This window comes from Nelumbo nucifera, chromosome 1 (genome assembly GCF_055504915.1).
Source record: "Nelumbo nucifera cultivar China Antique chromosome 1, China Antique-T2T, whole genome shotgun sequence".
Taxonomy (NCBI): domain Eukaryota; kingdom Viridiplantae; phylum Streptophyta; class Magnoliopsida; order Proteales; family Nelumbonaceae; genus Nelumbo; species Nelumbo nucifera.
Window position 1 is genome coordinate 11603136 of NC_142649.1, and position 144179 is coordinate 11747314.

The 144179-nt window shown below is 39.8% G+C and overlaps 5 protein-coding genes across 5 annotated transcripts; 4 read left to right on the top strand and 1 right to left on the bottom strand.

Annotated features, from left to right (window-relative positions):
- Positions 1-3023: 3023 nt before the first annotated feature.
- Positions 3024-37872, top strand: ACDO1 (Protein kinase superfamily protein). The gene is made up of 14 exons (XM_010276812.3): positions 3024-3454; positions 3579-3785; positions 3889-3978; positions 4846-4992; positions 11310-11474; positions 11726-11866; positions 12049-12228; positions 22622-22817; positions 25768-25895; positions 28011-28082; positions 36840-36952; positions 37043-37193; positions 37281-37350; positions 37479-37872. Exons 1-14 carry the CDS (start codon positions 3122-3124, stop codon positions 37541-37543), a joined length of 2058 nt encoding a protein of 685 aa, XP_010275114.1. The 5' UTR covers positions 3024-3121; the 3' UTR covers positions 37544-37872.
- A 15557-nt stretch (positions 37873-53429) lies between these two features.
- Positions 53430-59813, top strand: LOC104610273 (ATP-dependent DNA helicase pfh1-like). Its single transcript, XM_088896240.1, has 2 exons — positions 53430-59161; positions 59297-59813. The coding sequence occupies exon 1, from the start codon at positions 53622-53624 to the stop codon at positions 55191-55193; it is 1572 nt and encodes a 523-aa protein (XP_088752366.1). The 5' UTR covers positions 53430-53621; the 3' UTR covers positions 55194-59161; positions 59297-59813.
- Positions 55190-97565, top strand: LOC104610272 (uncharacterized). The gene is made up of 6 exons (XM_010276813.3): positions 55190-55205; positions 60233-60292; positions 61123-61181; positions 63434-65008; positions 96890-97114; positions 97218-97565. The coding sequence occupies exon 4, from the start codon at positions 64031-64033 to the stop codon at positions 65006-65008; it is 978 nt and encodes a 325-aa protein (XP_010275115.2). The 5' UTR covers positions 55190-55205; positions 60233-60292; positions 61123-61181; positions 63434-64030; the 3' UTR covers positions 96890-97114; positions 97218-97565.
- A 6702-nt stretch (positions 97566-104267) lies between these two features.
- On the top strand, positions 104268-105439 carry LOC104610274 (protein METHYLENE BLUE SENSITIVITY 1-like). The gene is made up of 2 exons (XM_010276815.3): positions 104268-104562; positions 104760-105439. The coding sequence occupies exon 2, from the start codon at positions 104809-104811 to the stop codon at positions 105121-105123; it is 315 nt and encodes a 104-aa protein (XP_010275117.1). The 5' UTR covers positions 104268-104562; positions 104760-104808; the 3' UTR covers positions 105124-105439.
- A 20099-nt stretch (positions 105440-125538) lies between these two features.
- Positions 125539-132658, bottom strand: LOC104610276 (chromo domain-containing protein LHP1-like). Its single transcript, XM_010276816.3, has 6 exons — positions 131912-132658; positions 131763-131788; positions 131580-131666; positions 130671-131456; positions 126238-126298; positions 125539-126128 (listed from the first exon to the last, which is right to left on the bottom strand). Exons 1-6 carry the CDS (start codon positions 132128-132130, stop codon positions 126084-126086), a joined length of 1224 nt encoding a protein of 407 aa, XP_010275118.1. The 5' UTR covers positions 132131-132658; the 3' UTR covers positions 125539-126083.
- Positions 132659-144179: the final 11521 nt, after the last annotated feature.

A 144179-nucleotide genomic window follows, 5' to 3' on the forward strand; every position in this document is an offset into this window, starting at 1 on the left:
AGTTTGAAAAATGTCTTTCACCACCTATGTCATATGTCATGTGCTGACCTACTTGATGCATGTCTACTTGCGTTAGTCCACCTAAGCTTAGTGCTCACCTTTACCTAGGCCAAGTGCTTGCCTTGTTTGTGCCACATGCTTGCCAAGTCCATGCCAGGTGTCTATGAGGTTAATTGTTAGCTAGATTAGGTGATGATAAGACACCACCCACTCTAATCCAAAGACACATAGGGAGAAGTTGGTTAAAACATCACAACCTTGTACCTTGACCCCTTATCCAGATTTCAATGTGTTTTTTATGTAGTTGTACACATAACAGTTAACTAAAAGCTAACATTAAATAATTGGCATTTTCACCACTCAAACCCAACTAGACTCATAGTAAACCCATTTGGGGTGGATGAGCTTCCCAACTAACTTGCTCCATCGACATCACTATCAAGAGGTAATTAACTAATAAGATTGTATGCAATGCAAATATGTTTGTTTTCAAATTGTTGCTGCCAAGGATGGGTCGAGGGCAACAAGGTAAATGTGCTCCCTTTAGCCGAGGGCTGACGAGTCAGATGGATGATGTGTTCAGAGGCTGCAGTGTCCAATTTGGGGATCATAGAGCACGTCAGAGGCCCCAGGTGTTATCCTAGGGGCGGAGACTTCGATTGTCAAGTTAGTCAAGTGCGTAGCAAGGGGTCAGACGAGGCATGAGTAGAGAGAGCTCATACGAGGTCACCATAGAGCTTAGGGAGATTAGAGCAGAAGAAGCCAAGATAGTTTACCTAGGGAGTGACACAATTATTTATACTTAAGCCCGCTAGGGATTGGTTGGAGGTTGTTAGCAGTGGACGACCAGGATTGCATCCGACTGATGCCACATGGCGCCATCCTAGCATGCCACATGCGCCTACATCACAAATCATCATCATCATCCAAGCCTTATCCCAAGTGGGGGTTGATTACTTGAATAATGTTTGGTCATTCCATTTTGTTAAATGTCACATCAATTGTTAAATTATAAGTATTTAAATCACTTCTTACCATTTCAGTCAATGTTCTACCCGTTAGTCCTTTTAGCCCCTTCAACTTGCAGTAATGGTCTTATATACATGAAATCAAACTAGTTTAATCTATTTTCTCACATTTAATCACCTATTAGAGCTATTCCTAGATTTATCGGAATGACTTCATTTCTAACCCTATCACTATAGACATTTATGCCACATTTGTTTTTAGGACATGTTACTGAATTACCAAACACTATGGATCCATAGAACATAGCCGGTCTTACATCTTTGATATTCACCTATATATCTGAAAATGACTTGTCCATCCTTCTTTAATTATAGGTCTATGACCCACCTCATCCTTTGCTTGTTTCAATTTTCAAATGGATAAATTTCTTAAATTACCCTAATTGACCAAGTGTACCCTTATTGTTTGAAAATTGATTAACATTACCCCTAATGTTTTTGACAATTGACTAATACTTCCCTTACCATTAACCTTCTGTCATAAACCATTTAAATATACCATCACGTGATTGTTATAACTTCCAAATACCCAACTTACCCTTTTATGTCTCCTTTACCAGCACCAGCACCAACATCTGCATCAATCATCAATGTAGATGCATGAGAATCGTTCGACGAGGAGGTCCTCTTGGAGCTTGTTCAGACATTAACGATGCCGCCGAAATTGACCATGGGCTTGGAGACATCAGAGATTTCAATTGGAGAGAAATAATCGGCTTTGTTATAGGGTGAAATCTTTGGCTTTGTTCCAGCGTGAAATCTAAGATTTTAATTTGAGAGAAATCTTCGCCGGTGATTTCAACTTTTGCAAGAGTAGTCTTCACGAAACATATAATGCTCTTCACTCTCCCCTCTTATTCGACAACCAATAATACTGTGTTTTCGACAACCAATATTCGGTTCTATTACTGGTCACTTTTTGCAAGGCTTTTTTATATTACCCAATAATACTGTGTTTGCATCTCCTCTACATTTGGTAGCTTATTGTCATGGCTTTTCTTGATACGAAGCTTTTATTGTTTTATTTTATTTTATTTTCTGAAAAAGGAGGGAAGAAGAACGGTTGGTATGGAAGCTCTAGAAAGTAATTCTATAGTGTTTTTTTTTTACTCAATACTCAGTAATCAGCTACATTTGGTATTTTTTCATCTCTTGCTTGTTTTCAATATATAATTTGGTTGTTAGAGATGACAGTGATGAGGAGGTACTACTTGCCCGCTGCCATTATACACAAGTAGAGGTCGACGACTGCATTTGGTTATTCAGAGACGATAGAGATACGTGGAATATTGGTTGCAGAAAGTGACCAGTAACTCTCCCCTTCGGAAACACGGTCCAAGTGACCAGTGACTCGGTAATCGCTGTCCTTTGTATGTCAACAGTCGCATGAATCTCGTTCGGTCTCATCTCTAAGGAAGTGGGATTGCTGGTTTTGATCTAACTAAGCGGGCAGCCACCAGTGACGCTATGACGAGATTAACGAACAAGCCTTTAAAAGAGAGAAGATCGGCTTGACGGATTTGATGAAGGCCAGGATGGTGTTCAGAAGTTGTAGCAGCCGTTGTCACCTACGAAGATGATGGTGCTTGGTCTATGTTTTCAAGCATTAAAGTAAGGGAGAAAAAGGTAAATTTAGCTTTGGTCTTAAGTTTATATTAAAAGGTAAAATGGACATTTTAACCATTCCGTTCATATTTAAAGATGTTCTTAAGGTTTAGTCAATTATCAAAAACAGTATTAGACAATTTTCAAACAGAGTACACTTAATTAACTAAACCAGTAATTTAAGAAATTTACGATTTCAAATCGATACCATAAAAATGAACAACAGCCATGGCAGGGAGCATACCTCGTATATTCATGCATGTGAATATACGACTGTGGGACACCAGCCAAGCCATGCCACGTAATCTAGAAAGCATTTGACTAGCAGAGCATTCACATCCACACAACCAATAAGAAGAACAGACGTGTTCCCTCCCCCTTCCTTCTTCAGTATCACATATAATTTTCGTTGCTCGATCATTGCTGGCAAAGAGCACTAGCAGTCCAGTCCGTCTAGAAACTGGAGTAAAAATCCGGGTTTTACAGTTATGGATCTTGCTTGCAAGGTGGCTTGTGCTCGGCCGCCTCCGCCGGGTTCAGGCTGGCGTCACTCTGGTCCATCTCGGTCATCGAGTAATAAGCAGCAGATTTCAGCGGCACTCAGAATCTCAAATCTTGCTTCATCTTCTTCTAGCACTGGCTTGCGGCAGAGAGCGGCGTCTGCTCCGTTGACGACTACGGCGATAAAGGGGGCTGACAATTCCAATGGCAGCTTACCGATACAGAACGGTGGATTGTCGGGGAAATCCAGTAGCGCCATGGAGCAGCTTGATATTGAAAGGGGTGTTTGTATTCCGTTCCGGAAGTACTCTCCTGAGATTGTATGTCCTCATTTCTTTATCTGTTTCAAAATAAGAATGTCGTGTGGAGTTTTATGAATGATCTCTCCTTTCGGTTCCCAGATTGAGTTCTGATATGGTTGGCTCCGATGTATCTGTTAATTAGGTCAGGAATACAGTTTTGGAATCTAGAGGGGCTATTCTGTTTCTGGTGGCTCGAGGGGTGGAGATAGTTTGGAACTTGGGGCTCTATTGGTCTGGCCTTACGTACGACTTCTTTGTAGGACGGGATGAAGAAGTGGTGCCTTACCGAGCCAGACAGCTTAGGAATCTCTTGTGTGATTTGGGGCCTTCCTTCATCAAAGCTGGGCAGGTTATTAATGTTTGCTTTGGTTCCATCCCTCTGTTGTCTAACTTCTCTCTCATGCTTCTGAAAGATTAATTGTTGATTGTGTGTTTTCCATCCTTTTTAATAGGTTCTGGCCAACAGACCGGATATTATTAGGGAAGATTACATGAATGAACTCTGCATTCTTCAAGATGACGTTCCTCCTTTCCCTAATCAGGTAAAATTATATTCTTATTCATAGCAAATCATCTATGTTTCAGAGACGGAACGCTTTCTGATATTTATCTACCCGGGGTGGTTGATGCCATAAAACAAATGTGTCTCAGAAACATTTGAGCAAATTTCTTTCTGGAGATGCAATCTGATTTTATCATTTATGTCTTGTTTTTCCATCATGCAACTTGAAGTGAGAATTTGGGTTTCCATCTGGGTCAATTCAATTTTAAGATGGGGTGGTTTATTTAGGGTTAAGAAACATCAACCAAGCTCAATACCAGGTTTAGGACATGGGTAACATAAGTCAGTATGGACTTTGATTATATGTATGTTTCTGTATTTTGAAAATAAATCTTTTTTGGAAGAATAGGAACATCAAAGAGGTTGGCAGTTGCCCTAGTGCAGAAGCCTTGTATTGAACCAAAGGAAGTGCAAGTTCAAATAATACTAATTTCTCCCTTTTTAAAAAATTTTCATTCCCATATATGGTGTATGAAATACTCCACATAGGCAAAGTTTTGACGAGACTTAATTGAAGAGAAATAAAACAGAAAAGGGGAGACCACACTTATATGCATCTATACAAGTAAAGCACCTAGGAATGTGAAAATTTAAGAACACCATCTTGGACATCTTTTTATTGCACAAATACATGAACCGGGGAATCTGCAAGGAGGTGTATGCTTTTAGGATATTTTGGATTTGCTTCCCTAGCATCTCATATCAGCTGAAGACTTCTAAGTTCCTCTTTAGGGAAACATCTCCATTTCATCAACTATTTTTTTTTTTTGCAACTAATTGTGTTCTTATAATTTTGGCAGAATGAAAGCTTTACTTTGGGCAGTGAATTTGTTTGATGCTTTTATAGGTTGCCTTTGCCATTATTGAAGAGCAATTGGGCCAGCCTTTAGAAGCAGTATTCAGCAAAATTTCACCACAAACAATAGCAGCTGCAAGTTTGGGTCAAGTTTACTGTGCTACTCTACGTAAAACAGGGGAGGATGTTGCCATTAAGGTTGAGTGTATAATATATGGTGGTAACCTTCTTTCTTCTTTTCCTTTCTATCTTTTCTGCAATCATTTTCATTAAATACAAAAACTTATGCCTTTATATAGTCTCCATTTATTCAACATCTTAATTCTTGAGACAACAGTCTTTCCAAGATGACATTGTCATAATCCATACCTAGCTGAAGCTTACTGCTTTTACATGTGTGGAGGCACCATAAAACTTTTAAGCTTTCCATTTATCTGCAGTAGGAATAATGCCTAATAAATCTGACACTATGAAAGAATCAAACTAGTTATGCATAAGGGACTTCAGTCTTGGTTAACCATGCCAATCTTAAAACACTTTCTTCCTGAAGGTGCCAGCTAGTCTGCTCCTAAAGTCTCTAGCTGGTTGTAGTGGAGACCTGGTATCAAGCCTTGCCTTCACTTGGGTTGGAGGGCCTAGGGGTTTTGGGGGGAGGGCTACCCTTGTTGTGTAGCTCATTACCGAAAAAAAAAACTTGCTTCCCAAGCAACTAGACCCCTTCATTGGCTCATTTTGGTTATCACACTGTTTTGTGTCCTAGAGGAGAACATTTAAGCTAGGCTGCATGCAATGCAGAGTTGTTTCCTGTATACTGTAGATAACAGAAATGTAAAGGAACCTAAGAGTAGCTTTAATAGGTGATAGAATCTGAGAAAGTAGACTAAGGTTGTTTGCTCATGTGTGGGGAAGACTATCTACAGCACTAATGAGAAGTGATCTGCTACAAGTTGAAGGGTCTAAAAGAGCTAGGGCAGGCCAAAGAGGACATGCCATGGGTTGAAGTGGTTGTAAATGATTTAAGGACTCATTGTTTAACAAAGGGCATGGCACTGAATGGAGCAAAATGGTAGAGCAGGAATCATATAGCTGATTCCATTAGTTGGGCCCAAGGTTTTAAAAGCCGACCCAGAAACAGAACTGCTTTGCAGTGGTCACCAGCAAGTTGCGGTTGAAAGAATCTAAATTTTGATGGTAGCTGTGTGGGTAATCAGGGACTACCAGGCATTGATGGAGTAATAAGGGATGAGAAAGGAATTATACTCTCATTGTACTCAGATCCAATTGGGCAAGGTGATGTACTCAGATCAGAATTTTTGGCAACAGTTTATGGGTAGAGGTGTAAATCAGGCCGGGCCGCGGCCCGGCATGGCACGACAGCCCACGGGCCGTGTCAGGCCCGACACGATGGTCCGTGCCGTGCTGGGCCTGGGGTTTGAAGTCCATAGGCTGGCATGATCAAGCGGGCCGTGCCGCCCGCGGCCCGCGTGGTGACACGGCCCAGCCCACGACCCGGCCCGGCATGGCCCAACACGGCCCATATATACTATTTATATATATTATATATATTTATATATATAATATATTATATAAATTATTATTATATAATAATATATAGTATATAGTATATTAATAAAATAAACAAATTTTTCAATTTTATTATACTAATTTATTTAATTATTGTATATATAAGCAATTGTATACATCAAAATTCATATAAAATTAAAATTTTAATTTTATTTTTTAAATTTTTTAAAATTTTTAAATAAATAGGCAAAAATAGCTTTGGCCCGGTCCATGGCCCGACTTGGGCCAAGGCTTGGTCCACAGGCCAGCCCGGCCCGTGGCATCGCACGGCCCCCGTGGGCTTGGGCCGTGGGCCGTGCCGGGCCAACCCCCAAAATTTTCACCGGGGAGGGCGGCACGGCCCGTGATGGCCCGCGGGCCAGCATGGCACAGCTTGCACTTTGCACGGGCTGCCTGCTTTACACCTCTATTTATGGGGTGGAGAAAGCAAAATAATTGGGTATTGAAAGACTGATTATTGAAGGGGACTTCAGAACAATTATGACTTGGCCGAAAAAGGTAGAAGGAATAACTTGGAATTTAAGGAATGATTATAGAAAGTTCAAATGGCTATCTAAAGAAATGATGATTCAAGTCAATTGGGTTTGAAGATCTACAAACTGTTTGGTAGATGGGCTAGCTAAGCATGGGGTTCAGAAACAGTCTATGTATTCATCTCACTTGTAATTTTCTGGGTTAAATATGCCCTCTTGAGTCTGTTATATCTTTTCACAACTTCTTCTTGTACTTCTTTTATCTAATTTTAATGAAATTTGACCACCAGTTTCCAGGTCAAATGGATCAACCTGTTACAATATTAAATATTAAAATATAAATTTGACCACAACTTCTTGTTGCTGATCGAGTCGATGTTTTTTTTTGGAAAATTCCAGGCTAGGTGGAAAACGGAACCGCTGAGGTGACAATATTAAATATAAAATTGACCTGGAAACCGGTTCCCAGGCTAGGTGGAAACTTCTAGGTCGAATGGATCAACCCGTTACAATATTAAATATTAAAATATAAAATTGACCTGGAAACTGGTTCCCAGGTTGAATGTTTCAGCTGTTCAACTGTCCGGGTCAGAAGTTTGCTGATCGAGTCAATGTTTTTTCGGAAAATTCCGGGCTAGGTGGAAAATGGAACGGCTGAGGTGACCGTTTCATGGGTCAAACTGTTTGACTGCCTAGATCAATGATGTTTTGAAAACCATGGTTGGGACAAGGCTTAGTTCAGTTGGGTTTAGTAGCTTCAACCTGTATATAGTGTCAACAATAGTTATTTTCTTGTGCATTGATATTCAAACTAGGAATTATATTAGATATCAATCATATGGGTATCATGGCCAGTTACATGTGAACTGGAATTCCCTCCTGAATATAACATGGTTTATGTTCACTGGAATACTATTACAAGGTTGACCTCTATATGGTTGTTTCTAGAACATTGGAGCTGATATCTAGAAGGCCTTTAAGCTATATAAGCCTGTATAATTAGGTCTGATGGTACTTGCATTTAGGAACATGCATGCTGAAGTGGGAATAAGAGATATAGTGGCTGACTGAGATGGTCCAGTAATACCAGCTTCACTTTCCAACTAGGTCAAAACAACTTTGACTGCAGCTAAAGCATCTAGAGAAGTGGATCTAGTTGTTGAAGAAGGTGGAGCATCTGTAGTAATGACCAGGTTGGCATTTCCCTTCTTATTCTTGAGCCTTGCTGGAATAAGGTGAGGATGTAGCCTCCAACAAGTGTTCCTAGTGTGCTTCAGCTTCTTATAGTAATTACATAACACCTCCCTCTTCTCTTCATTCTTCATATTCTTCTCCTTATTACCACCAAGCTTAGGCTTTACAGCAACTAAGGTTGATTCCATGGGTGGAATCTGTAACATAACCTTCCTCCAACTTTTCTCACTGTGTAGGGAATAAGCCTGAGATAAAGTGAGTCTGTCTATAGCAAATAGTTGCTTCTTACAATGTCATATTTCTAAATTCAGTCCAACTTCCTATATGTTGTTGCATCCTTTTTACTTTCCCACTCAATTGTCTCCAAATGATCAATTTCATGCCATAATGATTTCAAGGTAGAGGAGTAAAGAAATACTGGTTTCTCCTCCTGCTTAATATAATTCACTTGATTCTTCAACTCATAATCTCTAGCAACATTAAGAGGTTGAGAGTAAGACTCCTTCAGTAGAAATCTGCTGAATTAAAAAAAAATGAAAGAAAAAAGTATTTTCTTGAAGAGAGAGGGAAGAGAGAAGAAGAAGAGAAGAAGAGATCTTGTAAAGAAAGAGAGCCAATGATCTGGTCGCCCCCTTCACTTAATATTTATATTAGAAATATAAGAGGAGTACAAAGACTACTATGCCCTTATAGGGCAAAGGCATATAAAAGACTCAAATAAATAATAAAATTTGGACTCTCACCACTGCTGTGGTCCTCACTTCCTATCTAACAATTAACATAAAACAGCTACTCTTAAAATAACACAAAACTGACTAATCTTCAACAAGAGTAAGTCTTCTTCATGTTCTCCCAAATCACCTTAGCAATTTTCATCCATAGTTTTTTTTTTGATCAATAACAAAAGATTTCATTAAATAGTATTAAGTATACAAAGGGAAGAGATAACCTCTCTTATCTCCCCAACAAGAAACAAACAGAGTAAAAACATTATAGTTGAGCCCAAAACAAACTAACAAAGTACCCATAGATAATTCCTACTGATATGTGGCTGCATAGAATTACATAGCCAAGTCATTACCAAATAGTTTTCTTGAACCCATTTGGCATGAGATGCATCTTCCTTGGCTGGTTTCCTTGTGTCTCTAGTCACATATCCTAGTTTTCCCCTTCCTCCACTGGCCATCATGGCCGATTGAGACCATTCCAAATAATTTGTGCCATCAAGTTTAACAGTAGTGATCTGAAAAGAGTTGTTTGACACATTTTTAGCCCCCATAGATCCTTCCCCACGTGATTTCATTTCATTCCCTACCATCTTCATGCTAAACACAACACTAAAGCTTCAAATTCCTAAAGGGAAAAGACCTAGAAACACACCTTACAAGGCTAAAAAAATTCTGTACAGTCACCAAACACTTGCAACAGTCCTCCAATAACTCTAAGAATCACAAAAAGGACTAAAAAGAAAGGACTGATCACTCTCCAGTGAAAAACCCTTGAATCAGCCCTGGAGAAAGATAATTTCTATCAGCCGTTCCCTCCTGTTAGTTCTAAAGGACTCCTGTAAGCGGTCGATTTGCAGAGAGATTAATTTTCTACCCAGAAAACATTGCGCGCCACTTCCAATTGAAGGTTTAACCCCTAAACCTTGAATCGTCTTGAATTCTCTGATTCTTCTTGGTTACCAGGCAATCTCCAAGACCACAAACACCTTGGGCAACAACTGCCAATTGGACTCTCCAATAACCTCCAAGAATCAGGCAACAACTGCTGAAAACTCCAGCCCTAGAAAGATCTCATGTAGTTGGCTAGATCAAGTCCACATGAGACCCCTACTCAAACTTAAACCTAGTGTTTTAAAAGTGCAAGGGCCAATTTGCACTTGGGGTGCAAGGCGAGGCATGTGCCTTTTCGAAGCAAGGCATAAAATACAAAAAATGCCAAAAAGATTCAAAAAGCCAAAAATTTCAAATGAAAATGCAAAAAAAAAAACATAATATTGATAAAAATATAAGCTTAAATTAAAAAAAAATATTATTTAAAACTTAAATGTATAAACATAACATGTAAGATGTATTCAAATGAAAATTTAAAAACAAAAGCAAACATATAAAACATTTTCAAGCATGTAAAACTCACAATTTCTTTTTTCCTCAATTGCATTACTTCAAATAGCTAATGTGAGGTAAAACATCTTGCATTCTTGATTCTACGAGCCACCTTTGGACCAAGCCCCTTGAGGCAAGCCCAAACAAGTCCATGTTAGGGTCTTAAATTCTTAATCTTTACACGAAAAAATGATTTTATAATTTTAATTACCTTTTAAGAAGATACTTTACTAGGATGAATGAACGAACAAAATTACCAAATAGGGGGTTTAAGACCCTGTCATGGACTTGTTTGCGCTTGCCTCGAGGGGCTTGGTTTGTGGTCCAACCCGGTCCAGCCGCTAGGTTCGAAAAAGAACAAAAAGTGCAAAAAATAAAAAAGGCGCATGCCTAGGCTGAAGTGCAAGGCACACCAGGCACACTAGGCGCATGCCTTTTGAAAGTGCTGCACCTAGGGCCTAGGTGAGGCACATACCTTAAAATGCACCTCACCTGAGTGCCTAGGTGTGCCTCAGGCAGACCTTTAGATCACTGCCTAGACCTCAGGTTTAGATCAGGTTCCAGCAAGAAAAATAAAAGAAAAGAAGTAAAAGAGAGCAAAAGAAAGGGAGAAGAGAGAACTCAGAGAAATGAAGAAACAAGGTGCGGATTTCTTATGTGCCGCCCCATCCACTGCTATTTATATGAGTAAAAATAAACCAATGTACAATGACCATAATACCTGCGCGGCCTAAAGAATAAAAGAAAAACAGCAATAACAGTAGTAAAAAGCCACAAAAAACAATATGGGACCACTAAAAATTAATTCTGATCTGCTGTATCTCTACAGTAATAAATGATTTAAGCACTACTAATTTAACAATGGATATGACATTAAACAGAACGAAATGGCAAAACAGGATTCATGTAGCTGACCCCATATAGTTCGGATAAGGCTTGGTAGATGATGATGATTGTTTTATTTGTTTTTTTGTTCAATAAGAGAACAGTTGTTTTATTTCTTTTTATAAGGATATCAGTTCAAGTTACTCCTATTCTTTATATGTAGGCAGAGTTGTTTTTTATCTTTTGGTTTATGGGATTTAAAAACTTAGATTTTACAAGGATTCAAAAATAAAATTTTGATATTTCTATATCTCATGTTTATTTATAGGTCCAAAGGCCTGAGATAGAACCTATAATCTACCGAGATCTTTTCCTATTTCGTACTCTTGCCTCATTCTTGAATGGCATCAGTCTGCAGAAGCTGGGGTGCAATGCAGAGCTTATTGTTGATGAGTTCGGTGAGAAGCTTTTGGAGGAACTCGATTATACTCTGGTAATTCATAAACTTTTCAGTCTCTTGGAGTAAGAGTAATACAGTATTGTAGGAGATGCTATTCATAATAGAAACTAAAGGATAGGACTGCTGCTGGATACATGTGTAAGGGCTACAGCTTTGGCTTGTTGTCCATGTACGCATTACATGCATGCCACTTATTAAGTATAAATTCCTAATAACATGCTGATGAAAATGGTTCCATTGTTATTTTAATCACTTGATAGTATATTGTTTCTATTGTTAACCAGGAGGCTCGAAATATTGAGGATTTCATAGAGAACTTCAAAGATGACCTTACTGTCAAGATTCCTCGGGTTTATAAAAGTCTTTCAGGTCCACGTGTTATAGTAATGGAATGGATTGATGGTATTCGGTGTACTAACCCCCAGGTGAGGATGCCAATATAGGTTATGCCATCTTTCTGTGTGTGTGTGTGTGTGTGTTTTCTTTTCTTTTTCATTCCATATCTTCTTAATCAATGTGATCTGATATTTCTCCTTATGTATTGGACTTGACTTTAATCTATGGATTACTAATTTACTTTTTTTTTGTGTTTTCTTGGGTAATATAGGCTATTAAGGAAGCAGGCATTGATATAAATGGGTTTTTGACAGTTGGGGTTAGTGCTGCTTTACGCCAGTTGCTAGAGTTTGGGTTGTTTCATGGAGATCCACATCCTGGAAATATCTTTGCCATGCGTGATGGTCGTATTGCATATGTTGACTTTGGGAATGTTGCTGTTCTCAGTCAGGTAAATATACGGTTCAAAGATGGCCAAGATGAACACAGTAGATTAGGATCCCTCTTTTTTCCTCTGTTGAATATAGTGATAGATACTTGCATGTATACAACTGTGTTTATATTATTTATAAAAAAACTATGTTTATATTTATTATTGAAACATATGGAGAAGTGCAAAAGCTTTTGCTTGATGCATAATTGGTTTTATGGTATCCATTTCGCTAGCACAAATATGCAGTGAAGACAGACAGTATCACACAACGTATTATGCTGTGCCAAAGGAGTACCAGATGGCATGCTTAGGTGTAGCTGTTATGAGGAAATGCTGGATTTATATATGGAGGATAGCTTTGTTTTATTATTTTTTATTTTTTATAAGATAAAGAATAATATTTCATTAATAATAAAAAGAAAGCCCCTGCACAACAAGAGGCTGTGCAATGAGAGAGTACAAAAATGCCTCTCTGAACTTTATATGATCATTACCAAAAACGGTTTTCATAAACAAAAAGGGACTTATAATCTGTTCATATAGATTCTTTGTGTACCACTAGGTCCACTACCCATGAATATAATTTCCCTACCATCTTTGAATATACTGATTCAGCTAGACCGTTCTTTTGAAATACTCTGTTGTTCCTTTCTTGCAAAATCATCCAAAAGAATGCTGCCGGAACTGTGTTCCATATAACTTTTCCTCTTTTGCTTAAACCTTCCAATCTCCATCCGTTTAAGAAGTCCTCAATGGATGCAGGAAAACACCCTTTGGTGGCAAATATCTTTATAACTATGAACCAAATAGTGTAAGCAAACACACTGAATAAAGATGTGATCAACCGACTTCCCATTGCTCTTCACACAACTCACAATCTGCTCTATCCACTACCATCCCCCTTTTCAACAGGTTGTCCCTAGTTAATTTTATTTTTGAAGATAGGATTGCTATGAAAGAAGGGGGGATCAACTGATTTGGTGTCCAAAATTTAGAAGGCCTCTTCTAGATAAAGAGGTGGAGGAATGTTTGCACCTGCTGGAGAAATTAGAGGAAATGAAGTTATCGCGTCAAACAGGGATGAACTGTGGTGGAAGGAGTGTTCAAATGGGAAGTTCTCTGTCAAATCCTTTTACATGGCAATTGCTAAGGATGATTCAGATCAAGCTTAGATAGATGGTGTTTGGGGAAACCCAATCCCTCCAAGGATTGAGGCTTTTGCATGGCTTGTGCCAATGGACAGTATTCTGACAGTGGATCATCTGAAGTCCAGAGGTTTTTGCATGGCCAATATGTTTTTTCTCTGCAAAGAACAGGAGGAAACTGTTACACATCTTTTTATTCATTGTAAGGCTGCTGGCTTCTTGTGGAGTTTCTTCACCTCATTGTTTGGTGTTAGAGCTAGCCGAATAAGGGTAGATTAGTCATTTTATTTCTGTTAAGTTATGTGTTTATGTGGCAGTTTTAATAGAGACTTCCTGTCCCATACTTAAGTGGGGGGGGGGCAGTTTAGTCTTTGTACAACTAATTAGAGGCTAATTCATATTAGGGTCGACTGATAGGGTTTAAGCTATCAGATTCGACTGTACCTTTTCTTCTTCTTCTTTTTCCTCTGGTTCAAACTGCTGAAGCCACTGAGATAACATGGTATCAGAGCAGGACATTGCTCTTTAAATCTCTACTCGTGACTGCTGCTCCTTTCTGTTCGTGACTTCTTTTTCTTCTCTCTGGACTGTAAATGGAGAACACAGACTTGACCTAGGTTTGAGAACACTTCGGCCTCTCTTTCTCTGCTCAAAACTTGATTGCCTTTCAAGAGAATAACTCCAGAAATAAGTGGATGGTCGACTGAAGCTCTCCATCAAGGTTGGTTATCCTTTTTTTTGTGTTTTTGGTGTTTATGGGTTGGAAAACCCTCAAAAATCTGCTCGGACTGATCAGAACTTAAAGAAGTAGGTTATTTGTAGCCTTGGTTCTTGGCAAAAGGCCCAAGAACAGGCCGTGTTTACAGTGACTGAATGGTGTAAGGGTTACTGTAGTGGTTGTAGTTGATGTCTTTGGACTGGTAGTGACCTTTAAAAAAAAAAGGGTCAGACAGACCTGTACCATGTGGGACAGAGATGGTTGTGTGGTGATGCTTTTGATGCTCACTCTTTATTGAGCAGCCTCAAGAGGGCTTGTATGTGGTTAGTAAATTGCTGAATTACTGTAGTGGTGATTTATGGCTCTATGTAATCAGTAGTGGTGTGAGCAAGAACAAAAGTTATTTTTTTTGGGCTGGAAGGAATGGCTGAATTGCCTACATCAATTTTCTGCCTTGTTGGTGTTGTCTGAATGTTGGTTTACCTTTTGTTCTTAATCTGAATGGTAGTTTGTGCACAGTGGTGACTTGTTGTGAACCTATCACTGCTTAGTGTTGCCTTGGTTGCTGTAGTATTTGGTTGGTGACTGAGAGTTCAGCATTAGAGATAGCAATGGGGGAGACATAATGGCAGCAACGGGAGGTGGTTCTAGTGATCAGAAACCGAGTGTGATGATCCCCTCCGATTATTTGAGTGTGCAGATGACCTCTATTAAACTTAATGGTGAGAATTATGTGCCATGGGCCAAGTCAGTGGAAGTTTTCCTCAAGGTAAAGAGGAAAGTGAAACACGTGAAGGAAGATAAATCATCAGCTGACTCTCCAGGGTTTGATGAGTGGGAACAGGAAGATGCCCAAATCATGACATGGTTATGGAATAGTATGAAACCCAAAATAAGTGCCAACTTTATGTTCTTAGATACAGCTAAGGACATATGGGAACATGCCAAGAAGCTTTATTCTGGGCAGTATAATACTACAAGGGTATATCAGCTCTATCAGGAGTATTTCGATTTGCAGCAAGGGAATAAAACCCTAGAAGAGTACTATGCCAGTATGAAGAACCTCAGAAATGAACTCAATGTCTATCATCCCCTCACTCCAGATGTTAAGGTTCAGCAACAATAGAGGGAACAACTAGATGTCACTAGGTTCTTAGTAGGGTTGAAATCAGAATATGAACCAGTTAGGGCACAAATATTGGGAGGCTCTACACTTCCTACACTTGAGGAAGTTTTTGCACGGCTTAGTAGGATTTCTTTGGGATCTACAGAGAATCCCACATAGTTTGACAGATCAGCATTTTTGATAGCCAGAGGAGGTGGACGTGGTACTAGAGGGGGAGGACATGCCTCCCGAGGAGGTCATGGTGGTTCCGTATTTGGCCGTGGTGGTGGTCATGACTTAGGGGGAGGTCGTGGTAAAGGAAAAAGTAACTCTACAGGGAAGTGTACCCATTGTGGCAGGGATGGGCATTCGGTGAATTTCTATATGATCTCCATGGCCCTCTTTCTACATGGGCTAATCATGCAGTAGCTGGTGGGGTTGATGTCAGTGATAACCAATAGGCAGATCTAACACCTTCCACATTTACATCTGTTTCCGGGAAGGAGATGGTGAGTGTACCGCGCGATGAGTATGAGAGGTTCCTCCAGGCTACTTCACACCATACTACAACCACCCTTGCCCACTCAGGTATAGCTTGTTTGGCATCCAAACCCTCTCCCTGGATTATTGACTCTGGAGCCTCTGATCACATGACCGGGACAGTTGCGTTCTCTTCCTTCTTTGAAACTTCCACATCTCAAACTGGTACCCTTGCCAACGGTTCCTCTTCTCCCATCTGTGGTGTTGGTAATGTTGACACGACTTCTCTTTCTTTATCATTTGTTCTATGTCCCTAAGTTTCCATTCAATCTTATGTCTGTTAGTAAATTAACCAAGACTCTTAATTGCTCTATTACATTTTTACCTTCCTTTTGTGTTTTTCTGGATCTCAAGACGGGGAAGAAGATTGGTGGGGGGCCTGAGGCTGGTGGATTGTATTACCTTGATGGTGGTGGATCGTCAGTTGCACTTCAGACTTCACTTACTCCTCTACAGTGGCATTGTCGACTGGGACATCCATCTCTCAAGGCACTCAAGATACTGGTTCCGTCTTTGAGTCATTTGTCGTCTTTATAGTGTGAGTCGTGTCAGTATGGGAAACATCGTCGGGTTCCCTTCAGTCCTAGAGTTGATAGTCGTATGTTGAGTCCTTTTGCTTTGGTTCATTCAGATGTTTGGGGTCCGATTAAAATAGTCTTATAATGGTTACAAGTATTTTGTCACTTTTATTGATGATTGTTCAAGGATGACATGGATTTATTTAATGAAAAAAAGGAGTGAATTATTTTCCATTTTTCAAAAATTCCATGCTTAAAATCAAAGTTCTTCATTCAGATAACGGTCGTGAATACTTTCTTACTTCCTTTTAACAGTATTTAGAACAACATGGCATCATTCATCAAACTTCATGTGCATCCACTCCTCAACAAAATGGGGTGGCTGAACTAAAGAACTGTCATCTCATTGAAACTGCTTGGTCTATTCTTCATCATATGAGTGTTCCTAAACGATTTTGGAGTGATGTTGTACTTACTGCGTGTTTCCTTATTAATCGGGTGCTCTCCTTCATTCTTCATGGTCGGTCTCCCTTTTCTATTTTGTTCCCCACCTTGTCTCCTTTTCCATTAATAGCCCGCATCTTTGGCTGTGCGTGCTTTGTTCACAATCTGAGTCCTGGGATAGACAAGCTGGATACACGCTCTATTAAGTGTGTCTTTCTTGACTACTCTCGGACTCAAAAAGGGTATAAGTGTTACAATCCCATTACTCGGAAGTGCTATGTCTGTCCTGATGTCACATTTTTTGAGTCTGTCCCCTTCTTCTCGGGACCTGAAGCATTGGTGTCTCGGGACAGACTCAAAAAATGTGAGTCTGTCCCCTTCTAGTCCGTGATCCCGTTCCGGTTGTTCCAGTTGGGGTTGACCCTTCACCTCCTCCAGTGCAGATCCCTACTGAACGACCACCGATCCGGCACGTGTATACTCATCGATAGACATCGGCTCCTCCTCTAGTTTCTACCTTGTCTGTGGATCCTGTTGTTGCTCCTGTCCCAGAACCTTCAGGACTTGATCTTCCCATTGCTTTACAGAAAGGTAAACATAGTTGTACCCTTCATCCCATTTCCAATTTTGTTTCAGTCTCTCGCCTTTTTGCTTCACATCGCCAATTTGTTTCACTGTTGTCATCTATTTCTATACCTAAGAATGTCCAAGAGGCTCTTAGCTCACCTGGGTGGCGGCAGGCAATGGAGAAGGAACTCTCTGCCCTTCAGCATACTCAAACGTGGGAGCTCTCTACTCTTCCTCCCGATAAGCATGTTGTGGGTTGTAAATGGGTGTATACTGTTAAATACTTTCCGGATGGTAGTGTGGAGTGTCTAAAGGCCAGACTTGTTGCTAAAGGTTATTCACAGTTGTATGGGGTGGACTATATGGAGACCTCTCTAGTGGCTAAGATTGGCTCTGTCCGTGTCTTAATTTCCCTGGCAGTTATGTATGATTGGCCCTTGTTTCAACTTGACATTAAAAATGCCTTCATGGTGACCTTATGGAGGAGGTATATATGGAGCAACCACCTGGGTTTGTTACTCAGGGGGAGGATGGTAAGGTGTGCAGATTGAAAAAGGCAATTTATGGGTTGAAACAATCGCCTCGTGCTTGGTTTGGGAAGTTTAGTGAAGTGGTGAAGAATTTTGGAATGAAACAATGGCAGGTTGACCACTCGGTGTTCATCTATGATTCAGAAGCCGGAAAGATTTTATTAGTGGTCTATGTGGATGATATTGTCATAACTGGTATGAAAAATTGGGGATCGATAAACTAAATGTCTTTCTGCAAAACCATTTTCAAACAAAAGACCTTGGGACATTGAAGTATTTCTTGGGTATAGAAGTTGCTAGATCAAAACAAGGTGCAAACCTGTGCTAAAGAAAATATGTTCTTGATCTGTTGGATGAAACAGGACTGTTAGGTGCAAAACCGGCCGAAACTCCCATGGAGCCAAATGCTAAGTTGAGCAGTGATACAGGGGAAATATTTGATGATCCTGGAAGGTATAGACAGTTAGTGGGGATGCTGAACTATTTGACTAACATGAGACCATACATCTCCTTTGCAGTTAGTGTGGTGAGCCAATTTATGCAGAACCCTCGGATACCTCACTGGGATGCAGTTCTTAGAATTGTAAGGTACTTGAAGGGAGCTCCAGGCCGTGGGTTATTGTACAAACCAGGAGGAAGACTTAAGGTAATTGGGTATACATATGCAAATTGGGCAGGTTCTGTGTCTGATAGAAGATCTACTACAGGTTACTGCACATTTCTTGGAGGAAATCTTGTGACATGGAAGAGTAAGAAGCAGACAATTGTGGCAAGGAGCAGTGCTAAAGCCGAATACAGAGCCATGGCACACATTACATGTGAATTAGTATGGCTGAGGAATCTCCTACAAGAAATCGGGTTCTCCATGGATAGACCTATGAAATTGTACTGTGACAATCAAGCTGCACTCCACATCTCATCTAACCCTGTTTTTCATGAGAGAACAAAGCACATAGAGATTGATTGCCACTTTGTGAGGGAGAAGGTCCTTACTGAAGAGATAAGCACAGAACATGTGGGCTCAGGTGATCAATGGGCAGATTTGTTTACAAAAGGCTTAAGCTCAGGGAGAGTGAACTATATATGTAATAAGCTGGGATTATATGACATATATTCTCCAGCTTGAGGGGGAGTGTTAGAGCTAGCCGAATAAGGGTAGATTAGTCATTTTATTTCTGTTAAGTTATGTGCTTATGTGGCAGTTTTAATAGAGACTTCCTGTCCCATACTTAAGTTGGGGGGGGCAGTTTAGTCTTTGTACAACTAATTAGAGGCTAATTCATATTAGGGTCGACTGATAGGGCTTAAGCTATCAGGTTCGACTGTTCCTTTTCTTCTTCTTCTTCCTCTGGTTCGAACTGCTGAAGCCACTGAGATAACATTTGGATTTCCAAATTTTCAGCCAGGAAATGCTGTAGAAATTTTTTCTACTTGGCCAAAGTTAAGAGGAAGTAAGAAAGCAAGGATTCTCTGGAGCTGCTTACCATTTGCTATCTGCTGGAACATCTGGAAGGAGAGAAATAGAAGAGTTTTTGAAGATAAATACTGGAATATGGAAAAGATCGTGACAGCTATCAGTAATTCAGTTGCAGAATGGATTCTGGTCTCTCCAGCTTTTAGCCAAGTTTCTAAAGAAGTTTTGGGTGACAGATTAGGGGAGATTTTGGAATATCAAATTTGTAACCTGGATGGCTTTTAGTTTGATGCTTTGTTTAGCTTTTGTTCTGTTTGTATGAGGGTGATGCCTTATCACCTATCATGATGTAACTTTGTCCTTTTTACCTTCAAAAAAAGTTTGTTTTTGAAGATAAATAAAAAATTTTATTAAAACAAGAAAAAAGGATACTAGGAAAGGTGATAGGCAATCACCCAAAGGTTGTTGTTTGAAGTTAAAAATACTATTCAGATAAGCTGCCCAAACAAGGAAAGACTCTTTATGAAGGCATGCATCTACTCCACACAACATCAATAGGAAAGCCATTAACCTCTTGCCTTTTCATTTGGTTATAAAACGATTTTACTGAAAAATGACCAGGTTGTTATTTGTGTTGGTAACTTTTAATTGTTCCTTTTGGATACTTGTAGTTTTAGGTGGTTGGGTTTGCTGGAAAGTGTTATAGTCTTTGTCCTTGTATCTGTCTGGATTCCACAGTCCATTGTTGATATATACCATTGTAATTGTATCCTTCTCTTTAGCTACAGATTTTGTGTATCTGATAAAACAGAAAAGGAAAATGTCCAAAGCACTAAACAACAGAGTCAAATTCTTAAGAAAACAACTCACTCAATTCAATATAAGTGAATAAAAATTATGGGACATATCTATCCCTTTTCACAGGGTTATTTTTTTGAAAATGATAACTGTATATTATGCATTAGATATAAGAAAAAATGTATCTGAGAAGATGTACAGGAGACTTGGTGCGCCGTTAACTTTTCTACACCTGGAAGTTACCAAGGCAGTGAGTTGTCACTTCAAAAACATTCCTTTTGTTACACCTAACTTGGCTAGCTCTTCCGCAATATAGTTCAATTCCCTAGTGGTCAACCTAAACATAGTGTGTATGAAAACCGCAATTTCCCTAGCTTCCCGTCAATGAATAAACCACCCTCCAGGGGCTGTTCCTGTGCTTCCCCATCCAATTGATAGTGTTTGCTGTGTCTCCTCCAATGGATAGACAAGAAACACATAGTTGTTTGGAAATCCTTAGACTACTTGATGGTCACAGTACTTCAGCCTTAGTGAAATCTGTGACACCAACAGATCCACTGAAAGCTCAAACAACCCACCAATCCTTGCTAAAGAAGGATCCTCCAATGCCTGTAGTCTCGGGGTTCCCAAGAGCACTCCTATCTTAGTCTAATTTTATTCTCTTCTCGGATAGTGTTGGCCCGACTAGTGATCTGACCAGCTGGTGAGGAGTGCAGAATCTTCAATAGGTTCCTATTGAAATCTCCAAAAGATATATTGCCAAAAGCTTCTGAAGTAAGAACTTACAAATTAATCATATTTAGGATATGATTTCTCAAGTCTTCATAGGAACTGGTTTTATTCTAAAAACTCTTCTGTTTCTGTCATCTGCACTTACTGTATGAGTAATTGATCTCCAATAAATCTTCCCTCTCCTGTATAATCCTCTCCCTTTCTATTGCCAAATAAGACCTACAATGTATTCCAGGGAAGCCCACTTATAGTCTATCAAATTGAGAAAGTAGTGCCAAAGCCTTTTAGTTTCCACACAATGCAGAAGAAGATGCACAGCCATTTCTCCATCTTGGAGGTATAGAATACATACATGAGGTGAAATCCATCCTTTCCCCAGCCTCTTCTTTTGATGTACATAATAGGTGCAGTACTTGGGAGATCCTGGACATGTATCCTTTCCAGTCAAGGTGATTTGGAATTCAAATACTCCATTGAAGCTGAACTTCTTGCTTTGGGCTGCAGTACTAGGGATATGCCTTATGAACGGAAATTTATTGAGGAGGGATATGCAAATTCAGGAGTTGAATTGCTGCCTGTGTAGATGTTGAGACTGTTGACTGCCTTTGCATCCACTTCCCTGTAGCTGCAGAGTTGTGGTACCGTTTTATTAGGGCAGCACAGTTGTTTTGGACTATGCCTGGGTCTATAAAGGACCTGCTATTGGGATATGTCCTGTCAGGGTTAAGTAGGAGGGGGAAGTGCATTTGGAAGGCTATTTGGAAGTTGAAGGTGACTCACAGCTAGTAATTCATTGGACAAAGCAACTCAAAGAAGCACCTTGGAGATACAGACATGTGTTTAGGGAAATTGATGTAACCACAAAGAAATTAAATTCAAGCTTCAGCTGGGTAAGAAGAACTGCAAATGGGGTAGCTGATGCATTAGCTAAACAGGGAGTAGATAGGCCAAGTCTTTTCTGGGCAAACTTGTAAACGTTTTTGACTGAAGGGTGTTGGAATCTGCCAACAGTTGTAATAAGTTTAATCTTTAATTCTGAATGAAATCCTTTTGCTGATAAATAAATAAATAAATAATAAATATTAAATAATAAATACAGTGGGCAAGATTGAGTCCTGGATCTCTGTTGTAAAAGAGTTAAAGCACCAGGACACTGTTCTGCTGTTTAATTCAAGGGCTTGTGGGAAATCTGATGTATTTCTAGTTCCAGGTGGGACATCTTGGTTTCTCCTTGGCCTGTGTGCTTGTTGTATGTATTATATCCAGTTCTTTTCAACAATAAAATTCACTTTACCTTTCTTAAAAGTAAAAAAAAAAATCATTGAAGAGGTCAGTTCAGTTCAGGTTATTTGGGGGAGAGTAGAAATGGGGGAGTTTCAAATGGAGGAGATTCGGTATTAAATATAAATTAACGAAATTAATGGAAGAAGGGGAACCGAAATGATTCGGTTTGTATCGGCCTGTTTTGGGCTCGTATTGACCAATATAGATCCGAAACAGCCCGATACGGGCCTGTATCGGCTGATACATATGAAAAGAAGCGGAACAAATGATTGTTACATGTTCTGTGTATCGGGTTCTTATCGGAATGGTATGTATCAGCCAACACGGCTCAATACATTGTGATATTTTAAACCTTGGATCAAACCTCCAAACTTAAATTCTGGTCAGAAAACAGAATTAAAATATTGTATTTCAAACAAGCAATCCCAACAATATGAGAAAAATCCTGGTGGTATCCTATTGATGTCAATGCTTCTTTTTGTGTTTGCTTCACTCTCTAGTTAAAGATTGTGCTGTACTATTACTATAACTATAAAGAAAGCATTTTGTAAGGTTTGCTCGGTAGTTAATTTTAGCATTAACTTATCTGGTCACCCCCCCCATTCTGATTTTTCAGCAAAACAAGCAGATTTTGATTGATGCTGTTGTTCATGCTGTAAATGAGGACTATGTTGAGATGGCAAATGATTTCACCAGGCTCGGTTTCCTTGCTAGTGGAACCGATGTATCTCCCATTATTCCAGCTTTAGAAGCAATCTGGCAGAACTCAGCGGGAAAAGGATTATCAGATTTTAATTTTCGAAGTGTTACTGGTAAGCTTCACTCTGTTCTTTTCATTTTCTGTGAGACAAGGAAAAAAATGAAAATAAAGGATGAAATTCTTCTTCATTCTCTGCTATATAAAATTTATACTTTCCTCTTATTCTTTCATAAACTTTTTTCTTTCTTGATTAGTGTATTCTTTCATAACTATCAATACAGTATTTACATTTGGAACTTATACACAAGGTTGTTTCCAATTTGCAAGATAATATTATAGTATAATTTTCTTAAGATGGCAAACAATTGATGCCTTTGTGTAAAAAATATTCAAGTAACATACTTCTCCATTAGCTTCTCCAGAAAGCCTCTTCTGTTTCAAACATAATATCCCTTGGGTTGTAGAGCCTTATTATTCACCGCTCTCTGACTCTAAAATCCCAACTATTCAATTTGTTTTGGCCCACAAACCAGTTGTCACTTAACAAAATAGAAATTTTATTTTGTATCCCCTACCTTCTTGTAAGAAGTCCTTTTGGATCTTCACCACCAATGATGAACATCCAGTAAAGAGTAATGCAATAAATTGGTGGACTGGAAAGGGCACTTTCAATGGGAGTGATCCTCCCCTAAAAAATAAGTACCATTGTTGCTACCCCTGCTAGCCTCTTATCATTTATTTTATTTATAACAAGATCACATATTTTTGTCCTCCTAGAATCTGCTTCTATCAGCCAACCCAAATAGGAAAAGGGAAGATAGCCCACCATACCAAGCATCTGACACAGTACTCCATGATCCTTTCTTGTGATGTTCCTACCTCTATCAACACACTCTTCCTCATATTTATCTGAAGTTCTAGTGTCGCTTCTACGCCCCCCCCCAAATGACTATCCTTATCACATGGTTTTGATTTACTTATGGTTTGACAAGTACTGTTATGTTGTCTGAATTCTGAAAACTAAAGGTTAGAAATGGAATTATCTGCAAACCAAAGGTGAGAAATGGAATGTGCTCTACCTTCGACTCAAAAAGCTTCTTTCAGGCCCTGTTTCCTCTATCATCACAAATTATCAACTATGATGTGATCTTCACTGGTGAGAGGAAAAAAGGTGTTGGGAGGGGGTTCCCTTGCTTCAATCTCCTTAAACTAGAAAAAATATTGTAGGTGATCCATCTATCAATATAAAGAATTTCTATAGGAATGTGCCCCTTTTCCACTTTCTTTATCTCTCCTCAAATCATATTTTCTCCATGGTCTAATTAAAAATCTCATTTACATGATCATAAACTCTTCAAAGTCACCAACCTTGCTTTTGCCTTACCATGGAATCTATGCACTTGCTAGTGACAACACTCCATCAAAAGTTTGGCTCCCTAGCACATATGCTCCTTGATTCCAGAACTTTCCAGCTTCACTTCATTGAGCCAGTTTTCTAGTATGTTTATCGTGATTTTGCGTTCACTTGTCACAAGAATTATCAGTCTAAGGTCCTACAATATCTATGCCCTAGCTATCTTTGGAACAAGGCAACAAATTATGATTTGAACATTTAAATCCCTGTCCCACCAGCCCATATGATGGAACTTTTCCATGACTCTCATCAAACCCCCTTTAATTATAATCCAACTAGCCTTGAAGAAACTAGAAAGTCATTGTGAAACCATCTAGCCCTGATGCTTTATCATGGTACAATGATGGCCTTAAACACACCCTCCTTAATTCCTCTCACTTCACTACATTGTATTTCCTCTTACTGGTGGACTTCCATCCTACAGTTACCCAAGAAGGAATTACATGACCTTGAATAGGGATCTAACAGTGATAGAATCTTTTTTTTTGAAGATAAATAAAAAAGAAAATTTGTTAATTGATCGAAGTCGTGCAGTGAGCAGAGTGTGGGATCCTACAGTGATGCAGCTGTGCAGTGAGCAGAGCAAACTATTCTTTTGCCTTTTTCAGTGATATAAGCTTTATAGAAGTACCACTATATTGAACAGCAATAATTTTGTATTTGGTCAAAATCTTGGTTAATTGATCAAAGTTGGCAGCTCTAATATACCAATAGACTATGGGAACAAATAGGATGGATGGATTGTTAGACTTGGATTGGACCAGATGGTTGGATTTTCAACTCAAGAACTAATGTGGCTTTCTGGTTTTTAGAATGTTTTCAGTTCCCCCCGCCCCCCCCCCCACCCCCCCCCCCCCCCCAAAAAAAAAAAAAAAAAAAAAAACTACTGACCTGCTATTATTAACCTGGAGAAACTGGTGAAAACCAGCTCAGTTTTAGCAACAAACTGCTTTCCATAACCAGCCCAGCTCATTGCTTCACCATAAGTCATAAAATGACAATAAAGAGAGTTGAACATATGACCTTCTGTTTACAAAGAATGACATATTACTGTTAAGATATGATACCATTTGTGTTTATTTAATGTATATATAATAACAATCAGAGCCCAGCTAAAACACATGCCAATTTATTTATTTATTTACGATGCCAGAAGGGTATGATACTGGAAGAACTTTGACCAATCAGAATCCCCCCATGAATTTTGATGAGTTCTAATTGGTCAATGGTTATCACTTCTCCGATACTGGTTGATTGGTTATCAGTTTTGTATATATATATATATATGATGTCATGGGTTACTGGGTCAAGTCAGTGGTCAAACTGTTTGACCATTGAACTGGTGGCCTTTTCTAGTTTTGTGAAAGTCTGAGTCTGATGACATTGCAAGAAACCTCCTTGTTACTGTATGTGTGACTCTCACTGCATATGACTTGCGTTAAGATTCACCATTCTCCTACCTCTTCAAAAAATCATTGTGCTCTATCCACATATTTATAAAACAAAAAGAAAGAATATGGTTATTTTTTGTGGACATTTTTACTTGTGGTTCTACTTATGACTAAAATTAATATTTCCTTGTGTATAGTTAAATGACAATTTATGCTTTAACTCTCCTAATATAATGTACATGTATTAAATGATGCAGGGAAATTTAACCAAATGGTTTACCAGTACCCTATCCGGATCCCTGAGAGGTTCTCTCTTGTTATCCGTTCTTTATTAACTCAGGAGGGCATTTGTTTCACATTGAAGCCAGATTTTAAATTTCTGGAGGTGAAGATGGTTTCTTTTCTTTGATAATTACTGCTTTATGGTCAATAACAAAAAATTTCCATTAGTTTATAGAAGATGTGCACAAAGAAGAGGATAAGGTATATGTATTATTAGTAACAAAAGTTGCTTGTTAAGATGAAGACAGTATGCTTAGAAGCATATTTGATCTTATGAAGTGAATGTGTGGTTATGTGTTTCTGAATATTTTTTTTTGATAAGCATTCATTATGAAAAAGAGGGGAAGGAAGAAAAATCAGCCATAGGGAATGTTCCTTATCTCAAAAAGGTCCCCAAAAACATGAGCTAATGGGCAGCCAAATCCATAATACATATTTTTGGATTGTTAACCATAAAATCTTATTAATATATGAAAAATAATGGATTAAAATACAAGTCTGCTAAGCAAGATGATTACAAATTTACAATCCCTCGGGTGTTGAGGAAACACCGAGGCAGAAAAGTCAAAAGAAGCTTTCAAATTACAGTTATGTAATTCAAGTACATCCAAAAATTTGCTCCTAAATCTGAGCAACAAACTCAGGAATTACTCCCCAATACAAGGCTTTTCTGTTAACTCTCTGCCTGCCTAGTCTATCAAGTAAACCATTGATTGATCTATGGTTCCATGTAAATGTTGCCCCCAATTCCCTAGCCATTTGTAATCTCACTGTGTGTCTAAAAATCCATGAGCTCTTGCTGTTGTTTTTGGTTCAGCCCCGAGTTGTTCTTGACATCCTCTCACTGTATGGCTCAGTTGGTAGGACCTCTGACTTATTGTAGCAGAGACCAGGGATCAAATTCCACTGCCACCAGGGTTTGGGGTGGGGGATGTGTAGCTAGGGGTGTCAACGGTATTTGAAAATCCGATTTCGAATTCGAGATTCGACATAATCGAATCGAATTTGGATGATTCAAATATCTAATCGGTCGAATTCGGATATGACCTGATTCGATTCGATAAATATCCGAATTTGACCGATTATTTAATTCTTATATATAATATATAAATATTTAAATGTTTTATATAATTTAAATACTTTATATAAATAAAGCATTTATTTTATATATTTATTAATTACCTAAAATAATTAATTAGTCAAATTCGAATTCGAATAGAATCGAATATTCAAATATTTAATCGGATTCGAATGCGAATATTAATTTTCTATGTCCATCGGATATCGAATCGGATTCAAATTCGGATATTGCCTGATTCGGTTCCAATTTGATCTGTTTACACCCCTATGTGTAGCCCCATGAAGCAAAAAAATAAAAATAAAAAACTAGCAATACAGCCAACAATTCAGCCCTTGCAGAATAAGTCCGTAATAAATATTCAACCAAACATTGATCAGACATCCAAGACTGACTGTTTCTTAATGGGTAAGATCAACAAAAACACTAAGAATCAATTCATGGAAATAAAAATAAAATACAAAGCCAGACAGAAACCTGAGTGGACTACACTGAACACCTGAGTGCAATACCTGAAGAACCAAACCCATTAAATGACAATTCAAATGCAAATGATCACACAACCTGCACATTTCAAGTGAGACATCTCCTGCAAATAAGATTATTAAAGCGAAGCCTACAACCAAAATCAGTACATACTTCTCTTGCTGCAGCTGTAAATGCTCCTATGGATCAAGAGGAATATCTGCAAGCCACTTTTTGGTGTAATGGTAAAATCTCAGGCTGGCAAGCAAGAAAACATGAGTTTGAGTCTGAGAATGGCCACTTTGCACCTCAAAAAGTCCAAAAGTTAGGACTGTATTTAGTCTACCCCCTCCCAAAACCTCAGATAGCTAGGAGGCTAGGTCAGCATTGGGTAATAGCCTTATCTGCTTGCCATGAAGAGATTCTAAACTATAAAAAGTTTTAAACTCTTAAGAGTTTATGCTTTATTAAGAGAATTACATTGTTGGGATGTCTTGTCAGAGAGATTGTTAACTTCATAACATGCCCACCTTTGCTATAAATTATTCTGTTCCTCCTGCATACATTCCAACATCAATAGATGATCTTTAATTTTCATCATTTAAAAGGAAAAATTCTTTTACCTGAATCTTGTTGAGCAATGATGATGATTAGAACTGTTTTTAGTCATTTTAGGTTGCCTATCCATATGTGGCAAAGCGTCTTTTGACAGATCCTAATCCTGCACTACGTGAACGGCTCATACAGGTCAGTTCTACTCCAGAAATTGTATGCTACTCATACTGAGCCTATTTTTCATATCTTTTTAGTAGTGAAAATTAGTTATTTAGGCTCAGTTTGGAAAGAGTATAAATGCAAATACATACAAAATAATATAAAACATAAGGTTTTGCACTCTATATATTTGCATTTGTACTCATTCCAAACTGGGCCTTAGGTTTTGTATAATGTTTGACAATGAAGAGAAATTTTATGGTCCATAAGTGGTTAGGGTACAAGGAGGGAATGAAATGATTGTCCTCATTCATATTGTGCCTAGCCTGTAGGACTTTAGGGCCAGATTGGACCTAGATACTTGTCTAGATTTTTTGGGCCGGGTTGGACTTTAGCTAAAGGACAAGCCCTGTTGGGCCCATTTCTGGCACTACCTGGATTAATCTCATTTTTTTATAGTTTTTTGATCAGCAGCACAGAAAATCAAACTTTCATTAATATTTTAAAAGAAAAGGACTGCAACAAGAAGTTGTGAGAGACTAGCAAACCCATTACAAAACCAACCACCCTACTGTATTATAATTGTGCTAGCCCAGTACATATGTTGTCTTTGAACCCCTTGCTTAGTTAAATCATCTGCCAAGCTGTTAGCAGGTTCTCTAACCCATTTGAATTGCCTAAATTCATTTCTAAGCTGCCAAACTACCCCCTCACCTTTTTCCAACCATCCCACTACAGCACTACTATCTTCGAATCACCTTCAATGATCAAGCTACCAATTCCCATCTCTTTAGCTTTCTCAACCCCAAAAACTGCTGCTAGAAGTTTGCTCTTACCATATCACCTTGCACAATTGGGCCCGCATACAAGGCACAAGTAATACCACCCTCATCTCTAATCACCCCTCCAATTCCTGAGGGGCCTGGATTGCCCAAACTACTGCCATCAAAATTCAGTTTTATCTTTTTTTCTTTGTATATTTGGATTAGACTCGTAATGTATGCATACATATTGGCATACATATGATGCTTATATGAAAGACTATAGGATAGAATGTTCATTAAGTAGTACATATTTAAACATTTTTCTATCTATTTATGTACTAGATATGCATGAATAGGCCACATGGACACACTTGATACTTATGTAATGTTCATGGCATATACATGACTTACATACAGGTACATCCCTCTAGATACAAATTTATGAGTTATCACAAGACATGTACACATCACATGAATACACAAATGATATAGCTAAGCATGCATATATAACATATTTCCTTGCATAAGCATTTATTGCACTATCAAATTGAAAATTAAGCAAAACCAAGGATTAATTTGGTGGCTAAGGGAAACTAATCTAAGTTTTAGGCTTTGACTTTGCAGTACTACTCTTTATAAAATAATCACTTATTAGCCAATCCTTAAGGGCCAATTTTCTGGCCTGATGAAATGCAGAGTTGGGCCAGTGGGATGGAGAATGATTTAATTCAAGAGGACATTCAAGGTTGGCCTGAGAGATTGTTGGGTAAAGGAAAGTATGGGCTACATTACAGGGCCAAGTATGGGAGTAAATCCCCTAGATCCAATATATGCTCCATGGCCGTCTATAAGAAATATAGAAGAGTGCTTGAGGAAGGTTTTATGCAAGCCAGATTTGAAATGAGTCACAAAACAATTGGGTATCTCTTCTTGGGACTCAAAAACTGAACCATCTACTTCAAGTTTAGACACTAGATTTTTCCTCCTCCTTCCATTAGCCAATTAATGAAAAAATTTGGTGTTTCTGTCACCTTTCTTGATCCATTTATATATCTAAATTTTTGCCTCCAAGAGACTTCCTCTCGCAAGAGGACCTCTTCTAAATCCCCCTTTAACTTCCATCTCAACTCCCTTTCCTGTAGATTCATTAATCTTTGGGACTCCTTCATATACAATTCCCCTATCTGAGCCATCAGAGAAGATTTCACTTCTTCTATTCTCCCAAAATGATCCCTATTCCATTCTTTTAATTTTGCTCTAAGGCTTTTTAATTTTTTGTGAAACTTCACACCTTTCCACTTCACCCCACTTATTTCTACCCTCCACTAATCCTCTATGTTCTTCAGAAAATCCGGGTGTGTTAACCACATGTTTTCAAATCTAAACTGTCGGGGTCCACACTTAAAGGTTTCCTGTCCTAGCTTAACGGGACAATGATCTGAAGTGACTCTAGGCAAAGCTTTGGAAATCAAATCTCTCCAATGACTTTCCCAACTTTCATTAAAGAGGAATCTATCTAACTTTGAGAAGGTTGGGGTTTCCTGGAAATTGGACCAAGTGTACTAAGCTTGCAAGAGAGAGAGAGAGTTCCTTTAATGCACAACTATTAATGAAATCATTGAACTTCCTTATACTAGTTGTGATGGTTTGTTGGGGATTGTTTGATTCATTGGTAAATTGAATTACATTGAAGTCCCCCCCTAAACAGCAAGGACCATCCCACAATCCTTGAATCCCAACATGTTTTCTCAGAAATCATTCCTCTCTATAATTGCTTGGTCCATACACATTCGTTAACACCCATGTGAAGCCATCATCCACCCCTCTAAACTTTAGAGACATTGTGAGGTTTCCTATTTATTCCTCCACCACCTCCACTACTTCTCTCCAAAAAGTGACAATACCCCCCGAGGCCCCCCCAAGAAGGTGTAGAGACCTAATTAATTCCTCTAGATTTCCAAACACTTCTAGCCCATCTTCTACCAAGCTCCGCTAGTTTAATCTCTTGCAATATAACAATATCCGGCTTTTCCCTTCTAAGGAGATCCTTAACTAATCTTCTCTTCCTTGCACTACCTAAACCTCTCACATTCCAACTAATGATTTTCATAGGAACATGGAATTTGGAACCCACCTCAAGTTACAAGCCCTTAGGAATCTTCCTTCTCTTCCCCCTTCCACTAAATTCTAAGTCTCCCTCTATGCCAGAAATCAATCTCGTCACCTCTGATCTTTTCTTCTTCCTTCGGCTTTGTATTAAACCAGAATTAATTGAGTTCACTCTTTTGACCTTTGAGACCTCCACATTTTCTGGGCTTTCTTCCAAAGAATCTTTGACATTCTGATACTCCTCAAGGGGAACACAAATTTGTCCCCAAATTCTCTCTAATTCCTCCTCCTGCACTTTCCCAAGAGCCAGATATCCTCCTGCATTTTCGCAACCTTCAACCACCTTCTCTGCTACCCCTTCCAGTAGATTGTGAGTCTCTATATTTCCCTCCAACAGTTCCTCTTTTCTGCTTAAACTCCTCAAAATACATGCATATTTGATCCCAAATATTCTCCAACTCTTGATTCTTTCTTTTCCTCGTATCCTCCTCCCATCTTTTACCCCCACTATCCTCCCTCAATACCCTCCTTTCCGGGGCCACTCCTTCTGATTGAGGTGCTAGAGTACCTGTGCCAGACACATGACCCACATCAGTACCATAAACCGAAAGACAGACATACCTGAGTTTGTTGGAGGAACAGACAGTAATGCTGGAGGACTAGAAGGGGGGGGGGAGCGGGTCAGAGGCCATCCCTCCTTTGTTAACCAACTGTGGGGTAGTAATAAAAGGCTCAACCAAATCCAAATTAGCCTTATCATCCAAATCCACCTTTGAGTGTTGTCTCCTCTCTGATGATTTTGTGTTCAGTGACCGAGAGAGTTCCTGTCCCTCTAGGCCTCTATCCGTTTTTAACTGCTCTAATGGACCAGGAACACTTGTTGGATTAGCTGTACCCTGACTCTCTTGTGTGAAATCTACTAATTGCCTGGCTTCCTTAGGTGGAGTTGGATTCTGAGAGGGATTCTGGATGACTTCTGTCAACTTGTCTTCCAAGAAGAGTTGTTCGGTGTGGAGACTTTCAACGTCGAGAAGACTCTTAGATTGTAGCTGTTCCACACTACCAAGGCTTGAAGAGTCGTCGGTTTTAATCCTTGCAACACAACTTTTGTTCAAATTTATTTGCAAGTTTGAGGTCTGGTCAAACAATTTCACCACCAACTATAGATTCTTCATATTCCTAGCATCATCACCTTCACACAATATTATAATATCATCTACAAACATAAGATGGGTGATTGGAACATTTTTTTCCTCTACAAGCTGGACTGCTGGAAAAAATCCTTCACTCCATTGAGCAGAATGAATGATGACAAGATTGTAAACATCCATCTGTCCACTTACACAATTTGTCCCCAAATCTACAATTTTTCATCACCTCTATTAGGAATGACCAATCCACAAAATCATAGGCCATTCTCTATATCAAGCTTACACACAAAACCTTTATGCCTAGATCTTGTCAACTCCCCCAAACATTGATTGGCAATTAGAATTTGATTAGTAATTTGCTTCCCTTGGATAAATGCCCCTTCAAATTGACTAATGATGGAAGGAAGAAAAGTCAAATTTTTCAATAATTTGTAAATGCTGGTCACCAAGCTAATAGGTCTGAATTCTTTAGAGTGTGTGGCTTCCAACTTCTTCAGAATTAATGCTAGAAAGGTAGCATTAACGCTAGGGCTAATAAAATGTCTTTCAGCTAACTCAAGAAGTTCCAGTTGGAAAGAGGATTCTTGTAGGAGGAGATCTAAATGGTCATGTGAGAAAACTAAGTATAGGTTATTATAGGGTGCATGGTAGATTTCAGTTTGGGGAGGGGAATGAAACAAGAGATACAATTCTAGAATTTGTAACAGCTTTTGATCTAGCAATAGTAAATACATACTTAGAAAAGGTGATGCTTTTCTAGTTGGAGGTTTAATATGGCAGAACAGGATTCATATAGCCGGCACCATATGGTTGGGACAAGGCTTACTTGAGTTGAGTTGAGATGAATATATCAAAAGGTGATGCTTTTCTAGTTGGAGAGGTGGAAAGATTGGGGAAGTTGTAATCGTTAAGAGTTGCTTGTCGCATCTGCCTACATATTGCCTATTGTTCTTTTTCTTTTTTGAAAACAGGTAAAGTATAATGTCATTAAAAGAAAGAAAAGAGAAAAAAACACGTACAACAAGATGCTGTACACAGGGATTTACAAAACACTGCCCAAGCCGACCTTTACCCCCCAGCCCTGCTTCACAAAAAGATATTCTCATGTACAAAAAAGTGTTGTAATTTCTATCTTTGAACAATTTGTTTACAGATAGCCAAGACATCAGATTGCCCACTATTCTCTGAAGCACTGAGTCGGGAGATCTGCTCTTGTTCTTGAAAATTCTTGCATTTCTCTCTTGCCATAAACGCCAAAAAACAGCTGCAGATGCCATATTCCAAGCCAGTTTTCCTTTCAAGGATAAACCCCCTATGCTCAAACCTCTTACAAAATCCATAACTGATTCTGGACAGCAGCTTTTTATTTCAAACAGGTTCCAGATTTTGAACCACACTTCTTGGGCGAAACTACAGTGTAGCAGCAGATGATTCACAGATTCCTCCCGAGCCTCACAGAAGACAGAGTTAGTGGATGCCAATTGCATCCCTTTTCTTACCAAATTGTCCCTGGTTAAGAGTCTATTCAGACAGGCCATCCAAACAAAGAAGGCCACCTTGGTGGGGACATTCTTACACCACACGACCTGTACTGGAATGTTCTGCTCTTCTGATCTTGAGATAGCATAATAGAAGGATTTAACCAAAAAATTCCCAGATTTGTACCATTTCCATGCTCTTCTGTCAGCACTCCAAATGTCCACCTGAATATCATATAATCTTTGTAGTTACTCCACCATTGTCTCTATTCCCAATCATTCAAAAGTCTACTGAACTGAGGAACCCTCACCACACTGCCTTTTTGCACCTGCAAATTTTCTGCCACACTTGATTCTATGTTTACTGCCACCTCAAAAAGAGCAGGAAAACTCTCCTTCAGCGGTCTGTCTTCACACCACGTGTCTTCCCAGAATTTTACCCTGAGACCATCACTGATTTTAAATCTTACTCCTTTTAAAAAGGGGTCATGAGCTTTCTCAAAATCTGTCCATATTGAGCATCCATAATTTTGATTTAGGCTTCCTGGCTCCCAGTCTGAATTGCTGAAGCCGTACTTAGCTGCAATTACTCCTCTCTAGAGTCCTCCCCGATTGTTTCCAAATCTCCAATACCACTTGCCTAACAGAGCAATGTTGGTGTCCCTTACCCTATGCATACCCAAACCTCCTTTTTATTTTGATTTACAGACCTTGCTCCAATATTGCCTATTGCTCTTCTCTATTCCAGTTTCAGTGAAGAAGATCCAAAGCTATTTCCTATGGCTAGTTAAAGGTGGTAGTGAGATTTGTTGCATGCAGTCTTAAAGAAGATGAGAATTTTTGTACTTACAACATTCGGGTTGGTGCCAAATGCTTCTGGGTAAAAGACACCTTAGTGAAGTCAATATTTGGATTAAGATAGTAGGTATGGAAGCCAAATTTGGAATTTGGACAATCTGGATGTGGGAATTTCTAACCCATGATACCAGGATACCTGTACAAAGGTGCCATATTGTGTTTGGTTACAGTGCAAATCTTGATCAGGTGCAAAACTTTTACCTGGTTCAGTTTTGATTTTTGTCTCTTTTGCACTCACTGGCAGTGCAAATTTCACATCCCAAAAACTGATCCAAAATTTGCACCATCTTCCTCCTACCTCAATTGTTTCTCATATAAAGTGGGGATCACATCATCTTGCATCCTACGTTACTCCTAGACAGATAACCCACCTCCTACCTCCATTCTCTTTCATTTAAAGTGGAGATCACTTCATTTTACTTCTCACAAACAAATAAGACGGTCAAATCTGAAGCAAAAGTAAACCAGAATTTACACAGCCCTTTTCCACTCCCATGCATTTACACCAGTGCAAATGAAATTTGTACTGCAACCAAACACAGCTGAAAGGATTATGGAATATGGTGAGATACGACAGTGGGTTCATTTTTTTTGGGGAAGCTTCATTATTGGTTGTTCTTGGATCAGTACAATATAATCTCAGTAGAAAGGTTTGGACAGCCTGTTTTGATATAAAAACTGTAAAAAAAGGATTGCAAATGGGTTGGCGGATACCCTAGCAAAACAGGGGGCAAATAGATCTACCTTGTACTGGGCAGAACTGTAACTGTTTGTAGATTGGGTTAACGCAGTGCTGCAACCTATAACTATTGTAATTCAATATTTCTCTGTTATTAATAAAAGTCTTATTTGCTGATAAAAAAAACTGTAAAAGAAAGAAGAAAAGAAAGAGGAGAAAATGTTTCAGCTAAGAAAGAGAGAGAAGAGAGATAGAAGAGAATGGGAGAAGCTCAGAATTAGGTCTGGCCGCCCCTTTCATTAGATTATATATTCATAAAATAAAAGAGAGTACAAAGACAAGTATGCCCTTAGTAAGTCGGCTACTTGTGAGAACTTAAAAACACTCTTAACTTAAAACATAAGCTAATGGGCCTAAGGCCCAATAACTCCCTAACTATGCTATGTAAATAAAAAAACATGTTATATCAGCCCAAAACTCAACACAAGTCTAACAAAAAATCCTAGGTTGATGGATTGTTTGGAGGAGTTAGACAATAAAAGTTGGATTCAGATTTAGAAGAAATCTCATAAACTAGTTGAAGGAGTTCTAGTTATTATTGTGGATAGTGTAGTATCAGTTTAGAAAATGGAGGGATCCAAAAGGACTGTCCTCAGTCAGGGTCTATTTTCTTATCTTTGGATGCTAGTAGTAGAAGGGTTCTTCTAGCTAAGATGATCTAGAGGGGCTGTATTCTTCTGAAATCTCTCTCTCTCTCTCTCTCTCTATTATGTGGCAGACTACATTAGATAGGATTTTTGTGTTAGATTACCTTACCAGTGGGCAGATAGCTTAACAATATATGCAAATTATTATATGAGCAGAAAGTCATAATCACTTGCTACTGCTAGTTTTTGTGGGGCCTCCTTAATTAAGGTGATTGAAGGGAGTGAATATGAGTTGGCAGAAAATTCTGTTGTCAAATTCATTCTTGAAAAAATGTTGCTTACCTAAATGTTAAAACATGTTCCTTCTTGAAAATATGCTAGGGTATATGGAACAAATAGGAGAGGAATCCTTGCATCTTTAGGAGCAAGGGTATTTCTTAAGAGTGATTGGACAAGAGGCTAAATGGTTCTGCTGCATTCATATCCCTATTTATAGGAGTTAAATATGTATATGTGTTTAGGCTGTTCTTGGATGGGAGTAGTTGCTTTTGCCTTGAGGCTCATTTTGTATAGGCCCGGTCTAGATTCCATTAATAGATGGTTCACTTTGTCATATGGGATTTTGGGCATCTCATGAATTAATATTTTTAAGGTAAAGACTTGATTGGTGTTTCCCAAGCAATTCAAGCATCAAGATCTTTTGTATTAGAAATACTAGTATTTCAGAAGTAGGCTGGCTATGTGAGAAGGGGCAAGGTAAGATGTATTTGTATGGGTATTAGGAACAGAACTTATTAATCTTTTGCTGTTTTGTTTTATAGTCCAGTATTCCCATTTTTCTAAATTTTTATAGTAGTCATCTCCTAGTCCTAGCACAGCAAAAATAGGTAGTCTACTTTTATTTGTATTTCTCAATACTTTGACCAAGGAGACATGCTAACTTCAATGGTTTTCTTTGGGAATGCTCTATCCCATATTTTGTTTACCATTCTGATCAGAGAAACAACGAAGTGTTAATACCCAAGACTTTGGGTAGATACCTAACCGCACTCTAGATTTATAGATCATTCTGGAAATGTTGACTACAATTTTCTTATTGTATAGGTTCTTTTTAAAGATGGAGTTTTTCAGTGGAAACGGCTTGAGAACCTCATAATTCTAGCAAAGGAGAATGTGGTGAAAATGAGTAGCAACCCAGCAATGCTAGTGAAGAACAAGTCTGTGGTTTGGTTCACTTGATTATGCTTAATGTTTCACGCTGTTTAAGCCTTGTAGTAACATATATTCATATCTTTTTTTTTTTCCAGAACACAAAAGACCAAGGATTGGCAAGTTGAAAAGAAATTGGACCTTACTGATACCATCAAGGATGGAGCTCGCCTTTTCCTAATTGATGCAGGGATTCGCAGACAGCTTCTTCTTGCTCTAACTGAAGATTCCAAGATGCACATACAAGAGGTTTGTAGTGTCAAGCTTAGGAGAAAAATTAGAATAATTGGATCTAGTTTACTCATATTACTGAAATAATGATTTTTTTCCTCTTAGCTTGTTGACGTGTATAGACTGATTGAAGGTGATATAGATCTACCCTCAGTAGCTTTGGAGGTTATACAAGGTAAAACATTGCTTTCTTCCTCAATGTATCTGATTCCTTAAATTTCATGTTTCTAGGATCCAACATAAAGTAAAACATACATTCTGTTAAATCTGTTTGCTTATTGGATTGTATGGTGTGAGTTGCAGAGTTGCCAGCTTTTACACGGGATATGATGTTGTCATGGAGTGATTCTGTTTTATCAGACAAGTGATATGAAGCCTTCAAGTGTCTACCCTATGATTAGATCCTGAGTTTGTCGAGCATTACTTGTACTATAGCTAAAGCACCATTATTATATAATTTTGGTTATAGAATCCTAACAAATGTTGTAATATTGGAATCACATCATTCTCTGTATAGCAATTATCATTAGCCATTTATAAACATGTGGAAAGAATAAATCAAGATGGGAAAAAAGGGAATTTCACCATGTATTGTGTATATTTGTATCATCATCAGCATATATGTGGTTGGTATTTGGAAAAACAGAAGTGCCTTTACCACTTCAATTTACTGATATGGCATCCTTTTTAAATCATATGCTTTTAAGCCCTCCTTGCCCACTTCCATGTCCTTTATTTTTCCATCTTGTTGTTTTACAATGGTGTACCTGCACTTGTCCATTCCTTATCACTATTGTAATTGAGCTAAATAGGTGTTCGATTTCCACTGGACTCAACTTGATCTGATGGTTTGGAGATAATTTGCACAAAAATCAACATGACTTGATGGTCTCCAAACACTTTGGGGGTACCTGAGGCGATTGTGTGTATCTAAAATTTTTGTCGCTTAAGGCCCAGTATGGAAAGAGTATAAATACAAATATGTACGGCTCAGTTTGGAAGGAGTACAAATACAAATTTGCAGAGTACAAAATTTGTATATATTTGCTGTAAATACACATAAAATAGTTCAAAATACAAGGCTTTGCACTGTACACATTTGTATTTGTACTCCTTCCAAACTGAGCCTACAGTACAAATATATACAAATTAATACAAAATACACGGTTTTGCACTCTATATATTTTTTTTCGTACTCCTTTCAAACTAAATACAAATATATGGTATAAATATATGCAAAATAATACAAAATACAAGGTTTTGCACTCTATATATTTGTATTTGTACTCCAGCAAAAAAGCTCTGTAAAGCAAGCAGAATTTTCTGATATGAAAGAAAGATGTCTAAAGTTCAGGAATCCCATGGATACAAGGGAGCTGATGGCGGGGATCAAATGAACAATTGATAGTTAGGATATTCTACAAAAAAAAAAATAATAATAAAGTTTGATGGAATAGAAAAACCTGTTCACAGGCCGGGCTTTGTCTCTTTATTAACAGAACGTACAGGCCTGAGCCTGGGCCCGAATCTTATATAAAGCCCGAAGTCTGAACTGCACATAAAATGTCCTATTTTTGGTGTAACTTAATAAACTAATCTGTATAACTATATTAAGCTGAAATGTGTAAGAAGGCCCAAGGATGAGGGAAATGGAATCTAACAGTATTTTTTGCCTTTTTTTCATAGAACTTACAAGAATGCCACTCTCTATCAACTCTCTCTTTTGCTTTTTTTTTTTTTCATGCCACTCTACCAACTTTCTCTTTTGCATTTTTTTCTTTCAAATTACAAAAATGCTACTCTCCTACCAATTCTCTCTCTCTTGCTTTTTTTTTCTTTCAAATTACAAGAATGCCACTTTCTCTCCCAACAACTCTCTCTCTATCTCTCTCTCCTTATAAATTACAAGAATGCCACTCTCTCTCTAAATGAGGGAGACCTCAGCTCGGCATCTCGGCTGCTAGGGGACCTGCAATCAAAGGTAGTTGAGTTCGAGCCGAATTGAGCTCGAACTTCTGAGCTCAAGCTCAAGTCTCTAATTTTAATCGAGCTCGAGCTAGACGACACCTTGACCACTGAGAGAGACCTTGGTCATTGAGGGAGATCTCAGCTCAACACCTCGACAACTGAGGGAGACCTCAGCTCAACATCTTGTCAACTAAAGGAGACTCTAGCTCAACACCTCGCCTGCTAGGGAAACCTTAGATCGACACTTCAACAGCTAACAGAGGCATCAGTTTGGCACCTCTGCAATTGAGGGAGACCTCGACTTAGCACCTCGGCTGCTTGAGAGACCTGCAATCAAAGGTAGCCGAGCTTGAACTTCCGAGCCCAAGCTCGAGCTCAAGTCTCTAATTCAAATCGAGATTGAGTCTGATAATTTATGAGCAAGCCCCTACAACGTAGGGCCCCCTCTGCTAGTATTGTATTAATTTGGTAATAATTTAATAAACAAATATATACCATATACATTCATTATATATAACTAATGTATATTTTTATTTAGGGTTCCACTATGATATGGAAAAGATATGATATTTGAAAAACAACTGACCAATAAAGTGGAATCATAAACGTGGTAGCAAATAAGGTTTTTTTATCAAAATTCATGGATGGGTTTTGATTGGTCAAAACTCTTTCCATACCATCATAGATTTACCCTTTTATTATATGTAATAGTATTGGGCCGGGCTTATTTAAGAAAGCCTGAGACTGACCTAACAAATAATTGGGTTTCATATTTAAAGCCCAAGCCCGAGCCCGTGGGCCTAAAATTTTGTCCAACTTGAAAAATATCAGACTGGGCCATACCTGGCCCATCAATAGCTCTACTTGCAACTAAACCTGTTCATGGGCCGGCCCGGCCCGGCCCGGCCCGACCCCCAGACGGGCTTGAACAGGCTTTTTGGCCCGCGGGCTTAACCTCGGGCCAAAAAGCCCGGCCCGCATAAAATTCGAGCCGGTCTCGAGCTTTGCCAAAATAGCCCGGCCCGACCTATAGTTAAACCTAAGTAAAAACACTATGTGATGTCCATTTGAATAAATTTTTTGATTTGAGAATGTTGTTGATTCACTTGTAGGCCCATTGTTCATTTAAATAGGGGAAAAACATCTAAATTAAAATAGAAAATGTCCATTTGAATAGAGAAAAATTTGAATTTCTTTTATTAGGTTGGGCTTCGGGCTCGGGCTCGGGCTTCGGGCTTTTTATCAGGGCCGGGCTCGGGCCCAAGTTTTAGGCCCGTTGGTCGGGCCGGGCTCGGGCTCAGGCCTAACATTTTTCTGTTAATAAAGAGTCAAAGCCCGGCCCGAGCCCAGCCCGACCCGGCCCATGAATAGATCTACTTGCAACTCAAATGCCATAGTTCATCGCTCTTCATTGTTTCCTTCCTTCATACCATTATTCGTCTCCTTCCTCTTAACACCACCGACAGTGGTTGCAAAGGAAAACTAAATAAAGCATTTATTTCTAAATAAAAAATAATGCAAAACTAATAGAAATACTTCTTCGATTAAGAACGGCGATTCGAAGGCAGTGTTGAGAATTATTGTCTACTACTTTATCTTCTGTATTTCTTTTTTGAAAAGAAAAATAATCGTTCAATCTCTTCCAAATAGGAGAGACGACTCATCAGGTTTGACTTTCTAACCTTTTTCTTCAGCCCATCATGGGTAAAATGCCACTCATCAAAAAGATAATTTTAGGCAAGGTTTAAAGTATTGACACGTATCGGGAACACCTCAATATGCCCTTACAGAGGATGTATCAGGGTTCTGATCGGTTCAGGGGGTGGAGGAGTCTTAAACCATCCCTTGAACTGATTTAAAAAAATAAAAAAATAATACCGATACCACCTGATACGCCCCTACCGACGTATCAGGCGTATCGATATTTAGAACTTTGATTTTAGGAGGTACTTCAACTTTGCCTCAACGATCATGATGATTTTAGAGAAACCGTATTGCTTTGCAAGGTCCAGCCTGCTCTAACTACTTGGGTTGAAGATATAGAACCTAAGTTTGCAAACTAAAACCCCACTGTGTTCACTTTGATACTACCATACTAAAAACCATTTTCAAAGAGATCCATATTTTGTTTCTGAGCCTCTTCATCCACTAACAGCCTGAGTCAATCCTAAAAGTTGAAGAGCTACCATATCATGATCAACATAGGGGCGTCTAAAACAAGACTAGCTGCTAGTTTCTGTTTTGCTTGCATTGTTTTGTTATTTTTTACTTGCTTATCCAAGTAGAAAAGCCAGGAGCGTTAATTGATTAGTCCTCTAAATTCTTCTCTACTCCATTTATTATTTCTCCTCTTTGGAAGAGATGAAGGGTTTATTAATTTATTTTATTTTTCTCTTTGAAATATTTCCTCAAAAAAAAAATCTAAAAAACAAAGTAACAAAGAAGTATCTCATTCCTCTAGTTCGAGATGAATGGTGGCATTGGAATCAAGTCAATTTGGTCGACAAAGTGAATAATTTTGTCCCACTCACCGTTTTTGTAATTTTTTCTTTTGAAAATGTATCTGATTTTACTATTCCATCAAACTTTATATTCTGTTTTTCAAAAATCCCTAAAGCAAATGGAATATAAAATTTAAATCCACACCTGCCAAGTGAGTGGTGGTTCAGTTGGTACATAAATTGAGTAGTCCTAGAAAAGATGCAAAAAGTGTTGCACTATGTCAAGAAAACATGAAATACAACTCTATGGGGGTAAAAGGCGATGATTCAATACAAAAAAAACTGTCCCTTTAACATAGTGAGGTAATCAACCAATCTTCTAAGACTTGGAATGCTAGACTTCTAGCTGATTGGTTTCCCATTAATATATCTAATGCTGTTATGGAAATTTATATTCCTCAATCTCATTCTGATGTCAAAGATGGGCTAATCTAGAAATGGGAGAGAGATGACATCTTCTCTGTGAGATCGACGTATCACATTGCTAAAGCAATGACAGACAATAAGAAGAGGCAAATAGCTGGAGTAAGTGGGGCTGACTCCAAAGGCTAGGGGTTATGGAAAGAAATATGGAGCCTCCCGGTCCTTCCTAGAGTTAATCACTTTCTTTGGAAGATTGTTCATGGAAAACTTCTTGTCAACTTGAACCTTTGGAAGCGTGGGGTGATCCCCTCCAACCTGTGTTCCCACTATCAATTGCATATCGATATAGTAGAGCACTCTCTTCTTTAGTGTCATCTGTCCAGAGCTTGCTGGTTCGGTTCGTACTTGGGTTTCAAATTCCTAGAAACTAACGGAGGAACTTTTACACTGTTTGGTTTGAAGGAAAAAAGTAGGGAAAGGAAAGTGATGTAATCGTTTCTGGTCACGTACCAATTTTTTGTGATGTATAAATTTTTTTTTTGGCTAAGTATCTCGTTATTTGACCCGGTGGTGATGTGCCTTGGTGATGAGCTACTTGGTGGCGAACTCCCTGGTGGAGAACTATCTGGTGGCGAGCTCCCTAGTGGAGAGCTAGTTGGTGACGAACTGCTTGGTGGCGAACTCCCTGGTGGAGAGCTACTTGGTGACGGACTGCTTGGTGGCGAACTGCCTGGTGGCGAGCTCCCTGGTGGCGAACTGCCGGTTGGCGAGCTCCCTGGTGGAGAGCTACTTGGTGACGAACTGCTTGGTGGCGAACTGCCTGTGGCGAACTACCTGGTGGCGAACTGCCTGGGGGAGAACTGCCTGGGGAGAACTGCTTGGTGGCGAACTCCCTGGTGGCAAACTTCCTGTGGCGAACTGCCTGGTGGCGAACTGCCTGGTGGCGAACTGCTTGGTGGCGAACTGCCTGGGGGAGAACTGCCTGGTGGACTCATTATTTGATCTGCTCCTAGGCGGCGAACTGCTTGGTGGTGAGCTCCCTGGTGGCGAACTGCCTAATGGCGAGCTCCCTGGTGAAGAACTCATCATTTGACCTGCTCCTAGGCGGTTTGCAACTCAGAGGATGGTGGAGCTCCCTGGTTCAGTGCAACCCGACTACCCTCTGCATGAGGTGATTTCCTCTCCTTTGTAGGCGATGGGAGCTGAGGGACCTGCGAGAACTGAATCAGAGGACCCATGGGTATTTTCCCGGCGGGGACTCTCCAATGCCTAAGTTAGCATTCTGATTACAGAGAGCTTGGAGTGAAATGAGAGCTTGGAGAGAAATGAGAGAGCTAGAGGGCAGGGGTTACCATCCCTCTTTCCCTCCTCCCCCCCTTTGGGGGGTGAGGTCTTTATATACCGGAGTCCTCGCGGGTTAGGTGGGTGAAAAGCCTCCAAACGGTAAGACTCGTCACATCCCGTCAGAACCGGGGTACGGTGGTGAACTCCTCGAGGTCGTCAGGCTGGCGCTTGTGTCAGGCGGCCAGGTCGGCGCCTGGGCCAGGTTGTCAGGGCGGCACCTGCGTTAATCGGCGGGTCGGTGTCTGGGCTAGGTTGTCAGGTCGGCGCCTGTGTCAGTCGGCGGGTCGGTGTCTAGGCCAAGTTGTCAGGTCGGTGGGTCGGTGTCTAGGCCAGGTTGTCAGGTAGGAGATCTTCCTGCGATACGCCAAACTACTCCTATACCGAGCTACCCTACAAGGGGCGAACTGCTCGGGGGAGCTATGCCGAGCTGCTTGTGGCGAGCTCTGCCGAGCTGCCTGGCTCATTGGTGCTACCCTACAAGGGGCGAGCTGCCCGGGGGAGCTATGCCGAGCTGCTTGTGAAGAGCTCTGCCGAGCTGCCTGGCTCCTTGGTGGCGAGCTCCTTGGAGAGCAGCCTAGCTCCTTGGCGAGCTCTTTGGTGAGCTACCGAGCTCCTTGGCGAGCTCCTTGGTGAGCTACCGAGCTCGTGGGGTACGCCGCTATGGTCCATTGGTGGGCGTCTTATGGGCGGCTAGGTCGGCCAGGTCAGATCATGTGCCAGGCCGATCCAGGTCGGCCAGGTCGCGCAGGCCGCGCCAGGTCGCGCGCAGGCCGTCTGTAGCCCGTGTGCAGGTCGCGCCAGGCCAGCCAGACCGGTGCCCGGGTGGGATACCAACTTGGTAAGTTGTTGCCTGGGTGTTTGCCTAGTTGTCACGAGGTGCCACATGTCGCAATTTCACTGGAGGGCCAAATCTGCCCTCATCAGAAAGGTAGGAAAACCTTTATAAATCTTGTATGGGTTTCCCTACCTTTTCCTTCAAACCAAACATAACCTTAGTGATTGGTTGTTGTCTTTACTTGTAGACCCTAGGTTTTTAAAGAAAGATGGGAAGGACATTCTAAGCTCCATGGCTCCGTTAGTTTGGGTCATTTAAAAGTAAAAAAATATGATGAAATTTGAGTCCACAGTCCAAAGTCCAGTTTCAGTATTATCATTTTGATTGATCAAATGGTTGCGAAAATGTGGTGTCTTCCGAAAATCCAGATATAAGAGCAGATCAAGAAACTAAATCTGGTTCTGGCATTTCGTCAATCTAGTTGCGAGCTTAACAAAAAATATGACATTTTGAATATAAACTGATAAAATGATTGCGCGAGTGTGGTGTCTTCCGAAAACCCAAATTTGGTTATGTGAGCGTGAATTTGCATTCCTTGTTTGGAGACTTGGAGGAATTGCATTCTAATAATCTATCAAGCTTAAGATAGCTTGGGTTTTTTTCACCACAAAATATATTGGTTTGGATAAATTTAACAGCATAGACAAGTTGAGTAGATGGAGGGAAGGATTTTAATAGCTGATAGCCTGATAGAAATGTTGGTGCACAACTTTTTGGAGGGTATTGAGCTACCAAAGCTTCATCATCCATAGGTTGGGATTGTTTGTTTTCCCATCCTATTTGCCATTAGTGTCCTACTCTGAAACCCTAAATACAACCAATACTCAGTTCCATTTCTAGTGACCCTTCTACTCTTCTGTTAACCAATTTAGCACCAATTCAGATGATACCGAAGGCACGAGACGACCAAACCAGAATAGAACTCACCTTCTGCATCTCTACCCTTCTCCCTCTATTTCAGATCACTTCACCGGCCTTCCAAGAAAACTGTTCTTCACCAGATCATCAAACATCCAATGGATCTTGAAATCATAAAACGTTGAGATCGTTGAGGGATGCAGCAAACGAGACACAACCCTCCACGGCTCCAACAATGTCTATTTCGGTTCGGTCAGTGTTTTTAAGGGTAGTTTTGATATTTTAAAAAGTTTTAAGTAGCACATGTCATTGCATGGTATACATAATTGACGTAATATTAATGACAGACTAAATTGATAGTTTTTGAAAGTTTAAGGCTATGTTTGGTGATTAAGTGGTTTGAGAAATAAGTACTTGTTGTACAAGTGTTTATTTTAAGTACTTATTTGAACAAATACTTAATGTTGTTTGACAATCCCTTTCCAAACCACTTATAACCAGTAAATGTATACGTGCATTTGCATGTGGCAGTGCTTTTGATGAAGGCAGATTTATTTTGTTTCATACTTCCATGCATTTGTTGTGTTTATTTAAGCCTTATCTATCTATTGATGATAAAGTGTGGGGGTTGTATGTTATTCTCTTTTGATCCCCACGACACTTTCATCGTAAAGACTTAGACCTTTTCTTATATGGTTATAAGTGGATAATTTCTGAACAGTTATAAGTTGGTAGTTTCTGAAGTGATAGTAAAGGATATATATGCCCTCTTTATACCCGATGTATACTTAGACAAAAGGGGTAGAAACGTCTAGTGAAAATTCCAGAAAGAAGGGACATTCTTCTTTTATAGGTACTATAGATAGATTATTTTTAGTATTTATCAGGGTGGGAATGTTTGGTAAACCACTTTTCCAATCTTATTTTAGCAGAAATGACATTTTAACTACTATTTCATGGGTGGTTCATAAAGGGCTCCAGGTTGCTCTTGGCTATTGGGAAGCTTTAATTTATGCTTATTGTAAGCTACAACAAAAACCTGGACAATGTAGAGAAGATGCTGCCCTCCGATGGGATGTAAACAAAATCCACATACCGAACAGAACAAGAGCATGGTGGGGATGCTGAAACCCCGGCCCAACTGATGTTGTCTTCATGTAAACAACCACAGTTAAAGAGATGATAATAACAAATGAAGAAGTTGGTTCCTTTTCTTCCTTCTTAGTGGAGTCAAACTGGTCGATGCCAAATGGCTGCATCACCTGATCCCACCCCACCTATATTAATAAACCCAAAGCCATGAACAGGAAGCCGAGTTGGGCTGCCGTGGAACCGGAGCATTGAATCTGTTGTTGCATCTAGGAAGAGTAGGGGTGGACGCAACGCCGGCACCACCGCTGTTGAAGTTATGGTCACCATACCCTATCTATCAATGATCGTCATTTTAAAACGAATTCGATCGGAAGCTCTGTACCTAAATAAACAGATATAAAATAGATTCAGGAATTTGATAAAAGGGTTATCATTGTATGAGTCAAGATTACTTAATGAGTTAATAACTAGAGATTCAAGTATTTTCAATCAGTGAAAAGTAACCGCCCCCAATGTCACGCGTCCACCGTGTTCAGTGGGGTAACCGAACCGTGGGTCCTTTTTGTGAATCAAATCAGTAGTACCGGTTTTTGGAAAACTGGTAACTAGAACTGAATCGAAACCAGTTGGTTAATCGATAATCTGGTTCGTCGGTTTTTCGGTTTTTTTTTTGATTTTATAATATTTATTATAAAAATATATAAATATATAATAAAAAATTATAAATATATATAAAATATTATATTTTAAATAATAAATAATATATAATATATTATAAATATATTTATATATAATGCATATTAATTAATTTATAATATATAAAATATATATAATATACATAAATATATATAAAATATATAGAAAAACATGTATACCGATCGGTTCGGTTAATCGCCGATTGTTTATATTCATAAACTGAAACTGAACCGATCAATTCGGTTAACTGATTTTTTTGTTCGGTTTTTCGGGTTTTTTGCTCACCCCTAGTGTTCACGCTTGACGTGGGAATATTCTCTGCTGCAAGCTGTTATTGTGCAATCATAGTCGGTTATGATTTCCCATTATAGGGTTGTTAGTTCTGATGACGTGGTAATGATTGTAATCCCCTTAAACTTTTATAAATATGCGTAGATCAAAATAAACGGCATGCTATTACAACTTAAATTGGTTTCTTCAAGGCATATAGTTTCCCCTTCGAGCGGTGTCGCCACCATAGCTTGGGGTAACCCTAGCCTCTCTTCTCGGCAACGAGAACGAGAAGAGGCCCGTGACATCTTGGTATCAGAGCAGGCGGTCGCTTGGGACGACTAGATGGCAGGCATCGAAGAGCGTCTTAGCAGACTAGGGAGGACGCCAGAGACCATGCAAAGAACACATGAGGCCATACTTAAGCAACTGGCAGAGATCACCGAACAGATGAATCACCCTGGCTCCCGTGCTGAATCTCCTGAGGACTCTAATGCTCGTGGGATGGGTGCCCATATGGGGAGGCAGGGAGAGGGGTCATCTCATACGGGAAGTGGAAAAGGGGGACACTAGAAATTCTGGAAGGTGGACCTCTCTAAATTCAACGGGAATGGGTTAGAAGGGTGGCTTCTGTTGGTGGGACAGTATCTGGACATTCAAGAGATTCCGGAGGAAAGATGGGCCACCGTGGCGAGCTTGGGGTTTGAAGGGAAGGTTGTTGAATGGTACAACTGGTTCAAAGAATACCAGCCGAACCCATCCTAGGCACAATTGGTGACTGCAATGGAGACTTGGTTTATCGACCCCCAAGGGAGTAATTATGCCGGACAACTGTCCAAATTGAATCAAGCTACCGGAGTACAAGATTATATGGAGTTTCAGCGGTTGTCTAGTCGCGTGAAGGGGCTGGCCGAAGACTATTTGGTGGGGTGTTTTGTATTTGGGCTGAAGACCGATATAAGGGCCAGAGTGGAGAAGCTAGAACCTAGGACTTTAAGTAAGGCTTTTCGGCTTGCTTTACTGGAGGAGGAGGAGGAGGAGTGGAATGCTCGCAGAAGAGCGGTGCAGGATGAGTTACCTAGAAGCCATCACCGCTCAGAACACCTGCACTGAAGACCGTTACGGAAGGAAAGAAGCCTATTCAGCCTGAGATCCGGAGGCTAACTCCAGCTAAAGCCAAGGAGCAGTGGGAAAAGGGGTTATGTTTCAATTGTGATGAACAGTACATTCCAGGACATCATTGCAAACATCAGAAGCTATTCTGGGTCGTTGCTGACTCTGAAGACCCTGATGAGGAGAAGGCCGAAGAAGGGCTGGAGACAGAGGCAGAGATCTCCCTACATGCCATCAATGGAACGGACAATCCTTAGACTATGCAACTCCAGGTGACTCTAGGCATTTTCCTTGACAACAAATCTCCCCAATGTTCTTCCCAATCAGTAGTAAAAAGAAATCTATCTAATTTTGAATAGATTGGATCAGCTTCGAGGTTGGACCATGTAAAATGACTATGCGTCAGATTCAATTCTTTGAGCTCAAATACATTAATAAACTCATTGAATTTCCTCATGCTTGTGGTACTTTTTTGCCGCACCTTATTACACTCCTCAGTGAATCTAATTACATTAAAATCCCCTCCTAAGCACCAAGGACCTTCCCATAATCCTCTTATATCTCATAATTCTTCCCACAACTCATTCCTCTGCCTATAACCATTAGGGCCATATACATTGGTTAACACCCATTCAAAATCATCACCTACCTATTTGAATTTGACAGAAACTGAAAATTTTCCAATCAATTCTTCAATTCTTTCAATAACTTCATTTTTCCACAGGGTCACTATTCCTCCAGAAGATTCCTATGAGGGGCTCATTGCCCAACTGATACCATTTGCTCTCCAAACACTTCTAGCCCACCTACTATTAAATGTCATGAGCTTAGATTCCTGAATTAGTAGTATATCTAGATTCTCCTTTCTTAGCAACTCTTTTATTAACACCCTCTTTATTGCATTCCCCAAACCTCACACATTCCAACTCTCACTCTTCATATTGCTTTCTTTATTTGTCCCTAATCTCCTTTCTTCCTATCTTCCTCCTTTCCTTCCCCTTTCCTTTCTTTCACTGACTTTTTCTCCCCTTCCACATCTAGCTTCAGCCTTTCAACTTCACTCATCTTTCTTTTTCTCACCTTCCCTTCCTCTTTTCTTTTCTTCAAGTAAGTTTTCAGCTCATTCAGATTTTTTATTTTACAACCCAAATTTCCCACAAATTCAGCCAATGACTCTTCTTTCGCTTATTCCCTTTCGAACTCCTCTAAATCCTTTTCTTCTGTCCCCTCACTTTTTCTATACTCCACCTCTTCTCCAGTAATTTTATACCCTTTATCCACACTCTCATTTTCCTTTTTTTTTCTCTAGGGCTTTCCTTGTCAATACATTAAGCTCTTCCAATATCATGCTCCACACTTTCTCCCTTCTCTACTCTTTCTCTCTTGTCTCAATTTCATCATGGGCAAAGGACAATGAAGCAGCTCTAAAACATGGAGTACAAACAACAAAACTAGAGCTGGAGTTAGTACCAAAACCCAAAGGCACAACCATACCTGGAACTGAGTTTGAAGTAGGATTGACAAGGGTATGGAGTTCACAATTCACTCCTAGAATAGATTTTTGCAAGGAATTTCCTGAGCCTGATTCACACTCACAGTTACTTCCAACACTTTGTCGTTTATCCCCCTCTATTATATCTTTATTCGAAGTATGAGGATTGACTGATATTATCTTACCCGTTCCCTGCCCACTGTTCAAATTCTGACATGGTATTTCTCTTTCCGATACATAGTTTTCCCCTATATCCACCAAAGTGTGCTCTGCTTCTCTCAGCATTCTACCATTATTAGGAGGTTTTTGGATAGAGGTTAACTCATTATGTTCCCCAACGAACAGATCGGCAGCTGTGCTAAGAAAATCCACCACTTCCTCTTTCTCCTTTGTGTCTTCCCTAGAGTTATCACTTTTCTGTCTCTGAATCAGGTTCGTAGTCATCATCTGAGGATTCACAGTTAACCCAACCAACATCCTCCTCTTCGTACTCTTCCCTCCAGCCTCTGGAATACCTAGGGTTTGGACGATCTTCTCGCAGATTTCCTTGGTTCGCTTCAGAGTTGGAGATTGGGACCCACTGTAGATTTCGCTTCACCTCAGAACTGTTGCTTCAACTGAAGCGTGAAGCATTCTTTCGCTGGTTCTGTGAGGACGAAGATAGACCATACAAATGGTCTCCAGTCGCACCCAAGTGGACCCGACTCACATGACCTTTTGGAATCAAAATTTTGAATAAGTGCTTATTGTATAAGCACTTAAAAAAGTTGAAATTTTAGGCTTGTTCAATAAGCACTTATTTTGAGCTTATTTCCCAAATGCCAATAAGTGCTTCATGGTATGGTCCCGACCCAAAATAAGTTCTTATTCAAATAAGCACTTATTATTAAGCACTCCCAAACTTGGCTTTAGTAATTAATGAGCTTTAAAGTTGATTGCATTGGGTAATTTTTTGCTATGAACATTCTTCAATCATTTTTTTTTTGTCTAATCATGTAAAGCATGTCGGATTGTGAGTAGTTTATCAAATTGAGTAAACTTCCACAAATTCAATCTTAATTGTTTGGTTCAATTTAGCTTGGTCCCCATCCTAATGATTAGCTTATAATCTTAATTGTTTGATTATAAGCTAGAGTTGGTTTATAAATTGATGAAGAATTGAGTTATAATAATAATAATAATAATAATAATAATAATAATAATAATAATTATTATTATTATTATTATTATTATTATTATTATTATTATTATTATTATTTTGAATAAGGCAAGGTAAACTTATTAGAAAAGAAAATAAAGTACACAAAACATATATAAAAAGCAAAAAACAGAGACAGAGCAGATCTCACAAGCCACTCCAACAAAACAAACTTTGAGCAGGCCTGAGATTGCAAGAACAAGACTTAACAAGGGCAACACCCAAACACAAAGACCTTGGTTATTCTACCTATAGAGTCCCAAAGCACCCCTTAAACCAAAAAAAAAAACAAAAAAAAAAAATCGCTAGTGGACCTAATTACTTTTGCCTCTGCCTCTTCTACCTCTCCCTCTAATGCTACAAGTCCCACGGGAAGGAGGACAACAATTAACAGGTCATAATAGTCCATCAGCGGCTTGGACAAAGTAGATCCCACAGTCCATTATTATTTTTGTGTATTATTTTTCATACTTGAAATTTGAAAATTACTTTATAATAGTTCAAATATATTCTTTTAGTAATACTATGATAAATGTACACGTGCAACATACGTGCACCCCACTAGTAGTTAAAAAAATTGCCAAATAGAGAGCTTTGATGCAATAAGACTGAAATAATTTGGAAAACGATCGACCCATCAGTGGTTTCTTGGCTGTTCGAGAAGTTGCTGATTACTCCTTTGATAGCTGTCGCAGTTGTGCAAGTTCAACCTGCACAAATGGAAAAGGCAGGGATTTTCTTCATTCGTAGGGGTAGTTTGGGAATATTGATTTTTTTAGGGACCAGTTCGTCCCAATATTTTTGAAAAAACAATTATTTATTAGGGTAAATTACAAAGGCCCCCTTGTACTATGGGGTTAGTGACAAAGTCGCCCCTGTACTTTTTTTTTGCGACAAAAGACCCCCCGAACTTTAGCTGTTAAACAAAGACCCCCTTGGCCGTTAAGTCAGATGATGAAAAACGTTAAATTACCAAAATACCCCACTAACTTTTTCTATTTTCTTTTTCTCGCCCTTTTTCTCTTAAAACCTATTTAACCTAGGAAATGGATATCTGGTCCTATAGAGTGACTTTATTTGTTTTGATTGCTAGTTATCTTCCCTTCCATGATCAAAACATCATGGCCATGTACAAGAAGATTTCAACCTCGATGTGACGGGAAGAAATGATAAAATATATAAATCTGGTTTGGTGGGTCAATAATTGTTTTCCTTCTTTTTGAGTTTCACTTCACATACCATGATTATGGCCTTGATGTTGTCTCTGGTTAAGTCTTCTAATTCATCATTTTTTCCATCTTCTTCATAAAAAGGGGTCCCCTTTATTCCGTTAACGTTCTCCATTGAATGTTTCAAAACCGTTGTTTTTATGCCATTTCACCTAACTTCAATGGAGAATACAATGAACAGTATAAAAAGGGTAGTTTGGATATTTAAAAAATTGGATGAAATTTTTTTCGAAGTTAACTGACAGAACATTAATAGAAGGGGGTCTTTGTCTAACGGCTAAAGTTTAGGGGGGTCTTTATCGTAAAAAAAGTACAGGGGAACTTTGTCACTGACTCATAGTACATGGGGGGTCTTTGTAATTTACCCTATTGATTTTTTTTGAAGGTAATTTACCCTATTGATTAAGCACTTGAAAAAACTGCTCAATGAAATGAAAATCTTGGCCTTACAATACCCACGAAAGAAGTCATGGCAACAATTGCTGCATCTAGAACATGGAGTAAACCTCTCTCTCCAGTCTCAATTGCTAAAAATTAAGTGGCAAGCACTGATGGTTATTATCTGCTGGGAGACTCGTTGTTTTTAATGGTTCGCATAGAAACCCTCAGCCTCAAGTAGTCATTTAGAAGAGTTTTCTGCTTTGGGATGAAGTCTGTATCTGTAATTTGAGTACGCCCTCTTGTCACGGGGGTAGTTCTACAATGGAAGAAACTCGTGCGGCATCTAGGCCAAGGTAGGTCAGGACAAGCCTTATGTGAGCTTAGAGGCTAGGAGTTGCCTGATGAGATGGCTCCACCAAGGTTAGTAGCATTGGATCATTGATCTCAAGTCGCATGGCCGGGGCACTCGACTGGCTTTGGTCGGTCCATGGGAGGCGCCGCTTATGTGCTAAAGGGGGAAGACTATGAAGTGAGGCGACTGTGTGCCGAAGAGGTGACTTGGCGCCGATGTGAAGAGTCTCCTGTATGCCGATGATGATGGGCACCTGTGTACCATGTTGAGAGGCAACCACTTGGGCCGAAACACACCCGTGCGCTAGGGGCAACGGGATAGCTCAATCAGCTTGGGCAAGGGGCTGGCATGGTGGAGGATCATGTTTGAGCCAAGCTCACATGCCAAGCCTCCCTTGAGTGTCAGTAGCGCAGTGCCGATCCATGCACTGTCTCTATGAGCATGTATGCACCCATGAGAAATCCTGGTAGCCATGCTAGCCATTAACGAGAGTCGTCTGGCAAGGGAAGTTGGTCTAGGAGGGCCAAGGTTATCCACCCAAGGAGGTCGACCACCCTCTATGCTAAGCTTTTGGTGGTCAATATAACGTCAATTCTCCCAAACATGTTTGAGGCGAAAATGACGGTGATGTCCGTTGACGTAACTGCGAGGCGACCACAAGACTCTGCTCCCACCTCGCCGGCTAAAAGCATTAACCAAACAAGGTGGGAAGCCGCGACACTAGGCTGGTGAAGATTAATTATGATGCAAATCCATGAAGAAGTTTCTCTCCCTCGTGCATTCCTTCTGCAGGGCAGTGGAATTGGTCCCGACGCCAACTGCAACCCTCACATCTCACAGTCACAGCTCCTGCAACGGCATTCCATGGAGACAGTACTATCACACTACCACCAACTTCTTCCAACTTAACGCAATTCGAACTTACGCCACCACAAAGCACCGCTCCACTTCCAGTCGAAGGAGAAAACGCGCCGACGAAGGCAAGAGAAGTGCAGCAGCAGCAGTAGAAGAAGAAGAAGAAGTGCCATGGACCGATCAACAATTAGAAGTACTTAAAGCTGTTGCCGAGGGGCAGTCCGTCTTCATCACTGGCTCCGCTGGAACGGGGAAAACCATCTTGCTCAGGCGCGTCGTCGAGGTCCTCAAGCAAATTCACAACCCTAAGCATGTCTTTGTCACCGCCTCCACGGGTGTCGCCGCGTGTGCCCTCAATGGCCATACCCTTCATTCATTTGCCGGGATTGGACGTAGGACCCAAGACCGGGAGGCCATGCTCTTCAATGCTACATCCAACAAGGGGGCTTTCTACAGATGGAAGAGGGCTAAGGCATTGGTCATTGATGAGATTAGTATGGTGGATGCTGACTTGTTTGATACACTAGGGTACATATCTGGAGAGATTCGATACGAAAAGAGCTCCGAAATCTGGAGTGGGATACAGCTCATCGTCAGCGGTGACTTCTTCCAGCTTCCTCCTGTATGGAATCGTTTATCTTCATCTGAGTCTGGCAAGGAATTCGCGTTTGAGGCTGATTGGTGGAATGATAGCTTCGACCAGCAAATTGAGCTAACACAAGTTTTCCGGCAGTCTGACTTGAAACTGATTGAATTGCTTCAGGGGATAAGGAGAGGGGAAACTGATCCTGAAATGTTGAGGCTTCTGTACTCTAGGACGGTGACAAGCGAGCCGGATTCCAAGGTTATTCGCCTCTTTCCAAGGAAGGATGATGTCAACAGAGTTAACCAAGAGAGGCTGAGAAGCTTGGGCCGGGAGACTATTACGTATACAGCGCTGGATGTTGGGCAGGAGCCTTGGAAGAGCGAACTCAAATTGGGGATTGCTCCGGACGAGGTAGAGCTCTGTGTGGGTGCAAGGGTAATGTTGACCAAGAACATTGCTCTGTCGGATGGGCTGGTTAATGGTGCCACTGGTACGATTACGGGTTTTATCAAGCCGAAGAGGACGGTGGTCATGGATATATGTTGCAGTCGGCTTTTACCTGTAGTCAAATTTGATTCGGGGCTAGAGATGGTGATAAAGCCTGAGACGTGGGATGTAATGGAGGGTGATGCCGTGGTTGCCACACGCAAGCAGGTTCCGCTCATGCTTGCATGGGCTCTCAGCATTCACAAGTGTCAGGGAATGACTCTAAACTGCCTTCATACTGATCTTTCCAGAGCTTTTGGCTGTGGGATGGTCTATGTAGCACTTTCCCGAGTCAGGAGCTTGGAGGGCCTTTACTTATCTGGTTTCAAACCCTCAAAGATTAAGGCACACCCAAAGGTCTTGGAGTTCTATCAGAGATTTTCTAATAGCCAAGACTGATCATCCTTTTATGTAAGCAACTCATTTAAAAGTTAATCACGAATTCTAATTTCCTCATTTACCAGAAAAAAAGAAGAATTCCAATTTCTACCTCAATGTTAAGTTCTAGATTTTTTTTAAGTTAATAATCTATAGTTCACTGTCAATTCTGTTGATTCTGATTGTTCCTTCGTTGATGTATATTGTACAAGCACTTTGCATCATATTCTGTTCCTATTCACATTTACTGAATATTAAAGTCCATTTTAATCTTTTAAATTGCACAAGCATGTTTATATTGTACTAGAAATTCGTGTTAACAATATTTATGGCTTCCCATACCATTAAGTTACATCTCTTCCTGATTTTCTTATTTACTTGTCTATCAAGCATCAAACATTCATAGTAGTTATTATTATTGTTAGTGGTTTTGGTTCCTCAATATTAACCATGGCATCAAAGTACCAGGGCATTTAGATTTTGATGTAGAGATTGTAGACCTGCTGATAATTCCAAAGAGGAGATCATCTTTTGTTTCCTAATTTGGTTCTTGCATCATACCTTCTTGGTCTTAAAAAATTGTTCTCTTTGTTTTTTCTTTCAGTTGATGTATCCCAAGTATGTTTGCTTTAAAAATTAAAGTCAAACCTGAAGGAAGGAAAAAGTTCAAATTACATAAAAATCAATAATAAGATAGATAAGATAAACCAAGTTATTTGTGATATTGATAAAAATTATATTTGCAGGTTGAGAAGTTAGATAACAAAATTATATAGTTTTTTTTTTTTTAATTTTCTTCTCCTTCAATTACTTTACATTGAATTAATAATTGTTGTATGTTTCTCAGACACTTTCCAACTCAAATTGCGTAGTTATTCTTTGCATATTGTTTGGAAAATAACATTGAAGTATTTTTTGGGTAACATTACCTTGTATTAATTTAGAATAAGATTGTACATCAATTTTTACATTTCACAGCTCCCATAAGATCCAATTCCCCTTATCCCATCATAATGCAATGAAGCCCACAAATGTTATTCCCTAGATACCCCCTTGTTTATCTTCAAAAAAAAAAAGGAGTATCAGCCAAACCATTTGTGGATTGGTTAACCCATCTGAAGGTGGCTCCTAGGCCTGTAAATGGAGTGGATTTGAACCAAATCAGGCTATGTCCAAATCAATTTTGATTACAAAATGCTGATTTTAATTTCTAATTCAATTTGATATTCAATAGGTATTTTAAGCAAATAACTGAATTCCAATTCAATTAAAATTCGGATATTCACTTCAACTCAAATTTGACCGATTACATTCCATATTCATATCAGCATTAAAAAAACTAACAGGCTCTACTAAGAGAAGTGGAAGAAGCAATAACCATGTCTTGAAACACCTAGATGGGAAGGAGGGAGACGAGAGATAGAAGAAATGACTATTTTAGAGCACAAGAGTGTGGACTATTTTAGAGCTAATGCTGGTACGTTGACAGAGTTGCAGAACTACAATAATTATGGGCCATGGTTTCCCAAGTTCTTTTTCTTGAAAACACATAATCCATGGCTTCCAAGATATCTTTCTTGATTCTTGAAACACATGGTCCATGGTTTCCCAAGTTTTCTTGAAGATATGCAAAGGCTTGTGTAATGAAAATTTCCAGAGTTATTGATAAAAAAAAAAGATATGCAAAGGCTTGTGAGTTGCAGACTTGCAGGCTGAGAAAACATGGGGAGGAAAGATATCAAGAGAGGGGGGTGAAAAGGCATCATTGAATTCAGGATAGAGATGGAAAGGGGTTATCGAGAAAAAGAGAGATGTTTCAGTAGGTTTCTTATTGAGTTCCCTGTTTTGTCTTCTACAACAGTTGGGGGAAACTTGTAATTCAGACATAGGACATTTGTTTATGCTGTTATTGCATAGGATACTTGTTGGTATTTGGTAATTAATATATATTCTATTAATATTGTGATCGAATTCAGGATATTTATTGAATTGAATCAGCATACATTTGAAATTGATTCAATAAAATAATTGATATGAGATAAGTATTCGAATTCGGCCATTAAGAAAATCAGTTTATCTGAATTTGATTCAATTCTGTCAGATCTCAAATATGAAATTGGATAATTGGATTCTGTTTACACCCCTACTGGCTTCTACCTCACTTACTAACTTTCTAATTTCCCTTATGTCTTCTCTGTACTCTGTACACCCAAGGCCTTTGGCTGTTATTATTATTATTATTATTTTGATAATTAACAGAAGTATTCATTAAAGAGAAAAAGATACATGAGAAGGGCTCAAGACAATGAGCATATGTGGAACTGCTTCAACCACATAAGCCCAAACACAAGCAAAATGGAGTAAAACCAGAAAAAAAAAAGATAATTCTTACACATTACAGCCTGGCCCTGGGCATCCCCAGTTCAAACTATGTCTACCTATCCCATTTCTTTCCAACAAATCAGTTAGCATATTAACACTCCTAGGAACCCAGTCGAAAGGCATTCAAAGAGGCACCATATATCCGAACTGCCAAGGAATCAAGTCTTGAGAGTTCATCCACAGAATGATCGTTTGACAATCCCCCTCTACTACATTTGTCAAGCTCTGTTTTAAGCCCAATTTTAGTCCTTGAAGTGAGGCCATTAGTTCAGCTCTTAAAGAATTTCCGTACCCAGCTGGACCAGAGTAACTGAGCATTATGTTGCCTCCAATAACTCTTGGCTGTTATTAATCATCCATCTCACTACCAACATAGTCTCCTTCAACCTCTATCTAACCAAGATTCAGCTGCTTGGCTAGTCTTAATCCTTGCAACAGTGCTGAGATTTCTTCTGTCAGTGAGTTTCCATAACCTATAGGATTTGAGAATGGTTCCACTGTTGAGCCATTTCCCTCCCTAAAAACTCCCCTTGTGCCTGAAGGACCTGGATTTCCAAATGAGCTTCTGTCAAAATTCATTTTAATCCTATTACAGGCTTACAGCTGGAAGGAGCTCACTGTTCTTGTACTCTCACCTTCATAATGGATGAGGTTGCTATCATTTCCCACCCTCTAATGAAGTCTTCCACATTATAGTCCTTGGTGTCTAAATTATGTGGAAACAACATTGACAAGGTGTTGGGGATGGAATTTACCTTAATAATTCAAGTATGGGGTACCCATTTTGAAGTGTCCAGGTAATGCAGATTTAGAGGAGTGAAACTTAATGTACGATGCACATCTCTATAGATTCACAAAACAGTAGAATTCGCATCATCCATAGACAACAGGATGGCTAGACTACCACATATGTGAGCATGAATGTGGTTACATTATTTTATTATGATCATCATGTTTAAGAACTTGTCAGTAAGAAATAATAAGGGAATTCAGAGATTTACTAATCATTCTGAATGGTGAAAACCGGATTCATGTAGCCGACCCATCTAGCTGGGATAAGGTGAATACCGATGATGATGGATTTATTAATCAAACCCTTCAAATCAATCTTGTTTTCTTTCCTAAATTCCTGTTTGTTGGAAAACATTGATATTTGGATGTTTCAAGAGAACTAAGAAAAGAGTTTTCTTAACAAGAAGAGGATTAATGACAAAATTATGACAACTCTCTTACCAAGATCAAGTGAAGAAACCGTAATCAGTTCTAACTTAATGATGGAAGGGGTACAAAGTATACCCGTTGAACCATTGCAGGTACTTTGAACAGCCTTCCAAGCACAATAAGATCATTAGTGGGAAGTTGATATTATCAAGCAGGCATGAATTGCAAGGCATTTTTGTGGCTGTTACAGTTGCAACTCTAGGTGAGTTTGGTGGACTGAAACCAAGGGAACTATAATCAGAAAAAGTGAAAGCATTGCAGTTGGAGGGGGAATATTCGAGTTCTTGTGAGTGTTGGATTTCTAGAGAAAAATAGGTTCCTTCTGAAACTTAGGTGATTGTTTTGCAAGGTTCCCCAGTAGATACTTATGCCTTGAGTGAGATAAGGTGAGTTTGTTCTATTGAGTTACCTGCCTTGGTTGATAATTCGATATGTAACACTTCAGATGAGTTGCTAATCCTATCATTTATATCCTTGTAATATGGACATAACTATATGTATATTTTGTGTTTTGATGGCAGCTGCCAAGGTAAGCCAGGGCCATCTGGAATTGGTGGGATTCTGAGAGACAAAGACAGCAATATGTTCTCTTTTTTCAGGACCAGTGGGTGAAAGTGATTTTGTAAGGGCAGAGTTACTAGCAGCGGTACAAGGTATACAGATGGCTAGTCAAATTGGAGTGAACAATTTGTTAGTAGAAAGGGATTCCAAGGTAGTAGTGGGCTGGCTGAATAGCCCAGATACAGCTTGCTGGGGCTATAGGGACCTGTTAAAGAAAGTTAAATGGATGACAAGAAATATGACTGTCAGGTTTCCGTGGGTCAGCAGATCAGCAAATACAATGGCTGATTCTCTGGCCAAGCAAGGGGTGTCAAGGGGAGATCTGTTTTGGGCTACTTTGTAATTTGTGTTTCAGGCTTGGGCATGCCTAGTGTATATGATTCAGTCCTTGGGGGAGGTAACATCTCATGCCTCTTCCTAGGCTGATTGTATTTTCTTTATTTGAATTAATAAAACTACTCTCATTTATAAAAAAAATGTATATTGTGTTTTCTGTTATTTTGCTTGACCGTTTATGTGGATTCTACCAGTGAATGAGATTTTCAATTCCAGAAAAGTGAAGAAGAAGCTGACAGACTTTACTAAAGAGCTGTTTTTCTGGAGGCTGTAGAGAATAATTATGTTTATTGTACTGTGGGGATATTTATGCCCTTCACTTGTAATGGGTAGTTATGTCTTTTTGATTCTTTTACTTATAGGGGATATATAGGTCTTTTTATAGTTTTTGTACCCAACTCTAAAATGATTGCATATTGTTCATCCCTTCACATCTCTCTCTCTCTCTCTGTGTGTGTGTGTGTGTGTATAGCTCTAAACTGAAGGATAGTTCTGCTACATTACACATTTACACCTTGATTTCTACTGACATTGCCTTTTTTTTTAATCTTTTGACTAAGTTCCAGGATTCTACACACTAATCAAGCATCTAAAAGTCAGATTAAAAAAAACCAAATCAGGTACTGTTGTTTTATAATTATAATTATTTGATATATTTGTACATTGATAGAGTTTATTTCAGACTTTTTCCATCAATCTTTGCAACAGAGACAATCAAGAAAAAGGAGAGTACTCTGTTATGAACAATTTACAAAGGAGTAAAAACTAAAGATAGAGCATTGAAATGATGCTGATTTCTTATTTAGTTGATCTGTGTGGGATTCATTAGTTGATGCACAAATTACAACGAAGAATGTATCAAAAATGTGTGACCATAAATGACCTTATTTAAGGTCAGTATTTCTATCAAAATTCTAGTGTGGGCCTTGGTGCAATGGTAGGGTTGCTTTGCTCCATTGCAACTTGGGTGACTAGGGTTCAAATCTTGGAAACAGCCTCTCTGTATGTGCAGGGGTAAGGCTGTGTACATCTGTCCCTCCCCAGATCCTTGGTGGGAGCCTCGTGCACTGGTCCGTCCTTTATTTTTATTTCTATGACAATTCTCTATGAAATAAAAAGTGCGAACTAGCTCAGCTTGTAAAGCTGGTGGATGTAGTTCCCACTAAGTCATTACTGTGTTACCTCAAATGATATAGAATTGTGGATATCCTCACTTTGTTGGGTTGCTATATAATGTGGATCTGGTAGCATGTTCTCATGTTATCCGTTCTAAAGCTTTTATGGTGATAATGTTAACCTTGCCATACCATTGAAGTGGAATGCCCCCTTGTAGATCTGAGGAAGAAACTATAAATCACTTGTTCCTTTTGAGGCCATGCATGCAACGAGTGTTGTTTGGTTCTGTTTTCAGCTAGAGAACTAATGACTAAAACATGAATTTCATCTGCAGGACCAACTGAACAAATCAACTGCATCAACTCAAGATGGGCAAGACCGGTGGGTGGTAAGGTAATTCCTCTGTCCCCTCCCCCCCCCCCCCCCAAAAAAAAAAAAAAGAAAAGATCCAGTAATAAATTGAGATTCATTCTCGAATGTCTGAATTCTCAATTGCTATTTAGTCCTTGTTAGGAGGTTCTGATTTCTGGGTTCTCCCCTCCCTTGGTGGCTTGGTGCAATGGATCTTTGATCACCGAGAGCAGGGCTCTCATCCAAAATTTTTCTAGCTGCTCCATCTACTCCTCCACAAGCTTGTAACGAAGTGGCTCATCTTTCTGTTAAAACCATCATTGGTCTTAAGTGAACCCCTGATTCCTGAAGCTCTATATTGGGCTGATCGCTGATGTTGTCCCAAGGTTATACAGAACTTTGTAAGCCATGAGGCTCATGATTTTCGATGAATAAGGCATAAAAAGTGGCAATTCCCATGGATTTTTTTTCAAGTTTTTGATAAAATAATCACATGCTAAACGTTAAACAGTGGAACTTGGGATCTGAAAATATTTACTGTACTCTTTGTAATGCAAAGAGTGGAATTTGATTTCCTTCCATGAAAGAGTATAAATACAAATACATATTTGTATTTGTACTCTTTCCAAACCGAGTCTTAAGAAATCTGAAGTGGGCCTCTAAGGCCTTTATTATTGTTGAAAACTTGGCATTGAGTGTTTGAAATTTACCCAAAAGAACTCTCTTTGAAATGTATATAACAATTCCATAGGTCTAAATTGCCAAAGACTTTGTTTGGATAAACTTTTGCTAATTGCTATTGAGTTTTGGGCTACGGAACATAAAATAGAGTTAAAAGTGCTTTAAACATTATAATTTCAAGATCCAAAGCACAAACTCAAAGTTGGGCTTCTGTGCTTTTGGGCTTTAAAAGCGTAAATCCTGAAGCATATCCAAAGCAACAGAAGATATTTTCGTAAAGGTAAGGAAAAGACAGCATGTTGCATTGTTGTTTATTATTATTATTTTTTGGGTATTTGGTGCCACACACCACTAATAACCCCCCTTTTCCTCAAATCCGTGGGTTCCACGTCAATGTTGGAGCAAATTAGCTAATATATCAACGAGTCACCCCTCCGTTGAATTGTTGATTAATATTTAGTTCTTCAAAGTCTAGACTAAGTTTATAATTGGATTGGATTCAGCAAAATTCAAATTTGTTCTGATATTAAAAAGTTCCATCTGAATCTGATTTGAGATCTTGTCGGATTTGAATTCATATCTTAATGGGTTTGGATTTAATCTGATTCTGATTTAATTTTTTAAAATACAAAAAAAAATTAATTACTTTTCAATTTTTATATATAATAAATTAATATAAATATTAACATACTAAATTTATATATAATATAAAAAATATATTTTTTACAATTTTAAATATAATTATATAAATTTTATATATTAAAATCAATAAATATTATAATATAATTGGATTGGATGGAGTAAAATCCGAATCCAATCTAATTATTAATTGGATGTAGATCAAATTACATAAACAAAACATTCAAATCCGGGATAATTGGATGGGATGTTGGATCACCCACGAATCGAGTATCATTGATAGGTCTAGTCTAGACTTTTAGATGCACGTTACGGAGCTGAGTTATGCCTCATTGGTTGCCATGTATACAACATTTTAGTAGTTCCACGGTAAGATTGGTATCATCTTGTAGGGATCTGCTACTGACAAAACACTCTCAACTGTCTCAATAGTCAATACATTGAGAACAAGTTTAGATCAGGTCACAATAATGAATTGTTATCACCTGTTACTAAAAGTGGGATTTGCCTTGTATAATATATGTGGTGTTTGACAGAGACCTGATCTGCTCCTCACACAGGGCACCTCACACGCACATTCTATCATGCATTGGGAACATATGGAAGATATTTTCAATGCACGGTGAATGTACTTGTGAGGCGCCCACGTATGAGGAGCAGATCCCGTTCCTGTCGTATAGTGTTGGAACCTATTTTGTTGATAGGTGATCTACAGAACAGTTGGGATGACCTGTTCCAATACTCTCCCAACATATCCGACACCGCATGTCTCCCATGAGACTGGGTGTTGGAACGTGTTTTGTTGGCAGGTTATCAGGACTTTGAGTCCGCCCAACGGAAACGGTCCCAACTCAAGTTCAAATGACTGGTTCGTTAGCATTACGCCATTTCATTTTGAGAGCAACACTCAACAGAGAGTCAGAGAGGGAACGAAACGAGGAGCCTTATTGATGGTTTCTTGCATGTATACGCAGAAGTTCGTCCACTCCGTCGTCCGTTCCTTCTACAGGGCGTCCCCAGCGCTCATTACAACACCCACATCTCACAGCTACAGCAGCGGCATTGCATGGAGACTATACTATCACACCACCACCACCAACTTCGCCCAACTTAACGCCATTCCAACCAACGCTGCTCCAAAGCGCCGCTCCACCACTACCACTACCACCAGAAGAAGAAGAAAACGCGCCGAGGAGGCCAAGAGAAGAGCAGCTGCGGCGGCGGCAGTAGCAGCAGCACCTGTAGAAGTGCCCTGGACCAATCAGCAATTACAAGTACTCAAAGCGGTCGCAGAGGGAAAGTCCGTCTTCATCACTGGCTCCGCCGGGACAGGGAAAACCATCTTGCTCAAGCGCGTCGTCGAGGTTCTCAAGCAACTTCATACCCGTAAGAGCGTCTTCGTCACCGCTTCTACTGGTGTCGCTGCTTGTGCTCTCAGTGGCCAAACCCTTCATTCCTTCGCCGGCATTGGATTCGGGGACGGTGATCGGGAGAGCCTGCTCTTAACTGCTAAGTCCAAGTCTTCCTATAGATGGAAGAGGGCTAGGGCGTTGGTCATTGATGAAATTAGCATGGTAGATGCTGACTTGTTTGATACCCTAGAGTACATAGCTCGAGAGATTCGACGCAAGGAGAGTGGTCGGCCCTGGAGTGGGTTACAGCTTATCGTTAGCGGTGACTTCTTCCAGCTTCCTCCTATAGGTAATCGTTTATCTTTGTCAGGGAAGGAATTTGCGTTTGAGGCTGATTGCTGGGATAGAAGCTTCGACCTGCAAATTGAACTTACTCAAGTTTTCAGGCAGTCCGACTTGAAACTGGTTGAATTGCTTCAAGGGATAAGGAGAGGGGACAACGATCCTGAAAGGTTGAAGCTTCTGCAGGATAGGACGGTGACAAGCGAGCCTGATTTCTCGGTTACTCGCCTCTTTCCAAGGAAGAATGATGTGAGCAGAGTGAATAAAGAGAGGCTGAGAAGCTTGGGCCGGGAGACTGTCACCTATACAGCGCTTGATGTTGGGCAGGAGCCTTGGAAGAGCCAACTCAAATTGGGGATTACTCCTGATGAAGTGGAGCTCTGTGTGGGTGCAAGGGTTATGTTGCTCAAGAACATTGCTCAGTGGGATGGGCTAGTTAATGGTGCCACTGGTACAATTACTGGTTTTAAGCAGAGGGAGACGGTAGCCATTGATATATGTTGCAGCCAGCTGTTACCTAGTGTTCAATTTGATTCAGGACCAGAGATTGTTATATTGCCAGAGAAATGGAATGTAATGGAAGGTGATACTGTGTTAGCCACACGCAAGCAGATTCCGCTCATGCTTGCTTGGGCCCTCAGCATTCACAAGTGCCAGGGAATGACTCTAAACTGCCTTAATACCGATCTGTCCAGAGCTTTTGGTTGTGGGATGGTCTATGTAGCACTTTCCCGAGTCAGGAGCTTGGAGGGCCTTTACTTATCCGGTTTCAATCCTTCAAAGATTAAGGCACACCCAAAGGTTTTGGAGTTCTATCAAAGGCTTTACTATAGTCAAAACTTATCATCATTTTAGGTATGTAAATTGGTTAAAATTTTGATTACAAAGTCCAATTTCCTCCAACCTTTCTTTGATGATTGTATACTGTACAAGTGCCTTGCATTATGCTGTTTCTATTTTACTAGATGCTAAAGGGTCATTTCACTTTTTTAAAGTGCACAATACGTCTTATTATTCCAGAAATTCATGTCACCAGTGTTTATGGTTAATCCTTTGTAATCTGTTGTGAGTTATATGTACTTCATATATAATAAGTAGGCTAGCCTGTTTGGGGCCCTTTATGCTTGTATCTTGATCTTATGGTTAATGAAATCTCTTTCAGTTTCTGATCAAATAAAAAAAGGGTAAAATACAAAAACATCCTCTGACATTTCTGACAATCACAAAAACCTCCCCTATAGTTTCATTTTAAAAAATACCTCCCCTGAACTTTTGAGAAACTCAACAAAAACCTCCCTTCCGTCACCTTCCCAGACAGAAAACATTAGACTGATGTAGCAGTTTCTTCCAAATACCTATTCTACCCTTTTATAAATTATTTTACATACAAAATTACTGAATAACCATGTTTTAATTCAACAAAAACATTAGAAGATGATCATTAAAAGGAGATTTTTGTCAAGTAAAAACAGGGTTATTTCAGTAATTTTGTATGTAAAATAATTTAAGGGTAGAATGGCTATTTTGAAGAAATTGGTGCATCAGTCTAACGTTTTCTGTCTAAGAAAGTGAAGGAAGGGAGGTTTTTGTCAAATTTCTCAAAAGTTCAGGGGAGGTATTTGTTAAAATTAAACTAGAGGGGAGGTTTTTTTGATTGTCAGAAACTTCAGGGGAGGTTTTTGTATTTTACCCTAAAAATACACAGAACAAAATTTTATTTATATAGTTTATTTTTATTTCCATTTTTCACTTTACATTGAGTTGATACATGTTGCATTTTTGGACCATACTACACTAGATTTGCTTCCTATTTTTTGCATTTTGATTTGAAAAGAATGTTGTCAAAATCTTACAATTAATGATGGCAATTCACTATTTGAATCTTGAATCCCAAAGGCTTTAATTAAAATCTTATACCTTTTTTTTTTGAAACGGTAAGGTAATTTTATTGAAGAAGATAGAAGGTACAACAGAAATCAATTATGGTTACTGTTTGAATCTTACAGTTTTATTCATGAATCTTATGATTTGTAGATTCATGCAATTTGGAACAATTCAATTACGTCCTAGTTCTTTACTTTCTCTTCTTTACAGCTGTGTTTTTCCTGTCAAGGATGACCTTCTACCATTCTAAATAATCTAATGGATAAAAATAAGTAAATAACCAAAGGAGCGGACCGCATGTCACAAACTTATAGGGATATGCCGGGTATATCAATAACTGAGATACCAGACCAGAATGCTAATTAACTGATCACTGAGAAGAACAGGTCCATAAGAGGCAAAAATGGCAGATGGCAGTAAATATAATTGAAAAGAAATTCTACTGAATATTCAGAAGTGATCAGCAAAATATAAAACCAGATTCTGCATGCCACAAATAAAGGGGCAAACCACATACAAGAGAAATCAGTCCAAAAGAGTCATGCAACCAAATGGACTCAATAGATTCCATTTTGAGTTTCTGTCAACTTTTATAAGAGAAAAATCTTGAAAGTTATAAAGGACTCCTAATTATTATCTCTCTTTGTGAAGAGTGTGCTGGCCACTCTACCTATCTATTATCTTTCTTTGTTAAAAAACCAGCTGGAGTTGCACAGAAAATGGAAAAAGTTCAAAAAGATTCTTGTGGACTAAAGCGGGAGGAAGGTTGTTTGGTGAAGTAAGACCGAGTTTGTAGGCAGGATAAAAATCTTAAATAGGGCACTTTTGTGAAAGTGGTTTTGGATATTCAACTTGGAGAGGGAAGCACTATGGAAAAGAGTGCAATTACAGGTTGGCCAGCTTTGAGTGGGATTCTAGATAAGTGTTTACTTCGCATGGAGTTTGTGTTTAAAATAGAGTTTGTACTTAGAATGAGATTATGCAGTTTTAACAATCTTGTATGGAGCTGACAAAATTTAAGGCGGGAGAGCAATCTAGTTTGAGATCTTAGGAGGATGATTGATGTGGAATTAGAAAACTGTGTGAGTTATGCCCAAGACAATGCAGGTTGTGCTCCCAAGTCATTACAATTCCTAATGCTTTGAGATTAAAGGTAATCCAGTGTTTTAAAAGGTGTGGGAGGCGTACGCCTCCAAAATGCCCTGAGGTGCATGCCAGTGGTGTTGATACCTCTGAGGCAAATGCCTTATGCACCTCACACACACCACATACAAAAAGACAAAAAAAAGGAAAGGAAAGAAAGTGAAGGGAAAGAAAAAGAGAAGAAAAAAGGAGAAAAGAAAGAAAAGGAAAGGGAAGGAAAGAGAAGGGGAAAGAAAGTTTTGGAATAAGACCCCCCTTCAGCTAGTATTCTCATCTTCATTCTTCTTAATATAAAAGATTTTTATTAAAATAAAGAAAAATGAGATCTTCCTTCCTTTTCTTCCTCCTCCTCCTTCCTTCTCACCCCCCTCCTCTTAAGGAGGTTTATGCTTCTTTCATTCTGAACTATGCCTCTACGTTTTAAAACACTGAGGTAATCAAGTTGTTTGATGTCCCAAGTTTAGAATACCTTTATTAGATAAGGAGATTGTTATGGGCCCGCGCGTAGGATCTCGTCGCGGGTCGGTCCACCGGGAGAGACTCCTGTCTTCCCTTGCCCTTGCCCTTGCGTACAGACCCTATTGTGGCAATCGCGTGGGTGATTTGTCCAAGGGATCACCCGAACTCTCCTAACACCTTTCTTGGTTGAAAACTGAATGCCTTTACTTCAATTCGTAGTTCCTTAAATAGGAGATTACAGAGGAAAACTCCTTGTTGGATTCGGCTAGGCTAGGTAATCCAACTTAACTCAAACTCCTAATTACCTACTCCTAATGGTAACACAACTCTTAGATAAGATAAGATGAGGATAAGGGATGAGGAACGGAGTAGCTGGCAGCGAGTTGGCAGGGCTGATGTGGTAAGATAAGTGTGGACCCACCCTGATGAGCTGTCGTGTGGGTCCCACCCTACTGCTGTTGCCGTGTGGCGCGCGCGTCTCATAGTGCTGCTGCCGTGTGGTGCGTGCTGGGCGCTGCCGGCCGGTGCGTGCTGTGCGCTGCCAGGCGGTGCGTGCTGTGCGCTCACAGTGCTGTTGCCGTGTGGTGCATGCTGCGCGCTGCCGGCCGGTGCGTGCTGTGCGCTGCTAGGCGGTGCGTGCTGTGTGCTCCCGGGCGATGTGTGCTGCTGGGCGGTACTGCTGGGCGGTGCGTGCTACTGTGCGTGCCGCTGCCTATGACTGCGCCGCAGTGTGCTGCCGGGCGGTGTGTCCATAACATCACACCCCTCCTGGACTGAGCTTGTCCTCAAGCTTGAGTTCGGGGTAGGCGCTGTGAAGATCGGTCCAGGGGATCCAGGTGGCCTCCGCTGATGGTAGTCTGTCCCATTCCACTAGAACCTCGAAGGTATCTTGATTGGTGCGCGACCGTACAAGAGCCCGAGGTTGGAGGATGGGTCTGCCGTCCTTTAGAGGTGGTAGAGGAGGCACTTGGTTCGGGGGAGTCCCTGTAAAAGGCTTCAGGAGGGACACATGGAAGATGTCATGGATTCTGCTGTGCTCAGGTAGCTCGAGTCGATAGGCAACCTTCCCGATCTGCCTGAGAACCTTGAAGGGCCCGTAAAACTTTGGGGCTAGCTTGGGGGGTCCTCAACGCCTGAGGGAGAGCTGCCGGTAGGGTTGGAGCCTCAGCCAAACGAATTGTCCTTAATACCAAGATAAATCTGCAGAGATGGGAGTGAAACACCTCGTTCATCAGGGCCTGGAATGTGGATGGCGCGTTGCTAAGACCGAAGGGCATGACCAGGAACTCGAAATGTCCATGGTGTGTTCTGAAGGCCGTTTTCTCTACATCTTCTGGGGTCATTCGGACCTGGAAGTATCCTGATCGGAGGTCTAGCTTGGAGAAGTACTGTGCTCCATGGAGTTCGTCTAACAACTCATCTACGACTGGGATGGGAAACTTATCCTTGACCGTTCGGCTGTTAAGCTCTCTGTAATCCACACAGAATCTCCAAGTCCCGTCTTGCTTGGGCACCAAGAGAATTGGGGAGGAGAAGGGGGAGCGGCTGGGGCGGATGATCCCTTGTTGTAACATGTCTGCGCACTGCCTTTCTATTTCATCTTTCTGCCGATGTGGGTAGCGGTAGGGCCTGACAACAACGAGATCTGATCCGGTTATCAGGGGGATTCGGTGGTCGCAAGCTCTGGGAGGGGGAAGCCCCTTGGGCTCCTTGAATACTGCAGAGAAGTCCATAAGGAGCCTTTCCATATCTGTTGCGCGTGAGTCCCCACCTTGGAGTGTATGTAGCTGCGCCCTTGTTCTTATTCTGGTTCCCCGCCATGTGACTAGTTTGCCATCCAAGTGGAAGGTCATGGTCAGGGCGGCGAAGTCCCATAGAATTGGTCCAAGCATGATTAGCCATTTAACACCTAGGACGATGTCAAATTCGTCCAAGGATAGTACGAATAAATCTACTTGGAAGGACTCTGTTCCGACCTGAATTCTGGTGTCTTTGCAAATTCCGGGGTTGTGAACTCTTTCCCCGTTTGCCATGGCCGCCTGTAATTGTGGTCTTCTTTCCATGGGCAGTTCTAACTTGCGAGCCACCTGTTCGCTGTTGAAATTGTGGGTGCTACCCGAGTCTACCAGAATACGGACTGGCCGTTCTGCTATCAATGCTCTCAGTTGCATGGTTTGGGAGGTCTTGATCCCCGTAATGGCATGGAGGGAGATTTCTGGTTCTGATGTTGTAGGCTCGTCCTCTTCCTCTTCGGGTTCTTCTACTAGAAGACAGAACAACTTCTTACACTTGTGGCCGACGGAGTACAAGTCATCGCAGTTGAAGCACTGCCCCCTTGCGCACCATTCCGCCATCTCGACTTGGGTCAGCTGCCTAATGGGGGGTGCAGACCTGCTGCTTCCTATGCTTGACGTTGATCTGGAGGGGTTGCCCGCAGGCAACCTTGGTTCTCTGCTGGTGATCGAAGAGGGAGTCACTCCTGCTGTCTTCAAAGGCGTCCATGTTGATGTCGGCCGTCCTATACTGAAGCCACCGTGGGAGATCTGCATCTTCCTTTCGAAGGCACGTGCGAGGTTCATAGCTGTGACTAGATTAGGGGGGTGCTGCATCTCGACGTCCACCCTTAGGGGTTCCACTAGCCCTGCTGTGAACATGTTGACTTGCTGGTCTGGGCATACCGAGGCTGCTCTGGCGAGAAGAGTTTGGAACTGGCGCTGATAATCTGCCACAGTCCCGGTCTGCTTGAGGTTGATCAGTTCGCCCAGCGGGTTGCTTGTCAGTGGGGGTCCAAACCGGAGGAAGCAATAGGATTTAAATTATTCCCAACTAAGCCCGGGTTCTTCCTGCTCTAGACGGTAGAACCAGAGCTGTGCCTCTTCTGTGAGGTGGAAAGCAGCCAGACTGACCTTGTCTCTGTCATCGGTGCGCTGGTTGCGGAAGAACTGTTTGCAGCGGTGCAACCATCCCAGTGGGTCTCCAGTGCCGTTGTAGGACGGAAATTCTAGCCGTCTGTATTTGGGAATACCAACGGCAGTCGGGGTGGCCATCGGATGTTCGCCAGACGTTTCTGCCTAGTCCGGCCTGCGGCTGTTGTTGGTGGCGGTTCCTTCTGAGTTTCTTTCCCTATTGGCTAAGAATGTCTCCAGCAAGCGTCGAAGCTCCCGGACATCATCCTTGACCTCACGTACCTCCATACTGGTCTCTGCAAGTTTGTGTTCCAGTTCGTGGACCTTGGAAGACAGCGGCTCTTGTTCCCCCATGACGGTAGGCTCTGATACCAGAATGTTATGGGTCCGCGCGTAGGATCTCATCACGGGTCGGTCCACCGGGAGAGACTCCTGTCTTCCCTTGCCCTTGCCCTTGCGTACAGACCCTATTGTGGCAATCGCGTGGGTGATTTGTTCAAGGGATCACCCGAACTCTCCTAACACCTATCTTGGTTGAAAACTGAATGCCTTTACTTCAATTCGTAGCTCCTTAAATAGGAGATTACAGAGGAAAACTCCTTGTTGGATTCGGCTAGGCTAGGTAATCCAACTTAACTCAAACTCCTAATTACCTACTCCTAATGGTAACACAACTCTTAGATAAGATAAGATGAGATAAGATAAGGATAAGGGATGAGGAACGAAGTAGCTGGCGGCGAGTTGGCAGGGCTGATGTGGTAAGATAAGTGTGGACCCACCCTGATGAGCTGTCGTGTGGGTCCCGCCCTACTGTTGCTGCCGTGCGGCGCGTGCGTCTCACAGTGCTGCTTCCGTGCGGTGCGTGCTGCTGCCGTGCGGTGCGTGCTGCGCGCTGCCGGCCGGTGCGTGCTGTGCGCTGCCAGGCGGTATGTGCTGTGTGCTGCCAGGCGGTACGTGCTGTGCGCTGCCAGGCGGTACGTGCTGTGCGCTGCCGGGCGATGCGTGCTGCTGTGCGGTACTGTTGGGCGGTGCGTGTTGCTGTGCGTGCCGCTGCCTATGACTGCGCCGCAGTGTGCTGCCGGGCGGTGTGTCCATAACAGAGATGGAGGAATGTATTGTTTTGTTAAGTTGAAAACATGATATAGCACCCTTAGAACTTAATTTGAGATGGCAGGTGTGCAACAATAGTTGTTTTACTGTTAGATCTTGTTACAATTCTATAATTCAGAATCAAGTGGAGAATTCAAGCTTACCAGTATATGTTTGGAGTGAACGAGGAAAATTTCATTGTAGAGTGGCAGGCTGGCAGTCATTATATTTTTTGGTAAAATATAAAAACCTCCCCTGAGGTTTCTGACAATCATAAAAATATGCCCTGAGGTTTTATTTCAACAAAAACCTCCCCTGTAGTTTTGAAAAACCTATTGTTACCTCCCTTCTGTCATTGCCCAAGTAGGTGATCAAGACTACAATCAGCCTTGAACCCTAATAAATTTTAGATTAGAAAAAGTAGAAGAAAAGAAGAGAAAGGGAGAAAAGAGAGGAAAGAACTGGAGAAACAAAGGTTGAAAGAAGGGACAAATTCTCAATGATCTGCCGCCGCCACTCTATTAGTATTTATAGGTTATGTTCAGTACATAGGGAAAAGGACAGATCTGCCCTTAGTACTTACATGACAAATAAAGCAAATAAAAAACTGAAATAAATAACAACTGAAATAACAAACTGACCACCAACTGACACTACCATGACTGAAACAAATAATTACACATACTGTCCTACGAACATAGTGGGGACCACAGCTGTGGGGCCCACATCAGTGTTCTCTACACTCCCCCTCAAATTGGGAATAGATTTGCCTCTAACTTCTTCCTTGGTACTGCCTTGGTGAGGATATCTGTGAGCTACATGTTGGATGTGATATACGGGAGACACACTTCTTGTGATGAGACCCTCTCTCGCACAAAATGTCGATCAATTTCAATGTGTTTAGTTCTGTCATGCTGCACCGGATTGTGGGCTATATTAATAGCCGCCTGATTATCACAATACAACATCAAGGGCTTCTCATAATCAATACCCAACTCTTCAAGTAGTGATCTCAGCCATAGGATTTCAGCCACTCCGTTAGCAATTAACCTGTACTCAGCTTCAACACTAGAGCGGGAAACAACACTCTGCTTCTTATTCCTCAAAGAGACAAGGTTACCCTCCCACAAGGGCACAATAGCCAGAGGTAGACCTCCTGTCATCAGCACTCCCAGTCCAATCGGCATCTGTATAGACCTCCACCTTCATGTGATTATTGTTCTTGAACAGTATACCTCTACCCGGGCATCTCTTCAAGTATGTTAATATTCTCTTTGCCGCAAGAAGATGAGTAGTTATAGGGGAATGCATGTACTGGCTGACAACACTAACTGCATAACTGATATCTGGCCGAGTGGGGCAGAGATATAGGAGCTTTCCAACCAACCGTTGGAACATAACTTTGTCTTCAAGAGGCTCCCCGCCCTCTGCACTAATCTTGTGATTCTGTTCAATGCGTGTATCAGCAGGCTTAACACCTAACTTTTCAGTTTCTGCCAACAAATCCAAAACATATTTTCTCTGAGAGATAAAGATCCCTTGTTTAGATCTAGCAACCTCAATACCCAAAAAATACTGTAGTGTACCAAGGTCTTTCACCTCAAACTCTTGATGAAGGAGCTATTTGAGGGACTCAATCTCACTACTACTATTTCCTGTCACTACATTATGATCCACATACACAACAAGCAGGGTCAGAGAGGAGTCCACCCTCTTAATGAACAGTGTATGATCTAACTGGGCCTGTACATAACCAGATTTTCCAAGGGCTAGTCTGAATCTATCAAACCCGGCTCTAGGTGACTGTTTCAAACCATACAATGCCTTGTTCAGTTGGCAAACCTTCTTGCCTGTCTCTATATCATAGAATCCAGGTGGCAACTGCATGTAGACCTCTTCCTATAAGTCTCCATTCAGAAAAGCATTTTTAACATCCATTTGGAATAGGGGCCAAGAATGACTTGCTGCAAGGGATAACAGAACTCGGATGGTGGTCATCTTGGCTACTGGGGCAAAGGTCTCCAAGTAGTCTTTACCATAAGTCTAGGTGAACCCCTTTGCAATCAGTCGGGCTTTGTACCTTTCAATGGAGCCATCAGCATTATGCTTCATTGTAAATACCCATCTACATCCAATCGGTTTCTTTCCTTTGGGTAGGTCAACTAGCGCCCAAGTATTATTTTTCAACAGGGCATCCATTTCAACTTGCATTGCATCTTTCCACTCTGGAACTGGTAAGGCTTCTTGCACTGTTCTTGGAATAGGGACATTGGCAATGGAAGTGAGATAGGACCGGTAAGAGGGAGATAGGCGATCATAGGATAAAAACTGGAAAATGCAGTGAGCTGTAGATGTGGTGCAATGCCGTTTCCCTTTGCGGACGGCAATAGGGAGGTCAAGGTCATCCGCAGGAGGTAAAGGAACAGTGGGCTATGGGACTGTAATACCTGGATCTGGAGCCGCAGAAGGAACTGGAGCTGGCCTGGACTGTCGATGACTAGGATCAACCTGCCTGCATCGCCTGTGATAGACTCTCAACTCCTGATCCCTCTGACCACCCTCACCATTACAGCCTTCATCACCCAATGGAATAGGTAAAGGAACAACCCCACTCCCACTGCGCTCCCCCTGAGGAAAAAAACCCAAATCCCCACTCTCACTACTCTCCCCTTGAGGAGAAACCCTAGGATAAAAGGGTGTCTCCTCAAAGAAGGTGACATCCATGGAGACAAACTTCTTCCCCAAAACAGGATCATAACAGTAATAACCCTTTTGAGTTGTGCATAGCTGAGGAAAATGTATTTGGAGGCCTTAGGGTCAAAGTTGGAATGATGGGGCCCGAGAAGCTGAGCGAAACAGGTACAACCAAAGGTTTTAAGGGGAATGGTAAACAACTCTTCGTCTGGGCATAGAAGGGAAAAGGGGGTTTTCATATCAAGAACCCGGGAAGGAACCCGATTAATGAGATATACTGTCGTGAGGATGGCATCACCCCAGAAGCGAATAGGTACATTGGAGGTAAACATAATGCTTTTATCCACCTCCAAGATGTGCCTATTCTTCCTTTCGGCAACTCCGTTCTGCTGTGGTGTATGAGGGCAAGTGCTCTGGTGAATAACTCCATGATGAATGAGGTAGGAGGTCAATGGCTTAGCAAAGTATTCCTTTGCATTATCAGATCTAAGAACTTTGATCTTGGCCCCAAACTGGGTTAAAATCATCTGATGAAAGTTTTGGGTCAGAGCAGGAACCTCATCTCGAGAACGCATAAGGTAGACCCAAGAAAAATGGGTATGGTCATCAACAAACAACAGAAAATATTTGTACCCACCCATAGAAGGGATGTGATATGGCCCCCAAACATCAGTATGCATAATATCAAAAGAATAATTACTCCTTTTATTACTCAAAGAATAAGATGTTCTACAATGTTTAGCAAGCTCACAACTCTCACATCTCAACTTTGACAACTCAACAGACTCAAATAAAGTAGGAAACAAACTCTTCAATGACCGGAAAGATAAATGACCTAATCGGTTATGCCAAAGCATAATTGGACTCACAAACTGAGAAACAAAAGACTTCTTATCCACTGGCTCTTCCCAACGAGAACTGTCCCCGAGCAGATAGATCCCATTCGTCTCACGGCCAGTCCCAATCACCTTCCTCGTCTCCAAGTCCTGAAAAACACATCGATCAGGGAAAAAAGTTACTGAACAGTTCATATGTTTGGTAATACTACTGATTGAAAGCAGGTTAGTATCAAGCTTAGGAACATGCAAGACTGAAGATAGAGAGATAGTATCCGATAACTTGATGTCACCCTTGCCAGAAATGGGAACAAGAGATCCATCAACAATGGATACTCTATCTCTATCGGATGACAAGTGATAAGTAGTGAACAATGATGGCAAGCTAGTCATATGGTCGGGTGCACCTGAATCTATTACCCAATTGTGTTCAGTATTACCTGGAACTGAAGCATGGTAAGTTGAGGCTCGAGTACCTGAATGTGCAAAGGCAGATGTGGCAGGGGCCATTGGTGACTAAGATGGCTGAGCTGAACTCTCAACTTCCTTTTTCAACTGAATTAGGGCAGTCCGAACTGCAGCTAAGGTCTCTAGGGGTGTGCCTTTTGTGCCTGACGAGGATGTTGAATCAGTATTTACAGCCACATGAGCATTACCCTTCTTATTTCTCAGTTTTGCTGGGACCAAATGAGGATGCAACTTCCAACAAGTATCTTTTGTGTGCTTGGGTTTCTTGCAATGTTCACATACCAGGTCCCGTTTATCTTCCTTTTTCTTGTCCCTTTCTGTATCACCCCCTGACTTAGGTTTAACAACTGTCAGGGCTGGGGAAAGAGGCTGAGGTTGCATCATGACTTTCCACCTGGTCTCTTCACTATGCACTAGGGAGTATGCTTGAGAGAGGGTCACACTATCTCTGGTCAGTATCTGTTGCCGCACAATGTCATATTTTGAATTCAGGCCAGCCAGGAATTCAAACACCCTATTTGTCTCGACTTGCTTTCTATGAGTCTGTGCATCTTTGGGACTCTCCCATTCAAGGGTCTCTAGGTGATCAATCTCATGCCATAGGGATTTCAAGGTAGATAAGTAGACAGAAACTGGTTTCTCTCCTTGTTTAAGACTATTCACTTCACACTTCAGTTCATAGGCTTTGGCAACATTAAGGGGTTGGGAATAGGTTTCTTTCATAACATCCCATATTTCCTTGGCTGTCTTGGCCCACAAGTAATTTCGGCTGATATGTGGCTGCATAGAATTACACAGTCATGCCATAACCAAGTAGTTTTCTTGAACCCACTTGGTGTTACATCGGGTCCTCCTTGGAAGGTTCTTTCACATCTCCCAAGAGGTAGCCCGGTTTTCCCCTTCCCCCAATAGCCATCATGGCTGATTGGGCCCATTCCAAGTAGTTTGACCCGTCAAATCTCACAGTAGGTACGAATTGATTAGGGTCACTACAACAGAAAACAGCACTTGGACAGTCTATCACATTCAGAAATCAGTGTGGAATTAATGCAGGTCTGATTTTAAACCAATCGGCAACCACAATATATGCATGAAACCAGTACAAATCTGATCTGAAACCAATCGGCAATCACAATACCAAGCAGTTCGTACAATTTTTCACCCCCTAAAAGAGCTCGAAACCAAAAACAGGTCTGAAACCAGCTTAGAAAGCAATCTGAGATGCTGGGACAGAATTAGGGTTTCAATCGTAGGTCTGAAATAAGTGCTCAGCCGCACTTTCCAAAGTAGTCTATACAGTTAGGTTTTGTCGTAGGGTCAATGTGAAACCCTAAAACTGATCACCTCTGGGAGAAAACCCTAAAACAAGCACTTTCCAAGAGGATAACAAGAGTTTGGCCCAACAGAAAGGTTTGCTGCAAGGTTAATATCAAACCCTAGAACTGAGAGAAAACCCTAAAACAGTTCGGCCGCTCCTTCTAGATAGGTCCAACCTATCTTGACTGATAGCAGTCTCTAGAAAATAAGTAGGACTTACCAAGGTTGCTTGAACCCTAGCCTTCTCTGATTCTTTCTGATTACCAACACTCTGCAAGCCGTGGCAAGTCTTCAACAGTTGTGAACCTCTTCTGGTAACCTCCAAGAATCAGCCAACGTATACTTCTTCATAAACTTCCAGCCCTAGATGGTTCTCATGTGGTCGGCTGGACTAGACTCACATGAGAAACCCTAGATAGATAGGCTCTGATACCAAGTAGGCGATCAAGACTACAATCAGCCTTGAACCCTAATAAATTTCAGATTAGAAGAAGTAGAAGAAAAGAGAGGAGAAGAACTGGAGAAACAAAGGTTGAAAGAAGGGACAGATTCTCAATGATCTGCCGTCGCCACTCTCTTAGTATTTATAGGTTATGTTCAGTACATAGGGAAAAGGACAGATCTGCCCTCAGTACTTACATGACAAATAAAACAAATAAAAAACTGAAATAACAAACTGATCACCAACTGACACTACCATGACTGAAACAAATAATTACACATACTGTCCTACGAACACAGTGGGGCCCACATCAGTGTTCTCTACAGTCCAAAATGAAAAATGCTGGCCTAATGCATTAATTTTTCAAAATACCCATTTACCCTTTGTGCCTAGCAATATGGATAGAGATATACTAAAATACCCCTGAAAGAACTTTTAACTAAAAAAATTCCCAGGTCAGATTGAAAAGAGTAATGCTATTTTACTTTGTAAGCTCACAAGGATTGAGTGAAATCTAGATGGGCAAATTTGGCTTTTTGAATCATGTTGAAGATGCCCTAACAAATAGTAAGGACATTTTTTTTTTTCTGAGAACTGTAAAGTCAAGTGCTTTCATTAATAAGATCCACTACAAAAAAACCCCTGTACAATGAGAAATGAACAGAGGATATACAAAAAAACCATCTCATCCCGATACAGCCTTAATCCCCCCAAACAAAAACAAAAAACTATCCATTCCTTACATATAGAAAATTAAAATAAAAAAATACACTTGGATGTCTGCCTTTAAACATCGGGTGTATTGCCAGCCATGAATGGATCATCCCCAGAATTTTCCTTAGTACATCTTCTTTTGAGTTCTGATTTCCTTGAAATATTCTATTATTTCTTTCACTCCACACTGCCCACATAACAGCTGCGGGGATGATACTCCATGCCACCTTTCCAGCCTTACAAGACCTCCCAGCTACCAAGCTTCTACGAGTCCCTTTACATCTGCTGGAAAGCACAGCTTAGCCTCAAATAAATCCACCATTCTCACCAAACCCAGTGTGTAAAATCCACTACATAGGGGACAAGCCAAGTCAGCCACTTCTACCCCTCTTTTGGCTAAGTTCTCCTTGGTCGGGATCTTGTCCAGTACTGCTGATCAAACAAAAAAAGCTATCTTTGAAGGTACAGGTTTAATCCATATTTTTTGACATGGAAAAGAGATGTCTTCCTCCTCTGAAACAACTTTAAAGAAAGAGTTCACAGAGAATACCCCTGATTTCTCAAAACTCCAGTCTTTTATCTTCCCCTATTCCGGGTATGTTTGAGTCATACAACAGCTGGAGTAATCTGATTAGGGATGACACCTCCCAATCATTTAAATTTCTCCTGAACTGGGGGTTTCAAGTGCATTGCCCATTCTGTCTTTCCAAGCAGTCAGCAGCTGTTGCATTTTTGTTTGTGGAAATTTCAAACAGATCCAGAAATGTGCCTTCTTTACAGCAGTCATCCTTCCAAAATTGGACCCTTCTACCATTTCCCACTTTGTATTTAATGCCCTTCAGAAACTGGGGCTGTATTTTTTGAATTGCCTTCCAGTTTGAGCAACCGTATGGGGAAGCTATTTCGTCTGTTTCCCAACCCCTGCTACTCATCCCATATTTGGCAGCTATCAGCCTTCTCCACAAAATTTCTGTCTGTTCATTAAACCTCCATGGCTATTTTCCAAACAGAGCTTTGTTTACCTTTCTTACTGATCTAATCCCTAGGCTTTGTTTACCTTTCCAAGAAGAGCTTTGTTCATAAAACCTCCACAAAATTTGCCTTGGAACAGCAAATTTTCTTCCAATTCACCAGGTGGCATTTTGATTCCTCCCTCCAACCTCTCCACTAAAAGTCCCTCATCTTTTGTTCTAAAGCTGCAGCCCATTTAGTCGAAATAGGGAATACAGATAAGTAAAAAACAGGGAGGGTGGCCAACACACTTTTAATTAAGGTTACTTTGCCACCTTTTGATAAATAATTTGTCTTCCAAGAGGCTAGTTTCCTGTCCACCTTCTTCAGAATCGGTTCCCATATAGATTTGGATTTACAACTGTTGAAGTTTGACCTGCCATAGAATTCTGTCTTGTTCGTTGACTGTAGAGTAAAGTAGACAGCAAGAAGTAGGAGAGGAAAGAAGAAAAGAGAGAAGAGAGAAAAGAGAGAAAGGCTGGTTCGAATTAGGGAAAAAAAGTTAATCCCTTGATTCGGCCAGACCTATTATTATATTATTGACTTATTGAAAAAGACTTGAGTGCCCTTCTTTAAGTAAGAGGCACTCGAACTAACATAACAGTACACATCAGCATTCTCAACAAGTACAAAGACTGAAATACCCCTTCACTAACACCACTAACAACAACTTTCTCCCAAAGGCATGCCCAAGTATTTACCAGGAAGCTTGCCAACCTTGCATCCCCAATCATCTGCCCATTCTTCCATATTTAACACCTCCCCCACAGTCATTAATTCACTTTTCAAGATGTTGACATGTAGTCCTGACACCACCTTGAACCATCTTAAAATAGCCTTCACATTCCAGAGCTGCTCCCAAGAAGCATCACAGAAAAATAAGGTGTCATCTGCAAATTGAAGGAGAGCTATCTCCTCCTCACTACCTACTTTAAAACCTTCCAACAGACCTCCCAACTGGGCTCTTTCTACCATTCTGAACAAGGCTTCCATCACACAGATGAATAAGAGGGGAAAGAGAGGGTCCCCTTGTCTCAGACCCCTAGAACTTCTAAACATTCTACAAGCACTGCCGTTTACCAGAACTGAGAAAGATGGAGAAGATATGCATACTTTTATCCAATTTTTCCATTTTTCCCAAAATTAAACCTTTTCAGCATATAGTCTAGAAAGTTTCAGTTCATGTGATCAAGCCTTCTCCATATCCACCTTCCACAGCAGACCCACTCTTTCAATTTTCTTCCTTGAATCTATTTACTCATTTGCAATCAGGAACCCCATCCACTAGCAGCCGGTCCCCTATAAATGCCCCTTGAGATTCTGCAATCAGATTTGATATCACCTTAGCCATTCTATTAGCTAACACTTTAGCTAATATCTTGTACATGCTACTAATTAGACTAATTTGTCTAAAATCAGCCAACTTCACTGCCCCCTTCTTTTTGGGACTAAGGTGATGAATGTGTGGTTTAGGCTTCTTCCTAAAGTATCCCTTTCATAAAATTCTTTTAAAACATTCATCACATCCATCTTCACAATTTCCCAACATTTCTTGTAAAACAACATTGTGAACCCATCCGGACCCGGTGCCTTATCTCCCTCAAACCCTTTTATCACTTCCCAACTTCTTTCTCTGTAAATGGCTTCTCCAGATCACTAGATTGCTCAGTTGAAAGGGATTCAAACTATAAACCTTCTAACGGAGGTCTACGCTTCCAATTTTCTTTGTACAGGCTTTTGTAGAACTTCACTATGTGGACTTTAATCTGCCTTTCCTCCTTTATATCCACTCCCTGCACTTCCAGTTTTTTTATTGTGTTCTCTCTCCTTGCACTGGCCATTTTATGGAAGAACTTTGTGTTACTGTCCCCCTCTCGCAGCCATAAACATCTTGATCTCTGCCTCCACTTAATTTCCTCTTTATAAGCTAGCTTGTCATACTCCCTTTTTTCCATGTCCCTTCTTTCTCTTTCCTCTCTGCGAATATTTCCAATTTCCTCTTTCCTATCAATTTCAGCAATTACCTCCAGAAAATTCTTCTTTTTATGCTCACTTTCATGGAAAATCTCTCTGCTCCAGCTCCGCTCTTTAATCTTCTGTTTTAACCCCTTCAATTTTTTGCTGAAAATGTGACTTGTTGTGCTTTCAAAGTAAAAACCAGCCAACCACTCAGCTACCAAATCCAGAAAACCTGGTTCCTCAAACCATGAATGCTCAAATCCAGAAAACCTGGTTCCCCTTATACCACCGAACTCCAACATTATTGGGGCATGATCTGAAACAGGTCTTGGTAGCGCCTCCAAGGTCAGATTTGGGAATAAATCCTCCCACTCTGTTGACACTACAGATCTTTCTAGTTGCTTCTTTTTGGTTGTTTGTCCATGTATATTCCCCCCTCCTCCCCCCCAACAAAGGTAAGTCTATCAACTCCCATCTCCTCATGAATTCTGCAAAACCCCTCATTCCCCTCCTATTCTCCCTTATACCTTTCTTCCCATAAGAAAGCTTGATTGTATTAAAATCCCCACTTATAACCCAAGGATGACTCCATTTTCCCCTTATCTTCTCCAATTCTTCCTAGAACAAGCGTCTCAAACCCTCCTCATTTGGACCATAAACCACATTCAAGACCCATTCCTAATCTCTTTCTTGTGATTGGAGAAGCAAAGAGATCGAGAACTGCCCTAGAATTTTATCCTTCACTGATACCAACTCAGTGTTCCACACCACCAAGATCCCCCCACCCAATCACAGCTTTGTAGCCACCCTCCTACGGCCTGAATTCAACCCCCTTATATTCCACAACACTAACTTGACTCCATCTGTACACTAAAACCTATAGTTTCTATTTACAATTAACACTCTCAACAAGCTTCTACTTTTTTCACCGCCCCTTTCCCAATTTTTGCCCTCTGCCCGCATTTTCAACCCTCTCGTTTAGACCCCAAGCCAGTCTAAAGAGTTCTTTCTCCTTTCTTCTCCCTCTTTTTCCTTTCTCTTCTAAAACTTTTCTTTCAATTTCTTCTAGGTACTTCTTTGTCACTCCTTCCAGTCCCTTCATTGACACCCTCAGAAAATCTCCTATGCCTAGGAGCTTTGAAAACCCCAACTCGAGACTTCCACTCCCTCTTCTAACGTCGGTTGAAGAACCCTCTGCTCGTTGTCTATCCATTCCACCCTTTCCTTCGCCATGACCACTGCAAGTGGTTGCACCTCTTCTTCATCAACCATTGCGTTGTTCTCAGCTACCGTGACTAAATCTCCACCTCTGTCAGTAACTTCCTTTTCCTATGCCCCTTGTTTCACCCTGCACTCTATCTTCCCCTCTTTCTTCTTCCCCTTCCCCCACCAACATCTCCTCTAAACTCTCTTGCCTGAGATTGCTTTCTGCCATAGTTCCCCTATCTTCTTCTCTTCTACTTTCCCTCCAGTCCTCCCTCATTTCTTTTTCATGAGAGTAACCTTTGCTAGACCCCAATCTAACCAGATCGGGCCGTTGACTAGTTCCCCCACAGCTGGCCCCCTTCCTAGTCCCCCATGTTACCTCACCAGAATTCGCAGGTGGGTTCAGTCTCCTGTCACCTCTTCCCCTTATCTTGTTAGAAGATCCATGTGGGGCCAACTCTGCGCCCGTCAAGGTTTTTCCACTGCCGTTCAAAAAATTGGGTGGGGACATGAAAGACCTAGATCGCCTTCTTCCCTCGTGTCTTCTCGATCTACTCCTCCCTCTTCGACAGCCCAGATCACCCCATCTGTCTTCTAGCATCCAACAACATCTCTCCACTACTTTTTCACAGAGCCTTTCGAAATTTGAAACTTCCAGAGAGTTAAAGCAACACCCTGCCCATCCTCTAACAATTTGCTGCCCACTCCCTTTGGCTGAATACCCTTGTCATCTTTACCTCCCATCTGATTGGTGGAAGTGGTTACAGTGTCTGTAGAATTTGCCACGCATCCCACAGCCATAGCTGTCCTTGTCCCCTTTGTCTCCTGTCCCCCTAGCCTATCCTTCTTCGGCACCGGTGGGTCTATCCCCTTCGTCTCCACAAATCGCCTTCTCTTTCATCTTCGCCCTTACTTCTTCTTCTTCGATATTAGCCCCTAAGAGAACCGAATTTATCCAGTGCCTGTCCGCTAACACCGCTTGTCTTACTTCTTTCGTTCTCTTACATTTCTTTGGTGGTAACTCCAGCCATAATGTTGTTGCCACTATTTCATTTCCTTCCACAATATTCGTTGTTGCCGGCGGATACCCCTTCCACTTTACCTTAATCCTCACCCACTCTACCGTTTCTTTCGCCTCTTGTGAATTATCCATCTCCACAAACCCTCTGCATAAATCACCTATCTGATTAACCACCGCCTCACTCTAGAGTTGCAACGGAAGCCCGAAGATCTTCACTCAACATTTGCTGCCCTCTTTAAGAGGTTTACCCAATCCCTCAGAAAACTCTTCCCAAGGGACCAGGTGCATCAAGGAACCTTCAATATTCCTCGCCCCTATCTTCCAGACCTTGATCGCCTCCTCCTCAGAAGGCGGAATGAAAAGGTAGCTTTGTCCCTGTAGTCTTCTAACCCTCACCCGGAGGCTACATTTCCATTTTCTTACCGCCCACTGCTACAACTTTGAGATTGAGTATGAGGTCTCCACTGAGCCAAGCAGGCAAGATTTCAGAAACTTAACTTTCTCCTCTTCTTCTCCCCTGAACCACCAACTTCCACGAAGAAATTTTTTTCTCTCCACTTTTTTGGCTTCTCCCTCCTTTGTCCAATCCAGACCTTTTGCTTTCTTTGCGAAGGACTCCCCTTTCCGAATCTCCCTTCCACTGTACCTCTTACCGTTTAGTCCCTCTGCTCTTCTTGTTCTCTGAGGAAAAGGCCTCTGGTAGTAATGGTGACGACTCCTACTCTCTCTCGAGTGGAAGCTTTTTCGAGCAAATCTATTCCCTAACATCTCTGGTCACCTCCAAACAATCTCTTATGGATTTACACAAAACGTCATTCATGTGAATAAACCCTAGTTGTTTCTAGGTCAAAGTAGAGAAGAAGAAAGAAGAAAGAAAAGAGAAAGAAGAAGAAGGAGAGGAGAAGAGTGTTCGGCCAGACTAGAAGAGAGGATGTTCTAAAGTCACTCTCCTAGCCGACCCACTTGACTTTTATTCATAAAAAACTTGAGTTACAAGAAAGACAATTTTGTCCCTCATAGAAGATGGGACACATAACTTAAACTCAGATACAATAGACATTTCACTTTCAATAAGATACACCAAAATGACCAAAATACCCCTGACTCGAGCATTCTAACACTCCCCCTCAAGCTGGAGAGTATATATCATATAGTCCCAGCTTGTTACTAATGTAATCTATTCTTCCCCGAGACAATCCTTTTGTGAAGATATCTGCCCACTGATTTCCTGAGCTCACATGAGATATAGTTATTACCCCACTTATCACTTTCTCTCTCACAAAGTGACAATCCACCTCAATATGTTTAGTTCTTTCATGGAAGACAGGATTAGATGAGATGTGAACAGCAGCTTGGTTATCACAGTATAGTTTCATGGGTTTGTCAATTGAGAAACCCATCTCCTGTAGTAGGTTCTTCAGCCATATTAGTTCACATGTGGTATGGGCCATAGCCCTGTACTCTACTTCCGCACTACTTCTTGCCACCACTGTTTGCTTCTTGCTCTTCCAAGTTACAAGATTGCCACTCAGAAAGGTACAATACCCTGTGGTTGACCTCCTGTCTGATATAGAGCCAGCCCAATCAGCATCTGTGTACCCTACTATCTCAAGAGGTCCTCCTTTTTGGTATAACAAACCACGACCTGGAGCACCCTTTAGGTACCTAACAATTCTCAGAACAGCTTCCCAGTGAGGAACCCGGGGATGTTGCATAAACTGACTCACCACACTCACAGCAAATGATATATCTGGTCAGGTAATGGTCAGGTAGTTCAACTTTCCCACCAACCTTCTGTATCTTCCAGGATCATCAAACTCTTCACCTGCATCCACACTTAACTTGGCATTGAGTTCCATAGGAGTCTCTACTGGTTTAGCACCTAACAACCCTATTTCTTCAAGTAGATCAAGAACATATTTCCTCTGACATAGGTTGATCCCCTGTTTTGACCTCGCAACTTCTATTCCTAAGAAATACTTTAGCTTCCCCAGATCTTTCGTATTGAAGTGGTCCTGTAAGAATTTTTTCAGCCTGTCAATTCCATTGCTGTCACTTCCAGTTATGACAATATCATCCACATACACGATAGCAAGATTTTTCCATCTTTTGAGTTATAGATAAACACGGAATGATCAACTTGACACTATTTCATCCCAAAGGCCTTCACCACTTCACTGAACCTGCCGAACCATGTACGAGGAGATTGTTTCAGTCCATAGATTGCCTTTTTGAGCCTACACACCTTACCAGCCTCCCCTTGAGCAACAAACCCTGGTGGTTGCTCCATATACACCTCCTCAACAAGATCACCATGTAGGAAAGCATTTTTGATGTCAAGTTGTAGGAGAGGCCAATCATACATAGTAGCCAATGAGATCAACACCCAAACTGAACCAATTTTAGCCACAGGAGAGAATGTCTCCATATAGTCCACCCCATATAACTGAGAATAGCCCTTGGCCACTAACCGTGCCTTCAATCATTCCACATTGCCATCAGGAAGATGCTTCACTGTATAGACCCATTTACACCCGACAGTGTGCTTACCAAGAGGAAGGGTGGTGAGTTCCCACGTATGATTATGTTGTAGAGTAGAGAGTTCTTCTTCCATGGCTTACCGCCACCCTGGAGAGGCAAGGGCTTCCTGTACAGTCTTGGGAATGGGAACCGATGAGAGTAATGATATAAACTTGCAATGAGAAGCAGAAAGGTGAGCAGTGGAAACATAGTCTGAAATGGGATGAGAAGTACAAGTACGTTTACCTTTCCGCAAAGCAATAGGGAGATGAAGATCTGAGGGAGGAGCAGTAGCAGGATCTGTCGGCAGGTGCTGAAGTGGAGGAGGAGCCGAAGCACTTCTACGAGTATACACTTGAGTAATTGGCGGCCTCTTTGTAGTAACTGACATATGATGTGCATCTGCAGTAGGAGTGGGAGCTACGGGAAGGGGGTCCACAACTGGAACTGGAAGAGGAACCATAGGGGGAGAAGAAGAGACCCCGGCATTGGAGAAAAAAGGAACTGATTCAAAGAAAGTGACATTAGGGCACACAAACGATTTATGAAACTTAGGGTTATAACACTTGTACCCTTTCTGAGTCCTTGAGTAGCCAAGAAAAATACACTTCGTAGCCCGAGCATCTAGCTTGTCTACTCCAGGCCCCAAGTGCTGAACAAAACAAACACAGCCAAAGACTCTTGGGGTGAGAGGAAAGGGAAACAAAGTGGGGAACAACACGGAGAAAGGGGATTGACTTCCAAGGATTGACATGGGCATCCGATTTATTAAAAAACAGGATGTAAGAACAACATCATTCCAAAAGTGCTTTGGGTCATGCATATTGATCATCAAGGACCGAGCAGTTTCAAGAAGATGTCTATTTTTCCGTTCAACTACACCGTTTTGTTGCGGGGTGTAGGCACAAGAAGTTTGATGAATTATTCCATGATGTTCTAGGTATTGCTGAAATGATGAGGAGATGTATTCTTTGGCATTATAGGAGCGAAGTATTTTCATATGAACACCAAACTGAGTGCGTATTTCAGCATGAAATTTCTGAAAAATAGAGAACAATTCACTACGGTCTTTCATAAGATAGATCCATGTCATCCTTGAAAAGTCATCAACAAAGATTACAAAATACTTAAACCCATTGTAAGACACCACTTTAACTGGACCCCATACATCAGAATGAACTAAAGCAAAATGACTTGAGACACGACTATCAGTTCTTGGACTAAATGAGACTCGATGATGTTTTCCCAACTGACATGACTCACAATCTAATGATGAAAGATGACTCAAGGAAGGAACTAGCAGCTTCAAAGCCTTCAGGGAGGGATGACTAAGTCTGCAGTGCCATTGGAGAGGAGTAAGAGACGACTGAAAAGCCACTGGAGGGCCACCACCATCAAGGTAATACAAACCACTGGCTTCATGCCCTCCACTAATCTTCGTCCCCGTCTTGAGATCCTGAAACACACAAGAAGAAGGATAGAAGCTTACAGAACAATTAAGGGACTTGGTTAATCTACTAACAGACATAAGGTTAAAAGGGAACTTAGGAACATATAAAACAGATGCTAAAGACAATGAGGAGAGATCAACATCACCAACACCACAAATAGGAGATGTAGAACCATTAGCAAGTGTAACTGTCTAAGATGTGGAGGTGCGAGAAAGGGAAGAAAATACATCAGGAGTCCCAGACATATGGTCCGAGGCGCCAGAATCAATGATCCAGGGTGAGGCTTTGGAAGCTAAACAAGTCATACCTGAATGGGCAAGTGTAGCTGTGTTCTGCTGAGATATTTGAAGGAACTGTTCATATATTGCCCGTGGTACACTCACCATTTCCTGCCCGGAAGCACAAGTGGGTGTGGAGGGGGTTGGTGCAGTTTGCTGGCTTTCAGTAATTGTGCTACTACTCTTAGATGTAACATGGTTAGCCCAAGTGTTGGGTGGACCATGCAAATCATAGCAGAAATTAATTGTGTGCCCATCTAAGCCACAATGTGTACATTTTCTCTGAGCATTACCCCTTCCTTTTCCACGGCCTCCCCCTGACTCACGACCTCCACTCCGGCCACTAGCCCGGTTAAACATGTGTCCACCACGGTTGCTTGGAGGACCACTGTTGTCACCACCACTTCTACTTCCATGACTACTCCTTTAGTCACTACCAAACCAGATCTATCAGAGAAGGAAGAATGTTCCACTGGCTCAATGGATGTCCTCTTAAGACGGGCAAAAACTTCTTCAAGTGAGGGGAGAGCTGATCCCCCCAATATCTGTGCTCTGACAGGCTCATACTCGGCCTTCAAGCCCACAAGAAACCTAGTCACATCAAGCTGTTCACGTTGCTGTTGTTGGATCTGGACATCTGATGTTAGAGGGTGATACACATTTAGCTCATTGCGGATGTTTCTCAAACTTGCATAATACTCTTCTAAGCTTTGACTTCCTTGCTTCAAATTGAAGTACTCTTGGTATAACTGATATACCCTAGTTGTGTTGTCTTGTCCAGAGTACAACTTTTTAGCATGATCCCAGATCTCTTTGGCTGTATCTAGGAACATGAAGTTAACACTAATCTTTGGTTCCATGCTATTTCAAAGCCATGTCATTATCTGTGCTTCATCTTGTTCCCAATCACTGAACCCAGGAGAATCAGAGGAAGGTTTCTCCTCCCTCACATGTTTTACTTTCCTCTTGGCCTTCAAGAACACCTTCACAGATTTTGCCCATGGTACATAGTTCTCACCATTCAACTTGATGGATGTCAATTAACACTTAGATAATCTGAAGAGAGCATGATGCCTGTTTTGTTGTCATTCCCAACTACAGTTGAAGCCATCTCAATTATGTCTCCTCTGAATATACACCACAATCTCACACTTGTCACAAGACTTATCTCACTTACAATACCACCAACCCACTTTCTTCAACTGCACATTACACACTACACTCTAAAGCTGAAATCATTCAGTCAACACATCAAGCACATGGACTGCACACTGCAGGACCATTTACCACCAACACACTAGTACTGAAATTACTCAAGTCATTTCATCGAACACTTGTTCTGCATACTGCAGAACTGATTACACACAAGGTCTAGGGGTTAAACATAGATATGTCAGCCACCACAACACAATCAACACCACACCACTGCTGTCGTGGACATCAGCAGTCTACCACTCTTCTTTCAGCACACATGTGAGCAAGAAAACACAAAAAAAAGACATGACTGATATGTGTATCAGTTTCACCCAGCACTACAACAACTAACTTTCGAAGCACAAAAAAAATCAGCATTCACAGTCCATTTCTGAACACATGACAGCAGTGTCCATACCTGTATACGATCAGCCCTCTTCGTACACTGAATAGAGGGTCTAGTATACCACTTCAACGACCACCACAGCACCGGCCGGAGGCATTCTCACCTCCAGGCCCTCAAAACGACAACTCCTTTTCAGCACTTTATCGAGTCTTCAATCAGATCAGCTGTAGGATGATGAAACCTACTGTGAAGCTGGCGGCGAACCCAGGAAGAAGACAGCAGCAAGAAAACGAACACCAGACCTTAATGCTCTGATACCATGTGAATAAACCCTAGTTGTTTCTAGGTCAAAGTAGAGAAGAAGAAAGAAGAAAGAAAAGAGAAAGAAGAAGAAGAAGGAGAGGAGAAGAGTGTTCGGCCAGACTAGAAGAGAGGATGTTCTAAAGTCACTCTCCTAGCCGACCCACTTGACTTTTATTCATAAAAAACTTGAGTTACAAGAAAGACAATTTTGTCCCTCATAGAAGATGGGACACATAACTTAAACTCAGATACAATAGACATTTCACTTTCAATAAGATACACCAAAATGACCAAAATACCCCTGACTCGAGCATTCTAACAATTCATATGATCTCACTACATACGGAAGACATAGCCCTGTATTCAGCTTCAGTGGAAGATTTGGTCACAGTAGCTTGTTTCTTGCACTTCCAGGAGATAAGGGAGTTGCCTAGGAAGACACACCAACTAGTAGTGGACCGTCGGGTGTCAGGGCATCCAGCCCAATCAGCATCCGCATAGGCCATATGAATGAGAGATGATGAGAAGAATATCCCATGTGACAGTGTGCCTCGCACATATCTTATAATCCGATGAACTGCAAATAAATGTGGTTGTCTCGGAGAAGAAACAAACTGACTTACTATTTGAACTGCATAAGATATATCTGGCCTTAGTCATGGTGAGATAGATTAAACTTCCCACTAGCTGACGATAAAGGGTAGGATCTTCAAGGGGAGACCCAACATCTTTGCTGAGTTTCAGGTTCAGTTCTAGTGGAGTGTCCCCAATCTTAGAGTCACTAAGATTTGCCAATTTAACCAGGTCAACCGCATACTTCTGTTGATAAACAAAGTAGCCTCGAGAATTTCTGCTCACTTCAAGGGTGAAGACGATATAATTCTCTTTTGTGAGGGAGAGCTTGTGGAGATGATCAATCTGAAATTGTTGGTTGAAGGTTTTGAAAAGGTCTCTAATTTGAGAGTGAATTGGAATAAAAGTTGTGTGGTTGGGGTTAATAGATCAGATGAGGAGGTGTCTTCCTTGGCTAGGTTGTTAGGCTATGAGTGGAGTGATTGGCCTATAAAATACTTGGGTTTACCCCTGGGGGGAAACCCAAAATTAGAAAGTTTCTGGTACCCAGTCTTGGGAAGATTCACAAAGAGACTAGCAGGGTGGAAGAGGAATTACATCTCTTTATGAGGTAGAATCACTTTAATTAAGTCAACTTTAGCAAATTTGCTAGTGTACTTCCTGTCTACCTTCAAAGTGCCTGTCAAGGTGGCAAATTAGTTGGAAAAAGTAATGAGAGATTTCCTCTGGGAACCTGGGGAGTCAAAAAAGGATCACCTAGTGAAGTGGGAAATGGTCTCTAGGACAAAAGACAAAGGGGGTTTAGGGATTGGAAATATCCATCTAAGAAACATAGCATTCTTAGGTAAGTGGTTGTGGAGGTTTCCCAAGGAGCAAGAAAGTTTGTGGCATAGAGTGATAGAAAGCATACATGGATTAGTAGCAAATGGATGGGATGCTGGTATCAACCCAAGGGCTTCTCGTTCCTTTTCGTGGAAAGACATTGTTGGTATCTTGCTTGCCTTTTCTCCTTTCATCAGGTATGACGCTTGTTCGGGTAATAAGGTCCTTTTTTGGGAGGACGTTTGGGTTGGGGACCAACCTCTTAAGGATAGGTACCCAGCCCTCTACTCCTTGTCCTTGAACAAATTTAAAGTCATCTCTACCTTTCGTGTTTCTAATGAGGTGTGGGATTTAGGGTTCAAGAGAGGATTAAGGGAGTCAGAAATAGGGTTGGCAGATGATCTTTTCTCCCTTTTAAATTCAGTGTTTTAGGATCATTCTTGTCTTGATAATAGAATTTGGTCTAAAGAATCCTCTAGTTGTTTTTCATACTCTTCTTTCTTCAATGCTTTAGTGCACTCTTCCAATTTAGTTTACTCTTTTCCTATAAAAGAAGTGTGGAGTGCTCCTGTACCTCCAAAGGTGAGGGCTTTTTGTTGGGAAGTGGTTCTCCAAAAAATCAACACTTTGGACTTGCTTCAGAAAAAAAGACCGAATTGGTTCTTATCCCCTCATGTTTGTAGCCTTTGCTTGAAGAGTGGTGAGATGGTAAATCATCTACTAATATCTTGTCCTTTTTTTACTCTTATTTGGGATTGGTTTTCCTCTCTCTTTGGGTGTAGGTGGGTTCCTCCTACAAGCGTGGTGGATTTTTTGAATCTAGCTTTTTTCGTCAATCAAAGAAAAGATTAAGGGTAATGTGGAGAGCAACGAGGGCAGCAGTTGTTTGGGCAGTGTGGGAAGAGAGAAATAACAAAATCTTTCAAGGGAAAGAAAAATCAGCACATGAAGTCATAGAAGGGATCACCATCAAGATCATACATTGGCTGAAATCGCTGGATCTCAAGGACTTCTCTGTAGATGACTTAATTAGAGGGTGGAGTGTGGTAGCAGCTTCTTCCTGCCCCTCTAGCTATTCAAGAGGACTGGTTGCCCTCGTTATCTTTGGATGTTAAGTTAAACTTTGATGGTAGTTCTATAGGTAATCTAGGCCCCTTTGGAATTGGGGGTGTCTTTAGAGATGGGGGAGGAAATGACCTGGCCCTTTATTCTGGCCCGATAGGACTGGGGGACTCTCTTAGAGCAGAAGTTTTGGCACTCCTACAAGGGCTTAAGCTGTTTAAATAGTTGGGTTTTCAGCAGTTGGAAGTGGAGGGAGACTCGAAATTGGTAATAGGTTGGATGCAAACAAACAGCTTAGGCACTTGGTCCCTTAGACAACCTGTAAGGGAGATTATGCAACTAACAAGGGAGCTTGAATTCAGGTTTAAATGGAGTAGGAGATCAGCCAATGCAATGGTTGATACTTTAGCAAAGAAATGAGTTAGTAGGCAGAACCTTTTTTGGGCCTGTTTGTAATCTGTAGAGGGGTCATCTTGTTTTTTGAAGGTGACAATTGTACTAAGTTTCTTAAAGAATTAATGAAAGTTATTGTTTCCAATAAAAAAAAAAAGAAATATGTCAAAGGCCCCAAGTCCTTCATCTTGAAGGATTCACTGAGTAACTATTGTAGCCTAGAAATTCCTTCTATATCATCTCGTCTAATGAGTATATCATCAACATAGAGGAATAATATTGTTATTCCTTGCTTCCTCCTGAAGATGAATAAGGAATAATTGGAAGGACTCTGGGTAAAGCCACCATCGGTGATGACGGATTTGAACTTTTCAAACCATGCCCTAGGGGCTTGCTTTAGGCCATAAAGTGACTTGTTCAGATGACAAACAAGTTGTGGATCTGTACAATATCCTTGAGGGGGCTTCATATAGACTCTCTTTTAACTCCCCATGAAGAAAAGCATTCTTGACATCCATTTGATGGATTGTCCACTGTTTGGCTACAGATATGGCCATCAGAAGACGTAGAGTAGTCATTTTAGCTACAGGAGCAAATGTCTCCTCATAGTCTATCCCGTATTCCTGTTTGTATCCCTATGCAACAAGTCTGGCTTTATATGTATCTAGGCTCCCATCAGATTTCAGTTTCACAGAATAGACCCATCAACTTCCTATGAGAGAGGCTTCTGGTGTAGCTTGAACTAGGTACTAGGTGTCATTCTCAAGAAGGGCTCGAATCTCAAAATTCATGGCATCTTTCTAGTGTGGTTCTGCTACGGCCTGCTGGTAAGATCCGGGAATATCTGTGGGATAAAACAGCAAAAAAAGAGCTATGGTCTAGTGAATAACCATAGCGGTTAGGTGGTCGAGAGATTCTAGTGGAACGGCATAAAGTGAGTTCAGGAGGAAGGTCATGTACACTTACTGAGGGAGCTGGAGTGACCAAATTAGCAATTGGAGGTGGAGCAGAGGGGGGGATGGAGACTGAAGAAGGCCGTTGCTTCCTGAAGTATATCTGAAGCTGCTGCGGAGGTGACAATGGAATATCTAAGATGCCTGTAGAATCAAAATTGTGCAAGAAGGAAATAGAAGGAACTGGGAATTTCACAATATGTTATAAAAAGGACACACTTTCAAGAAAAACTACATTACGAGAAATTCAAAGGCGACGGACCAAGGGATCATAGCAAACAAACCCCTTATGTTCAGAACTGTATCCCATGAAGGCACACAAAGCTGCTTGTGTAGTTAACTTTGTGCGTTCATGGGGTGGAAGGTGGACAAAAACAAGCACAACCAAAAACCCTGAGCATGGATAGGTCTGGAGGTTTGTGAAAAAGAGATTGAAAAGGAGAGGAGTTATTCAAAATATATGACAGAAGATTTATGAGATACACAGCAGTGCTGCCGCCTCCACCCAAAACCAAGAGGGTACATGGGAATCCTATAAAAGGGTTCTGACTATATTCAAGATGTGCCAATTCTTCCTTTCTGCTACCCTGTTTTGTTGTGGGGTGCCTGGACAAGATTTTTGAGGTTGAATTCCATGTTGTTTCAGGTAGTTTTGAAAATCCCCATCAATATACTCTACCCATGAATTCGATCTTAGCACACAAATTTGAGCATCAAATTGGGTAATTACATAACCGTGAAAGTGTTTAAAAATAGTGTACACTTCAGATTTCTTTCGAAGAAAATAAGCCCAAGTAAAACGAGTGCAGACATCAATGAAGGTTACAAAATACTTATATCCCATCCGTGAAACAATTGGAGACGACCAGACATCACTATGTATTAAATGAAAGGGAACGGTTGCATGCTTAGAATAAGAAGGAAATGGTCAAATATGACTCTTACATAAACCACAAGTAATGCAATTTTTATTCACATTCTTAAAAGAAATAGCAGAAACAGGTAAACTACCAGAAGCAAATAACTGATCAAGTTTCTTAGAAAAAGGATGGTCAAGGCGTCTATGCCACAAATGCCAATCATTATTACAATTAAAAGATCCAGAACTAGAAGTAGTAGAAAGCAAACAAGAAGGAGAAGTATAATCAGTCTTATTCTTTTCAAACTCCAAGGCAAAGAGTCTTCCCAGTCTATGCCCCTACCCCTTCACCTCCTTAGTTTGCTGGTCCTATATCAAGCAACCATCAGAAGTAAATGAGACATTATTACCTTCCTCTACAAGTTGGCAAAAAAAAATCAAATTGGTGGCGAGTTTAAGTACAAATAGAGTTTTGGATAAATGAAACGGTGATGCTTTAGAGGTAGATAAGTACAAATCATCACAACCAAGTATGTCAAGTTTCTCACCGTTTGCAGTAATTATTGGGAAGATGGGGTTTGGGATATTGACCAAGAGTAGCCCCTGTCATGTGGTTAGAGGCTCTTGAGTCTATATACCAGAGGTGGTTCGGTGAAGGGCAATAGGTTGGTGGCTTACCAGACAGATCGATAGCAGAAAACGCTGAGAAGATGACCGAGGACATGAGTTGTCGAATCCTTTCTTCAGACATACCATTGGAGGTGTCATTTTGTCCAGCTACAGAAGTGATAGAGGAGGCATCTGAACCATCTACATTAGTCTGATAGGCCTTGTAGTTCCCTCTCTTTTGATTTGGACCACTACCTTTCTGCGGTCGGGTAGGACATTCGGTGATGATGTGGTCGACTTGCTTGCAATAGGTGCATGTGTTTTTATTCTTACAATGGGAGACAACATGCCCATACTCCTTGCATTCATAACATTGTATCTTAGAGAAATCCTTCTTCTCCTTTGGTTTAGTTTCCAAGAAGACAACATCAATGTTGGAATCCTTCCATCCAGTGTAGTTTGAATAGTCAATCTAGTTTCTACCCTCAAAATCTCCCCAAGAATAGTATTTAAGTCAGAAAGTGTTCCTCGGCTTAGGATATTAGAACGGGCAACTTCAAATTCTGACCTTAGGTGCATTAGGAAATGCATAACTTTTCTCCTATCGAAGTGTTCCTTCATGTATTTAACACAATAGTCTGAAAGATCGTCTCCCATGTGAACTAACTCATATTCTATCCAAAGGTTAATGAACCCGGCATAGTACTCCTGGACCTTTCTATCACCCTGATAGTAAGAAAAAATGTCAACCTCTATCTGATATTGTCTAGAGGTATTCGACTGTTGATAAACTTTCTCAAGGTATTGAAACATCTCATAGGCTATCCTGTACCCTCTCATAGGGATAGCAATATCAGTTTCGACTGAGCCTAAAATCCATGATGCAATTTTTGCGTTGTCGATCTTCCACTGATTAAGTCCCTTGATGTCAGAGTCATCAGGTTTAGACACAGATCCATCTAGGTACCCCCAAAGACCCTTAGCTTCAACATTGAACTTCCATAGTGCGTAGTTCGTACAGTTGAACTTAATAGGAAGAACATCCATCCTTTCTGATGCCATCGCATGACAAAAGGGCAACAACACACTCCTAGAAACCAAAAGAAATTGGAACCAAAGAAGAAAAGAAGAATACCTTTCGGTTGATGTCCAAAAAAGGCAACTGTAGAGTTCTGCTGAACTGAAAAGTGGATCAAAACCCCTCAAAGACGAAACCGATCCAAACCAAACCAAAGAGGTTCAATAGATCTGCTCTGGGCGACACCAGATCTAAAATTTCAGGCTGATCCGATGTCTTTATAGGGAGATATAAAAAAAAAGGTTGAACCCAGTGGCGCAACAGTCCAGAAAACAGATGTCTCTGTTATTTATCAAAAAAAAAAAAAAGCCCAGAAAACAGATCTGTAGCCGATCCAAGAAGAGAGGAAAAGAAGATTCTCAAGAACTTCCAAATACTGTTATTGAGTTCTTGAATCAGTAGTAGCCGAGGTGTTGATTGAAGTTCAGGTCGTGACCTGTTCTGATACCATGTCAGAGTCGGTTCGAAAGACAAAGAGAGAGGCAAACAGAGAGAGAACAGCCGAATGGTGGGTGACACCTTGTGTCAGTCGACACCCTAAAAGATATATTTATATTAAGATGTAAAAGAACAGATCTGCCCTTAATGTATATGAGAGAAATAATACAAAGAATAGATATACAACAAAGAAAAGTAAAAGTACAAAAATAGCCCTATGGCTAGATTTCACTATCTCTACAATCATTGCATCATGTTGTCTGGACAATATTTATACTTCCAGTTGCTTTTAGTCTGGCTCATTCATGGTGTATGATAGGGTTCAGCAGAAGGGTGTATATCCTCTGGAATCTTGCATCTTTTGTAGCATGTTGGAGTTCGTGCAAGGAAAAGACGAAAAAATGAAAAATTATTTTTTAAACCATAGTTTGGAGGAGAATAAAAAAGGATGTTCCATTGCTCCTTTTCGGGTCTTCAATCCATATGGAGTTCAAAGGGCCTACATGACCATGTAATTTTTTATGTAGGGTTTTCCCCTCATTTACTTCACCACCATCGTCTTAGCCTTCTCCCAACCATATGGAATTGTCTACATGAATCCTATTTTGCCATTCTGTTTTGTTCAGTGCCATATTCATTGTTAAATTACGGACACTTCAATCATTTTTTAATGCTGTTGCAATTTCTTCCATTTGGAATGGGAAATAGAGAGGATGATCAAGATCTGCAAATGGTTTCTTCAGAGCTGAGGATTTGTTACGGTCCTAAATGGTTAAAGTTCTTGGCTTGACGCATTCCATCAGCCTTCAGAGCTGAGAATTTGGCGTATTGGTCAAGCACACAACGTTCTTCATAGATGATTGGATGGTGATATCTCTTTATTCAGTGTCAGTTCACCAAATCATGCATGAAACATCTTCAAGTGTTGACTAGGTGGTTGCTCTGTTTCTCACCTTTCACTTTTTAATCTGTCTCTGCTGGCTTTTGACAGAATTCCTTTAAAAGTTTAAAACCTTTCTTTTTGCTATTTTGCTAGGTTTTCTGGAAAAAAATAACATGCCAGTGCCAGTTTGGTGTCCAACCCCGTCCAATCGAGCCTTTCATCCTTGTGGAATTTCAAGGAATTACTGGTTCACATTTTGCAAGTGTTAATAGCTTCGTACTTCGTACTATTGTTGGGGATGATGGAATTTTATGTGCAAACCCTATGGTTGTGTTTGGTTTGAAGGAAAAGGTTGTGGAAGGAAGGGAAACCTATGCTCCTTTCCCTATCTTTTCCTTCAAATCAATCACAGCCTAAAAATAAGCTTTCTTTTGGGCTTTTTTTGCATATTCTCTGTATACTGATTTATTTCATCTCTTTAATGCAATTGGTTTAATCATAGACAAACAGATGCTTGGGATAAATTTAGGAAAGCCGTAGCTTGGGGACTAATCAACCATTTCTAGGATAAAGCAACTTTACTGTTCAAGTGTTCATGGAACTAATTAGCAACCTTTTTGAGAGGGCTCCTGCGGTGATTGAGCTGTGTGACAGCTGCGCCCAAGTAGCTACCAGCATGGCTTCACCAGGAAGTCGATTTTTGAGCTTATATAAGCTTATTTTTGGCTTTTTTATATCTATATTATTATTAAAGTGTGAATGATAGTGTAAAATTTTTGTTTGATTAAAATACCCCTATTTATTAATTTTGTCATTCTCTAATTGCAAGGAAATATAATTTGAGCAATTACTTTTATCCTCCAAATCCTTCCCATCAATTCTTATATTTAAGGTATTAATTTCCATTAACATTCATTGAATCATTTTTTTACTAAAATACCCTTATTTTTGAATTTGGTCTCTCTTTAATTTAGAGGGCACAGAATTAGAGTATTAACTCTCATTCTTTCATTGAGTCCTATATTAATTAGTCACATTAAAGAAAAATAAGTGTGACAAAGAATAATTGATATCATTGATGATATAAATAAAATATAAATTACAAAAAAAAAACTCAAAAATCAAGTTGTTTTTTTGTTTGATGGCGGGTCAACAATTCAACCTTTCGGGTCAAATGTGCCAACCATGGTTGTCATCATCATCATGATTATTATTAAAAATGATAATACACAAAATTATAAAAATTACAAAAAAATTTATAGAAAACATTTGGGCACATTTCTAATGTTGTATATTCACTGTCTTAAACAAAAATAAGAATAATTTTTATAGTGATAAAAATATTATCACTATCATCATCATAAAAAATCGTCATGTGCAAAACACACTTATTAGCTTTTACCAAATGGGGTTTCACGAATTTCCAGGTTTCATAGTTCATACAACGCCAGAAGTTGTTGCATCAAAACCCTTCCAAACGCCAGAAGTTGTAGTTGTTTATAACTTTATATCATTCTTTTTCCTTTTTCTTATGAATTGAGAAAAAGAAAATCTTTATACATCAAGGTCTGTTGACGATGTATGTGAAGATTGCATCAGGTTTGGTGTCAGATTTAGATGGTGGGGGCTGAGCGTGGTCTGGCGGTCCTGCCTGTACCAAGTTTTGGCCCAGCCTAGCTCTACCAAATTAGGGCAGAGCCTGAGCTTTCATGTAGGCCCAAAGCTGAGTTTAGGCGTGGTGCACGTCAACGTGAGCCCAATACATTATGTGATGTAGTGGACTTCCATTTTAAAGCCTAGTAAACACTTTTGTTGTTTTTTCTCTATGTTTTTTTTTTTTTTTGGATAAATTGAGGAAAAAAACAAGAGGGCTACACATACACACAGCGGGGGGTAGCACGTCCCCAAGAATCCAAAAAGAGATAAGACTTAAAAGCTCTAGCCTCTAGGAATGACAATATAAGAAACAACACTTGAATGAGCAAAGTTTGGGCGAGCCAATCTGCAGCCATGTTGCCTTCACGATCTACATGACGATACTCCACTTGACCTTTCAATCTTTCGACCAGCAACCTGCAACCTTCAATGATGGATTCAATCTCTAGGGGTCTCCACACTATTCTTTAGGCAGTCGATAACCAATTTTGAGTCACCCTCTATAATATCCATCTGACTGGAACATACTGCTTGACCTTTTCTTCATTCCAATCTAACTCTGTGTTTTATATGAATCCCAGAAAAGCATGTTTTGCTCTTTCAACGAGTATAGCTGGTGGGGCTTTCTTACTACTAAAAACACTATCCTTGTTGTTCTTCCACAAAAATCATAACAGGAAAGCAATTTTTTCTTGAACAAACGGACCATTTGAGTTGCTAACCAAACTCTTCCATTGATTCAAAATTGTGTTAATATGCTCTTGATTCCATGTGTTGAAATCACTCATAATGGCCCACACTTGCTTAGTCAAGGTACAATTCACAAAAATGTGATTGGTATCCTCTTCTTCTTCACCACAAACACCGCACAATCTGTCAATATCAAAGCCCCTATCAATAAGCCTTCTTTTAGTAGGAAGCTTATCGTTCAAAAGCAAATACATGAAAGGTTTTAATTTTCAAGGGGGTTTTCAGAGACCACACTTTATTAATCTCAGTCACAATCCTATTATTGCCATTCTCATTCACCTTGCAAGTCTCATTATAGGCTAATTTAATCGAAAAACTGTCTTTCGGGTTGGGTATCCAAACCAGTTTGTCCTCACGATTACATTAAGGAATAAAAAACATTTTAATCTTCTCCCATGCTGCCATGGGAACACAATTTTAATGATGTTTTCTTTCCAAACCCTCCCCTCTCCGGGTCAATTACTTCCCCAACTTTAAGGTCTGGATTACTAATTTGACAGGATCAACTGCTTTGGTCAGAGGCTCGTCCTCATAAGCCCATTTGTCAATCCAGAAATTAGTGGAGTTGTTCCCAATGATCCAACCTGAGCCTCTCTTAAGGAGATCCCTGGCAGAGAGGATGCCTCTCCAAGCCCAAGACTGATTTTTCTTCGGATTTACCTCCCATAGATTCACTCTACCCAAATATTTCTTCGTGCTTACCACTTGAACCCACAGATTTTCTTTCTCATTCAAAATTTTCCATGAGTTTTGCCAAATAGGCCTCATTCATCCAAAATAAATTCTTAAGATCAAGGCCACCCCTATGCTTGGTAGAACAAACCCGGTTCCGGTTGATTAAATGAAGAGATTTATTGTCTTTGTTATTGGACCACAAGAAGTCTCTCTGCTTTCTTTCCAAATCTTGTATGACCCCCTTTGAAACTTTGAAGGATCTCATAGTTTGGATGAGGATTAGTCTACTACCGAGGGAAAGAGCATTCTTTTTCCACCCAGCTAGTTTCCTATTCATTTTCTCACCCAAGAAAATGAAAGTATTCTTACCAAATCTATTATTGAAAACATGCACCCCAAAGTAAAGGCAGTTTTATTTTATAGTAAAACAAGCTTGAATATCTGCTTTAGCTAAAATAACACATTCATCTGCAAACTGCAGTATTGGGATCTCCATATCTAGAGGCCTTAATACCAAATGGAACTTCTGATAGAGGAATCCTCCTTCACCAGATTCTTAGTAAGAGTCTCTACATACATGACAAAGATATAAGGAGACAGAGGGTCTCCTTGTCTGATGCCATGACCTCGAGTAAACTCTCTTGTCGGCACTCCATTGACTAAAATTTGATAATTCACTGTCTTAATGCACTCCATCACCCATTCAACCCATTTGTGTGAAATCTGAACCTCCTAAAAACCTTTTTTTATAAACATCCAGTTCAATCTATCATAAGCCTTTCCCATATTAATTTTGTAGGCCATAGCACCCTTCATTCCCTTCTTCTTTCTCATAAAATGAATAACTTCATGAGCAATGAAAACCTTATCAGTAATCTGCCTATTTGGAATGAAGGCACTCTGGAATGGGGATATTATGTCATCAAGAAAAGGTTTAATTCTATTGACTAGAATTTTCGATATTGTTTTGTAGATGACATCGCAAAGACTTAATAAGCCTGAAATTATTTTCCTAAGAGTGCAACCCAGAGTCTCCATGGGGTTACACAAAGGAGTAGCCCATCCCCCAAATTCATAACCCCCCAGATTGGATGGACCAATAGGACATATTGAATTGGATCAGTCTAGACTTAATGGTCCAAAGTATTTATTGTATTAGATTGGACCTAGTCTATCTGTAATGGATTGGGTCAAATTAAACCAATTTCCAGTCCATTGGTAGAAGATAAGAATGCAGTTGTCAAATGGACCAGATTTGGGTTGGAAACAATCTAAATTAAAACCAACTTGAACAGATTGGATGCTCCAGATATTGAATTGGATTGGTCCAAAATCGTCAAGAGTATTCATCATATTGGATTGGACCTGGTCCATCCATAATGGAGTCATACTGATCCAGATTGGATTAGACCAAATCTGGTCCAATTTACACCCCTCCCAAGTCTTCGCTACAACCAGCAAGAGGCCTTGCCAACTAGCCAATTTGCACCTTGAAATTATGTTTTACAGTTTTGGGCTGCCCGAACCCAGCTTGAGGTACACTTAAGGCCCAGTACTTTAGACTAACTTTGGGCTTCATCCCTGCCCAAACCCGAAGCTTTCATACTTGGATTGGGCTAAGTCTACCCAGACTTGATCCAATGCCCAACCCTACAACTACAAGGAAGTGTTTGATGACAGCCTTGTGGAACATTTCTGGTGTTACAGGAATAGAAAAGCTCATTACCCAATGCCGGTCCTGGCAAGTGGCATCCAGGGTCAATTGTTGATTTTATTTGTAAGCTTTCTCCTAGCTAAATGGCTCTAATCTTTATTTGACGAAAAGGAGATGCATTATACCTCGATGAAGCAGAAGATTCAACAAGGCTGCAAGTCTGCAACTCAAGCTTGGTTTGCTCAAGATTAGGTCAACCCTAATCCGACCCTATGTATTAAAACCTCAATCCTAATTCTAACCAACCCAACCTAAGCTTCTCAATCTTTACCCGGCTCATCAGATCATGAGAGCAAGTTTTGTGTTTGGGTTGAAACACTACCTACTAAATTAGCAAACATGCATACACAATTATCATATTTATACAAAGCATACACATCATAATGGCATTATAAATCACCTTCATCATCCCCTCTCAAACATGCATACATAAATCAATACATGCATCACGTATAGTATAAATTATAAAGGGTAAATTTCTTGAACTACCCTTATGGTTTAACTAATTGACTATTGTACTCTGTTTGAAAATTGACTAACGCTACCCTTACTGTTTCTGACAATTGACTAATACTTCCCTCACTTTAACGCCTTTTAATGTTTGTTAACAAAAAGACTATTTTACCCTTTATTCTTCTTCAAAATTTCAAAATAAAACAGGAAAAAGGGGGGAGAGAGAGGGTATAGATACCACCTTCAACGAATCTGATTTCTGATGCTAGTGGATCAGCTTCCGATTGCCATTAAATTCTGGACAGAACTAGCATTGGCATGGAGGGCAGCAACGATTTCCCTCCACCGATTATCTCTCTGGTGATCTCCCCTCTCTCTCTCTCTCCTTTTTCTCTATTCTTCTCCTTCTTCTTCCCGCCATCTACCATTTTTGCCACCTTTATTGGTGGTTTTCTCTTTCCCTCAATCTCTCGATCATTTCTCTCTCTTCTTTAAAAATAATTCACAGTTAATTATCAAAACAATTTCATCTGATAACTGATTCAAGACACCCATTAAATCACAAAACAACAGCTTCCCGGACAAATTAGACATCAAAACAGCTTCATCTGATCACTGATTCAGGGCACCCATTAAATCACAAAACATCAGCTTCCCAGGAGAAAAAAAATTAATTCATAGGACAACAAATAATGTCCCAAATTTTTGGACATAAATAGTGTGATTATTTCTAAGAAAGAAAATAAAATAGTTAATAGTTTTCCAAAAATTTGGGACACAGGTTTTCCAAGCTCCAAAACATGTTGCTTCTGAACCATCACCACAAATGCTGTCGCGCGTCTGCTTGTGGTGCACCTACGGTGCAGTAAGGCTGTTAATCACCGACATGCCAAAGCCCTCTATCCTCTATCTCTGCCCTGAGAGATTTATTTTTCTACCTTTTTTTTACTTGAAGATGTTAAGAGATTACGAGAAAATGAAGGATGGATTTGAGAAAATCACCTACTTTTTCTTCTTTTTCTTGGTTTCGGCCCTCTACTTTCGACACAACGAGCATGTGGTGCTCATTGCTGACGATGAACTTGACGGTGCTCATTCTTGGTTAGCAACTCTAGATTGTCCTCTTCTGGATCCTCACCTCGTTAGGGAAAATTTTCTGGGGGGGGGGGGGGGGGGGGGGGGGGGGGATGGGGACAGGACGAGTGATATTCCACAAATGGCAAACGAGCGGTGGTGGTTTGATCTACGGATTTGGTACTTCCCTCTCCACCACCTCTCTTCTCCCTCTTTCGTCAGTTCCTCAGATGTTGAAGGTTAGGATTTTGCAAATGTCGATGCCAGAAGTTATAACAAGGGTAAATCAAGTATTTTTAAAAGTTATAACCGTCACATGACACACATTTGAATGGTTTATAACAAAACGTTAATGATAAGAGAAGTATATTAATCAATTTTTCAAACATAAGATTACACTTAATCAATTAGCTAAATCATAAGAATAATTTAAAAAAATTATCCAATTATAAATGTTGCCCCATGCCCAAACCTAACAGTGACCATTGGCTCGACTGGGCTGGGCTTAGCACCTAGGGCCTTAGATTTGGGCCCGAACACAAAACTTAGGGCGAAGCCCAAAAATTTTCAACCCATCAACGTCTTTTTAATCCGACCCAATACCCATCCCTAGCCGAGTTGGGTCGGATTGCATGTTGCTTCTTGGTGTAAAACACTAGAACAACAAAAACTATAATTGTCACCAAAATAAGAAAAGAAAGCCAGCAAAAAAACATGGGCTAAACTAAGCTTTTAATAGTCAAAAAGCACAAGGGATAATACCCAATATAAATAATAAATAGCAAAAGCAAAAGCAACGTCTGATAAGATTGGGATTCGTTTCTCCCATGTATCATGTATCATGTATGGAATGTATCCTTTTTTTATAATAAATTTAAATTAAATATTATAATATAAATAGATAAATAAGGAACCAATCTCTCGGTGTCCCCCTTTATCGGCGCACTGCTGCTATCAATTAATCAGAGCTTAGCGCCGCAGGGCGGAGGATGAGGTGATCGCCTATCCGGCTGCGTCCGACTTCCGATGTCGGAGATAGACGATTTTATTGCTGCTCCGAACTTCTATTTATCTCTCCTCTGAGTTTCAGTCATTTGTTCTTGTTTTTCTTTTCCGATTTTTAGGTTTTCTTTTTAACAGATTATTGGTCGCGTGATCGACGGATAGGTGAAACAGGTATTAGATGATTGGATGTTGATTTGGGTTTTCACTTTTCACGGGCACTACGGGCTCTTTTTTTTTTTCTGTTGTTTATTTTGATTTTTGTTCTTTTTAAACTCTGTTTTGTCTGCTCTATCTATTATACGTTTACAATGGTTCATCCCTTTTAATGTGCAACGTATCCGTGGATCTTGATTTTGGTCTGGGTTTAGGGTTTTCGGGTGATTTGTCGTTGATCATCAAGCGGAAAGAAAACCAGCCATGACTGGAAAGGCAAAGCCTAAGAAGCACACGGCCAAGGAGATCGCCGCCAAGGTCGATGCTGCTACCACTAACAGAGGAGGAGGCAAGGCAGGGCTCGCCGACCGTTCCGGCCTCGACAAGGGTGGCCACGCCAAGTTCGAATGCCCTCACTGTAAGATCACTGCTCCTGATGTCAAATCTATGCAGATACACCACGATGCTAAACACCCTAAGATCCCCTTCGACGAGGCCAAGGTCGTCAACTTGCACGCCAGCCATTCCGTCGACCCAGCTAAGCCACGTCCTGGTGTCCGTGGAAGTTTTAAGAAGTAGAGGGATGCCTCTTGTTCCTTTTGGTTCATCTCTTCCCTTCTTTTATTTTCTTTCTACAAAGTATATTAGTAGGAGTCTTGGGAATGTTAGAACCCATTACTACCCTTCTTACTTCTTCTGGTGAGGCCATAAATCTAAGGTGGGGAGGGTTTACAAAGATTCCTTCTAAAGATCCAAGGAGGTAACTCTTTTAATGTCTATAAGTTGGTTGCTTCTGTTTCATGAATCGAACATATGTTACATATCTATCCTTTTGTTGTAAACTGCTCAATTGATGCCCTAATATTTGTGAATCAGTGTGGTTATGCATTCTCAATAGATGTCCTATTTCTTGGTAAACTTTTTTTTTTCTTTCTGCTGCGTTTATTTCAATGCAGGAAAGGTTGGAAAACTCTGTTTTTGTAGTGGAAACTTCCATCCCTCCTACATTGAAAAGCCTTAGTTTCTTTGCTATAAAATTTAATTGAACTATCTATTCATTACTTGTAATTTTTCCATTTATATGCATTGCAATATGTCTATTAATTAGGTATGTTTATGCAATAAAAAAATTTAAACTTAAGATAAGTGAAAGTTACTAATAGAGATTATACTATTTTGAGAAATTAAGACGTGTTCATGGTGAAATGCAGAAAGGAAATGGCAGAATGCGTTGCATTGCTGAAGAGAAACTTCAATTCATGAAGTTGTATCTCTATATTGTGCAAAAAAGTAGGCAATTTATTAGTTGAAAGTAACTAGTGTGGATGTGCAAGTGGACTGTTACAAATTGGAAAAAGACTTTTTAGAAAAGTTCAGGATCAACTATTGTATCAGGTTTACTGTTCAGATTTATTATTCCATATCATTTAGGACTTGGCTATAGAGGTGTTAAATGAAGTTGATGTCATTGAATAAAGTGACTTACTCGATGAATAGCCTTGGATATTTTATGAGTTAATTCATGTTGAATATTGTATTGGAAAGAGGATGAGCAAAAAATAGGGTTCTATCCTTCCATTTAGTGATTATAAATGGGATTGGGAGTGATTTTCCTAAGAGGATGATGAGTCTGTAGAATGCAATGGCATTCATGGCGAAGTAGGGAATTATTAATGCTTTGATGAGATGGAGTGTATACTCTTTTGATAACTTATTATATGGATGTGCTAATAATAAGATTTCTTATATGACCAGTTAAGATCTCTTTATGGAGCCAAGTAGAAGCGATTTCATTTCATTTGAATGTGTATCATGCATTCAACAATGTTGCTATAAAAATGGAGTTTTTCTCTTTTGTTGGTAATGTTCCTACAATGACTTTTAAACCCCTAACAAGTTTGCAAACCAGGTAGAGTTGGAAGCTTGGGCTTTGGTGCTTCAAGATCTTTAAGAAAGCTACTCTGATGTGGCTATGGATGTTTGGGCAGTAAGCATGTACATACAGACAGACAGACAGACAGACAGACAGACAGACAGACAGACTTATGTCTGCAAACCAGGTAGACTTATGTGTTCTATTATAAAAATGTCCCACACTTATATGGTTCTCTTGAGTCCAAGATATCATGAATGCAGATTAGGTAATTCAAGGCCTTCAGGAGTTGGAGTTTTCAGGATATTTTTTATGATAAAAAATCTTCTCTGTACCATATGACTGGGAGATTAAGGGCAGATTTAGCAGAACTGCTAGTATTACTACAAACCCCAAAACTTTAGAAATTTATTGGTCAGAGGGGATTTAAAGATGGTATTGTGATGCTTGATGGACAACGCTAGATGTTTTGTAAACATAGGCATATTTATGAGGGAGTAAAATTTTTGCTGGATTGTTGTATTAGCGAAAGAAGTGCGAATTCTTTTGCTAATGTATTAGCAAAACAAGGGGTGGGTAGAGAACTTCTGTTTTGGGCTCAGTTGTAACTGAAATGAGAATTCACTGGGAGCTAAGAGAGATTATCTGTCCCATTTCCTTGCTGCTTGTACTACGTTTTGAATTTCTAATAAAGCCTTACAGTTATTGATAAAAAATATCTGCTAATAACATTATATAGTCGGACTTAGAGATCAGCCAACAGTTTGGTGATGCGTTTGCAAGGAAAGGGGTTGATAGAAATCAAATGTATTGGAGGATGGTCTATCAGCTGGATGGTTGTATTCCAATATAAATAAAGAAAAAGATAAAAAAGGGAAGAGGGGGCAGGGGGGTAGGTAGCCTGGTGGGTGTGATAAAAACTGCCCTATACTTTTGATTTGGGAAATCCTTCCAAGTCTGGTGGAATAAGATCGTTGGAGGTTTTATTGTTTAAATGTAACATTTATTTACATAGTTTCTCCAGTCTCATGCAGATATGCTGGAACTGGGGTTGTTAATGGATCAGATTCAAATCAGATATACCTGGATCCAAATACAATTCATTAATGGTTGGATACAAATCAAATCATATGGTCAGATTCAGAATAGAGTTGAATCAGACTTAGAAACTATGCATTCTTAATTATTAAGTAATGATCAAAATATTATATATTATTAATAAAATGAATGAGGTGTGACTTGATTAGTCTTTCCTTTTTGAGGTTATAGAGAAATTTGGGTTGGGGTAAAGGTGGAGATTGTGGATTAAGGGGTGCTTGAGCTTGGTGCAATATTCAATCCTGAACAATGGTTTTGCTAGAGAATTTTCCCAGCTAAAAGAGGCTTGAAATGGGGTGACCATTTATCCCCTTTCCTTTTTTACTTTGGCCTAAAATAAGTGCTTAAAAAGAAGTGCTTATTCGAATAAGCGCTTATTTGCATTTGGCACCCAGCTTTATGAAGTGCTTATTTTATGTTGGGTGTTTGGTGGCCTTTTCCTCCAATAAGCACTTTTGACTCTTAAAAAATAAGCACTTATTTTTTGAAAGTCCATTTTTTTTCAAATTTTCAAAAATATCTAATCCAAAGTGAATGAATAAAAGTGCTATGACAGAAGTGCTTTCATAAAAGTGATATTATGAAAGTGCTTTTGTAAAAGTACTTTTATAAAAGTAATTTCATAAAAATGCTTTTATAAATGTACTTTCGCAAAAGTGCTTTCATGTAAAAGTACTTTCATAAAAGTTATTTTGTAAAAGTATTTTTATAGAAGTGCTTTTGTAAAAGTACTTTCATAAAAGTTATTTTGTAAAAGTATTTTTATAGAAGTGCTTTCGTAAAAGTACTTTCATAAAAGTGTTTTCGTAAAAGCACTTTGTTTTCATAAGCGTTTCCGTAAAAGTACTTTACTTTTCTAAAAGTAATGATATTGTTGCTTTAGCAACAATATTGAAAGGGTATAATTGGTATTTTAAAATTTTATAGGGGATAATTTTGGGAGAAAAATATTGAATAAGTTCTTATTGTATGAGCAATTGAAAAAAAGCTAGAAATCTGGGCTCAAAAAATAAGCCCTTATTTTTAAAATAAGCACTTATTTTAGGCTTATTTCCCAAGCACCAATAAGTGCTTAATGGTGTGGTCCTAGCCCAAATAAGCACTTATTTTAAGCACTCCCAAACATGGCCTTTGATAATCTAATCAAAGGCTGGAGGGCTTGAGGGGGTTTGTAGATGACATAATCCTGTTTTCTGAGGACAATAGCCCTGAGTCCCTTGGAAATTTAAAGACTCTTGTTGGTTCCTTTGAGAAATTATCTAATTTAAGGATCAACTTGGGGAAAAGTTGTTTGGTGGGACAGAATTTTGCAAGAAGAGGAGGTCCTTAGAATAGCGGAGTCCTTAGGTTGTAAAGTCAAAAACTAGCCCTTGGAGTACCTAGGACTTCCCCTGGGTGGAAACCCAAGATATGAGAGTGTCTAGGAGACCGTGTTAGAGAAAATTGCTAAAGAAATTGGCATGGAAAAAATTATATTTCTTTGGGAGGGAGGATAATTTTTTGACCAAAGCCATCTAAGCCAACCTTCCCATCTACTTCTTATCCACTTTTCATATCCTTGTTAAAATTGTTGGGCTTGTAGAAAAGTTAATGAGGGATTTCTTGTGGGAACCGGGAGATAGAAAGAAAACCACTTGGTGAAATGGGAACAAGTAAGTAAATCTAAAGAGAAGGATGGGCTTGGAATAGGAAATTTAGTCCTAAAGAATTTAGTTCTCCTAGGAAAGTTGCTATGGAGGTTTCCCCTAGAAAGAGATAGGCTCTTCCACAAGGTTATTAAAAGCATACATGGTCGTTCGGACAATGGCTAGGATGCAATGGTAAAACCCCCATTGCAACTCCACTATCTCCTTGAAAAGCAATTTATGAGGTATATCCCTCTTTTGTTAACCTTATTTGTTTTGAGGTGGGGAATGGATTGAGTGTTTTGTTTTGGGAGGACCTTTAATTAAGTAAACAACCACTAAAGGGCCAATTCTCTGTGCTTTATGCATTCTCCAATTACAAATTTTAACCCATTTCTTAGTTTGTGAACTTCTTTGCCTCAGGTTTAAATTGGGACTTTGGATTCAGAAGGGTCTTTTGAAAATGGAGTGTGAGTAGCTCATTCTTTTTTTGACTAGACTTAACTTTGTCTTTGGGGGTGATTTTCCAGGTGAAAGAAATTTGGAGTAAGGCAATCTCTCCTAAAATTTAGTCCTTATGTCCGAAGTTTCCTTGGAAAGATTAACACCTTTGACATCTGCAGAAACAAAGGCCAAATAAGTGTTTATCCCCTTGCATGTGTTTCCTTTGCAAAAAAAAATTGGTGAAGCTATATCCTATATCTTTTTATCTTTTTTTTTGATAATTATCCTATATCTTTTTATCTTGTCTTTTGTATTTGGGATCATCTTTGTTCTCTCTTTGAGTGTAGGTGGGCTCCTCCTCAGGATGTGGTGGGTCTCTTTGACCCAAACTTCTTGAGACAACCAAAGAGAAGGGGAAGGTTGTTGTGGAAAGCAACGAGGCTGCCAACATAGTTGTGAAGGCGATGTCTAGGCAGGTGCATAGGTGACACTTAGGCGACAAGGTGCCCTTGAAAGCTTGCCTTGCAAATCGCCAAGCAGTTTATTGTGTTATGAAGTATTTTTATATTTTTGATTTTTTGAGATTATAATTATAAAATAGACATTATTAAACTACATTTTGTGTGTTTATCTACTATTTCTTTTTATTATTGTCTTATTTGTTAGGGTTTAATCAACACTTACATTGCTGAGTGTTAAACCCTCAAATACTTCAAATGGTAGATTTTCTTTTTATTATTTTCTTCTTCTTTTTCTTCTTCTTCTTCTTCCCTTTTTTTGACTTTTTTCATTATTCTTTTTCTTCTCATGAATATGTGGATTTTCTTCACTTTTGTCATGAAAATTATGGATTATTATTAAGAAAATATGGTTATGGAACTTGGGGAAATACTCTAGGATATATGCTTTTTACTTTAAAAAAAAATTCATTGCCTAGGCAACAAGGCAATGAAGAGAGTAGGATGGAGGTGGAAACTATTGACACAGTAAAAAATAAAAGTTACAAATTGGGTGAAGATCCTAGAAGATTTCCAAATTTTCTCACTAAATGACATTCTGAGAACTTGGAAGGAAGTGACACTTTTGGCTCAAGAAAAGGAAAGAAAATATGGACTGGAGGCCCCTAGCTTTTATGGGAGTTACATTGATAATTGGGTTGTGGCTTGGTTGGGAGGTGTTTTCCTAGACTTTGAAGGAAAGGTGCAAGTGGTGTATTCATGACCGTTAGTAAATTCTGATGCACTAACAAAAGAACTGTTTGGATTACTTCATGGACTAAAATTTGTTAAGAAATATGGATTCCACAATCTGGAGGTAAAAGAGAACTCTTAGGTGGTAATTTCTTGGGCAATTGGAGAGGATGACTGACTCTTTTAGGGCTGAGAAACTCAGCGGCCATGGAAGGAATCCAAAGAAAAGAAAAAGTTCAAATGGTTGACCAAGGATATTGAAATAAAATATAGCTGGGTGAAAAGAATTGCAAATGTGCTAGCAAAGCAAGGGGTGAATAGGGATTTTTTTCTCTGCTTGTGGGGGGAGTTAAGACGGTTTATCTCTCTGTATGTCCTGATTATGTGATCGATTCTAACTTAGGTCGGCGATATTTTGAATCAGCCACTTGTTGAATCCTATGGTCTTAATCACCCTATACCCATTCTTTCTCAGTGTTCTCCCCAGTTAATATCCTCTTTTAGAATTTTAATATTTATTATTGTTAAAATTTTTCTCGTAAAGGAGTTCTAACTAACCATGTTGCAAAGTGATGTGGGCTTAAATTTAAAGGTTGACCAAAGGAACATATGGAGACTTGTGATAATTAGGCCCAAGGTTCAAAATATTGATATGCCTGATAAATCGGTAAGAGCGTATTAAGCTATATCGGTATTTTTTTAACTTTTTTTACATTTTTTCAAAATCAGTTCAGGGGGCCGGTTTAAAATATCAATATGCCCCTAATTATCACATTTGGGGACTTGTGATAATTAGGTCCAGTGTTCAAAATATTGATACACTCGATATGTTGGTAGGGACGCATTGGGTTATATCGGTATCTTTTTTTTTCTTATTTTTTTTCAAAACCGGTTCAGGGGGCTGGTTTAAGGCTCCACCCCTGAACTGGTCAGAACCCTGATACATCCTCTGTAGGGGCATATCAGGGAGCTCCTGAAATGATACGTACCGACTGATATGAGCAAATACTTTGAACCTTGATTAGGCTTATAAATAAAACGGACTGAATTCAAATTTGAACCATGCATTCGAATTCAATTGCAAAAATAGTTATTTGAATGACTCGATATTTGACAAATACTTGATTCAAACCATGCTAAAGTATTTGACAAATACTTAACCACATCTTAATTCAACATTTGAAACCCTAACCTAGATATCAAGAAAATCAAAATCCGCACCCTTGGGCACTGATATTGTGATCTTGTTCATGCCCAGTGGCTGAAACAAGACATGTAGAATAAGAAAGAAGAAAGAAATTCAAAAAATCTAGAAAATAATAATATAATGTTTGAACAATTGAGTTGTAGAATTGCCAAGAGAGAGAGAGAGAGGTTTTATTCATGCAATGTGACAAGATCTGCAATACTCATTTCCTCCAAGGACATGGAGTGTGTATCATGGCCTTGTATTCAACTTCAACACTATTTTCTATAACTATTTATTTCTTAATCTTCCATGTCACTAAATTTCCTCCAAGGAAGGTATAATATTCCATGATGGATTTCGTTAGACACCGAGAAAGTTCAATTTGCATCGATGTATCTTTTTATTTCAAAACTCCCTCCTGACTTGTAAAGAACCCACAACCTGATGCTCCATTCAAATATCGCACAATTCTAAAATCTGCATATCCTAGTTAGGAACCCATGAATTTTGCATAAACTAGCTGACTACACTAACTACAAAGGAGATATTTGGTTAGGTAATAGTTAAATAGTTTAACTTTCCCATTAACCATCTGTACCTTCTAGGATCATCCTAGACTTCACCTGCATTGGTACTCAATTTAATATTTGGATCCATGGATGTTTAGTTAGTTTAGCACCTAACAACTCTATCTCTTCCAATAAATCAAGATTATATTTCCTTTGACACAAATTGATACATCACTTTGGTCTCACAACTTCTATACCCAACAAATACTTCAACTTGCCAAGATCCTTTATTTGGAAGTAATCTCACAAGAAGGCCTTTAACCTGTCAATCCCCAACATATCACTACCGATTATAATAATATCGTTTACATGGGGATGACAATGGGGTCGGTTTTGTAAATTCTAGACCATACTTTCCTCCCTAAATCTCCTAATATGTACTCACCCCAAAACTAAGAATGGATTGGATTTTGAGAATCCAAACTGTCTCCACATATAAAATGCAAAACCCTCCCTAACCCTACCTTCCCAACATTCAAGGGTAGGGCGGGTTGGGTTTAGAACCTACATCTAATTTCTTATTATTTCATGTTATGTATAAGTAATAAATAAATAAAATAACAAGAACAAACAACAAAATTTCCAATTATTTGATCAAGACATACAAAAACACATAAACTATCAATTATCCTTTACATAATTCAAAGTATTATTAAATCAAACACCTAATACATAAAGTTCATATGCTTTCCAACAATAAGTAGGGTGGTGAGGGTTGGATTTAGACTAATATCGTACCCTACCCATACATGTATGGGTTGTAGAATCCTATATCCCATCTCTGCCCCAAAATCCACCCTTTAAGCAAAAAACTCACCCCAATGGGTACCCATATGGTAGGGTAGAAATTTCTCTAGTTTCAAAATCATAGTTGGATATTGAGTGTTCTACTTGACATTATTTCATACCTAAGTTTTTTACTACTTCATTGAATCTACCAAACCAATCATGAGGAGCTTGTTTTAGCCCATAAATTGCATTATTGAGACAATACACCTTACCATCTTTAAGAGAGAAAATTTCCATATAGTCCACCCCATACAATTATAAGTAACCCTTAGCAACCAAGTAAGTTTTCAATCGCTCTGCTTTGCATCAGGTAAGTATTTAATAGTGTATATCCATTTGTAGCCCACAACATGCTTACTAAGAGGAAGAGTGGTGAGTTGCCATATATGATTGCGTGCGATAGCAAAGAGTTTCTCTTCCATTGCCTAACACCACCCTAATGAGTTTAGAGCTTCTTAGACATCCTTAAAGATAGATATAGATGATAAAAGAAAAACCAATTGGTGATAGAAAGTAGAAACAAAAAAAAAAAAAACTAAAACATAATTGAACATTGAGTGAAGAGTACAAATACGTTTACCTTTATGCAATGCAATGGGGGGTCAAGGTTAGAAGTAGGAGGCAACACCAAAGTAGGAACAACTACAAGATTTATGGATAGGTTAAAAAATGGATGTGGAGCTAGTTAATGAAAATATACTTGCCTAGTTGGAGATGTTCAATGTTTCTACACTTGGAGGTGAGGGCTCGATCACAACAGGAATAATTAGAATGGTATCATCAATTGGAATTGAAAGAGGAACCATTGGAGGAGAGGGGGAAACATGACGACTACTGAAAAATGCAACATACTAAAAAAAGGTAACATCAAGACAAAGAAACGATTGTTGTGTGATAGATCTATAGCACTTATATCCTCTTTAGGTCCTTGAATAGCCAAGGGATACACTTTGTAGAGTATAGATCTAACTTGTCTAGTCTAAGACCTATATTATGAACAATACACACACAACCAAAACTTTTGATAGTCAAAGGAAATGGAAACAAAGTAGGAAGCAAAATAGAAAATGGAGAACAACCATCAAGGATGAATGAGGGCATCTGATTAATGAAAAAACAAGCTATAAGCACTGCATCACTCCAAAACCATTTGGAAACATTCATATGATGAAAAAGTGATTGAGCTATCTTAAACAAATTATGGTTCTTCCGTTCAACCACCCCTATTTTGTTGTATACATATAGGAAGTTTGATAGATAATATCATGTTGCTCAAAATATTGTTAAAATGAAGTAAAAAAAAATATTCTTTCCTATTATCAAAATGAAGAATTTTTATTAGAACATCAAGTTGAGTGTGAATTTTAGTATGAAACTTTTAAAAAAATGAAAAACAATTCACTTCTTTATTTCATTAGATAAAACCATGTCAATCTTGAATAGTCATCAACAAAAATTGTAAAATACTTGTAATCATTATAGGACAATTTTATTTAGACCCCAAACATCTAAATGTATTAAACTAAAATGACTCAACATATGGCAATAGACTCTATGATTAAAGGTAACCTGACGGTGTTTTGCATACTAGCAGCACGACTTACACTGTAGTACTGAAAGATGATTCAATGATAGAGTTGTAAATCGGGCTATGCTGGGCCGGCATGGCACGTCCCACCTGTGGCTTGTGCAAAGAGTGTATCGTGTCGTGGCGACATGTGGGTCTGGACCAAGCGGGCTGCAGGCCGTGCTGTGGGCTTGGGTTGTGCCAACCTAGGCCGAATCAGGCCAAATTGTTTTTTTTTTGTTTGTTTTTTCACATTTTGATTTTTTTTGTTAAGTAAAATTAAAAAACTTTCCTTTAGGAACAAATTGAAGAAATAAAAATTCTAACAATGAAATGAAAAAAATACTTAACAAAATACAAAATGCCAAATGGACAACAAATTGGAAAAAATAGGAATTTTATTTCATTTAAATTTGAAACTTGAATAATACAATGGTCAAAAAATACTTAACAAAATGGAATAAAAATATAATATAATTACAAATTGAAAACTAAAAATTACATTGTTGAAAAAATAATAAATAATTTAAATAAAATTAAATAAAAAATTTACAATAAATTTAAAAAATGTTGCAAAATTATTGAGTATACAAAAATAATGTCTTCATCATTTTTCTTCAAATTCCACCTCCATCTCCATATTGATTTTGATCATCTACTTCAAATGAATCATCAAGTGTAGTGTCATGCCCTCCTTTATCTTATAATCAATCCTCAACATTTAGCCAATCTTTGAAGGAGATGCACATCTCCGAACTTTTATCATTCATGTCGCTTCTCTTGTCATCCAGCACCCTAATCCCTGCATTAAAACAAGACTTTGATGGAACTGTAGACACTAGAGGGGTTTGTAGATACGTTCCATGGCGGCAAGGACTGGATAATTTTTTTCATGTCCACTCCACTATTGTTAAATATCAAACTCATCCATTCCTTCAAAGTCAAAGGAATCACTTAAACTAGAAATTTTTTTTGTAAATAAATATCAAGTTCAGTAAATGAACTTGTTGATGAGGTGGCAACAAGTTTTTGGTTCCTACTTATTAAAGACTAAACTCTATCTTTTGCACTATTGGAACTAGTTGTTTCAGAAGTGAAAATTGCACTTGTATAAGTTGTAGATTTTTTTATGCCCTACCATGTTAGATTCATATAAGCTATACACTTCAAATAATAAACTATTAATTTTTTTTTTCTTTTTGATTTCCAATTTCAATATTCGTATTTTCACAATATGATTTAAGTAAAATATCTATACAATCTTTTCTAATACTAGGATATAATATTGCAGCTAAACAATAAAGAGGAGAAATGTTCTCCTAATATTTTTTAAATTTATTTTCCATTATTTCAACAATACTTTTAAATTGTGGATTTTTTTCCATATTTTGTAAAACATTCACTAATCATGAATAATTGATTAACTAAAAGACAACTAGTTGGGTAATAAACACAAAAAAATTCCTTAGTTGCATCATAAAAAATTGTGTAAAAAATCTCTTATACAAATTGTCATTTGCCAATCTTTTTCAAGTATAATATCATGTGGCATTTTTGAATTATAAAAATCAATAAGAATTTGTTTATAGGAATACAAATTTCTAACATAAAACAAATAGAACTCCATCTATGTTGAACATCTAACATAAAATATTTATATTTTAAACCATAATTATGACATAAATATTTAAATTTATATTTTCTTGCTCCAAAACTTTTAATATATATAATAAAGTTTCTAATTTTAAAAATATGATGAGAAATAATATTTAAAGCATCTTGAATACATAAATTTAAGATGTGACATGTGCATGTAATATGAATAATTTACCATTAAAATAAGGTTTTAATTGAGATTTTAAAATATTTATTGTTGAATCATTATTTTTGGCATTATCAAAACTAATATAAAAAAGTTTATTGGAAATTCCATAAGCATGTAAAGTATTTAAAATACTTGCAGCAATAGCTGGGCTAGTATGTCGCCATTCAAGCCTATTAAAACTTAAAATTCTTTTTCGTAAAAGCCAATTTTCATCAATAAAATGACCAGTAATACAAATATAACTTATATTAAATTTAGAGGTCTAAATATCAAAAGTAATTACAACTCTAGAAATAAGATTTGATAAAATAGAAATTAAATTTTGTTTATATGAATAAAAAATTGTCAAAGTATCTATTCTAATAATATTTCTAGAAACTTTTTTCAATTGAGGATTTATAGAATTATGTAAATTTTTTCAAGTTTACTATCCTCAGCTAATAAAAATGGTTGTGCGTACAATAATGTTTTCCAATGATTGCCTCATTTTTTGTGAATATTTAAAAGTACCAAAACCTCCTCCCAATTTGTGTTTGGGATTTTTATTTACCTTCTTCTTCTTCTTCTTCTTCTTCTTTCTCATGGATGAGTAAATGTCTGCCCAAGTGGCTAGTACCACCCTTGTTAAGATAGCTAAGTCATTCCTATATTTTTGGAAAACAACCCTTTCTCCCCTTCCCCTCAACCTCATCTATTTTAATTAATTTCCAAATCGGGCTAATCAATTTAGTTCTCTTCTTTTTCCTACCCCCAACAGTAGTACCAGTACTAGGTAGAAAGAGGGGGATTAAAGTGCCCCCCAAACTACCTTATTTATAGGAATTAAAAATAATTCAATTACCCAAAATACCCTAAAAACTAGTCATTTTTAGTTATTAGGAGGGGTATTTTGGTCTTTGTAAAGTCATTTACCACTTTACCCAAAATGCTCCCAAACTAGTTATTATATAGTTGTTGTAGGGCGTTTTTTATCATTTTTCTCCCCCAAAGCCAAAGTACATAAATACCCCCTATATATCTGTTAAAGTTGTTAGGGGGTATTTTTGTAAACCCCCCCAATGGCTAGTTCCTTGGGCGGGCTGCGTTCGTCCTGTTGCGTGTCCGCAGACCGTGCCTTGCTGATAAGTAGGCCGTGGGCGGCATGACACACAATTGTGCTGTGTTGTGTTGGCCTGTGGACCTGAAACCTCCTGGCCTAACATGGCCCACATGATCGTGCTATGCTTGGCATGATCCGCATGCCATCGTATTGGGCTGGTGCAAAATCATCGAAAGTCAAGTAAACACCTTCTCAAGAGTGGAGAAAGAAAAACTACCTAGTCTTTATGCTCTAATTGATTCATACTCTAACTTCAAACCTACAAAAAATCTTGTTACATTGAGTTGTTCTCTTTGTTGCTAGACTTCAACATTTGAGGTTAGGGGATGGTAAATATTGAATTCATTTATGAGATTTCTCATACTAGCATAGCACTCTTTAAGGCTTTGATTTCTTTGTTGAAAATTGAAATATTCTTGGTAGGGTTGATATACTCTTGTAGTGTTATCTTGACCATAGTAAAGTTTCTTAGCACAATCCCTTATCTCTTTGATTGTGTCTAGAAACATAAAGTTTACACTTATTTTGGCTTTATACTATTCCATAGCCATATCATAATTTAAGTATCTTCTTGCTCACAATCAATATACCATTGAAATCAGCCAAGGGTTTATCTTCTCTCACATGATTCACCTTCTTTTTTGCTTTAAGAAAAAAAAGCTCCATCAATTTTGCCCATGGTACATAATTCTCACCATTAAGTTTGATTGGTGTCACCTAGACAAGTAAGTAATAAGAGGGAACCATTACACTTATTTTTTATCGCCACTACTCTCTCTTGTGTTGTCATAATAGTGTCCACTCAACAAACTATCAACACCACAATAATTATTCAATTATTAACTCACAAAACTAGTTGTCACACAAAAAAAAAAATCTATTACCTAGGCATTATAACAACTTACTCACCACCTAACAATAATTTTCAGTCCACACGACAAGGGGGAACATGTGCAATAATACCCTTTTGAAACTGCTCAATGAAGGGTTCAAACCACCATACAACGACTAGGGCTGTCACTCATAGTGACAACAGTCCAGAAAAGAAAAAAAAAAGAAAGAAAATGATTCATTGCAATCTTCCAAAAAGTAGAATCTCAACTTTCTCCTCCCTTTTTAGAGCTTTGATACCATATTTTAATGGATTGATTCTTGCTGGTTGTAGAAGAAGAAGAAGAATATATATATATATATATATATATATATATAGTCGACCTCAATTTGTATAGATTATCCAAAGAATACAAAGACTACTATACCCTACTTAAATATTGGGACATAAGGTTTCAATCAAATTGAGCTCTAATGAATAGTTTGGGTTCGAATTTGATTAGTCTTGATTCAAGTTTGAACCATGGAGTAAACTCGATTAATTATTCGAGCCTGAGCTCGACCAATAAAAAGTTTGGCTTGAAAGCTCGCGAGCTTGGCTCAATTAACACATACATACATATTAAATAATATAAAATATACTACATATTTTATAATATGCTATATATATTATAAAAGAATAACACATATATATACATACATTTGAGCTTTCAATCCAAACTCGAGCTCATTATATGTTTAATTGAAACGAGCTCATACAAGAAAATATAGTTCGAGTCGAACTCAAACCTAGAAGTATTTTAGTCGAGTTGAGCCAAGACATGCCAAAGTTCGGCTTAGCTCTATTCGCTTGCAACTCCAGAGGAGTATCGACATATTTATCACCAATAATGCTATTAGTTTGACAAGATCAAAGGCATATTTTTGCTAACTGTTGAAATACTCTCAATTACTATGTTGGACTTCTAGACCCAAGAAATAAGTAAGGGAGTTCAAGTTATTCATATTAAAGGCATTATGAAGTAAGGACTTCAACTCACAAATGTCTTCATCATCATAACTAGTCAATTGTTTTTGCCACAAGTCAGAATCAAACAAAAACTTTAACTTTTCAAGTATGAATGGCTCAATCGTTTATGACACAAGTCTTAAACATTATTTCTTTGACCAAAAAAGGAATTATATATAGAAGAATTAAGACATGTTGAGGATGTTGTTGCTTAAGATTTCTCGAATTCTAATGCAAATAGACGGCCCAACCTATGCCCCTTTTGTTTTACCTTCCCAATGTATCAGTCCTAGATAAAGCAACCATCATGAGAAAAAGGTGAGTATATTTCCTTCATCAACAAATTGGCCAATAGAAATTAGATTTGTAGTATGGCTAAAAAGAAAGAAAGTCTATGAAAGAAGAAATGACATAATGGGTAAAGGCTTAAGAGATAGATCATGACTATCGATGATGTTTAGATTTTTAGCATTAGCAATAACAATGTGTTTATGATGGGTTTTAATAAGGTAACTTGGTTGATTGGGTAGGCTCTTGTCATATGGTTAGTAGCAGTAGAATCAACAAACCAAATATATGAGAAAAAAATAATAACTAGATAACTCACAAGCTAATAACATAAAAAAATAGAAGAAATAGCAAATGATACCATTTGTCAAATTTTTCCCTTATCCATAGGCACAAAAAATTCACCTTTAATAGAAGAATCACCCTTAGTAAACATAGTATCATTTGCCTCCCCTTCATTACCTAATAAGAACAAGGTTGATTCATCTTCTAAGCACCCATAGTTGGTTAAACAAGACAATTAGGAATGATGTGGTCATGTTTGCAATGGGGGACAAACATTCTTCTTGTAGGCAATGTTCAAATTTTGGCAACGTATCGAGTCGTATCGGTCGATACGTATCGTTCCGACAAGTGCCTGATATGCAAAATGTGTAAAAATCGTCTGTTCAATTTCTTTTCATATGTATCGCACTGATACAGGCCCGTATCGAGCTGCTTTGACTCTGTATTAGCCGATATGGACCTAAAATAGTCTAATACAGCCCAATACACTTGATTTTTTTTGGGTATCCTTCATTCATTAATCTCTTTAATTACTTTTATATTTATTCTAACTTTTCTTTTATTAAGAAGTCAATTACTCATACTTTAAATTTAAATTTTAATGCCTAATTCGAATTCTAAATAATGGCAAGATTCGAACCTTATTCACTAGGATTTAACAATTGTAAGTCACCACTAGGCCACACCCATTTGTTTGTTATGGTTGTATGCATTACTATTTTTAAGTAAATTTTCTCTTTTCTAAAGGATATTTATTAATAAATGTTAGAATTAATTATTAAAATTTGTATACTAATGAATATTAATATAAATTGATATATATACATAACATTTATATTGGTTATTTGAAAAATGATGTATACACATTCATATTTTAGTTTTTTTTTTCTCACATTTAATTTATTCCATCATTTTCAACAGTTATTAATTGTAATTATCTACAATTAAATGATTGTAAATATGGATGTTTACATTTAAATAACTTATCTACAATAATTTAAAACTTGTAATTATTGTTAGTAATATATTTTTTAGGATATATTTGAATTTCTTAACATATTTATATGTATCTTAATTTTTTGTCTGTATCTATGCGTATCCAAAGTGTATCCTGATACGTCTCTTAAAATTGTTTTTCCGATACACCTTACATTTCCGATACTTTGAACCTTGCTTATAGGATGCAATATGGCCAAAACCCTTGCACTCATAACATTGGGTCTTAGAGATGTTCTTAATGAAAGATTTCTTGCTATCATGTGTTAGAAAAGTTTTTTCAGCCCTAGATTCCACCAAATTTTCATCAAATCTAGCTACAGTTAGAAATCTAATTTCTTCCCTAAGCAATTTTCCTAACACAAAGCCTAAATCTAAAAGAGAGCCCCTACTTAGAATATTGGATTTGACTATCTCATATTCCAGTCTAAGTGCCATTAGGAGTTGATATCTTTCTCTTCTCAAAGTATTGCCAAAGGTACTTCACACAATCTATAGAGTCAAAAGGGTCAATATGAGCCAATTTATATTTAACCAACAAATCAGGAAGCTAGCATAATACTCTTGAATCTTCTTATCTCTTTGATAGTATACAAATATCTTTAGTTTGACTTAATGCTGTCATGACTTATTTAACTATTGATAAACTTTCTTCACGTACTGAATACATTTCATAGGCAATCTTCATCCTCCTCATAGGTACAACAATATGAGATTTTATAGAGCTGAGAATCTAAAAGACAATTTTTCCATCTAAAAAGATTCTATTTCGATCGATCTCATTGGCCCACACACACAAAAACCCTTCTTTGCACTCATACCCATCTCAACCCTCCATTTTCTAACCCAAAAATACCCACCATTGAACCAGACTCCCTGACTTGAACCCCCTGGACCAATTTTGGCCCAAACCTGCAAATTTCAATTTTACCCCCGATTTTTTGTAAAATCACAAAAGACCCCTGGCATTCTTTAAAAGGAGCCGAATGTCTCGTGTTCGCCCTATGCAGAGTAGACCTGTTTATGGGCCGAGTGGCCTGACGGCCTGGCCCCCAGACGGGCTTGAACTTGTTTATAGGCCCACGGGCTTAAACTCGGGCCAAAAAGCCCAACCCGCAATAAATTCGAGTCGGGCTCAGGTTTTGTCAAAATAGCCTGGCCCGAGCCCGGCTCGGCCCGACATAAAATGGGTTATGTGATTATGTCCATTTGAATAAATTTTTCGATTTAAGAATGTAAAACAGTGTTTTAAAACGTAAAAGAAAGGAAAAAAAACCATCTTGTAGGCCCATTGTTCATTTAAATAGGAAAAAAAAAACTATCTGAATTTTTAATTCTATTTTGAATAAGGAAAATTGTAATTTTTTTGTTAGGTCGGGCTTCGGACATTTTATTAGGGCCGGGCTCGAGCTCGAACCTAACGTATTTCTATTAATGACGAGTAAAAGCCCGGCCCGGCCCATGAAGAGGTAAGAGCGGAGATTTTTCTTCCACTGTTCACCGTCTTCACCTGTTCGAACCACAGAGGCAGCGGCGGCTTTGTTTTCTCTCATATATCAGAACTCCCTCTCGATTTTCTCTCTTTTTCCATCTCTCTCTGGTTCTTTCCCTTAACCTGAAGCTTTCCGCCACTGTTCATCGTCATCTCTGTTGAACAGCGGCGAGATCTTTTTTTCCCTTTTTCCAACAATCAATCTCAGCTTCCACGAGATTTGTGAAGAGCCCATCTCCAACGCCATCATCTCTATCCTGCTTCGTCGGTGTCATCTCCTTCTTTCTCCGGCTTTCCACAGCTGACTGAGGCCTCCCCTGTTCTGCGAGCTTCATACGAGTCCAACCCGCCTCACCAATCGTTAAAGCACTTTCACACCAGGAGGGACTTGTTCAAACCCTTTGATTTCCACCTACGAAGTGCGTTGAGCTCACCCGTTTACAGCATCGACCTATCCCAGGCCGACATACTTCAGATCAAATCCGGAGGAGGTTACGAGAGGAAGCACTGTTCATTCTCTTCTCCACACGGCGGAGCATTGAAAGAGGAGCCCTTGAACAGAGAAATCAAAATGAAACTTCCAATTCCATAGTTTGACCAATTCAGTTTCACAAGGATAACGTCTATTCTATCAGAACTCATAAAAGATACAACAATCTACGAGCAAGAATAGCGATGAAACCAAGTTCAACAAGAGAAATAAGGAAAGACTACCACTCCAGAAAACACCACAAACAACTTCAGCAATCAAGACCTTAATGTTGATAGTCCAAAAATGGCAAGTTTCAAGATTGTCGAACCAAGAAAGGGAGAAACAAACTAAAATTTGAACCAAGTAAACGAGAAGAAAGAGAACCCTAGGACGACACTAAATCTGGGGTTATAGGTTGATTGGATTAGCTGATTGAGAGAGAGAGAGAGGTGATTTACCAACCTGTTAGGGTGTCTTTTGCAAGAAAATTATCAAAACAACCCATAAAGAACTCCAAAACAGAATTTGAACACATATGCTAAATGCCTTGAGATTATCATTCAACCTTGAATGAAAAACTAAGATAGTAAGCCAGTACTAGTACCATGCAAACCCCCCTAATCGAAATGAGAAAAGAACTTAGAATAGGGTTTATGGGTGTCTAAATGAATCCACCCACACCCCAAAGAGCCTTTTTAATATTAAAAATATGTTAAATTGCAAAAATTCCCAAAGAAAAAAAGAATAAAGAAAACATGTACAATAGGGACTATACCAATAAGATACATTAAGTCACAAAATCTCCACATTTGAAGTTTTGATAGTATCCTACGATATGCATTGGTATATTTTTCATATTTGAACCTTGATTGGTATTGCAAATTATCAAGATGTTGAATGGGTCACATGGTTCTTGTGCCATTTGGATATATGGTAGTAATCATAATCACCACTAAAAGTATTTGACCATTGGCATAGGTCAATGAATTGTTCAATTCAACCATACTTTTTTTGACAGTCTTGTATGTTGTCCCAATAGTTTGAACTGCCAACATATATCTATTTATGTTGGTGGTCCAAACTTGTTACATTTGTGGATTTTCCCCAAAAAATTAAAAAATCTGAAAATTATAAAAAAAAGTTTTTTTTTTATGTTTAAATGATTTTCATTACAGGAAAGAAATATAAGATGGGTCTATCATGATTTATTAAACCCATTGATCTAACAGTAATTTATGTCAAAAAATGATTTTTTTTTCTTGATGTTTTAGGATAAAACCCAAAATTAAAAAAAAATAATATATTTTACATATTTTAAATGATTTTCATGGTAAGGTAAAAATTATAAGATTAATCAATCAATGATCTATCAAACTAATTGTTCTAACAACAATTTAATGTGTCTTATAATGAATTTTTAGTGGATTGGAAGCACATTGTTTAATGTCTTATTAATAAAGCTAATTATACATGATATCTACATGTTATAGACTCCTAGCATTGTTAATTGTAATGTATCTTTTTATATTATCTTTTTTTTTTTTTGATAAATATCTCTTCATATAAGCTATTAAAGCATCTATTTTTTATTTATTTATTCATAGTTATTTCAACATTAGATTTAGTGTTATTAATGTATGTGGGATTTATAAGAATTTCCTCCCAAGTGTATCCATAACACCGTGTGCATGTGACACTATTTGCACCTAAGTTTACCAATACATGCCATACCAATACCAATACCAATATTTTGAACTAGGCATCCCAAAAACTGCTGTGGCTGCCAGTTATGCTCGAAACAGTCTACTAACCATCCACTCTGATATAATCCGAAAAGAATGTTTTAGACCAAAACAATACAGCTGCAAAATGATGGTGGGCCAAGGCATTTTATCAGAGATGAGGCCCTAGTATGATCTACCCCTTGGATTATTCAACGCAATTTCTGGAACAGAAACAGATTGGCCTACGTCTCCAATGTGAGTCCTTAATTCTCAATCCAAACCACAAATCCACCAGCAATCCAGCCTCCTTTATTCACATAAAAATAGAAAAAGAAAAAAATTCGAGCAATATCTCCAGAGGTCTTATGGCATAATATAATCTTGTTTATAGATACCATGATACCATCCACTGACAGGGTGTATATTATATATAATTTACATTTGGATTGTCGTGAATTAGTAGTTCCTAGTCCAATCTATCTGTACTGTCGTTTTTCTGCTTCAGTTGAATGAATATTTGTTTTACCAAAAAAAGTCCAATCACTCGTACTGAGATAAATAAAATAAATATAAAGAAAATGTACCTGGCAGAAATCGTCCTAAATGGCAATTGCACTCCTAAAGCAACATGATTCAAGTTCCTTGAGACTACATTTCAAATGCAAAACATAGTTGAGAATGGTGATCAAGTCTAAAAACAGTTGAGACTCATGAGTCTACTATAAATTTACACCCACTTTGATTGGAATATTCAATCATAGAATATATGAAGACAAAAGCTTTAAAATACATATATTGACACAAACATAGCCCACCAGGGATGAAGTTTATCACTGGTGAAACTAGTACAAGTTTGATCAAAGTTCTGAACAATAAGACTTGAATGATGAACCAGTATTGCAGGAAGCACATTAAAAGGCGTTAGTGTGAATGACCAAAGTTTGTCCTGCTGAAAGACTATTTTCATTGTGCCCTGAAAACCAATAGAGCGCTTCTGTACTCCATCAGATGTCCTGCAACTATATAGACAGCATGCAAATGAAGGATCAAGTTTGGGTTTTACCAAACTGACAATGCTGGAGATCAAGACTAACCGTCAATCAACAATCTGCCATGGCCTTATATCAGAAGAAATTTCAGCCTCTATCCATTCAATCCTTGCAAATATATTTTCTCATGTAGAAGTATAGTGGAGATGTTGCTCATAGAAGCTTATTAACTGGAAAATAAGAAAAAAAGGGGTCATAGAACTATTTCCTACATTATTACATCAAAATTGTGTAATCATAGTTAAGAGAGAACAATTTGTGCAACAGAGGGTAAAATACCAGAAGAGGATTATTAGTCTTTAGAAATTTGCTATCCACCACCACTTCTTTACCATCAGACCTATAAAATTTCAACCCAAACAATAATATCAACAACTATGTAAAACTTTAAATATAAGTTGTTTGTTTGGAAATTTCTACCCATCTATAAAACAAAGTTTCCTGGACAGAACTGATGCTTGTAAGCTAGAGTAGATGAAAATAAAAGTCCAAAAGAGAATGGTCAAATGTAGAAACAAAATTCGAAATTAAAAAAGACTGCACACTATGATACTGAAATGTGCAGAATATGAATTAAGGGAGTATAAGCCATTCAGTGGTGTTCCCATAAACAGAAAAGATCAAGGGGTTCAATGCATTGTAGAAAAAACAAAAGCTTCTATGGGGCTAAAAGTTACATCTGAAAATAACATTCCAGAACCTCCATACCTCTGACAGGTTATTGCACTTCAATTTCTTCTTGCATGCATTAACTGTTTTTTTTATTGGGATTGCAAGCATTAACTGTTGCAAAACTTTATTTTGTAATTAATTTATCTTTGGTAATTCAACAATTTTGTATATTATGGGTGTTAAAGCAATTCCATGCAAGAAAGGACAAAAACATTTGAGCCATGATGTTTTGAGAAAAGATCAATTATGTGATCCTCATATTCGTGAATGAATATAATCTAACAATAACAGCTACATATTTTAAAATTATGAATAGTTTTTCTTGCACCCATCTATTGAATGCATGTCAACCTTTCTGTTTTTCTTCAGCCAAAGAAAAGGAACCTTTTGTTTTCTCCTTGGGAGGAGGGAGCAACTGACTTATAAATATATAAGCTCATCCTAGAAGCTACATTGCCCACATATAACAGGTTAACAGTAATAGATGTATATTTATTTAATTATTTTGCATGTCTACATTGAGGTAGATTGAGTGGGTGGGGGCTCAAAAAGGTGATGTACTATAGAAATAAATTTCTAGAAAAAGTAAAGAATTTAGATGAAGATATTGTGGGATAAGATGATCAACTGTACTAAAGGAGTATTATAAAATGTGAAAAAAAATTAAAAAACAAAGCAAGTAGTAGACATAGACAGATGTAGGTAACATAAATATGTTTCTGTTTATGTTACCTAACCCATTCTTTTCTGTATCAAGTGATACATTGCACAACTTAACTTAAACATGTTTCTGTTTCACACTAGTACAAAAAATCACTTTGTCAAAAAATTAAAAAAAAAAATGATTAGTTACTCAATAGTGCTTCTCCTATAAGGGGGAAAAATAATTTTCTCTTTTCAATCTTTTCAATTGATCCCACAAATAAATTTCTTTTGACATTTTTGGGAGAGAGCCCAATAAAGTGATACAAGGCACTGTTCTGTTCCTTAATGATTTTGCTAGCCTAGCATAAATGGCTAGAATCAAATCCCATCTCAGCCATTGGATTTTCTTCCTTCAACACAAGATTTTACTACATAACATGAAACTTTTTGGAAGGATCCGGATTCTATCACTTGGTGCTATAGGGATGAAATCAAGAAATTCAAGTGGAAAACAAGGAATATGAACATAAGAATGTAATGGGTGGGGAGATCTACAAATGCAATGGCTGACTGTTTAGCTATGCAAGGGGCCAATAGGGATCAATTGTATTGGGCTCAGTTGTAAGTTGTATCTTTACAATTTAACATTTATCAAAAAAAAAAAATAGTGTAATTTAACACTTCATTGGGAGAGGTTGTAGTTTGCACCTCTCCATTCGATGCTTGTACTAGCTTGAATCTTTAATGTTAATAAATTTTCATTTATCAAAAAAAACATTTTTTGCACAATTATTGCTTGTGAAAACGTTCTTTATTCCTATACACATCATTTTTCCCATGAACACATTGCAATATCACATCTCACATGCACCATTTATGTTTCTAAATTGACACCTCTTCACATACATATCTTTTCCTTACTCTAGATTAACTACCCTTTTCTACATTAAGAATGCTAATTTCCATTCCTTCCTCCAAACCACCTCTATTTTCATTTGGTAATTTATCTCATCAAAATTGGCTACACTCATTTGTATAAACCCCCTTGCAACTTACAAAACACTCCTCCTCCAAGCAAAGATCAGTATTCTTCAATTTGATTGGTTATATACGTCTCTAATCCATGTCACAGACTCACAGCTTAGGGCCATTTGATAAACAACTGAAGTGATGATTGAAATGAATGACTTATTGCTTTGTTTCTTAGTGAATAAGTTTTTAAGTAGGTTATGAGCTCCTTAATGGTTGGAGCTGAGGTTGGGTTGATTAAACCTTCAAACACTTTATTATTTATCCAATAGAAGGCAAGGCAATTAAACATTCAGTTCAGCCACTTTACCCATTATTAAATGGCCCCTTAGTTTTTCCTCATGTTACAAGTCTTTTTATCTTGTATTTTTTTTTTGATGGATTCATACTTTTTCTTCTATATATAATGTTGAAGTAATTATTGGCTACCATGAATCTTGTTTTTCTTCTAATTGAATAGGTTTTGTTTTTGATGGATATTGCATGGTTGTGCAAGATCTTAACTACGGTTCATATCATAGATGTTTCAATAAAGTAATGGAAACAAGTTAGATAATTTGAACAAGTGAAGCCAGACACTCAGTAGGAAATTTGCCATTAGATCTGAATCCATGTCCAGAAAATGAGTGGCAAAAATGCATATTTTGAGATGGATGAGTGGAAAAACTAGAAAGGATAGGATCAGAAATGAAGCCATTCATAGGAACTTAGGAGTAGCTCCAATAGGTGATAAAAGGAGAAAAAGTAGACTAAGGTGGTTTGGTCATGTGCATAGAAGACCATTAAGAGAACCTGCAAGAAGAAGTGATTTGTTACAAGGTTAAAAGGGCAAGAGGTAGACCGACAAGAACATGTGGGTAGAAGTAGTAAGAAATGATTTTAAGTGCCAATAATTTAGCAACAGATATGACAGTAAACAGAACAGATTGGTGAAATAGGATTTATGTAGTTTTACAACAATGAGAAGAGGAAGTTTAAGTGATTGACTAAGGACATTGATGTAAAATGTATTTGGGTAAAGAGAAGTGCCAACTCCTTCACCAATTATCTAGGCAGGGGGTGCATAGGGATTCTATTTTCTGAGCTCATTTGTAACTGGTTTTTCTCTCCTTGATTGTTTATTCTGATCCCTAAGGGAGCTAAGATATTTTATCCCCCCCCCCCTCCTTTGTATTTTAATCTCTTATATTAATGAAATGCTTCCTGTTATTGATAAAAAAATAGGATTTATGTAGCTGACCCCATATAGTTGGGTTGGATGATGATGATTATCTGACTCCATAACAAGATCATTGATGAATAGGTATTGCCATATACAGGAGTAGGTACCCTTATTACAGGAGCTATTGAACTCGATTTTGATTGATACACATTATGCAGCCTGGAGCCATTTGGTGTCAGAAGCTCATTCAGAGGAGTTGGTGAGAGATTTTCATTGTGCATTCATGTTTGAATGGTCATGGTGACTTGGTTAGAGCAAATGACATAACTATGCTCCAGAGCCTTCATCTGATGTTTTCTAAGTGCTTTAAGAGTTAAGATATTGACAGGGACTCCTGAGTTGTTAGTGGATGGATGCAACATAGATATCAGGACTTTAGGACTGTGAGACATTTGATTAGGGAGACGGGAGCTTTCTTCAAGTGAATATCTTATTCAAATGGATCTAAGGTCCACTAACTGATTTGCAGATGCTTTGGCTAAGAGAGGGGACTCTACGCCTATTTTGTTGGGTAACCTGACTCTGGATATTGCAGGTGTTAGCTTCTTTGTTGCTTTATTACTATGTTTTCTATGCCCTCCTATGGGGCCAATGCATCACTGTATGTTTCTATTTCGGTCCTCAGTAAAATTCTTGTTAGTAATAAAAAATAAGGATCGGATGAGGTAATGCTTTAGAAGTCTTGTAGGGATTGGGTTGTAGCATGACAGCCATAGAGCTATGTTTGGCTTTATGTTGGCTTAGTTCAGAGTGCATGTTGTAATTGGTAGTGGGTAGAAGATGAAGATTCCACATAGAATCCACTAAAACGATAGTCCAAGTTTAATGGTTGAGTTGTGGCATGCCAGCATAGAATACCACTGCTGCTACCATCTTCTCTAGTGTCCCCTCCTAGTAACTGCGAACTTAGTATGACATACAAAAAGAATATATTTCAAGAAGTTTAAAAATCTAAAACCTTAGAATAAGACTAACACTTGAAAACAAATTAGAATCTATAGCCGTTACATGGTAACTATCATGAAGACATCCTTGTCACATTTTTCCCACTTCAAGAAAAATTGGTTTAAAATAGAAAAATATATATGTTAAAAGGATTAGAAAAAAGGAAAAAGAAAGGATGGGGTGGTAGAGGTAAAAATACCTGACTGCCAGGAAAGTAACTGTGACATCTTGGACATTGTTCAATATGTTAGCTGAATACCCTATAGGCTTAACAATCTTGGTAATAGAATATGGATTTGTGGAGTCATCCAACTTGTTCTTGTTACACATATTATCTCCATTGGACTCAGCATCATCTATACCCACTGGGCCAATTCTATTGCGATGTTCAATAGTGCTTCTCACAAATGGATTTTCACCATTGCCGGGTCCACCTGAGGCCAAATCCTGTTTAAACCTTCTCACACATCCAGACTTCCTCTTCTTGGCACCCGTTAGGAGACTGCTCTGAGCAGGTTCCATACTCTCAACCTTTGAAATTCCATTAGTAGGACCATCTTCTGAAATCTTGGCATCAGGGAAACTTGTTGAAAATTTCTCATCATTTCCTCCATTATTAGGCGTCATTGCTTTTAGCTCACTCACCCTGGGATCAGCTTCATTTGCTTGATTGTTTGGTTTACGTTCCATAGAGATGTTTACAGATCTATTTTCAGCAAGGTGTTCAATCCCCTCAACACTCACAACATCTCCTCGCTTATTCGAATGATTACCCTGGGTTGCTTTGCCCATTTCTGCTCCATCAGCAGTAGCAGCAGGACTGACAAGGCTTGAATTGTCTGAAGGAGCAGAGGGAAGAGGTTTATCACCGAATTTAAGAACCTGTAAACCTGTAGCTACACGCTGCTTCTTCTTCGTTTGAGTGTGGAAACCTCCAGACTTCCGTTTACGCTTGCGAGAACACCGACTCTTGCTCACACGCAGGCTTTAAAGCCCAACAAGAACCCCCAAGAAAATTGGTCAGGTATTGAGCAATTTCGACCATTTTCTACTCAAGCAAGAATACTGGAAAAATCAACAAAGAAGAAAAGAAAAGCAAGGAAGAAACCTGTCTTCAAATGCTTCAATGACGTCAGAACACTGTACCAGGTTCTCAAAGGGTTCCCACGTGTTGGCAGTCTCCGGCCAACCACGCCTGAAAGAAGATGGTAGAAATGGTGCTTTAACCAGTCCATACCCCACACAAGTGAAAATTGAGAAATAACATAAAATAAGGCGCTTAGCTACTCACCATTTGATCAGATACTGGGTTTGACCCTTTTGCCCCAGCAATTCATAGCAGCAGAAAGCAAAAGATTAATGTAAAAAAGAAACCCAATATCAAAAACAAACAAACGAAGCAAGTGGACTGGTAGGGTTTGAGTTTCACCGGTGGAGTACCTTGCGAACCCTTTTCCCCCTGACGTCTTCAATCTCGTAAAAGCCATCATCAAGCTTGGGGCGCTCTTTTCCCACTCCAGCTTCTCTTTCTCCCTCCTCCTCCTCGTTTTCTTCCCCTTCTTGCTCCACCACTTCGGCCACAGCCTTCGCCGCTGCAGCTTCGCCTCTAACGGCGTTGTGGTGTTCCTCAGTCGGTTCGGTCTTCTTCTTGCAGACCATTCTCTTCGCTCTGGTACTTTCTGCTGTGCCCGTTTGTGTGCACTTGCATGATTATTCGGGGCAGGGAAGCTGCCAACATGGGAAAATCTAGTTGGCACATTTTGAATTTGCCATTTAACTGATTTTAAATAGTGATTCCTTCGTTACGACAGAGACAGAGAGGGAGGACAAGACATGAACATCTTCCATGGCATGACCGCATGAGGATTGAGGAGCAATTGCATTGTGGAAATCCGAAAGCCACCTGATTTGTTGCCTCATTATCACTGGTTCAACAACCCGCTAAACGGCCATTGCATTTAGCTCATCCATCTGTATAAATTGCATTTGCATACATTGTTGTAAGACTCCAACTAGACCAACTGACCCATGACTCAAGGACAGTAGGTCCTTTTCTCGTGATGGTTAAGCCGGCCATTAGCCAAGATGCCTTGTCTTATATGGACAAGGAAGCAGATTCCACCGGAGAAAAGAAAACCTCCACAAGACATCAACGAATGCCCTCATCTCGATAAATGCATAAGCCCTGTTCATTTGGGATAGGAACACCTAATTATAAATAGGTATTCCCCGCTTGAGGTAAGGGACTTTTGGAAATCTTTAAATACTTCTCTATACTATTTCTTTAGTCCGGACCACCATTATTTCAACATGCTCGGCCCGGCCACATCTTTCTCTACCCAACTGACTTGAGCATCAGAGTACCTATCCAGGGAACAATTCCCCGGTCTTTTGACCTTTTCTCCTGGTTGTAGATCTCGGTGCACAGCTCTGTCCTTCCACCTCGACCCCGTCCAATTGGCAGGATTACCTGATTGTGTCCTCGGTTCAGAACACCTCGGATCGAACATCATCAGATTGGTGTCTACGGGAAACGTACAAAGTCATTTCCCGAACACCTTTCTACGCACTTAAAACAACCATGCCTAAAAACACATCCGATAGCACTGGTGCCCGTTCCCTATCTCATGGATCCTGCTCACTTTGTAGCTCTCCACTTCGAAAACCCCAACATCAGACTGTGGTCGACCCCATGCAATTCCAATCCATGTAGCAGAAAGTCAACTGTATCCTAGCCATGAAGGAGACGCTAGGGCAACCAACTCGCGTCCCCCAAGCTACTCACCCTGGCACATAGGCGCCTACTATAGCCAATCCTCACATTAAGGACCCCAAAAGGTGCCACGTAGAGGCATAGAGCCCAATTCGACCGCAAACGACCACAACCATCTAGAAGGTTTGACTCCCCATCCCAGCCTCACGAGCACGATGTCCGCAGTAGATCTCGTCACTCCACCCGTGTGTCGACAAAAGAATGACTTGGCAAAGGTTTATAGAAATCGTCAATCTCGACAATCGAATCTAGCTTGGTTGGAGACCGGCCTGTGATCCCAAAAGGGGAGAAGTCCATGAACATAGTCCTAGCCGACAGAGACGCCAAAATCAGAGAACAAAGAGAGTGCTTGGCCGAACTAGAGCACAACCAAGAAGATAGAAGTGCAACTCCTTTGATGGCCCGACCCTTAGAACAACACTACAACCGGCTCACATAGGAATCCATCTTTGTCTAGGAAATCGTTGATGAGCTTCCCCCTGTCGACTAGAAACCCCCTCAATTTGAGAAGTACGATAGAGCATTGGACCCCAACAATCACATTGAGGGGTTGAAGGCCATAATGATGTTTTATGGCTCCTCCGAAGGTCTCATGTGCAAGGCCTTCGTCGCCACCTTCTACGGAGTTGCCAGAACCTAGTACGCCTCCCTTCCTCCACGGTTCATGTCCTACTAGGAGAAGTTGGAGACGCAATTCCTAGCATAGTTCACCACTAGCCAAAGGCACTAGAAGACATCAACCAACCTCATGCAAGTGCGACAAAGGAAATGAGAGACTTTAAGGTTATGTTTGGTTTGAAGGAAAAGATAGGGAAAGGAAGCCCAAGCGCTACAAAGGAGCGAAGATGGCCAACATGAACGGAAGCGGAAAGACCATGACGAGCGCAGATCAAACATAGATAGTAAGAGATAGGACCACCGACTTGACCGCAGACCGAGGACCCTATTGCCGATGTACAAAAACTTCACTCCCCAGAACACACCATAGGCCGAGATACTGATGTAGATTCACAACTGTAGCTTCATTACGTGGCCTGAAAAGATGAAGTCACAGAACAACAAGAAAAATTGAGACAAGTACTGTGATTTCCATCGAGACCATGGCAAAGCTGCCATGATCTACGCCATCACTTGGAGGACCTCATCTGGCGTGGTACCTTGGCGGGTTCGTAGACATCAAGGAACACAAGCCAAAGGGAGAAGAGCGCCACCCTAACGCACCACCAGCCTGAGCTCCTCCAACTAGAGTCATTGTTGTCATCTTGGGCAGAATGACCTTCAGAGGAGAGAGCAGCTTGGCTCGCAAGGCCTATGCCAGAATGCATCAGGTCAAGGACATGGAACCAAAATGATAGCGGCAGGATGCTCCCATCACTTTCACCGATGACGACCTCAGGGGGGTTCAGACACCACATGACGACACCCTTGTGATGACCATTGAGATCGCTAACTTTCAGGTCTGACGCATATTGGTAGATACAAGGAGCTTGGCCGACATCTTCTTTGAAGAAGCCTCTGAACAACTTGGAATCAAGAAAGACCGTTTGATGCCAGTCAACACTCCCTTGGTGGGATTCTCTAGGGACTCCCTAATACCTCAGAGGAAAATCACCCTACCACTACTAATAGGCGACAACCTCATCACTACCATGGAAATGGTCAACTTCATTATCGTTCACTTCTTGTCTCCCTACAACGCTACCTCATCTGACCCACGTTGAATGCTCTACGAGCCTTAATCTCCACGTACCACTTGGTCGTGAAGTTCCCGGCCCCATATGGAGTGGGTGTAGCTCATGGAAACTAGAGAACTATGAGGCAGTGTTACTAGAGGGAGACCATGCACCATTGAAGCGCTCACCACAGAAAACATGGACCTAAGGGATGAACTACGGACATAGTGCAACCAATCTGTGGAAGACCTCGTCCAGGTACCCCTCTTTGGTGAAGAACCCAAGTAGGATCCCTCCTAGAAGGTCGCCTTCGAGATGGTATTGTACAACTCCTCAATGACAATGCCGATGTGTTTGCCTGGTCAATAGTAAACATGTTGGGGATCAATCCCAAGGTCATCACCCACCGCTTGAATGTCGACCTGTGCTACTGAAACGTGAGTCAAAAGAAGAAGAACTTCACCTCAGAACAATGGCAAGTGATCAACGAGGAACTGTAGAAGCTACTCAACCCTGGCTTCATAGGAGAAGTGACATACCCAGACTAGTTTGCGAATGTGGAGATGATAAAAAAGGCCAACGGAAAGTAGAGGATCTACATTGACTTCATTGACTTAAAAAGGGCATGCCCAAAGGACAATTTCCCCCTTCCAAGGATCAACCAAGCACCAGATCATCAATGCAATGACAAGGCATGAGCTCCTAAGCTTCATGGATGCCTTCTCTGGTTACAATCAGATTCAGATGCACCCAAATGACCAGGAGAATATGGCCTTTATCACTGATTAAGGACTATACTACTACAAGGTGATGCCCTTTGGACTGAAGAATGCCAGCGCTACCTATCAAAGGTTGGTGAAATACATATTCAAGGAATAGCTCGGCCAAAACATGGAAGCCTACATGGATGACATTCTGGTGAAGAGTAAGAAAGCCGAACAACACCTGACTGATCTAATGGAAGTTTTTGGCACCCTCAGGAAATACCAGATGAAGCTAAACCCAATGAAATGCACCTTCGGCATCAGCTCTGGCAAGTTCCTGGATTTTATGGTCACACAAAGGAGAATCAAGGCAAATCCAGAAAAGATCCAAACCATCCTAGACATGTAGTCACCGTAGGCATACAAAGAAGTGCAATGCCTTACCGGATGAGTAGCCATGCAGAGCAGATTCATGTCAAAATCCGTGGACCGGTGATTGCCCTTCTTCAAAGCATTAAAGAAGGTGAAGGACTTCTAGTGGACCGATGAGTGTGAACAGTCATTCCAAGAACTGAAATACTACCTAAGCTCACCACCCCTGCTCACGAAACTAAGCTCGAGAGACCAAATCCTACTCTACCTGTCTACTAGTGACAAAGTGGTCAGCTCAGTCCTAGTAAAGGAGGAAGGTCAGACCCAAAGCCGATCTACTACACTAGTAAGGTCCTCACGGGTGCGAAGACACAGTACTTGAACCTAGAGAAGGTCGCCCTAGATCTTATCACCTCAATAAGGATGCTCAGGTAGTACTTTCAAGGACATAGCGTCCAAGTACTCACCGACCAACCACTCAAGCAAGTCCTACAAAGGTCAGAGACATCTGGATGCCTAATCAAATGGATGATGGAACTGAATGAGTTCGATATCGACTACACACCTTGGCCATCCATCAAAGCCCAAGCTCTAACCGACTTCCTGACTGAGTGTACTTTCTCAGCACAGAACCCAACCGAGGTCCCACCAGCCTGGACTCTCCATGTGGATGGGTTGTCCAATCGGCAGCAACGCCGGGTTCATCCTCCTCGGCCCAAATCACACCACCCTGGAGCATGCCTTGAGGTTTGAGTTCAAGGTGTCTAACAATGAGGTGGAATACAAAGCCCTAATAGTCGGACTTTAGCTCGCTCTGGATGTCAGAGCAAGGCACGTGGAAGCCTTCAACGACTCCCAACTGGTGGTCAACTAGGTCACCGGCCAGTTCAAAGCAAGAGAGCCCACCATGGAAAGTTACCTGCAAAAAGTGCAAGCACTCATCCAACAGCTTGAGCACTTTGCCATACAACAAATCCCTAGAGTCAAGAACATCCGGGTCGATGCATTATCAAAGCTTGCCAACTCGCCGTGTCGACTTCAACATGATAGTCAGAATGGACACTTTAGCGCAAACCATTATTTCAGAAGAAAAATTTATAGTCCTCCCAGTCCAGCAAGAGCCATCATGGATGTATCTCATCATATAGTACCTCCAGGGCGGCACCCTTTCGATGGACCGAACTGAAACAAGGAGGCTCACCCATAGGTTGGCCCGATATTGCCTCATCTAAGGCCAGCTCTATCGTTGATTTCACACTCTCCCCTACCTAAGGTGTCTTCCTCTCCTCACACACATTCTTAGTTCATGGCCTTTTGCCCAATGAGGGATGGACATCCTCAGAGCATTCCCCACCGCGTTCGAATAGAAAAATTACCTCTTCGTCGTGGTAGACTATTTCACAAAATGGGTAGAGGTCGAGCCCCTGGCACGCATCACTGCATAGAATGCCTAGGGGTTCCTATGGAGGAACATCATCTATCATTTTGGCATCCCTCAGGTCCTCATCACCAACAATGGTCCTAGTTCATCGACTTGAAATTCGAAGCCTTCTGTGCGGAACTCAAGATAGATAGCAGAACAACAACTATTCATCGACAACAAAGAAATGGACAGGCCGAGGTGACCAACCGACCCCTGCTCCATTGTTCGAAAATGAGACTCGACAAAGCCAAGGGCAGGTGGGTCGAAGAGCCTAGAGGATGTAGAGATAAGGTTCCCTACTGTACATCCTCTAGGTCAAAGAGCTCCATTGCCCCATTCAGCCTAGCATTCGGAACTGAGGCGATGATCCTTGTAGAGATCAGGTCCCCTACTCTTCAGACCAAACTCTACAATGATGAAACAAACAACGAGGATCTCCGTGCAGTGCTTGACCTAGTAGAAGAAGCCCGAGATAGGTCACACATCAGGATGGCAGCACAACAAAAAGGATGGCCAGGTACTACAACTCCAATGTTTGGAGTTGAGAATTCAAGACAGGAGACTTCATCCTCTACAAAGTCATAGTGCCTGAGCCAAGAGAAGGAATGGACCTAACTGAAAAGGACCATATAGAGTGACCAAAGTCCTCAGTCCGAGCACCTACAAACTAGAAGACCTTGACGGGAAGTCGATGCCAGGGAGCTGGAACACCGAGAATCTATAAATGTACTACCAATGATTAAAGATGAGCATCACTTGTACACAATTCAAAAAAATAAAGTTTCGTTTTGAGTTCAGCAAACAAGTGAACACTGCACACACTCACCCAACCGAACTCTAATAGCTGTGGACCTCAAAACACATCACTACACACACTAGTTCACACATATTGACCAAACCGAGCTGATCTAGAGCGATTGACAGACCTGGTCAAACTAAAGTGGCTGAAACCTAAAGCCAAACAAGCCCCATCGAGCATCGTGGAAACGATGTCCCCGCCACAACAGCAAGAGAGACAGGCGCTGAACTCTACACACCTAGCCGACTAACGGTTGGAGTATAGCCAGTCGAGAACCACGGCTAGCCCACTCAAAGAGTGTAAGGCTCTCTAAGACAAGGTGCCACCAAGCTCCCTAACACCATTGAGAGATTGGAAGCACCTGAACCAACATAAGACTGAGGCCACGAAGTCGAAGACCTTGGCCGTCTAACGTTACGCCCAAGACCTCGGCCAACAGGAGGCCAAGGCCGAAAAGTCGAAGACTTTGGCGTGGCCTATGGACCCCATTGACCAAACACAATTCGAATCAGAACAAGCTTAAAAAAAAGGGAAAACAACACAGAGGATGCTCGGCAAAAAGATCAAACTTCCATTAATTAAAAGGTTCATACAACGATTATTAGCTCAACATATCGAGTTGTGTACAAAGAAAAAGAAAATCAATCCAGGCCAGTCATGCCATCTGCAGGGTTGTGGCCGCGCTGTCATTCGGGGCAGATTACTTGACTAGTGGCACCTCTGCTCAAAGGGACCATACTGCTCCACGCCCGCGGCGATCTCAAGATGCTAACACATGACCCTCCTTTGGCAGCGAGCAAAGTCTGTTTGCTAGGAGTCCGTAGCGTAACCATCGATGGCAATATGAAACTCCTTGGACTCTTTGTACTTGGTGACCACCTCCTCCTTGGTGTATAGCAGTTTTGCCTTCGCCTCCTTGGCCGCCTTCCTCGCCTTGTCATGGTCCCCCTTGAATTCATGAGCATAGCTCTTCAGATGCCATAACTCTTCTTCCTTGGCCACCACCGCTTGTCTCAACTCGGCCATCTCTGCCTGTAGACAGGAGAACTCACCTTCCTGAGCCTCGACCATTCGGCAAAGGGCGCACATCCTGTCGACCAATCACCACTATGCAGACAACCTGAGAAACACGAAGTCAATGAACATGGCCAAATAAACCGAAGAACAGAGGAGATAGTATAGAAATCTTACTACAACGGACTCCTGGATGGCTATGCTCTCCAGCACCTTGCTCGTGTAGTCGTTGGTCACTCTACGAATGTCGGGCAACAGATTGCCCCTAGCCAACTACTCGGGCATGCCCTCGGTCTCTAGAGTGTCCTCTAGCCAAAAACTCTAGCTCGGCTTGTTCACCTCAGCTATTGGCTCTTCTAGACCCAAAGATGGGATCTCAAAACCTCTACGGCACAGATCTCGATGGGGATCCATCGGAGCCAATGTCCACCACATCTCCCTTAACTAGCCTTGGTCTCTTGCCCGGTCGAGGGTTTGCAACCTTAGGACAGCATTTCCGCTGAGTCGCCCTAGCCTAGGCTGCCACCCTCCTTTGCGCGGCAGCCTGCATGCATCTCATTCTCTCCTCATCCACGATCGCCATATCTGTCAGTAAAACAAGTCAATCTAGTTCTCTCCTCCTGCACATCGGCCCTCTCTATCCGCCTGATGGCCGCTAACTCCTCCCTACACAACTCAACCTCGGCCAGAGCCTTCACCTTGGTCCTTGGGATTGACAGCTCGATGGGGAATGGCCAGCCCCTGGGCAACACACAAAAAAGAACCCCTCCTTCCAGTGTTTCATCGAGGGGGCCTCGACAAACACCTTATTGTGTTGCTAAGCTGAGAAGTAGTAATAGCCTTGTTGGTACTTCTTCAGGTGCAAAAATTATGTGAACATTGGTAGGGTGATATCTACATCATGAACCGAGCAATAACAAAGGAGGCTAACCAAGTACTTGAAGGAGTTGGGCACGGTACCACCTCAGCACTATTGTGATACCCTCTCTCAAAGGAAACCTCAGCCCAACTATCAAGTTGTGCTCATAGACGCAAAGTTACCCCGACCGAGCCGAGATAGCCTTCTCACCGGTATCAGGGCACCTCAGCTCGTACTCCTCGGGAATACAATGAATGGCCCTAATTCGGGCTAAATCCTCAGGAGTTAGTTTGCAAGGCAAAAACACAAAGCGGCTACCAAACCATGCAGGGACACTGGGCTCCTCTTCTAACACAACATCTACTTCAACCTCATTAGTTTCCCCAACCTCGGCCTCCTAAAAGGCCACAACCTCCTTCATTGCGACACCTTCACCCTCAGGCCCATTGACCTCGGCCCCACGGGCATCAGTCTCACGAACCACAAGCACAACGGCCTCAAGGTGAGACCCCAACTCAGGCTCACTACTCGACATATAAGAGCTAGACAAAGAGGAGGAACAAGGAGACAAGGAAGATGAAGACATCTTACCGAAGATATTACACCATAGAACACCTAAAGCACCAGTTGAAGACTATTTCATGCCGAGCTCCTTACATCGCTAACTCAAAATGACAAAGTAAAATGGCTCGCCATCTCCCCTTTTATAAGGGGGACCAACGGTCCAAATCAATGGAGTGATTCAACGCCACTCTTCACACACATGTGACCTCGGGAAGATGAAATGACGCGTCTGCCGACCCGTATAGGAAACGACATGCGTTGAACCGACCGGTCCACCCAACAAACTGGCCTTACTCTGGGCTAGTCAACTCAAAGAAATTAAAGTTCCTCAACCGAGGACCATAGAACTCTTCTACACCTAGCCACGGCTAAGCACTACACTTCTCGACTTCGGAACTGGGGGAGTGGTGTGATGATTGAGTTGGCCAATGATGCCATGTGGCAATCTCTGCAGTCGCCCCCTCTCTCAAGCCACATCGACACCACGCGTAATGGAAGAGTACGATTAAGGAGTGTCCTGCATGGACAAGGAAGAGGACTCCATCGGGGAAGAGGAAACCTCCCGAAGACCTCGTCGGATGCCTTCATCTCGATAACCCTGGAAGCCCTATCCATCTGGGACACAGACACCCAATTATAAATAGGTATTCCCCTATCGAGGTAAGGGGCTTTTCGAACCCTTTGGATACCTCTCTGCACTATCTCTTCAGCCCAGACCAACATTATTTCAACCTGCTTGGCCCAACCACATCTTTCTCTACCCAACTAACTTGAGTGTCGGAGTACCTACCCAGGGAACAACTTCTCGGGCCTCTGACCTTTTCTCTTGATTGCAGATCTTAGTGCGTGGCTTCGTCCTTCCACCTCAGCCTCGTCCAATTGGTAGGATTATTTGATTGTGTCCTCAGTTCAAAAAATCTTGGATCGGACACCATCACATCCCGGTTTGTGTTGATTGTTGAATGAAGTTTTTTGGTTAGACGAGGTAGGTTTTTTGATTGATGATCAGGTTTAAAGTGAATTTCAGGGGTTAGGCAACTAACTGCAACTACTGATATTGAACTGTTTCCTATTATATCTAATTATATAATTATATAAATATTGTTAGATAATTAAATATATCTAATTATCTAATTATATAAATATATAATAGTTATTATAAATATTGTTAATAACTAGATATTGAATCGTTCGAACGTTTTTGAACATTTTTTTTTAATTTCTTTAATTTTTTTATTTTTTTGTCAAAACGGGCCAACCATTCAGTTCAAATGATCGAACCATTTGACCCGATAATTGGACCCCTGACCGGTTCGGTCTCTGGGTCAGATTTAAAAACCATGATATTATGTCATTTGAGTGTGTGACTCATACGACCCGAAAATGGAACTATTCTGGCCACCAGTTCAAATGGACGACCCATTCTGACAACAAAAATTAAAAAGTAAAAAAATGGCCAAATATAAATGTTATAATTATATATATATAAATATTGTTAGATAATTAGATATATATATAATTATCTAATTATAAATATATAATAGTTATTATAAATTTTGTTGATAACTAGATATCGAACCATTCAAATGGTTTTGACTGTTTTTTATTTTTTTAATTTTTTTTAATTTCTTTATTTATTTTTTTTTGTTAGAACGAGCCGACCGTTCTGTTCAAATGGTCGGACCATTTGACCTAGTAACCGGACCCCTGATTGGTTCGATCTCTGGATTAATTTTAAAAACCATGATGTTACGTCATTTGAGCGTGTGACTCATATGACCTAAAAACGAAACCATTCTGGCCATCATTTTTTGGGTCGATAGTTCAACTGTTTGGTTCAAACACATGTCCCGTTCTAACAACAAAATTAAAAAAATAAAAAACAACCAAAAACCATTGAGTAAGTCAATGGTTCGACCGCCCAGGTCAATGGGTCGTTGACCGATTCAACGATTTTTTGCTAGGGACCGAGATTAGGATAAAACAGAACCGTTTGCCCGGATGGTTCCCAATTAAAAAAAAAATAAAAAACGGCCAAAAACCATTGAACGGGTCAACGAGTCAATGGTTCAACCGGTCGAGTCAATGGGTTATTGACCGATTCAACAATTTTTAGCTAGGGACCGAGTCAACGGGTTGGCGGTTCCATTTCAGCCCCTACAAAGCAAGGCCCCTCCACTAGTGTTAAAGAAAAAGAAAGGTTACAAACTTTTGGCGCCAAAAATTATCTAATAAAATAGCTAAACAAAAGGGTGGTTGAAACAAGCAAACCTCAGCACAATGCTTGCAATCACGCATTAGTTGGATCTCTGAGTTAATGGGTTGCGTCCTTAACTGATGCTCATCTATCGCATCTAATGTTTTAAAAACCCGTTCTGGCCACCGGTTTCTAGGTTCATGGTTCGACTGTCTAGTTCAAACGAATTGTCAATTCTACAAAAAATTAAATAATTAAAAAATAATTAAAACAAAAATGGCCAAAAATCATTGAATGGGTCAATGATTCGACTACCCGGGCCAACAGATTGTTCATTGTTGACCAATTTAATGATTTTTGGCCAAATATCAGGTTTGAGATAAAATGGAATTGATTGCTTACCAGGTTTGGGGTAAAATAGAATTAGTTGCTTGAATGATTCCTAGGCCAAATGGTCCGACTATCTGAGTCAATCGTGATACGAAAACATTGATCGCATCACAATCAAATTGCAACCATTCCTCTACGAGATCAAATCAACCCCCCACAAGATTACCCCCCACAATATCTCACAACACATCCCTGCCATGAAAACTTCTGTAAAAGATTCATCATTTCTAGTATTATCATCGAAAGATGTGATATGGGACATTGTAGGGGGCAATCTTGTAGGGGCTGATTTGAACTCTTCCTCTACATATTACCATCATAGTAAAATCATTACATGATAAGCATTCTGGTTTTAGTCGATCGAAGTCTTGCATCATTGACATCATATGCGAATTTGATCCTATTCGATTTAATTAAAATCAACTACGATTAACTTTTATAGTATATACATACAGATTTTGATAATGTATTAATTATATGATTATTATATACTTAGATAAGTTTATTATAAAATATGAGTTCTACAATGTGAAATATTAATGGTAAGGGAAAACCTCATCCTTTTACTTCATGAGAGCTGACGTCATAAAGTGAGAACCGGGAATTATGCCAATTCATTGGGTGGTGTCTCATTCAAATTTATTCACATCATATGAAAAATCTCTTTTGCACTAACTAGCATTTGTCTTTTTATTTAGGGTCATTTATTAGACACCCCTATACTTTGCATAGTTGTTTCATTTGAAAGGAAAGGTAGAGAAATCTATACAAAGTTTGCAGAGTGGAAAGAGATGTCACACTTTGGATGGAAGGGGATGCGTGGTGAATGTTTGACTAGTGCAAGTGGGGCGGGTTGGACTAGGTTTTTAACTCAGGCTCGATTCTAAAATTTGGGTTTAAGGCTCAAGTCTGAATCGAGCTTGATCTTCCCAGCCTGCAC

What these genes read in the sequence shown, in the direction of transcription:
- ACDO1 (XM_010276812.3), top strand. Translation starts at nt 3,122, where the DNA reads ATGGATCTTGCTTGCAAGGTGGCTTGTGCTCGGCCGCCTCCGCCGGGT. An exon ending in CCTTCATCAAAGCTGGGCAG is followed by an intron (nt 3,786 to 3,888) that starts GTTATTAATGTT and finishes CCTTTTTAATAG; the next exon opens with GTTCTGGCCAACAGACCGGA. An exon ending in TAATTTTCGAAGTGTTACTG is followed by an intron (nt 22,818 to 25,767) that starts GTAAGCTTCACT and finishes TAAATGATGCAG; the next exon opens with GGAAATTTAACCAAATGGTT.
- LOC104610273 (XM_088896240.1), top strand. Translation starts at nt 53,622, where the DNA reads ATGAAGAAGTTTCTCTCCCTCGTGCATTCCTTCTGCAGGGCAGTGGAA.
- LOC104610272 (XM_010276813.3), top strand. Translation starts at nt 64,031, where the DNA reads ATGGTAGATGCTGACTTGTTTGATACCCTAGAGTACATAGCTCGAGAG.
- LOC104610274 (XM_010276815.3), top strand. Translation starts at nt 104,809, where the DNA reads ATGACTGGAAAGGCAAAGCCTAAGAAGCACACGGCCAAGGAGATCGCC.
- LOC104610276 (XM_010276816.3), bottom strand. Translation starts at nt 132,130, where the DNA reads ATGGTCTGCAAGAAGAAGACCGAACCGACTGAGGAACACCACAACGCC. An exon ending in GGGGGAAAAGGGTTCGCAAG is followed by an intron (nt 131,789 to 131,911) that starts GTACTCCACCGG and finishes CTGGGGCAAAAG; the next exon opens with GGTCAAACCCAGTATCTGAT. An exon ending in ACCCAGTATCTGATCAAATG is followed by an intron (nt 131,667 to 131,762) that starts GTGAGTAGCTAA and finishes ATCTTCTTTCAG; the next exon opens with GCGTGGTTGGCCGGAGACTG.